This window comes from Nipponia nippon, unplaced genomic scaffold, assembly GCF_047370975.1.
Source record: "Nipponia nippon isolate SJK-2023a ecotype South Korea unplaced genomic scaffold, ASM4737097v1 scaffold_9, whole genome shotgun sequence".
Classification (NCBI taxonomy): Eukaryota; Metazoa; Chordata; class Aves; order Pelecaniformes; family Threskiornithidae; genus Nipponia; species Nipponia nippon.
In genome coordinates this window covers 20,914,132-21,036,027 of record NW_028262413.1, presented here as the reverse complement: position 1 = coordinate 21,036,027, position 121,896 = coordinate 20,914,132, and the positions used below count along the sequence as shown (strand labels likewise).

General features: G+C 37.9%; 1 protein-coding gene and 1 non-coding gene across 2 annotated transcripts; both read right to left on the bottom strand.

Moving 5' to 3' along the window:
- Nucleotides 1-1,728: 1,728 nt before the first annotated feature.
- Nucleotides 1,729-113,442, bottom strand: IARS1 (isoleucyl-tRNA synthetase 1). Its single transcript, XM_009476712.2, has 35 exons — nt 113,287-113,442; nt 110,087-110,177; nt 107,319-107,438; nt 106,623-106,779; nt 106,033-106,152; nt 103,060-103,142; nt 93,596-93,713; nt 90,748-90,895; nt 88,703-88,790; nt 84,401-84,461; nt 82,689-82,784; nt 77,613-77,735; nt 76,066-76,157; nt 71,113-71,211; nt 59,469-59,595; nt 54,496-54,569; nt 53,938-54,132; nt 48,023-48,109; nt 47,251-47,334; nt 43,108-43,255; nt 40,056-40,176; nt 35,357-35,448; nt 34,914-34,991; nt 34,312-34,433; nt 31,118-31,220; nt 30,815-30,898; nt 23,188-23,362; nt 22,285-22,397; nt 21,884-21,979; nt 19,633-19,809; nt 15,788-15,899; nt 14,687-14,812; nt 8,774-8,917; nt 7,649-7,801; nt 1,729-3,097 (listed from the first exon to the last, which is right to left on the bottom strand). The coding sequence occupies exons 3-35, from the start codon at nt 107,435-107,437 to the stop codon at nt 3,015-3,017; spliced, it is 3,798 nt and encodes a 1,265-aa protein (XP_009474987.2). The 5' UTR covers nt 107,438; nt 110,087-110,177; nt 113,287-113,442; the 3' UTR covers nt 1,729-3,014.
- LOC148050174 (small nucleolar RNA SNORA84) lies at nt 109,382-109,516 on the bottom strand. Its single transcript, XR_015701729.1, has one exon. It is a non-coding gene; the product is annotated as a small nucleolar RNA SNORA84 (small nucleolar RNA).
- Nucleotides 113,443-121,896: the final 8,454 nt, after the last annotated feature.

Here is a 121,896-nt window from a genome sequence, read left to right as displayed (position 1 = left end):
GAAAAACACATCTTACTGAAGGATTTCTTGGGTCAACTTCTCTAAAGACAGATTTAGGGCTAGTTGAACATACTCCTTGACAAGGAAGAGTTTTGCATTTCTTTGAAAGATAATCCTTTGTGCTACACTGCCACTTGGAACAAGACTTTCACCATTCCCTGTTCGCACAGTGAGAGCAAGCGGAAGTACTTTCTTATGCGGTTCAAAGTGTGGTACCATTTACTTCCAGCTCAAGCAATATGAATATATACCTTATTTTACTAAAATGAAAAAAATGCAGCTAGATAACATTAAGACAAATCTAGGAGACATCCATATCTATTCAAATATGAAGCGCCAGGTGGGCAGCGTCCCTCTGCTAAGATGGCATCTGAATACAAATGTTACATTACAGATGCACTCTGTACCTACACTGTGGAGACTCTGTAAAAGCAGTTCAACATTCCATTATCTTTTTGGCCATATTTTGTCTCATTTTTTGTGGTAAGACTAGAAACCCACAGGAAAGCATTCTTCCAGCTTTCTGTTTGCACATGAAGTTGTGGTGAAACAGGATGAAAAAACCACTATGCTTCACATCTAGTTTGTAGTCTATCATCATCTCCTTTTCTTGAAATAATGGCTTGCCTCCCTCTGGTTTTTAAGTTGCTCTACAGAGTACAGTATAAACTCAATTATTCCATAAACGCTCTCCAAGAAGCAGGTAATGGGTAGTTACGCTAATACAGCAACCTTCATGCAGCCTCATGCACAAACTAACTAGACTAATTTCAGGTCTACAGAAATAAAGTGCTGTCTTTGCTAACATTGTCTTAAAGCCTATTGCCTTTGCATAGGTCTTGAAGAACTAAGGGACACATACAGAATTATCAGCAATATTTTTCCTTCACCCCTTTTCTCTGAGTAAATAATTTAAATCCTTTACCTCTGACAGTAAGTTTTATCAGCGTGCCTTCATCTGTTTTAACAGTGCATCACAGGCAGTGCTATTCTGCAGAACATCTTCACAGAGAAAGCTCATGTATAAAGTCAAGGGAAAGGCCAGTTTTCATTTTCAGCATAAAGCAGTCATTTACTTAAAGAAAATCCAGGAAACCCAATTCAACTATACCTCATGTGAAGCATAAGATTATTGGACTAAGGTCACAAGAAGTATTTCTTCTCTTAAGGGCAGATTATTTTTGACATTAAGCAGCTATAAATATATTTGAGAAAGAAAAAAGGTTCTGTTGGAAGATTATCTTTTTCTGTTTGTAACTCAGAGTGAATTCATAAATCTTGGCTGGGCTTTTAATTCACTGGAAAGCATATATATATATATATATGCTTATATATATATATATAATCCAGTCCTTACACAGAACTTGGCCAGCCAACATCCTTAGAACGAAAAAATTATACACACAAAACGCTAAATCCCAAATAACTCTTTAAAAATGCAACTAATGTTGTCCCCTTAGATTGTCTCATTAAGAATGAGGTTAGATTGGAATCATTCGCCATCTTCATTTATTCTCCATAAATAATGAAGTTATTCAGCTTAGGAATAGCATCTTACCTTCGCAGAAAACATAATCTGGACATTTTTAATGTGACCAAAAAAAAAAAAAAAAATCAATACCAATTTGATTTCCATGTCACTACGTCAATAGACAAGATAAGCAAGCTGACTTACAGGGAAAGGTAGAGGGCAATGTCCAATAAACTGAACGGGCCAGTGATTCAGTAGGTTCAGGCACTGACATTTTTAATACTGATAAAAATTCCATGTAAGTTGAATGCCAGAGACTTGATTTACTTCCAACGGGTCCTTACAATTTTGGTATGGTCCACTAGAGCACAGTAGTTACACAGAACATATATTTGTAGTTATTCCCACTAACACAGTGTTATCACAAAAAAAGCTTTGGTTTATATTCATAGTGTAAAGATGAAAAACACAGAGCAATGAAAAAACATGCTAAGCAAGACTTTGTTACTCTTACAAAACGTTACTCTCTGTTAATACTCTTGTTCGCAGTGTACGTAATCTTGTTCTCAGGAAGCTAATAAAGGCACAGCAGCGAAGGCAGCTGTATGCACGTATACCTTCTCACGTTCAGTATGCTGTACAATAGCAAGTTTCAACGCTAATTTAACAACACTATTGAAATGCAGTGAAATTTAAGTGTGCTTAAGTTTCTAGTTTAACTAGCCAAAAAACATCCTCAAACTGAGAAACAGTTGCCTGTTATTTCACTTGCCTACAGATATACAAGTTAACACTAAAACATTTGGCAAGTTGTATTGACTATTATAAAAACTACAAACCCAATGCTATTTTCAATCTAAAACTGCTTTTAAATCTGAAACCCTCCCCAGAAACCCTAACCAAACAAAATTCCCCAAACCTGACAGTATCACAGTCCAGTCATTAGCATTCAGTATGGGCATTTTCAGATGTCAAGTTTCTCTAGGTTTTCCTGATCTATATGGTGTGTCAAGCGTTATCGTCTTTAGAAAATGTAAGGAAGCAAAGTACTCTGAACTCAGAGAAACAAGAGTTTGGAGATGAAGCAAATTTATTGTTCCAAGTGTTGAAGTTAGGGAGTATTTTAAATCAACAGCCACACACTATTGTAACATGGTATAGATATCATAGAGCCTTGTAGGTAACCCATGGCTTAGAAAATCAAAGATGCCCCCTGCATAAAGGACAGGCAGAGAACAGCATCACTGAGGTACTAGTCCCATTTCTTTCAGGCAAATTACTGCATAGATATCTAAGGTTAAGGAGTTCTCACATTTGTCTGAACAGCTTTTACAGTATCATAAGATAACGTAATGAAAATACATTGTATTTGAAACCAAAGAGCAGCATATTAGACATGCACTGGTAGAAAACATCCTGTGTGCAATTTGAGATGTTAAAAGTACCATACACAGCTTGGATGTTAATCTAAAAGCATACTAATTTAATTTGACTTCCTTTGTGGAAAAAAGTCTACATGGTCTTATTCATAAAAATGGAATTCTCAACATTCAGCTGTGGTGGGTATAACACGAACATACACAGTCTTCATGTTCAAATTCTTCATGGAGATGTCCTTTGTGATCTCTGAACCAAAAAAACAAGAGAGAAACAGAACACAGTTAGTGCTCTTGCTTACATGTGAAACTATCAACACTTTTTTTTTTTTCTCCTTTATTCTGACAGTGCTACTGGTTCAATCAAAATGGGACTTGGACAGAAACTGCTCAGCTCAAAAGTCCCTCTTGTTAAAGCCCAGTGCATTAAAGGAAGGGTCACCACACATCAGGATTGCCGCTGCGAGAGTTGAAGATACTGTTCTAGGTTACAAAGCAGAATTTTTTGAAAGCCTGTGTCAGCCCGCAGCTCCCAGCTTCACATGCACACAGAATAGTATCTACTTCAGAAAATTATTTTATGATGCAATGAAGTCAATATTAACAATATAACACAATGCACTGAAAACCAGAGTCCCTTATAAACATTATGTAAGAATGGCCATACAGAGATCCATCTCCTCTAGTATCCCATCTCTGACAGAAGATAAAGAGTACAAGAATAAGAACATGCATACATTAACTTGAGTTCTATACGTAAAGTAAGGATCATAGTAGTATCTGATGAAAAACTAATGTTGCAGTCTTGTTGAGTATGCCTGAAGAATTTCATACCATACCAGATCAATTCTTTAAGTCTTTTCATAGCTATATGCACATAGTTTGGAACAGTAATAGGATAAAAGTCTCACAAACAAACCTCTTTTAAGGATATAGCATATTTCCAACAGGCTGATTCAGGGTTTATAATTATTTATGAAACACAAACACAGAGTTATCACACTTTGTGGCTACAGAAAAAGTCACCTGCAAAGCTGGTGGGAGCTGGAAATCTCTTTCACTATTTTTGCCACCTTACAGAGCATTTTTCCCAAGAAGTTTAATGCTTGCTAGCTCGATGCTTCACAGCACCCGTCAGCTGTAGCAAACTACCTCAATAACAGAGCAGATTGTTTTGAATACTGGGAGGTATAGCTTTGGAACAAAAGTAATCTGAATAACAAATATATCAGAGGTCTCTTTACCAAGAAACTTCAAAGTGGTAAGAAACTTCAAAGCGGTAACCACGAATACATCCACTGAAACCAAAGCAAAAGCATTTCAAGAGGTTACGGTGTTACTCCGCACACTAGAATCCCTATAGACACCACAAGCAAATAAAAGATAATTTTAAATTTTGGCAGTAGTGTTAGCACAAATGACCCGTTAATAACCTTCGGAATGGCTGGGTGTTTTTTCAGTAGAAACAATTTTGTAGTGTACTGCACTGTATCACAGGACTGACGTCTGATATTCACGCTGCTCTAACTTGGGCTCACCTCCAGCTGACGGCAACCAAGGTATGTATGTGCGTGCGTGTGTGTGTGTGTGTGTGTGTGTGTGTGTGTGTGTGTTGGGGGGAGGCAAGCCTGTGCAGTGCATCCATGGAGATAATGTAAAAGCAGTTCAGTTTTCAGTAACGTGATGTCCAAGTGAAAACTGATTCTAGAAATGGCAGCCAAGAGTTTTGTTTCCATGTAACAGTATGCACGCTCCTTCTAACATTAAGGCACCCATCTTTCTTCAAAAAATATTTCATTTTTAGACTGAGCAGATATAGTGTGCACTTAAGTTTAAAAGCAATCTATTAATTAAAGAATTAAGAAGCCCTTATGGATCATGATGGTACTGTTTTTAAGGAGTTCTCTTCCAGTGTAGTGCTCTGCTTTAAGCAGTTGAATACCCATTTACAGAACTACAGGAGTGGAGGTATAATCTGGTTCAGCAATTAGGGCTTTATTCCCTCATTAACCTTCCTTCCCTCCCCACAAAAATGTTACATCAGTATGTAAAAAAGTTATTTTGGTCTGCAGAAGCAGCCAAACAAACTACAAACTTGGTCTCAAAGTCTTTTTTTAATTATTTAAAATCCTGAAAAATGAGAAACTATCTGAAGCTACTATTTTCAACAGTATTTAACACAATTATTACTTTTAGAAATTGGAAACTTGATTTAATCAACAAAATGTAAGGACATCGTCCTTTCTGTGCCAGTTCCTCCAAAGGAAGGCTTTGAAGTTAGCACAGTAAAAAGTATTGCCTTCATCCTGAATGTGTCTCTGAACCAGCTACCTGTAACGCGTGTTTCAATCTCATGAATAAGCAACGCTCACCACTTTGACATTTATTTATGGAATAGTTTTCCAATATTCCAAAAGGGGGATGAAAACCACATTTGTTTCTGAAAAGTTGGCAAGCTTTTGTGCAATAGATAGCAGATGCCCAACTGCTTGTACCTCGCAACATTTATAAAAATAATGTTTTCAAAACTGATAACTCATTTTTCACCAAGTGATTTTTTTTTTCTTTTTATAAAACAGGCATCCACCTTCCAATTTATGGGTTATTTTCATCAAACATTTCAAATGGTTAACAGCAAATAATTTGTTATTTTTAGAATAAACCATAAAAAACCTACTCAAGAGACTGAACTTCTTTTGTTTTGAAGGTGAGACCGTGAAATATATTGATAAAAACATGAATAGGGGATTACAAAATTGCAACAATACGCATAACCATTAATTGAACTAATGTTTTCCAGAGGCATCAAAATATTTGTTTTATGTGCAGCACTTATTTATCATATAAAGAGATCTGAAGATAAAGTACAACCATTTCAGTGTTTACACCATTAAAAAAAATATGTTATTAAAAGAGCTGCATGGTGAGAAGTAAATCTGAGATAGCAGAAGCATAGCTGTATGGCATAAGCATGTGTTAGCTACACAAATAAACCTCCAGGACCAAGTTCTCTACATTCTGAGTCTCTAAAAGATCAAATCAGGTTTAGCCTTTGAAGAGTTATCAAATCTGATCTTTCACATCATCATGAATTGTCACTTTATACACATTATTTGAAGTTCAAATAGTTCTGGAGAATTTATACTACAAATGTGTTACAGTGATTTCCCTTTTAGGTAAAGGCATTTTGAAAATCCTTACTTAAATTCAGACTTATAGGCTATAAATTTTCCTGTTTTGTCAGTTACTTCCCTCTGTCAAAGCTCAAAAGTTTTCTACAATACTTATTTTAGTATCTTAACTAAGTTATATGCTTCTGTGAACCCTTTTGCCCTGTAACAATAATAGAAACCAAAAAAGAAATATGTATAACATCAATTGCTCCTGAATGGCTAAATTCCTAGTCAGCAAGGTTTCACACATAAATACATTTTTTTTTAATGCAAATGAAGTGGGGTTGATACACTTGGTTCTTACACCTTGTGCTGTTTCTAAACACTAGAGTCTCCAGTTCTCTGTCTGTTAACACCATTCAGCACATTATTTTTAGCATTAGCTCAAACTATCACTAGAAAGTCTCATCAACATTTGAGATCCATTTTACTTAACATAAATGGCTTTTGAATAAACAGAGTTCAGGTGACATGAAATAAAAAAAAAAAAAAAAAACAAAACAAAAAACAACCAAACCGAAAATCCACAACAAAAGAACCCACACCTTACTTGCTCCGATTCTAATCTATCCTCCTTGAATCCCTTCAACCCAGGTGGATAGCTAAGTGACCTGGGTTTTAGCGAGCTACGTGAGAACGTTACACTCCTCCCCTCATCAGCTGAGCTGCACCTCCCAAGGAAATTCATCCCATCCTAGGATTAGATAACTAGTTTAAACAAGATGTCTAACTTCTGGACACGTAAGCTAACGTGGTAAGTTAAGTGTCATATATCCTTCCTTGTAAATCATGCCATTATGATAAACTGGAGACAGAATCTTTTACATCATTTCATTCAAAGAGTTGAATTTTCCTGAATACACAGAAATATCTGGGGTTTTTATCACGTAGTTTCCAATCCATTCTTCCTGTCAAATAAAGTGCCAAATCTTTCTCAGGTCCAACTTTTTAGCACTACAGGCGGTGACATCTTTAGTCTTATCTTTCTCATGAATCAGAAATTTTTGTCTCTAAGCCTCACCATCTGTCTGTGGTTTTGGAAGATTCTTGAACATTTCAGATACACGACTATGTGATGAAGCTTCCCACTTTGCAGGTATTCTGAATGAATTGCAGCTGCTGTATCCTACCAAGTCTGACCTACTCACGCAACTCTAAAATAGATCCGATACTCTTTTCCACCCACTCTCATTCTCCAAAAGGAAGGTAAAAAAATAATATCTGCAACAATATGAATGTTACAGGAACAATTTGAACAGGTTCTTAAAATACTCACACTTTAGACTCACTCCCATCTAGGAGGAGATTCACTCTCTCTGCTTAGTCACAGCAGTACAAAACTACCATTTACATTGCTGACTGACCTTTCTATTTCAAAAGGAAGAAACTTTTACAGAACTTGTCTTGGCCATTTCATGAAGGGAATGCATTAGAACTTCGAATTTATAAATGCATATGTGTGCTTAAAGGATTTTATTAAATAAACATTGAATTACTGGGCAAAATTAGAAACCAATGTGTAAATAGAGTGCATCTAGTAATTAAACTAGATCTCAGGCTACATTAGCTGCTCCTCAACAAAAACTTCCAAGTATCTTTGGACAAGTAAACCAAAAGTTTGTGCTTACCCTGAGTTTGCGCTTCATCCAGGAACAATTTTAGCCTCCTGCTTCTGAGCCCAAAAACTTTTGCCGTTTCATGTAGAAGACCTTGATACGTTAATCCATTCTGACCAACAGGGTTTTCCATTAGAAGAGTTCCCACTGTTCCTTTCTGACATTCTGAACAAGATAAACAGTTGAATCACTATTGGTGAGGAACGATATTACTTCATTTATCTTGGTAAATTGGAATTTAGGATTTATTCTTCCATTTCATCTCTGTTTCTTCATAGTGCTGAGTAATTACCAATACCAACCTATTTACAGATATTCACTAAATAAGTTCATGAATTATAGAAGCAGGAGTGATTATTAACAGCTTGACAAACAAAATAAAACTTTGCAGAATTCTTTACACGGGTCAATAGGATAACCTGGAGACTGGGAAAGATGAAATATTTTAATAGGACACACAAACCACTAAGAACTACAGAAGCTCACAAAGCACCTTCTGATGATCAAATTCCCAGTTAAAAACACATTTTTGGTCCAGGTAGGTTCCCGGTACTGTCAAGAAGATTCCATATGGACAGTCCAGAAAGGAGTCATACCACGGCAGAGATTAAGAGCAAGTTACTAACAGCATAGCTGTTGCAATGTGAGGTTTCAGAGTAGAAGTTACAAGATTAGCAGCTGTGAAACAATGACATACACATATCTATACTCCAGATCAGGTTAATAACACAATTCATTTGGCTTTTAAATAGCTCTAAGGAATGTTTCACAGGCTGCTTACAATGTCTTGGTAAAGAGCTGGCTCCTTCATTTTTGGTCAGTTTTAGACTCAGCCTTTTAAAATAAGCTGCACAGGTGAGCTGATGGTCAGAAACAGGGAAACAATGCTGAAGGGCTCATGTTTAAATGCTGTCCCTTATCTCAAACTGGCTATCCTTTTTCTTTTATGAAAAGAGGGAGAAAAGCTAAATATAAACATTGTGTTTATTAGAAAGCAAATAGGAGGAAAAAATAAACAAAATCACCATCTACCAATAAAAACATATGTACTTATCTTCATCAGTAAGTGATGGTGTCCAAAACTTATATCACAAAAAGCTCAGCCTGTAAACGAGGAGACATCAGTATCCTACATACCTTGTGGTTTTGCATTCATTAACTGCAAGTTGATATACTGGCAGAGCAGATCATCAGGAGAGTTGATCAGAGCAGGTGCTGACCCTGTTGTCACATGTAGAGTCTTTCCGCTGAGACTAAGCAAGTCAGTTTTGTTTATCAGTTCTGAAAAAGAAAATGAGACCAGTCAGGCCATTACAGGGAAGGCAAGGTCCAGTTCTCACTCGATTAGCTGACAATGAGTCTTTCTAACTACTGATGCCACTGTGGAAGCGTTTTCCTCTTCACAATTCCTTCCACAAGAAAGAGCATTTCTCCATTTTGAAAAATGGAATTTGTGCAGAAATACTTTGTTTTCTTAATAACACAGAGTACTTCATCTGCTGTGGAAATTACCTCCTCCGTAACATTTCTTATGCACATAAATATACGACACGATTACTTCTGCAATAAAAATAGTTAAATAACTTAAAACAAGTAAGAAATTATTCACTTAAGCCAACCATTTCTACTCATTCAATTAAAACCTATGATCTTTGCATCTACCCTGACTTCCCTAGCTGAAGCAGCACTGGATATGTGCTACTGTGCAACATCAGGACATCTCCTTCATTAAACTCCAGCTGACAAGAAATGTAAAATCAGTAGCTGGTTAGCTCATGAATAATGCACTCTGCATTAATATTTGTGTTTAATGTCAACAATAGCTGATGATTCAGCAGAGGACTCCAGCCATGCATATTTAGAAAATGGTGGAAGATCAGACCCAAAATAGGACCCATGTCTCAAAGGATTTTAGAATTAATGCTAGCACACTGAAAGCACTCAGATGAGAAACCAATGAGATTTCTGTAATACAAATTAAATATGTAAGGGGCTGCATTCTGCGCTACCTACATGAGCAGCTGCCTATCACAGACGTAAAAAAAGCTGCTGATAGCCAAAACATTAAAGATATAGAGAAATAACATCACTCTGCTATAAAGCTTTTGCAGCTGCAAAAGAACTCCAAAGACCAAATCCAGGAAGAATTAATAAATTTAATTTCTTTTAAGAATTGTGCATTCCCTTTACATATGGAACAGGCACATCTGTCATCTCTTTCCAACAGGTTTTTATTCCGTATCAGCCCTACTCACATGTCATTGAGCCTAAGCTTTACAAAGCCTATTTTCCATCAGTTCATCTGAATGAATTTCAAAGGGGCAGAAGTGGCACTCCTTTTTCCAAGGATGTTTGTAAACTTAAAAATGGAAAAAAAAAAAACCCAAACCCAACAACAAAACAAACATACAAAAACCCAACCAAACAAAAAGAACAACAAACCAACAAAAACCAAAACCCAAGCCAAAACAAAACCCCCAAAAATGTGAAAAGTAATCACAGGCTACAAGCTCTCAAAATTTTGCCAACTACCACAGAACATCAAAGTGCGATGCACTGTGGAAGGCTTATGACACTGCCCTAAAGAAGGATAGAGACCTCAGACTGCATTTAAGATTCTAAAATGCTATCTTTTCAAAATCAACTTTTTAAAATATATATATACACATATATAAATATATATATATATAAAGCTTTAAAGAAAAAGGCAAAACTTCATTGCTGCTTCTAAAATTCAGTTTTCAAGAATGAAGATTTTATGATGATGGTGGCCATCCACCAGCTACCCAAACACTTCTTTGGCATGTTTGAGGTGCAAGGCATGTGGTCAAGCACAGGAGGGGGTTTTGCTTTTGGTTTTACTTATAGGAAAGCAAGAAAACAACTAAATTAACAGGTGGAGAGGAATTAATGAGATTTCATCACATGCAAAGGGAGTCAGCAGTAGGTTTTTCCTAGCGTAACCCTAAAGCAGCATTGCTTGCCATTTACATACAGTTCATGGGTCATGGGTAGGAGGCAGCACTAGTGAGCAATGTGCATTACAGAGCAAGAAATGCATGGCTCAAGGAACTTCGAGTTTGACATTACCCAGTTGCCGGGATCTGTGCAGATTTATCCAGGGCAACAGGGCACGAGCTACACTAATGGTAATTTGAGTATTTAACAAATCTAGCATTTTGCATTACAGGACTGCTAACATTTTCACAAGCAAGAGCTCATGTACAGTGCTGTCAATGGAGTCAGTTCATATAACCCTCTAATAACAGCAAGAAAAAAGTGGATCATTGTTTCATATATAACAATACACTTGAAAACAAAGCAGATATTACAAGTGCTCATCAATATTAAAATCACTTTTAAAGTCAGTTCTCCCTGCAGCTGAGATTTAAGTGATAATGCTCTTCTAAGGTGCCTTACAGCCTCATGGCCTTTTAAAAATTAAAGATTAAAAAAACCTTTTTGTTCTCTTGTTCAGAAAAAACAGTGCTAAGAATAGAATTAAAAAAAAATTAGCCATCTGAAAATCATAAAAGATGAAATAAGACATGGACTAAGATGTTTCTAAGGGGATTTTTGCGTCACCTTCCCTCACTCCCCCCTTTTTAAGCCCTACCTGATTTACAGCTTCATTTATTCCCATAAAGATAAACAAATTGAATTTTTTTTTAAATAGGTCTTTTTCAATATGGGCTACTTTTATGAAAGCTGAGTGCAAGTCAAAAAGCATTCCCAATAAGAATTTTAGAAAGTTTTCAGCTTTTCAGCAATCTAGAGCAAAAAGAAAGCCACAGACAACTGTTTTTATCATCGGACTTGAGCCCGGCGTCTTTCCTTTAAATGATTATTTTTTTTTTAAATATAAAAAGAGACAAATTCTATTCTCAGTTTCTGAAGGTCAGTACAAATCCCAGAGCCTTGCTCAGTGTTTGTGCAGTTACTCAAAATACATCGATACACTGTTGGGGAGGAAATGTTTATCCCATTATTTCAATGTTGCACTGAAAAACAGGGACATGACATATTTTAGCCTGCCTTAATACAAGAACTGCCTGATTTTGTGCCATTACGCAACCCTAAGTAAATCTTCGTTACAATTAGAAAACAAGATAATAAATTACTGCAAGTAAAGTGGACAGCCCTAAAAACCACAGGAAGGAAAATAAGGAGCCAGAAATATGGTTTTACTGGGTCACAATTTTATTAACACACATGGGAACAATTCAGCAACAATTTGTCCAGAGTGCATGACCTTTCTTTGCAATTCCTCTCAGACAGAGTGGCTGATACCAACCCCCTGCCTTACCTAAAGAGACCCTGGAGTCACCATTAGGCCTCACCTAACATTACCCATGCACAGGGCTTGTATCCAAACCAAATATCAGGAATTTTGGTTCTATTATCTAACATCTTTAAGGGCTATTTTCTTTGTACATGCCTTCAACCCTGACTCCTCAGGGAGCCATATCTTCTACTGATCAATACTTATTTGAGATCTCTGCCAAATCACAACAAAAGTGAATTTGGTAATATAATCTTTCCAAGGGAATTTTCATGTGATTAATAAGCAGGCAGGGAAAAAAACCCACTCTGCCCAGACCATTTACAAACAGTGAAAGTTTAAAATCAGCACGCCAAGATGGAAAGTCCCAAAACGATACCTACGCAGCAAAAGCAACATGGAAAGGTAACAAATAAAGTCTTTGTTACTACTGCAGAAAAGAACCTTTGAGGAAGAGAGAAGGTTTACATTTTCTTTACCACTTCCTTTAGGAATTCAGCATTAGCAGACTAATGCTGCATCCTTTTCTCCTGCTAGTGGCAGAAAACAAACCAAATAAGGTGTCAAACTGCTTATAATCTTAATGAGATCAGAGTTTCCCAACTCTTCTTGGCCTTTTGCAGGTCATCTCTTAATAATTGTACTGAATGAATTGTAATAATTGTACTGTAATGAATTGTACTAGTACATACCCACCTCCGTAGGCACATACCACACTGCTATGAAGTATATCACTAATATTTCGAAAATTATTTCAAGGAAAACTATTTCCTCCTTTAAAACATAACTGAAACTTGAGGAAGATACTGAGGGATCCAGAATTTCCTATAAATCATCTATACCCGAAAGCAGAGAATAATCATTTTGTATGATAGAACTATTCAGTTCAGCTGAGCACAACTTGGAAAGAGGTTTTATCACAGTAAAGTAAGTGCATTACATCCAATATGAAAAACCCCAAAACATTCTTCTAGAAATACTTTCAGGAAAAGACAAGCAAGAAAACTAAAGATCAAGATGGTAACAGTGACATTACAGACTCAAGTAAGACTATTCCCCTTCTGATGTCACAGGTAGACATGAACTGGTGATCCTTAGCAGTCCTGTGGGCACCCCAAAACAGCCTTTCACAACAGCCAATGAAAGTATCTCCCTCTTAGATGTTGCTTCAGTAATATTTCTATGAAAACACACTAGCAAAAGTTTTTGTAGCCATCCAATTACCATTTTTGCGGTATTTTACCATTTCTGTGTCACTCATTTTAGACTTAATATGAATAGTGTGGAAACAAAGTTTGAACTTCAAGATGTGCCTGTAAACAACCCTAAGAACATACAAAGAGCTTACTATTACTGTCAAACATCTCTAAAGTCCTGTCCTGGTTTCAGCTGGGATAGAGTTAGTTTTCTTCTTAGTAGCTGGTAGAGCGCTGTGTTTTGGATTTAGGATGAGAATAATGTTGATAACGCACTGATGTTTTGGTTCTTGCTGAGCAGAGTTTACACTAGTCAAGGACTTTTCAGCTTCTTGTGCTCTGCCAGGTGCACAAGAAGCTGGGAGGGAGCATAGCTAGGACAGCTGACCCAGACTGGCCAAAGGGCTATTCCATACCATATGACGTCATGCTCAGTATATAAGCTGGGGGAAGAAGAAGGAAGGGGGGGACATTGGGCGTGATGGCGTTTGTCTTCCCAAGTAACCGTTACGCGTGATGGAGCCCTGCTTTCCTGAGGATGGCTGAACACCTGCCTGCCCATGGGAAGTAGTGAATGAATTCCTTGCTTTGCTTTGCTTGCGTGCGCGGCTTTTGCTTTACCCATTAAACTGTCTTTATCTCAGCCCATGAGTTTTCTCACTTTTACTCTTCTGATTCTCTCCCCATCCCACCGGGGGGGAGTGAGTGAGCGGCTGTGTGGTGCCTAGTTGCTGGCTGGGGTTAAACCACGACAAGTCCTATCACAGCATGGCCACTACAAGTACTCTACTTTCTGTATTTATTCACTAAAGTTTAATCTTGTTCTCAGTGTGCCGATTATTAAGTTGTAACTTTTTCTGATGTACTGAAATATTATACGTAATGTAATAATAAAACAGCATCTTCATCTCAGGGGAGAGAATGCCAGTTTGATGATAGGGTCTCATAGTCACTAATCATAACATCTTTCATATGTTTTTCTACTCTGTTTCAGCTGTATTATCTTTGTAATGTACAAAACTGTAACTCTCTATATAATCCATAGATGGCTTTTTACATTTTCATGCCTTAACAGAGGCCAAGTTCAAGCCGCAATAATATTGCACAGATTTTTCTAAAAAGAAGAAATGCAGAGATCCTCAAATTTCTCTAGGGTGAAAAAGGAACATTTTTTTCCTCTACGGGCAGCAGTTTGCATTCAATTTAAATTCTCACCCTGCCTACTGAGGCATTAGGGAAAAAAAAGCATGCAAAAGCTGATGGCAGCTTGCCATCAATATATAGCATTGCCTGGACCCGACAGAAACACTTTCTGAAATAAATCAGATTTTGTCCTGATGAGAACTGCAATGGAAATAAGATAACAGAAGAGATGAGCATCATTTAGCAGCAGCTTTTGGAAATGTTTTGATGTGACCATAAACACAGTCTCATAAGCTAAGTACTATAAAATAGAATATTTCCTTATGCATTTTCCTGACAATTTTGTATATATATAGAAAAATTATATAGTAAATAACTCCTAGCTGCTGCTAGAATGACTTTCCATTTTCCTTGTCATACTCCATTTACCTGTTTTTCCATTAAAAACTGTCAGTTTTGAATTTTTAAGACCAAAAATGCAGGAGACAGCATCTACAAGTCCAGTGAAGTTCAAGGTATTATCTCCTTTTGGATTTTCCAGCAGCAACACACCATCTAAAACCAAAATTAAGAAATTAAAATGCAGTTTGGAAGCAACATTCAAATTTCAATTATTTTCTAATTACTTTTTCTAATTACTTCCAGGGAGTTTCTAAGCTGAGTTCAAACTGGCAACACTGCATCTTCCAGAATTTTTTTTTAGTAAGAAAGGGAAAGAGGAAAGAAAACAGGCAAACAGACTCAAGTGTATTTCAGACTTAGAGTATGGAAGCTATATTTGTTTTTATTAGCAAAGCAGTCAAATTTTTATGTCATTGAATTATAATCTAGTATTATATTGATTAAAAACTGACAGACTGTGTGCCCTGTGAGATGTCCACCAGCTTATTAGTTACGTTCATTATTATTCAGTAAGTAGCTTTGTAACTGTGTTAAACAAAGCACACTTACTTTGACACATGAACTGTAAACACATGTAGGAAAAAAAATTCCAGAGAGTGCATTTAGTTTTCTCTCCTTTTGATACATAACTCAACATCACTGCATGCATCTTTTGATTACAGTTAAGACATAGTTATTATATTCTCTAGTTTAAGTATTCTTTTCAGCTCTGTATCTAAGTTTTTCAAAAACAGTATCTCCTCCACAGAAAGGCATCACCTACATTTACAGTACTATATCAAGAATTAAAAATTCTCAAGGTACACACTCTGAGCGTAGGTGAATGCATACACACAAATCCAGAGTGTGTACACCTCCATATAGATATTCACATACAAACCCTTCCACAGAATATAAATAATTCATGTGCACACCTGCATATTTACTTCAGGTCCACATCAGAAGACATCATGGACAGCATGTGGTTTTGCTTTTAATAAGCTTATTTTCAAGAAGTGTTTAAAGCTACTACTGGAAGGAAGTTTGCACCATCTTTCAAACAAATTAATGGCTCCAACATTCATCGCACCGTTTTCCAAACAATCTTTTAACACCACCACTGACAAATCAAACCTGGTACATTCCTACCTTGCTCTGTCCCATTAACACAAACTTTGAGGTTGACGTAGGCACAGGCTGGACCAACACACTGACACAAACCACCTCTGACAAGTGTAATTTCTAGCTCTGATCCCTTCAGCTGAAGGAAGAGGAATATTATGAGTATTTGAATATTGTTTTATTAAACAAGCACAACAAAATATTCTCCTTAAATAAACAACATTAAGATCTTGTCTTATTATACTAAACGTGACTTACAATAGAACAGCAACTTTTACCACATCTTCCTTCAGAGACAGAGCGCTTCAAATATTAATTTGTCTTCAATATACGTTAAAGATATAGCACTATTTAACACATAAGAAAAACAAGAGTGGAACAAACAGTCTGATCTTCACAAGTGATGAGCAGTGATGAAAGTCTCCCAAACTATAATCCAAAAGTGAATATACTTAAGAGAGAAAGACTCTTCCAGAGCTAAACTCAGAGTATCTGAAGACAGGACCCTGCTCTCAGTTGCTGTCTGGAGAAGCCTTCCTCTGTCTCCAAGGGGCTACCGAGAACAGCCAGGTGTAGAAGTTACCTTGATATGAAGTCAGCCTTTGTGAATATCTCTCCATTAGCAATTAGTGAACAAATTAAAACTTCAAACACCCCAACAAGAAATGGAACAGGTATCTTCCTTTGCAAATGACAGACAGGATGAAGAGACTTAAGAATCTGTAGCAATACCACACAAACAGACTTAGCTTTAAGACTGTGCTTTTTCAAGCACAGCTCTCTTCCTGAACTAACTACAGGCTGGAATTACTCTGGCACCTATACCAATTTTCATGAGATTCACTTCAAAAGATCTCTTAATTAAAATTTTTAATTAAACAAATATCATACAGAAATCACTTATATGAACAACTGGTACTAAGTGGCTATTTAAGCCATTTTTTTTGTAAATTTAGAGATGGTCTTTGGTAAGAGTCAGAGTCCAACGGGTGAACAGACAAACTTGGAAGTGGCATTCTTTGCTGGGCTCCTATTACAACACAGGGAAAGGCACTTATGGAGCAGCAAATCTCATTTTGTGCTTACTCAATTCTACCAGCAATTAAAAATTCATTTTTCAAATAGCTGCTTTTCCTTCCCAGTATTTTCTGAGCAACTACTGTTTTTTTTTCTGTTGTCTCTCAGAGCAGGTCTTTGGGACAAGAGTTCATAATTAAAGCCTTGTATCAAAAATTGATCCAGGGTAATTTCTCAGAAATACTGATTCTGAATGTAATCAAAATACTTGTAGAAAACACTGACTGCATTTCATTTTTGTCTCAGTCTTCACACATATTCAACATCATGCAGACCTGTTATTCATTTTAATATCTTCCAGAAATTTGGTGCAATGATCCTGTCACAGTTGACTTAACTTATGAACTCACGTGTGGAATTACACACTTCATTCTTTTAACTTGCTCCTGCTTTTATATCCGAAAAATCTATATAATCGTCTACATAATCATAACTGTAAAGCATTTTCCGTGTCAACGCTGCTTATCAACCCCCACCAACAGAAGACAGTTGATGCATAATTCAATTTGAATTCACATCTTCATAGTCTTTATGCCTGAAACTGCTAGTACAAAATGCAATGCAGTTATGACTAATTAAGATGACTAACCATAGCCACGTCTGCTGCACCAAACTACAAATTCATTGCACACAGCTGGAGCTATCCTCAGCTCTCCACAAAGGGCCAAACTTCTACACTGGAAGGATTTCAAGAAGGGCTTTTTAATTTCAGATATTTTTATTCACTGTTCTTAATGTGACAAGCTAGTTGCAGCAGGACACAGAGTACAGAGTCAAACATCTACCCTGAGCAATCCATCTCCACAGTCCCAGGAAGCGCGACTTCCAAGGAAGACTTTACAGTTGCATTAAAATCTGAGTCATCTGTTTCTCTTTGCAACCTCCATTTTAAAGCCTAAGTATGTGACTAACAATTCAGAAGCACAGCAAGTCTGTAAGCACAGTAACCATCTAAATGTGCAGAAGGCAACCCACACGGCAAAGACCACAGATTAACTCCATGGGGAGGTACTTTGCAGTGATTGAGACTCCTTAAAGTAAAATGATAACAAACAACTCTGTATTTACTTACGAAGTCTTTCTTTGCCTCCCTTTACCATACGTAAACTGTATCACTTTGGTACACAGAACCTGCAATAACTCCCTGCTAATATTTTTGTTTGAAAAAACCTCCATGCCCAAGATTTTAAGCTGACAGGTAGGCACTCTCAGCTTTATGACCACAACAAGATTATTACATTTCTATAAACTTAGTGATCAATTGCAATAGCCACACAGAACTGTCTATTGTATATAGTCTTATTTCAGCTATATTTTTTTAGGTTTACACAGTCTGAAATCCGACATTTGTCCAAATGCATAGCCTGACCCACAAACCTCCTATCTCCAGTTTAAACACTAGCTCATCATTTCGAAAAATGAATCGATGTCTGTTTTTTGCTTACATCCAGACAGCAGCTATCAGTTGTATCCATAATAACCAGCACCTTCTGTCAGGGCAAGATTTCATCTTCACATAGACAGCATTATTTAAAACTAATCCAATAGACTCATCTTTCAGCTTTCTACAATGTTTTTCTTCACTGGAATCTGCTCAATTAAGATTTAGAAAACAGAAAAATAATAGTGGGGGGGGAACCACACTTGCACAGACATGAAAGCTTTCACAGAAAGACACAGCAACCAACATTAAAGCCCATGTACTAGGCAATTTCAGAGGCAGGCATTCAGACAAGTGTTTCCCAGCACTATACATTTTTTCCAGCTGCTTTTACATTCTTATTCAGATTTGATGTTGACTTAACATCAAACTGTCCATCAGCAGTATCCCAATCAAATAAGTACCTAGAAGAAATAGCAAAATATTTTCACCAGTTTCTCAACCATAATATTCTCCACTTTTACGTAATGTTCTCCCTATGTGTGTCACTAGATTAAACTAATAGTTTTGAAAAAGGCCAAACAGAGCTTTATTTCAAATCTGTACAACTTTAAAAGTGTAATTAATAAGTATAAAACATTTCCTTACACATACTGTTACTAAGATGGATAAAATATGCACTTTCCTTTCAGCTATTCTCAGACCCCCAAGCCATTTTGTAAATCAAATTTTAAGTCTCATATATCATAAGTTCTTGTCTTTCTGGTCTAGCATGACATTTAGATTGAATAATATTTAATCCAAAATTCTGCTGGGAATGCCTTTTGAATATAGCAAGTTTGAATAAAACCATGGCAAAAGTATTCTCAAAACATGTTAGAAGAAACAGTCAAAGAAAAAGGAAATAGTTAAAATCTGCTGCTGAAAGAGTAAGCCAATCTGCGAAACTGCATTGTTACAAACTACTGAAATTCAGCAATATGGGGGAGAAAAAACAAGCCTCCTCAAACATTAATAACTGAAGTTGTTCTTAAGCCAAAAGGCAAAACTTAGCCTCAAAGGAGAACATTTCTAATACAAAAGCATATTAACTTAAAGAAATCAGAGCAACAATATTTTTATTGTCTAAACAATGCACAAATAACTGTGCGTATTAAACTGACACAAACAACTACCCGAGATATTTATTTTGGTACCCAAGCAGCTTCATTTTCAAAAATACTACACAAACAGCGCCCAACTATTTTCTTTTTTAAACCAAAAAGACTAATATGGAAATTTATAAATATGAAACAATATCCACTATATTCCACAAATAAATATTGACATACAATTTTTCTGTAATTGAAGCACTTGGTTCCGTTAAAAGCAGATAACAAAATGAACTATGCAGTCAATGCTTTTTCCATCTTACTTGGGTTGTTTCCTGGATGAGAACTTCTTTTGAGGTAGGCACTGGGTAAGGCTTCAGGGCAGCCTTTATTGTTGCAAAAATGAAATCTGTATGTTCCTTAATAACAGTATCCAGGTAGTCACCTTCTGGATATGATCTGTAGTACACTGTAATCTCATCTGTAGGAACCAGATTTCGCTGTAGGATACACCAAATATACTATTAATAACAGCAAGATGACTTTCACATATACAAACTAAAAGGACAGTTGTTAAGTTAAAGAAAAAAATATCTTGGAAAGATATTTACCAGACATTTGTTAAAAGTTTCCACAAAAGATTTAGAATAAAACAATTCTTTTGTCAGAAGGGCAAGAAAGAGACTTGAAACATGGTGAGTTTTTCTTCAAAAGATAATGACCGTATAGTGTACCTTACTCAAAATGTCTCGCTTGCAAATTCATTTACCAACTCTCCCCCTTAGTGAACTGAAAGCCTACCAAATTTATTAAAAAGCTTTGCTTGATGCACGAGAATTTTACTAGCATTTGCACATTCTGTTAGCCTGAAATTAAACCCTCAATTCTTTATTGAACAATTGTTTAATCAGTGACAGTTTCTTAACACCCAACAGTCTCCAAGACATTTTGGGATTATTCTGGGATTTTTTTGGAAGGTGGTGATGAGGCTCTTAGGTTTTCACGCTAGTTCTGCCACATCTCACATACTAACATATACTTCAGAAAAATAGCAATTAATTTGAATAGTACACTTATTAAAGCTGAATAAGAGCAAAATTCTGCTGCAGTAAAAAAGTGGTTTCAAGGAAAAAGAATAGCAGCACCACGAAAACTTTATTTCTAAAATCTGCTAAAAATAATGACTGACCTAATGCCAGTAATAGGTACTGTGGATCCGGAATCTGTGGGTTTTATTATGTGTACACTTTTATAACAGGAGTGGGAATGAAAGAATAACAGAATAAATGCACATTAGCATCATGTTAATTGTTAGGCAAGATTAAGTATTTTGATATTCATGTAAGTGAAAATAAATTATGACCTTACATCCTGACAGAAGTAAATTTAAATCATCCAGTAACTTATGAGAGAGTTTTCTTTTCATGGCCACATTCCCTCCTGGTTTTATTTTACACAGATATAAATCTGTATCATTTTTATATATATATATATATATATATATATATACATATACACACATACATACATGTATGTGTAACTATTTTGGTACAAATTTGTCATTTTTCAGTCTTATACTGAAGATTCATACAGTGTTAACTGTACAGATATCTTTTCCCAAAAACACATCCCATGAAAATTTTCTCCACACATCATTTAGAGTTCTTGCAAGATTTCTTCAGGCATAAGTCTGAAAAGGACACAAATTCTAGCGCACTGCCACCAAGTTAGTCAAGTAGGAAAACCCTACAGGTATCATAGAACAACACGTTCCACATTTGCAATGTGCATGTGCATGAAGGGACAGGGGATTGTTTTGTTTTGTGGGTTTTTTGTTAAACTTGCAGGTTCTAAAACCTTTAGAATTCTTTATACCAAGTTAAATATTACTTAATGTCCTCTCCAGATTAAAGGCTTTTTCAACTTATCATCACCTCCATGGTGACCATGCTTTCTTAGCACAAAATAGAAATACTGAGTGCAGCTCTTTCTGGATTAGTATTGTAGAGAGAAGGAAGTTACATTGGTTCAAAGTGCTTTAACATAAGTTCACACAGCATCATTTGTATGTAAGATGAGAACAATTTAGAGCAGAATCATTAATGGAGGTATACAAATCAGTGCCAGAAATGCCTCCTGCAATTTCCCAAGACATGAGTTTGTTTCTTTTAGCAGTCTCACCAGCCCAGCTGACAGGACTGGAACTGAGATGGAACAGAATGTAATACTTGGCAGGAGGCAGGCAGGCCTGAGAGCTGCTTAACCAGGACTGAACCACTCCTATGTGGCTGAAGATGGAAAACAAGAGAGGTTCAGTGAAATAAATGAATTACTTAATTCACTATGGATGATGTATAGCAAGCTCATTGTTCAACTCTAGCTACTTACTAATATGGAAATTCAAAATGAAAATAATTACTTGTAATCATTTATGTCCGATCAGAAAGCTATATATTAGGAGTAAATGATACAGGGCTTCATGTTTAATTGCAAAGGTCAGTTTCTGCCGCATATTGCCCAAAGATTGCTTAAAAGTAAATTAAAATGTCTTGTTCCAAACCATTGCTTCCTAACCTTTTTGCGAAGCTTCTGGATGCGATTAATCACTTCCCGGGCAACTCCTTCATCCACCATGGACTGGTCTGGGGTAACATCTAGCAGAACTAAAACCTGAGGTGATACACAGAAAACAGGTAAATAGTTAACAAACTTGAAACAAGCTAGTATTAACTCACTCAGAAGCTCAGGTACATTTTTATAGAGCTCCTCACTTACAAAATACCTTATTGAAGAGAGTACTTTAACATCTCCAAAATTCAGAAGGTAGGCTCCTGGCATTTATTGAACTAACTGAACAAACAAAACCACCCCAGCTGTCACTTCACCATTTTCATAGTACTTCTAGCAGAGCTCTTTCCTTATTCAAAATAAATAAATAAATAGATAAATAAATAAATAAATAACCAATAAAATACCTGAGCATCGGAATGTGCCTCAAACTGGGCAGATCCTCCTGCAATCTGATCAAAGGTATACATGAGACGAAGATCTTCCCCATGGAGTTCATGTCCTTCTACAACAATGGTACCTGCAGAATTGGCAGATGAATAACATCTCTTACAATCAGAGTGAAAAAAAAAATATTTAATTTAAAAAGCTTAATACAAGTATCAATCTTCAAAGACATGAAATGCAATATATTTGCAATACATTTAAACAGCAGTTAAGCACTAGTAAGAAACACTGAACTATCCCACATTCAGATTTTTCATACAAGCACTTCTACAGGCAGCAGAACTCACTCAAATGCAGACGCTTCAGCAACTGTTTGTGTACCATTTGAATGAAATGGAATAAAACTTTAAAATAACCTGTATATTCAACTAAATCAGAATTTACATCAAAGCAGTTAACTAAACAGATATAGCTGGAAACTTCACACCTACCCGTAAATCTGGAATTGAAGGAATGCTTTTAGAATATAAACTATTGCACATATACTCAGTTCAAATTTGATTCAGTCTTACAGAACAGTTTACTCTCTATTTCATTTTGGCCTTAAAATAGCACTTAAACAGGAGAATAGTGTAAGATTAGTATACATGGCCACTTCTAATCTACCGTCAGCAAAATAATAAAAAACAACTTTTCTCCTATTCTCATTACATAAAATTTAATAGGGATAATAACTGGGAAGTAGGCCTTAAGTTTTCCTAAGCCCACAGAAGGATACTTTTGCATCTGTTCCTGCAAATGCTTGATTAATATACACAAATCAAGTGCAATTGCTTGATTTTTTTTCTGATGAGCCAAAGGATTTTGGATCTTCTTTTTCTGGTTAACATTGCCATTATTCAGTGGTTTGTACCACTACGTACCTGCCTCCTGGAATTTCTCCAGCTGCTCACTCTTCAGCTCTTTGATTGCAGCCATGACAAGCTTAAATGCGCCTTTCAAACGCTTCCCAAGCACCATGTGATCGGGTTCTGCTCTCAGCCGGACTCCATATTTATCTTTATTAGTAGATAATGTCACTTGACGTACATTAAGCTCCTATATAAATACACCAAGAGGAAAAAATGAAGCTGAAGAACAGCCATCTCTGACAACTGTGGAAAGACTACAAAACCACGGAAGTCACAAGTCTCAAGCTGCAAATTTTTTATATGGTTGTCTCTATGAACTAAGTAATTTGCGAACACTGCAAGAGTAAATAAACCCAACCAATACTGAAACTATCCTTCAGCAGAAGATCTTATCCTCCTCTTCACCCTTTAGGTAGACATTTCTCTGTTATTAATAGACACCAGTCAGCTCTCAACTCAAATCAGATCCCTATTCAACAACCTTTTTTACTTTACTGTTACAACTGCCTGAAGAGATAAAACTATTACCTGTGTGTGCCATGCCCTGGCAAAATTCAGGAAGAAAAATTTTGCTAAAAATTTTCAGTATGCATTTAGCCAGGAAACTATAATCAACAATTTTAAGTTGTACAAATGCTACTGCCTCATTTTGTCTCTTTCCTTATCTGTTTATTCTAGGTCCTTACTGTACAGAAAAACACCTTGCTCAGAAAAATTTCTGTCTATGCTTTGCAGCACAAGGATTCTGAAGATCAGTGTGCAGGGGCAGCCAAAAGCTTATAAAGTTGCATGAACTTCAGGAGGGGCCCTAGACCAAGGACGTTATTTTGCCACTACAGAAACTTGGGTGTGCCTATGTTTTATGAGTAACGGGTGCAGTTTTTGTCCTTGTATCTGAATGGAAATATAATGGTGTTGTAGAAGGTTTTAGAGAACAACTGATTTAAGACAAAAGCATTGCTTTTGGAGGGAAGAAACTGGAAGGGGGATGTGATTGAAATTTAAAAAAGTATGAAGGAGGTGGGTAAGGAATGTAAAACTTATCCACCAAATCCCCAAACAACCCCTCAAGTAAGGGAGTGTGCAGTGAGAAAAGTAGGAGATTAGTTTAAAAGAGATAAACAAGTAGTTAACCCTTGGAACTTAATGCCACCAGAGGAGGTAAGCAGGAGTGTACTATCAAGTTCAAAAAGGAATTAAGCTCGTAACAGTAGACATGTGAAAATCTGTTAAAGGAAATAGGCAGGCACGTGCCCTTGAGTATCTTTAATACAATAGCTGCAGATGGCTGACTATGACAGGAGTCTACTGCAAGAAGTGGCCAGATGCTCGTGCTTTCTCTGAATGGACTTTGCCATTGCAGGAGACAGCACAACGTGCTAGATGAGCTACAAGTCTAAACCACTAAGTCATTTCTTACCTTCTTAATTACAAATATTTTCCTCATCACTTAAGCACATTAAAAACCACGATTAAAAAACCCACCCTTTGTTACACACCGTGACCATCATACAATGCCAAATTTGAAAATACACAGCAAACTGTGTCCAACTGAAAAACTGTCCAACGAACAAATGCATTACACACGTTATTAATAACACCAAGAAATAATGTCCTGGTATACCTCCTGTAAATAGGAGCACTGTATCCCAGTGTTGTTTTGTGTCTTCAAGAGAGTCTGTTTTTTCCCTGCTTTGTAAAGCTAAGTAAGAAACACACACAAGGAAGGACTTGATACCTAAATTTCCAGTTTTGCAATCTCACTCTCTCTATTCTTAGTGTAACGTGCCAGGGACAGATCTTGGAGAGCTTTAAGTGCCAACATGCAACTCTTCTAAAGGTACAAACCTGCATATATCTGGAGCACGTTTCACTAATTTGGCAGGTTTTGTCTGTCAGACTGCCCAATACTTGAAACATTCTGTGTTTAAATCTCCACTAGAAGGTTGTTATCAACGTGACACAGAATCACCAGGCAATTTGGCAAGCAAGATGCTCAAAGTCATTTAGGGAGCAGAAGTAAATGGTAGCATCACCATGAGAGGACTAGACATTTAGACTGAGAAGTAATCCTTAAATACAACCTCTGAACTACAGTCTAATTCCCTTGGAAGTCCTACTGACATGAGGAGCCAAGAATATAACTGAATCTAATTTTATTGAATACATCTTTTAGGAAATCTAATGAAAATTACGTACTTCAGAAATTCAGTTTTAATGGGGTGCTGTTGGAAATGAGCCCACAAGTGGTAAATGACAACCTCATGGGGAAAAAGAAATTATAATCCAAAAAACAGCACAAATTTAAAGATGACTTTGGGCTTGATTAGATAAATTACATATGAGCCAACTCCATTAGGACAAGTTTTCTATACCAATTAGATTAGGAAATCATTCTTCTGTATACATTATCAATTAACAAAACAGAATGATTCTTCAAAAAAAAGCAAGTCTGTATCTTAGGTCTGTTTATATCTGCCTCAGTATAGTGCTTTGACTTAAAATAGTTCTTTATTTTATCTTCCCAATAAATCAAAATTGGCTCCTTAACACATCTTTCAAGTCTCATACACACAAATTGAGGCAACCAGTCCTTCCCATTGCCAGTAGGAAGACCTGAATATTCAGGCATTCATATGTACAAGGGCCTTTAGCTGGTGCCATGTTCCAGACATGATCAGATCGACTGATAACCCAACTACGTCCAATTCTCAGAACAGAGAAAGAAATGCCAGTGCTGTGCTTCAGCTGGGCTGGGCTCTCTAAGCAAACATCTTAAAAGGGAAAATAAATATTGTTTATGTAATACTGTCAGAAAGAAAATACCGAAGGACCACACACTGCCACAGTTCATTCATTAGTTAATTCAGCCCATTCAGGGACTCTGTCTACTACATTACTACAACACCATTAACGTTATGAAATACCGGTAGACCTCAGATTTGATGAAGAAGACAATTTTCTCCGTTTTATTATAGGGGTGAGGGTTGAAGGGTATACAAAGGTGGGATGCAAACAAGATTCTGATTGTGCTTAGAGTAAAATTTACTCAGGTAAAAGCTTTCACTGGAAGTAGTTAGGAAGAGAAGTCCTGAACTAGGCTTGTAAAAGGCCTCAAATACTAATGAATAAAATGCAACTGTGTACAGTTGCTAAAAGCCACCTGGATTAATTTCATTTTGTAAGCTTGGACGTTTTTGCATGACAACTCTATACTCTGGACAGTTCTAATATTAAATTCCATTCATTTAAATGATTTGCTATGTTCTGATGATAAGAGAGTAAGACTGCAGATCAAAGACTACAGCTACTTCTGAAAAAGTGATGAATGAAATTTTTGAAGGACTGACAAGTGTATTTTTCAAATTCTTTTGTCAGCAACTGCATGAAATCAAATGGTGTAATTTTTCTTACAGATTACCTCTGGCACCTGCAAATTTACGAGAAACACACTTCTGGCAATAACTAAAGGTTCTAAAGCTCTGAATATGTAGGAGGTTGATGAACAAAGCTGCAAATACAGCCCAAGTAATACTACCCAGTCTGCCTGTATCCATTGACCTCTTTAGCTCTGAACCATCCTAGTAAACAATTAGATTTATTGCTATGCAATACAGTAAAACACATACAGTAAAACAACAAGCTTCAGCATCAGCTTGTTGAATTTTAAGATACATAATAAAAATACGACAATAGGCAGTATTATGTATATGTGCTTCTCCCCATAAGACACACCTTAACTTTGCGGTAGCAAATGAATATAAATTAAAACATACTTCTGTACAATCCAATTATGTAATAATTTATCAAATTGTTAGGTTCCTTTATTACCTTTTACTAGCTGTAGAAGCTGACAGCAAATTTTGTCAGCTATCTTTTTGGAAGTAATTTGAGTAAGCAAACCTCATCTCCTTTAAAACTGGATTCTGTAAAATCCACAAATCCAGTTTTCAGATCAAGAAAATGTGATAGACACTAACCTAAATTTCACAAAATTCTGCTATTGAAAAGATCCAGGTATTGAAATTATTAATAATAGCAATTCTGAAGTAAAGCATCATAACTGCTAAGTCTAAGAGAAATAATCAATAAGCTAAACATGACAGAAAAGCCTTACAATCCCACTTGAAAATCAACTAAGACTTTTTAAATTAAAATTCCTTTAGTGCACAATTATTAAGAATTTAAGTCCCACAATAACTAAAAGCAAGAAGCATACAACACTGATCTAGAAGTCTTGTGCATTGAGCCATGACTCCCTTAGCCAGTGCTCTTAAGTTGCCCCCAGCAGAATTTTTAGAAGCCTTCCCTAGATGTATATTTAGGCTTGGGGAAAGATGGTATTGCTGGAGTAATATAATTAGAAGCTTAAGATATCCTCTGCTGCTTCAGTCAGCTCTTGAATTCTTTGACTGACATGGTTGGTCTCACCAAGACAAGCAAGGTGAGTTGATCTTGCTTGGGTAGATGCAGATTTTTGTTCTCTTTGTCAAGGCAATGCAGCTGATCTTGACAATGACAACTTGAACTAAAAAAGTTCCATCACATTTTAAGCACGTGACTAGATCTTCTGTTACAGAGCCCTCTGAAGATACCTTATTGAAAGGAAGAAAGGATCCTCAACCTACCAAGGACAGGCGTATGATAAGGGCCATGCCATTTCTGGACAAGGAAAAAAAATCCTTAGATACTGTACTGCCAGTGGTTATTATAATACAAAAAGAACTTATCTCACTTATCTCTGAAGACCCATTTCACTGGCTTTAGAGAATGCAAAATGTTACAAACACTTATGGAAGAAAAAAATCCATTAAATGTAAAGCATCATAACCTTATGCTTCACATACTACCAGCATGCGTTAGTATAGCCATTAGAACTGACTCTGTCATGAATGTATATAAGCTGCTCTGGAGAGTGACAGATTCTGACAAATGAAAGATGACAGGAAGATCAAAGGTCAATTATTAATAGATATACATTTTATTTAATAATCCAGAGGCCATTAAACAGAAACACAAACTAAAGAGAGATCGCTGAACCCACCAGTCCTATATTAAATCAGATCTAAGTAGTACAGATGTCCTAAGGTCATAGAACACGGTAAGGATTTCCTCAAGACAGAAATGAGATGAAGTTCCTCTGCAATATCAGATTCAACACGTCAGTGCTGTGGATGGAGCTGAAGGAAAGGAACGACTGAACTGTGGAGAATCCCTACATTTCCCAACCAGTTACTGTACTTGGACACATAGAAGCCATACACTAATATGACAGTAGCCTGGGAAGTATGCTGGAGGTAAATTAGGACAAAGAATTAAGTTGTAAGGGTGATCTGGTTTTAGTATATCTGCCACAAGCACTTAAAATAGAGGAAGAGGGCAGACTTCAGAGGATAATGAAAAGTACACCCTGTGGCTCGCCTTTGCAGATGTGAAGGTACCATGGGAAGGAAGGCAAGGAAGTCTTTCATAAACTGTGCAGATGTACAACTACATTGCTGTTCAAAATTTTTTTTTCTTCTGGTTTTTGCTCATCTAAACAGAAATTGTTTCAAACAAGTAGATTTGAGAGGGCAAAACATGAGAAGGCTAAGCTTGAAGTTCACAGGCATTCAGAAACTGTATTAAGACTTCTACATGAAATCTCTTGTAATAGGTAAAGGAAGTCAATGCTTTGGGTGGTTGTTAGTTTTTGTATTACATTGCACTTAACTTCTCTAACAAGGACCTTGCATTGAGGACCTTGCATATCCCTTCCTCAGAAAACTTTTTATCAGGAGGTCTTGAATGGGGAAGACCATCTGAACAATTACCTAGGTGATTTTGTTTTGCAAGACCGCTCCTTCAGTTCTCATCCGAGAGAAAAGCTTGCGTGTATTCTGCCTCATTGAACTAAGAGCCACAGACAAATACAACACGATTGCATAAGTGAAGGATTCAAGTGAAAATCCAGACAGACTAATATACAGAAATTATTGTTATGAAGTAATCTCCAATTTATATTCAAGTCTAATGCATGCATTCTGCCCAATATCAACACCAAATCAGTTCCCTTTAGAATTCTGCTCTCTTAGCAAAGAGCTGCTATTCAAAATCCAATTCTTTCCTCTCTGAAACACATACAGTTACAAAGATGAAGTCACGATGTATCTCCCCAGGCAACACAATGAAACATCTGGGTGAAAAGTGATCATCTATCCCAACAAGAGACTACTGCAGCAAGAGGAAATTAGGACTGTTCAGAAAGAACAGCATATTGCTTAACCAGTCTTCCTTCTTCCCTCACTGCCTTCCAGAGTGGTTCTGAAAGGCCTCCAGTCTTACAACGGAGATATTATTACCTCTAACTTCCTGTTCAGCAAAGCAATTATAAAGCCCCTAGGCTGCTAACACTGAAAAATTACACATAGCATAGATCATGATATCAAATGCATGATCACGACAGATTTAAGTGATAAGAACCACTGGTTTGCAAGATGTTTTGAAGGCCCCAACACCTAGAAAAAAGTTCAAAGGCATACTGGCATAGTAGCTTTTTTTTTCCTTTTCTTTTTGAATCAAAACACCATGGGTCATTGAAATTCATCACTGTAGCTGAAACACTCTTCCCTATCACTATTCCCTCTTACTGTTTGACTGTACTCTTGTACATCAGAGATGTGAAAGAAGATGCATATAAAGTCTATTTGTAATGAAATTTAATTGAACATAAAGACTAAAAAAAGCCCACTCTACAGTCTTTTAAGCAATCAAAAAGTAATAGGCTTTGTGCCTTCACTACAACTTCTGAAATGCAGTACTGAAGTTTAAAAGATTTATTTATAGGATAAACATACAAATAAATGCAGTTTATTTATAAACAAACTCCTTTTTCATTTCACTTCTTAAAATACTATGGATTTTTACATGACTGACTAAAAGCAGAAAGTGCAGCCAATTTCAGGAAGTTATGCTCAAAAAACCAAGAGGGGTTACTTTTCTTTTGAATGACGGGGCTTTTATTCAAACAAAGATTTAGAAGTAGGGCAGGCTGCATTTCTCTAATGGACACACATTAAGAGAGTATTACAGTGGCATACAGGAGCAGATGAGTGTAAGAAATTGTATACACTAACATCTTATTTATTTGACATTTTATATCCTAAACAACATCTGCAAAAATCTTGACTGGTCCCCTGTTATCCCTTACATGGAACTCCTTCTCTCCATCAACCCTTTACTTACTGTCAAACTGTTTTTAATGCCCTTCAACTGAAGGATCACAAATTTTGCATTCCATCTCTTTGACAACGTGTAGTTGAATATTGTCTTATTTTCATTCAGAAAATGTTTTTTCCTTTCACTGATCAAGAAAAAGAACACTTCTAATAGCCTCTTAATTATTCATTAAAGAAGTCCCATGTGGTCAGTTTGAGCAACTAAGTGTTTCTCAATACTACAACTGACTGCATAAGGATCATCACCCATTTACCTTCATTTCTATACACAGTACCCATTGATATGCCCTTTCATTACAATTCTCTTTTAAATTAGTTTTACCTAGTGGGTTATTAATATTGTGAATATGGAAGGTTAGGGTTTTGTTTGTTTAGGTAACTGACATACACAATCCAGTTAAGCATCATGTTCATATTCTTACCTCGAGTATGTACTTCTCTAAAGATTTGACATTTTCCAGAGCCTCTGGATCTTGATGGATAACAACTACTTCTTTCAAAGGATACTGGGGAGAAGGAAAAAAAGAAAATGAAAAGAAACTTTTGTCCTCCCAACTGAAAACAAAGAAGTTCAGAAATAATTATTTATCATTTGAAGTATTTTATTATTGAACTCGTGTTTGCTATTCCAAACTTAATTATTCAATTTTCCCAGGCTTATTCCAAAGTTACAAAGCTATTGCACGTTCCCAAGGTATTGATAAGAGGTGTTAAAGAGTTCTAACCTTTACTGGAATAGTTTTTCTGTCTCTGATTACTCGTCCAAGCTCAATAACAGACTGCAAACAAGAAACGGCACTTTCAATTTTTTTGTCGATGAGATCCTCCCTAGATTAAAAAAGAAACATTACATTGCTTCATTTTCATTGTATCTGTTTGAGCAGACTGAAAACATTTTACCCCCTTCACTGAAATTTCCAGTAGAGACTCAATTATGCCCTGTTTGGGGCAATTTGAAAAATGAACAGTTTTTTCTTCTCTCTTTGTGTAGAAGATGATGAGGAAATAACTTGCTGAAAACAAAAAACAGAGCTATTTTTAAATCATCTTTTGTTAGCACATCTCTCAAGATGGAGATGATGGATTGAGTCACACTACCTGTTCTATTAATATCCAATAAAAAGTAATATTTACAATAGTAATATCATAAGAAGATGCAAAAAGATATTATAAATAGGATACTTATAATGACAATGAAATACTTATAATGCAATCAACTCACTGGATCTCAATTTATAATCTTTTCCAGGAATTCTAGATATTTTAGCTTGATGTTTTAGACAGTCTTGTCATCTCTCCTGACTTCATCATTTTAACACCCTTCCATTTTGAGGCAAGGCAGGGTCAGGAGGGGTTTTTGCCTTTTTTGGGGGGGTGGGGGGGTGTTTGGGGTTTTTTTGAGTGAGCTGACAATCACATCTTGTTTCAAATGTACTAGCAGCCAACAGTTCTGAAAATGTGGTTTTCTTGATTTCTTGAGTAGCTGCGTAAATTGAGCAGCTCCTTTAAAACCGCACAAGTGTCATATCAAAACCAGAGGTACTGGTTCAAAAGACAGTTGTGAATAAAATGAACAATGCTGCTTGCTGTAATATAAGTAGCAAAAGTACTGGGATGAAAACCATACATCCAGTAAGGATTATCCAGAAAAACAGAACTGGTGGAGTAAAACTTAGAACTGAAATATCCCCATCTTCCGCATTAGGGCTTTGATTAAGATGTCAGTACCTGTTTTAAAGCTTTTGTTCTTCCAAAAGCCAGTCTTTCAGGATGGTCCTCCAAAAACTTGGAAACATGCAAATTGTGAGAGAGAAGATTTTGCTTCCCGAAAGATTCATATAGTATAATGTGGCAGTATTTCAGTATTATTTGCCATTACTTAACAACATTATGGAGCCACAAAATGAGAATAGTCTTCATAGATTGCATGCACATCCACAAAATTTAATGCAACCAATCTGTTCAGACACCAAGCAACCAAGTAATACCTCAATGGGGTTTGTATTTGTAATACAGGTATTGAGTCAAGTTCAGCTGTGAAAGTGGACATGTCCCTTAGCTTTATCTGTACATACCCATCATATTGTTAAAGTAGTATTTTCTGTATCTGCATCAAAAAATGTCTCCTATTATTAACTGACAATATTGTCCTTATGCAGTCATCAGAAAAATATTCAAAGAAAAATGCAATGATGTGCTTAGCAACTCAAGGTGAAACTCAAACTTCAACAACAATTTAGTTCTGAAAACACATCTTTTTATCTGACAAAGAGAACAATTGATACGTAGGGGATTCAGTAAATTACACAAACTAGCAGCAGACAAAAATCCAAACAAAGACAAAGAGGAAAGACGTGCAAGCCACTCAAATACATCATATGTTTGCATGATGCAGCAGCAAGTCAGTTAGCACTAACAGGAATAAAAAGCGACTAAGCCACTCTTAAACACCCATGCTAAGCCCAAGCCTGAACGGAGTTCCTGAAAATAGCTCACTATCCTTCCATTACTCCTTTCTACAGAAGCTCAAACCATTTCTGATAGCTCACTGATGAGTTTTGCATTCTTTGATTACATATTCTTTACAGCACTTTCCCAGGGAACAGAAAATCAGCACTATCATTATGTCAATTTCAAAGTCCTTGTTGCAGTAACTCTCACTATTAAAGCTATCAAAAAGAACATACACCTTCCTCAAAGGATATAGTATCCATAAAAGAAACACCATTACTAGAAGGTTTAAATTTTTCAACTGGCACGTAAAGCATCAAGGTCAGCTCCCTTGTCCTTGAGGGTTTTCAAACTGAGCGGCAATGCAAAAGGAAAGTTTGCTTCTCTTGCATTTAGTGACTAACAGCAGACAGCAATGCAGACACTAACATAATCCACTAACATAGCACCAAGGCCTTAACGAGCAACTGATTACTGTAATACTAGTGTGTCTCTCAAATGGATTTAAAAAAACAAACCAAAACAACCAACAACCAAACCAAAACAACTTCGTTGTCAAGAGCTACCTGGGTTGAGCTGATACTATGGATAACCCAGAGCATATATCCAGTACAACCATCATGGACCCAAACCTTTTTGAGACACACTGGCACTTAAAAAAAAAACCTCGCCCATCAGCATCCAAAGAAATTATCTGTCTGGAAAGCTCTCTCTCATATGATGTATCCTCTTACAAGAAAGTGGCAATCTCTGGACAATGGTCTAAATTCTTGATCTGAAGCCAAAAGAACTCACTCTTCTGCCTCTGTAGGTGGTACACACAAAACAATAATTCCAATCCACATGGGATTTGGCATCAGCATTCACTAAGAAAGGCCTAGAGATGGGGGGATGCACATGTTCTTGCAAATGTAGGGCCCCCAAGAAAGTTTTATAATCCTTTTGGGCCCTTCATAGGTAGGCATTATAGCTTCTAGTCAGCACACATTTTGAAGAGTAAAAAGGATATTCCTTGCCCACCATAAGAAGAAAATGTTGTGAGTTGGGAACATGCATTCCTCCTAATTGTTTTCCTTCCTATCTACAATTCTTTAACCTAGCACAAGTCTGCTGCCTAAATGTGCAGCGAAAAGAAAATTCACAGCTAACATTGAGAGTAGGGTGTGAAGTGTACTGCTACTGAAATGTTCTCCTACAGCAGAGACTAATATTAATCAGAGCTTAATCAAAACTTAAATATTTTTTGCTTATAGAAAAGAATGTATTAACTATCATCCTAAAATTCTTCCAGATGCAAAGGAATATTCACATTATTAAAGCAGCTTGCTTTCTTGCTATGCAAAAGAGTTTTTAAAACACAAGTGAGTGAAGGAGCACTGTTCTGTGAAAAGCAAAAAAAACCCCCAAAATCCAACCAAAACCCCATCAAACCAAACCCCTATTTTGCCACATAACAGCTGTCTCTTACCTCACTTGGGGAAGCATGAGGTAGTGGATGCTTTCAGTATTCTTTTCCTGAACTGAGGCCGGATCAATAAGTGTCTTCAGATTCTGGTACATCAGCTCAGTGATAAATGGAGTATATGGTGCCTGTAATGTTGCATTCAATCATCATCTTTTCTTTATTGTTTGTACATTATGAATCAGTAATACTTATGAATTGCATAAGGACAGATCAGCAAAAACAACGCTTACACGGTGTCTTCAATGCAGAACTGTGATGTTATTCAAAATGCAGACTGAAATAAATGATGAAATTGCTACTACTTATTCACCTCCTTCCTGATATTTACATGTAACTTTTCAGCATTAGGTAAGAATTCATAATGTCTCTTTATCAGTCAAGTGATATTTGCCTTCTTCAGAGCACCATGGGGCAGATAAGCAAATAAAAGGGGGAGGTGGAAAATGAACTGTGCTACACAAGTCAGTAGTAATATGGTTTTTCTCCCCATGTGTTCAGCCTCTGTACCCCTAGTTTCTATGGTGAGCTTAGACACTAAGAGGCATGATTTTAGATTAACTACATTAAAAATGTCAAATAGTTATAGTGGGCTGTAATTCCCTTACCATAAGTCTGCACATGGAGAACAGAACACTAAACAAGGTTTCCAAGGCCATGATGCAGTCTTCAGTCCCATTCTCGCCCTATTCAAAGGATTCACCAAGAAAAACAAACAACTGCAATTTTAGGATCAGTAAGTGCACTTCAATAAACTTTAAAAATTTCCTATGTTAATACAATAAACTGGTTTTCCAAACTGTATTCATTTTGCTCAATCCCATCCAGCAAGTGAAACAGAATTACTGGGCATTTTGTTTGGTTGGTTTTCCTCATAAAGCAAAGAGGAGGAAAAAATGTTAACTTCTCATTCCCACTATCAGGTACAAACTGATATAATTTAAAATGCAGCACAAAGATTTTGTGTAACACCATGAAGCTGCTGTGCATTAATTAACATAGACTACTAGGATTTTTTTTACAGCACAAGACTGCAGAAGTAGATACCTACCTTTAGTCTTCTGCGATTCATTCTAACATACCAGTTGGTCAGAATATCAACAAACTTCACTAATCGAGGGACTACGGTGTACAGCCTGTAAGCTAGAAGGAAAAATGTTTACTGTAGTTAATATCTGCCCTTTGCATCAAGCTCTTCACTTAAAGAAACACATTATCATTTATAGCTCTGGTGTTCAACATAAAACTTGAGCAGAAGCACGTATGTTAGTAAGATCGAAAAAGTGATTAGACATACTATTATGTTAAAACCATATTTTAAAACTGCACGTCATCAATTCTCATGCTTCAAGACAAACACATCTACCACCAAATTGCTTCCCTAATCCTACACAAACACACATTATGGAAGCCTTATGCTTTTATCTGACTCGTAAAGAGGATAGTGGATAAAAGACTATTAATCGCAAAGGATTTGGCAAATCCTAGATTTGCACATGCTGTAAATACAGCCAAGTCACTAGAAATTTAACAGAAATTATTGTAGGATCATACAATAAAATTTTATTAATTACTGCCAATGTTTTCTTTTTTGTTCACCAGATTTAAAATGAGACACCTATTTCAATCAATTCTCCCTGAATTAATTGCAATTTTTTATTATTTTTCTAAGTAATACCGTAGGCTAAAAGAATGTAAAGTAACAGCAAGCCTGATGAGGTAAGATGATAAACATGGCTGTATTTCCAAGTTCTGTGTAACTTAAAAGCATGGAGGACTGCCAACACGAAAAAGAAGATCATCACAAGCATCACTATGCAACTGGGAAAACAAATTTCAGTTGTTTGCGAGAGAATTGGGGGGGGTGGGGATAGACCTTAAATAGGACCTGGTTTTCTAAGGAAAAACTTGTATATAACTTCTCTAAAAGCAAAGAGCCTTTTGATCTCTATTCTAATCAGTTTCATTAATCATGCAGCTACTGAATAAAATGGATCTTTGCTTTAAAAGCTCCAGCACACTTTTCATTGCATTTTCTAAAATAGAGGTGTTTTTAAAGGCAGAGTACTGGTATTTAAACCTAAAAAAGAAACGCTCAGAAGATTCATGCCATGGTGGGGAAGACATCATTTATGCAGGAGTTTGTATTCCTAAAAAATTCCCAGCTATACATTATCTAGTTAGGAGACTGGTTAAAAACAAAACAAAAAAACCCTCAAAAAACCTCAAAAACCCCACCGTTCAGGAAGAGTATATCTTTAACAAGAGGTTCAAGTTAGCCTGGAAACATGCATTTCTCCCCTCAATAGCTGTAATCCCAGTTCATCCTTAGGGACCTGGTTTAGAGGTGGACCCGGCAGTTAGGTTAATGGTTGGACTCGATCTCAGAGGTCTTTTCCAACCTTAATGATTTTATAATTCTATGATTCATAAACCAAATCGTGAAACCTCACGTTTTCACAACTCAAGGAAAAGGCATGCATGTACATGGAAACGTGTGCGCACACACATGCACATAGACATACACACATACATCTTTCAATTTCAGTCATCAGGAGAAAAGTTGTTTTGTAAAATAATTTCTTGTCTTGGGCATTTAAGTAGGAAAAAAAAGCATAATAAGGCTTACTGTTTTTAAATACAGAATTTTAACGCCCATTAAAACACAAAGGATTGATTGCCCTATTACTTTCCATAATCTTCCATCTTCCCAGTATCTTACTACTTGCCCTATTTATCAAAGGGCCCAAATCCCAGAAGTTTCCATGATAAAAGATGAGGTTTAGTGGAGAAACTATACTACTATTCAATAGCTCATAATTCATTTGGATAAGCGTGTTATTATCAAAGCGAAGCTAAGTTAGCTACACCAGCTGCTGCTGAAGAGGTTACTGGCACACACGTACGTAACTTGCAGCACTTCTGAAGAGAGCATGTCTACAGCTCCAGTTTTGGGCACCTACTAAACCAGAGATAACACGCAACAGCAAAAACCTTCTTACACACACACATGCATATGGTTTCAAACACATTGAACTTTTCCCAATTTTCCATGAATAACTGAAACGATGCTGCTTTCTGATACGTGTTGTCTCCTTGTCTCCAATTGCACATGTTCCAGGAAGTCAAAAGCTCTCCCCAAGCCAGGATTAGCAGAGGGTTGTTATACCTTTCCAAAGTTTTTCTCTAAAGCATCCCGAAGTTGGAGTGTGCACAGGTATGTTCCCCTTCCCACCCTCGGTCTATTCAAGCAAGGTCAGTACCAAACTGACAGGGACTCCATTTAGGCGGAAATACTGCTGGCCATTCAAACTGCTAGTAGAAGCTGGGGCAGAATTAACGTAAGTTTTACTTAATGGAAACATTTTTCTAGAGGCAGGCAATCAGTGTAAAATTTAGCTCCGCTACAAAATACACTTGATGAAATGGAAGAAGCTAAGCTCAATTGCAACTTTTTTCTGGTTAGCGGTGTCTCCTTGCCATTTAGAGTTTCAAGCCTTTTCACAATCACACCCACAGTTGCAGGAACAGCACGTTACGGTGCAGACTGGGCCATTTCTTTGACAGATAGTGCACAAATATCACCTCAACACTACTGCCTCAGCTATGTTTTAGACATGGCAGAGAAATTTTTTTACGCATCTTGCAGGTAACAGACTTGTATGGCAATAGTTGGCGAACACAATAATTTATTTTTGCTCGCATCATGCCACATCTACAACAGCTTCTGCATTTGTTTATTTTTTTTTCATTATTATTATTACTATTATTATTTTCAAAATCTTGGGTTCTAAAATGACGCTTGTGTAGTGTATTTATCTCCTTTACCTAGCATTTGAGGTTATCAGTCACCATTATAATCTTCGCTTGCCTCTTCCTGACATTTTCCCTACTTCGAGTCTTGTGGAGCAGAAAATCTTTAAAAAATGCCAAACTAGTTTTCTAAAACAAGATTAGCATAAGAGTATCGTGTCGCAGTACACAAATTTACTGCATCTCACTAGTATCTGTCTGACTGAATTCAGCATTTATGCAGAAAAATAAATTGAAAAATCATGTTTATTAATCACTGCCAAATGAGATGTGTCACCCATTTGATGTGCATATTATGTTACCTTCATCTAACACAAGACAATAGCATTTAATACCAACACTACAGTCTTGAAAGTCTTTATGTTGTCATTTTCCAACAGGAATTTTCTTCTCCTGCTTGAAAGGATCTTCTTGCTTTGTAAAGATGTCAGCTGACACATCCCTTTTTATTAGCTCCATCTTTCTCTTAGAAATCCAGAGCAAAGAATTCAATTTTCTACGCCCATGCTCATCTTCCTGCAAACTATTTCTGTTTAAACCATGCACTAATCCAAGATTCCAGGTATACATTCACAATCAAATTTTCTACTGTCCCTCAAAGTGTTTTCCTCTTTACATGCAGCATGTAAACTTTCATAGGCTTTGCATATTTCTGTTTGGCAACACATGAACTCAACACACGCCACCATCAAATTTCAAGGACAAAACTTGTAGGAAGAGGCCACGTTTTTATCAACAATAGACAGCTTTTATCATATTCCTGGATTTGGTAGCTTGAGGATTGATTCTTCCTTTAATGAAATGTTCTTAGATGACCTCACCTGAATTTTGTTATTATCAAAATGACCTGCTTTATCTACTATAGGCAACATAAACTCATCTTACTGATCTTGGTGAGAGTGAACATCATGCCAGTCTAAGAGGGGAGGAATACAAGAGATGACTGAAGCAGAGGAGGACTGTCGTGTGTCCTCATAAACTCAGATCTGGCATTTAGCTGTTTCCTCATTATCTGTTATCCCACTAATACCTTCCTTCCCCAAGCCCAAGCACACCTGTGGAAGGCTTCTAAAAGTTCTTCTGAGGGCAACTGAAGATCACAGGCTTAGGGGGGGGTTGTTTTTTATTCATAAACAGGAACTACAATGGCAAAAGCGACCTTGTTTCCAATATCTAGGTTTTTAGTGCTCTTAAAGGCACCAAAACCTCTTCAAAGACCATTATGACTTTATCTGCAAGTTTGTAAGCGTACTGGATCAGACCAACTACTTCAGGGGGCTCTTGAAGCACCTTCTCTTTGCAATTAATATTGTCTTAATATAATGTGAGCATTGAAAGGCATGGGATGATGAAAAAGACAACATGCAGGAAGAAAAAACAGGAGAGTATCTTCTTACAGCTATGCAATATCCTAATGCTATTCCGTCCTGCTGCACACACTCCCAATACGACTACAAAGAAACCCTCTCTATGGAACTATGCAGGGGAAATTTATTCCCCATGGTCATGTACCTCTCAAAATTATTTTATTTAGCCGACATGAGCGTTGCCCATTTTATCCTTTTTTACAGCTTCCCCAAATTCTGTTTGGCTTCCTTTTCACTGCTGTCTTTCAGTTACTATTATAATAATATTAATTGCTCCAACCACTGCAGAAGATGATGTTACAGCAACAAGCTACATCCCTGAGCTCATAGGATTAGCCATGACAAAAAAAAGCCTCATCACTTTTTGAAATCTCCTGAACAAGTATAGAAAAATCTGTATTAACACCCATGTAAGCAGCATTCCATGTATTATGGTAGCTGGTTAAAGATTTCCTTCCTTTTATCTGAACTGTAAGTCTTATGTGGAATCTGGAAATGTCTGGATAAAATGGCTAGTTCTCTAATCAAAATTAAAGACCTGTACACACACCCGACCAAACATATGCATACCTGCCATTTCAGCTTTGAAGAACTGAATGAGTGACTGGGTGAAAGAAAGAATCCATTTATCCATGATGTTATTGCTTTCCTTAACAGTGTTCTCATTGTAAAGGAATTCTCTCCCCTCATCCTATCATCAACATAAAAAGACAAAGCACATTTTCAAGTCATAAGGGCATATATTCAAACCTTTATATCAAACCACCTGTCAGCCACTAATATTTTGTCACCTTCACTGTGTTACACTGGTTTCCTAAGAGAGAACATTAAATTCCAGAAACATCTATGTAAGAGAAATAGCTAAGGAAAACCTGACTTCCACTGCTGCTGACTTCACCACACCATACCTTCAATTACAAAGGAGGCCAGTTATTTGGATCTCTTAAACCAGATAAAAAGTAGTACAGCACACAACGGTATGCAGTTGTTTTTTCCCTGTTTGCAGTATAAGTCATAGCTCCCAGAAACAGGATAGGACTCTTGAATTTACACAATGCCTTCATCTAGGAGGATCTGAAGCATTTACAAGGAATGTACTAGGAAAATGAATTCTATTTGGGGAAAGGGCATATAAACAATATAATTATTTTTTAAGAGCATGTGACAATTTCAACAGATTAAAACAGAAGAATGTAACAACCTGGAAGAAACAGGTAGAATTTTTAGGCATCCAACATGCATATAGTGCATTTTGTTGCTTTCCAGAATATTGATGTTTGCACCCATCTGAGAAATTTCATAGCACTTTGCTGATTCTGTAGTGCATTGCAAGCAAGACCACAAGTAAGCACACTTGTCAGTGCCTACCGTCTGACTCTTTTCCATGTGAATGTTCTTATGACTGGTTGAAAACAGAGGGTTGTTTATTTTTTTTCAGATTTACAAACAGTATTTAACATCTGGTTTTAAGAGTCTGCAGACCTTCCCTTTCCTCAGACCTTCCCTTTCCTCAGAGTCCAGACAAAAAAAAAAATCTGTTTGGATTATTCGACCCAGTAATTACCCATCCACTTACATAGTATAAAGGAGAAGATACTTAGGAAAGAAATGCATCTGCACACCCAGAAGTGCAGCAATCCCAGTGTGAGGTCAGCAATCATTTAACCAACTACAATTACTGTGGTAATTACAGTAAGCAAAAAATTATTATTAGACTTCATCCAGGACACTGGGATTGTAGTTTCTCTCTTGCAGGAAGCAGAATACAATGAAAGAGTTGTTTAAGTCTGTGCATGAAATCTAATTTAAGCACTATCACCTCCAACAGCACATTCTTTTGCCTAATATGGTGCATAGGAATGGTTTCGCTATCTATTTAGAAAGAAAAATTACATCTGCTGAGTTACCAAAACTATCTGCTTAATCACCTGGATTTTCCACTGGGGTCTTCCATCCCCAATTTGGCTGATCTTGTAAGATTTAATGGGAACACAGCAAAAAGCTACAAAGCACACTTTAGATAATTCAAAGGTCAAACAGGAAAAACTGAAGTATATTTTTGGGGCAATGAGTAAGTTTGTCTGATGAATGCTGTCTAGGGATCCTAAGAAAAGATTTGTTAAATATTAGGATCTGAAGTTACCAGACTTTCTTCCCAAAAGGGGTTGTTAAAAAGAAAAAAACATTTAAGTCAGCTGTTTACTGTACTATTTATTGAAGTCAGCTGCCTTTATTGCTTCAAATGGCAACTCTCCACAGTGATTAGGCTGCTACTGTAATTTCATGCATAGTACAAGGTTTGAACTTTTTCACTTAGTTCCCACTCTCCCATAAAAGTCTGCACTAACAAGTGGTAACCTTCTATCGTTAATCTCAGCTGAAAGATTAACATTGGTTTCAACAGAAACTATACAATATACACATAAAATCTTCAATTTAAATGAAAAATTACTGTAAGAAAGAAATTTTAATCTTGCTTTCTTTCTGAAAGTGTAGAAACTCATGTCACTCACCCAGCATTTTTTAGTAGACTTCAAATGTAATCTACAAGTCTAAAGCATTATTGCTTTTATGATGATTTACCTTCCTTTCCATTCCATTTCTTCATTTTTTTTCCTAAGTTGCATTTAAATTTAACTTCTAAAAAAATTAACTGTCATGTTACAGAAGGCAATCTTCTTCCTGTGGCTAATGTATTCAGTATCAAGTATTCCCAAGTTAAACATTTTTATGCAGATTCATAATTAAAGTTACAGTAAACGAGTTAGCTCAAGAAATTGTCACAGCAGCCACTACTGAAAATAACTTCCTTTTCATTACTTATTTGCAGTTCTATTTGTGTTAAATCTGTAGGCTATTAAGCAATGTTCTCAGTGCAGAGAAACTTGCAGTCCAGATGCCATCCTCGGACGGCATCCCGCGATGTAGCCATGCCTGACTACATGACGTGGGGTAACAGCAAAGAAAAAGTAGCAGCAGCACTCAAGGCAGTATTAGTGACACCTACTGCCTCCAAGCTACTTCACAAACACTGACAAGACAATTACTAGAAAACCAACAAGGTTTAGTATGGACATTTCAGAAGGATTCCTTCAAGCACATGTGGTACCTGGCTTTTAACTGGCGTTCCCAGCAAGGTGACTAGCAGCAGATAATTGCTTAGTATGCATTAATCCCACAAACTCAAAGTCCCTATCTTGTTCTCTAATTTCAAGAGTATGAATGCAATAGCATCACATTTATCTCAAATAAAAGGGAATCAAGAGCACCCTAATCTCAGCAATGATGTCTGTTATGTCTTGACAGTCCCCTACCTTCCACTCCTCCTTTCTATATAATAGTAAGCTCGGTCAAGAAGAGAAAGATGCAGGGCAATTATAGCTTTATAAAATAGGGTACAAACATCAAAACCCCACAGAAATTAACAGCAAGAATATACAACCTGATCTAACTTTGAAGTCAGGCTTGCTTTGAACAAGGAGGTAAAGATCAGATGACCTCCAGAGTCAGAGTCCAGACTTCCCTTCCAATCTAAATTTCTCTACGATGCTAATTCACTCTAACAGTGGAAAAAGCACAAAGCCCCTTCCACTTTGCTTTTCCATGCTTGAGAGATCTGTACCTTATGTTGCAGGATCTGAACATTCTGAACTAGAAAGCGATATGCATTGTACCAGGGCAGGAAGACATCCTTCAGTATATCCCTCACTCCTTCCTCCTTAAATCTCAGATTTTCTGCTCTTACCACAGGAGAATTGATCAGGTATAACCTGCAAAATAAGAACACAATACTTAAAAGCTTAAAACTGCCTATACTGATAAAAATGCAGTTAAATATACAGTAAACCCTAGAGAGCTGCATAGCAAGAGAAAGATACCCAAGGGAGCAGTTTCACACTAAGAACTCTAAGGAAGACAGTATTGTAAGCATGTAACAATTACTTACTAGTGCTACAGGATTATTTTTATGATACTGCATATGGAATTTGAATTGGAATTTAAATTTTGTTTTTTACTCTAGAAGTTAATTGAAGTGATAACACATGCCCAGATGCTATTACAGTATAAAACAAGCAGTGGATACATGGAATTAGTGTTCATCTTTAGAATGGCACCTATTGTTTTGGTAATATTGTGAATTCCTTAACAGTGACACAGTACCTTTCTACTCAATCTAGTTAATTTCCTCAGTTACAAAAAGCTTTGGGCCCATTGCAAACACAGGACTAAGGAGCAAGGCAAAGCAGGCAAATCCAAGTAAAAGAGCAGAAATTAATGTTTTCAAGAAAAACAGCCCCAAAAGAGGACAAAGGATGTACATCCTACCAATACAAATGTCCCTCACCTCCAGAAACAGCTCTGAAAGAGCAAAGCAGAGGACTCAGATGACACCGAGTACTTCTATCAGAAGCAGCTCCTCACAGAATCATGCCCACCTCACCCAAGAGAGCTCATCTATACATGAAATCCACCCTGTCTAGGGAGATCCTCCTCAGGTCAGTCTCTCTCAAGCTAACAGTTCCTCATTTCAGGGAGACAGACATGTCCCCCAGCTTTCTTGCTGGCTGTGAGTTTGCAAAAAATCATCTTTATACTTTATCGCATCTTCTCTAAACAAATATTCTGTCTACAGAGACAAACTGGTATCTATCAAGTTAACTCAAAAAGAAATCAGGTCTTACTCAGGTATCAAAAAAACTTGAATACAAACTCGATTTAGATACACTTCATTTAATTTTCCAAATATGAAAAACAAACCAAACTTTTTTATTTTAAAGATTGTGGCATTTCTCAGTAGAAATTTATTAACTCATTTTCTCACATTTTATCAACTTTTAAAATCATGATTCTAAACTAATGTATCTTTACAGGCACTTCCTTTAGGAGGCTTTAAAATCTTAATGGGGTTTGACACAGCACATTCAAGAATACCAGACCATAAATTCTTCAGGAGAGGGCTTCTTGCATAAAAATGAATACATAAAAATAGAGCTGCCAGAGTAACCAGACAGTAATGCAGCACAGAAACAGGCATGCATTAGGTTGTCAAGCACTGGAACAGGCCGCCCAGGGAAGTGGTTGAGTCCCCATCCCGGGAGGTATTTAAAAGACGTGTAGATGTGGCGCTTAGGGACATGGTTTAGTGGTGGACTTGGCAGTGCTAGGTTAACGGTTGGACTTGATGATCTTAAGGGTCTTTTCCAATCTAAATGAATCTATGATTCTATTATTTTTCAGTACTGTATAGGGGGAAAAAAAGGATTTTTAAACATGATATCTGAATTCAAATTATAAATTTACAAAAGTACAGAACAATTAAGCATGATAATGAACTAGTAAGTCCTTAAATGAAGCTAGAATTTATAAGTATATATTTAAACCAAACCTCCCATCACAGTTATTTATGTGCTTATTATTTATTTCAGAAGTCAAACATAACTTTGCTCCGAGTAAGAGAGCTAGTCTGGCCCTAGGGTACACAAGGATACTCCAGGCCTTTTACCAGTTTGGGACTTACCTAGAATAATGACCACTTCAAATTGCCTCCACTGCTTTCCTCCTGAGGAGGCAGCAATGCAAACTCAGAGCTATAAAGAATCTGCTAAAGTGTTCCTTTGCACCCACCTCAGCAGCACACGCTGCAGAATCCATCAGAAGTCTTCTTAAAATAGCTCTTAGAATTTAGAAAATGTAGCTCTCTAAGGCTACAGTTTTGGTTTTTGTTTAACATAGCAGCCCTGCACTTCCTTACAATATGTAAATGTTAAAAGAATACTAATCTCCTTTTCATCTCTCTAAAACAGTAGTCTGTGGCATTATGTTATTTCTTCTGGATTTTAAGAACAGATTGAGAGAAGAATGTAACACATCACTTCTAACAGCAATACTTACCTCAGGATACATGAAAGCAAAGGGTTTGTAAATACTACGACCAGCAAATTCTCTTTCTGACACGCTTCAACTTTGACAGCTATCCAACCCAAGTCATAGGTCTTAGGAATATCGAAATATAATTATTTTTGACAATTCTTACAGATTTCACACAGGATTCAAGTTTCAGGAAGTCTAAAGTTGGGTTGTTAAATTTACTGTGCTGTTATTTCATCTGTTTGCCCTTTCCATTCAATTCCATATTCATTTAAACAACTTACATCTATATTTTCTGCTGATCTATTTATCAAGCTACTGCTGAGAATACTTCAAAGCTGTAGTTAAAAAAACAATATGTATTGCAAAAGCTTTTAAAATACATACACATATATATATGTATTGCAAAAGCTAAAGTAACTCTGCTGGGAAACAGTGCCAAGGAAAAAAACCTCAGTTGTAGCTTTTTCTATAAACAGAACACATCAAGCGCTTCAGTGAATAAGCAGAGACAACTGAATCGCAGAGCTCCTTCCATAAATGAACGAAGTCTGCAATGCTTTTACTCTGTATGTGGGTGTATGTATAAATAAATGTGACATTAAAGAATGAGTACACAGGCAGAAAAATGAATTAGCTTTTCAGAAATCAAAAACCCATGAATAATGGAAGTGTAACTTCTGGTGTTTGAGATTTTTTTTGTTTTGTTTTATAAAAAAGGCAGATTTTTTTCAACAGAAACATCATCTGCGATTTAAAAATCTCCATTATGAGTAACTCCAACCCTTTTCACTCGTATTGTTCCAGCTGATATTCTGCTAATATACCTTGATTATTTGTAAAGAGTGATCTTGATAAAATTTAAGAAATCCACCCAACTCTCCACTGAAAATATATACGAGAAGATAATTTACTAGGTCTTTTAAATGCTAAAGCTTGAAACAATAAGGAAACTCACATCTATCTTTTTTTAAATTATCTAGAACAAGCAACGACCATCTTTCTCAAATAAACAAAAAACCATGGTACACTAAGCTCTCATTCAGCCCAATCATTACCATGTATAGTTGTAACATACAATTCAATGTGTGTGACAGTTTAATGTTTTCTTATACATAGCAAGAATTAAAGGGCTCTTGAGAAATGCATAAGTAGTGTACTCCTGCAGTTATTAAAATGTCTTCATTGTACCTTTACCTCAAGGTACCACTTCATGCATGTAGTTAGCACATCTAGCCAAAGTACCAGGTGACTGCATAATTACGTTTATACATTAGTGCAATTTTAATGAAACACTTGAACTGTGTTTAATCTCTGTTTGACCAGGACAATTTATATATACACATTAGGCTGCTCCACTTCTGCTTTTCTGGTTTCACTACTATTAGGTACATATTGTATTCTTACAGCAACAAAACCAAAATGCTTTCTCTTTAGAAAATGTATAGTATAAGCAGCAAGCAAACATTTCTGTGCATTATACAGTAATCCTTCCCTAAAATAATGATTTAATAGTAAACTAATAGTATTATTCCAATTTTCACTGGGTCGACTCACTACTATTAGCTGACAGTGCTGGCTCGAGTGGAAGCATTCTGTACAAACTGGACACACATTTTCTGATGAAAGGCCTCCAGTCAGCATGTCAGCTTTGGTTGTTACCAGCCTTGAAGAAGACAAGACAAGGGTATAGAAAGTCCAGGCACTGTAACTATTGCCAGTTCTTTTGAGTCATCCACTCTTTCAGCTATTTGACTGCCATAGTCATCTAGAAGGTTCTAAAATTCACTTTCTTCCTACTGCTAATTGTCAAAAACCTATAAGCAGCTCTCCTGGTACGTCTGCTATGAACAGAAAGCTAACATATCAGATTGTACATTAATTAAAGAAATCCTACCTTAGTGCATCAGCTCCATAACTATTTACAATACTCATTGGATCAGGATAATTCTTCTTCCTTTTGCTCATTTTTTGGCCATCACTAAAAAAATATCAGAATGTAGGCATAAATTCCCAGAATTCTTGTAATACATGGATAAAGAAAAAAGGTCCTTCAAATCCAGCTTAATTTTTCTGTCCTATTATGTTCTTGGTAGCATAGGCATAATTATATATTAGCATGTCATTCCAGTATGACTGTTGAACCCACGAGAGCAACTGAAAAGAAAAAACAAAACAAAACAAAACCCAACACAAAAAAAGAAAAACAACCAACCAAAGACACTCCCAAGTTACAAATCTAAACAGGAAATCTGTCTTTCCTATCAAAGCTGAGAGAAGATGCACTTGTTTTGAATCAATCCCTCCAGCCCACTGGCAAAGCTTTATTTGAAAATAAAGGGAAACAAATATAATTAACTTATTTAAAATTACATCTAAAACTAGATTTATAATCCCCTTTACTCTGCATAACAGGTAGCATTTATTTCCTATTCTTTCCTATTCTGACTTGCTACTCATTTTCTCTCTCTCTAGGAAGGACTAATCCAGCTGGAAAGAACCTAGTGCAACAGATAGCTGGGATGTGTAAATCTCACACTCTCAGGTGCCTCTTACCTCCTGCAACACCGATACCTCCCTGACAAGTCTTAACAGCTCCAAAGTCCATTTCAGATTTAATTTACAATTCACAGGGACTTATCTGTTCAGGAAAGAACTGACATACCAACCTGGCAAGAACAAGGCCATTCACAATTACATTCTTGAAAGGAGGCCTTCCAAAAAGAGCAGTGGACAGCACCAGCAATGTGTAGAACCTGAAACGAGACAACGTAAACATGACTTTCTAAATATGCCAAGCTAAAGTCTGCATGTCCTTCGTTACAAAAGAAAATTTTCATTATGTTGTTTTACTCTAGCAAAGTTAAAATTTAAGTATGTGGAACATTTATGTGGCAAAGACTCAGACGAGGAGCTTATTGTAAGTACACCTTTTTCCTCTTTGTAGCATATCATGCTGTTTGCTCAGCTGTGATCTACTAGTCCAAGAAGGCTGAAAAATTGGAATAGTAAGCATTAGGAAGGTCATGAAGAAGAAAGTTGTAGCGCTTTCCCCTGTAATACAGAAAAGAGAATTCTGTCCCTGAACAAGCTCCCTATTTGCTCACTGTAAACCTCTGAACACAGGATCAGTGAGGAGCAAACACAGCAGACAGGACTGGGTGGGAGGGGGGCGTTAGCTGGTTAAATTAGCTGGTTAAATTAGCTGGTTAAATTAGCTGGTTAAATTAGCCATCGCTAGAAAATAAGAGAATGCAGGTGTTTCCCACAATGAAGGGCAGTAGGGGGTTCCCCCTGTGCTCTATCTGATGTGTTTACAATACCTGTATAAACTATGTAGGACACTTAAGAAATCAGTGTTGGAGCAAGCACAGGCACCTATTGTTCAATATGTCGATATATGGCGATATATGGTTATATCTGAGAAATTAAGTGGAGATGCAAGATGATGTGATAATTTCATACTCGGGAGTCAGAATCTTCAATAAAGGAGGTATCTATGAGCTTCTGTAACTGCACTGCTGGTAATTACTTTTAAGAAAATAACCGGAGGGTGGGCCACAGCTTTCCTGGTTAAAAATGAGTATCACACTGACGATTGCTTAGCAACCTTAAAACAGCAGATGATTATACAAAAGCTAATTGATTTAGAATAAGGCACAAGAGGTTATGCCTCAGAACTATGCATTTGCATGAAGATTTAGTAGAGAAACACTTGGGGGGGGGGGGCAGGGGGGAAAAGGTCCATCTGTATCTTCCAAAGTAGTTTTTATCAAAAAGCTGCCTGTAATTGCAAAAGCATTATTCTGACACTTGAGGGTCCAAAGCTCTGTAAAGGCTGTTGTGTGCATTACTGCATTTATTAAGTGGCTTACATGACAACTCTGATGCTTATCTCTCAGACAGGCTTTTAACTCTCACTTAAAATTCACACTGCAGGATACAAATTCTCTTTATTAAATTGCATTGTAATTTCATGAATTTTAACCAACATTTCTCCACCTGCACAAAAACACATGCACTCAAAATCCCTGTCTTCATTTTTAACCTTCTTAAGAAAACCCCTAAACATAAACATCTGAGCATTTACTTGGATGATCAACACCTCAAGCCTACAGGACTGACAGTTGATTACAAACAGAGCAGTACTTCTTTAGTATTTAGTATGAAGGTACCTCATTGACAAACTCCCATCACTTTCTGCAAACTGGTCGCAAATTCTCATATTAGAGCAGGTGCGTTTGCAATTAAAAAGAACAAAGTAGAACCAACTAGAAGAGATTTCAGTACTGTTTGTATTAGGAAAATTGTACAGAGGGACTGTGGGCACTGAAAAAATACATCCAAGAACTTTTCACAAATTTTATGTTATTTGCATTGTCAAACCTGATGAGCCTCAGCAATGAGGTATCTTAGTTGATGACAGTTACAAGACTGTCTTTGAGATCCTGCGATCCACTGGTTTCCACACCATTCTAACATAACTCTTCTCATTCTGTCTCAGATTATCCTTTTAAAAAAATTCACCTCATTCACCCTGAATATTTTAAAGGAGTGTCTCTCTGCACTTTATTTTTTAAATAGCTTGTCGTCAGAAACAAATGTTTCTGACAACTTCCTCAACTTATCTCTGCTGCTTCATCTTCCATTCACCAAACCTCAGTCTGCTTCTAGTTATGTCCTTGCAGATATGTAGCTATCAGCCGAGACAATAGTAAAAAACCCTTAACACCACAGAGACAGAAGTTCACTTCTTTGCTCTTCTTCCCTCCTCTTCCATTCCCCCCAAAAGGGAAAAAGCGTCCCCTCCCAGTTTTCTCCTTTCTTGAACGATTGTGGGTAAATTCATAATCCCGCGGTTCAAGCCAAAAACATTCAGCTGTGAATTCCCTGTAGGCCACCACATTCTGACCATGACTATAAATCTTGTTGCATCTCCCTATATACAGAGATAGAGCCTTTCCTATCAATCTGTCCGGACAGCCAGTCTTGCAACCAAACTACTGTAAGATTTTTTTTCCTTTGGCCTCAACAAATATAATTCATCTCTTTCTTATATCCGTGGCAGAAAGTCATCAAAAAGATTACTCTCTTAGCTTATCACCTTGGTCACATTAATTTTCCCCTTGTCTCCCTTGACTTTCTCCCCTCTGTTGAGTCAAACAGAAGTCACCAGACTTCTACCTCCGGAGCCTTTCACCACCTAGCAGTTCTCACTTCACGTCAGCTGCAGTCTCTGACCTGACACAAAACCAATCTTCATTCTGAATCTTATCACTTTATATAGAATGCCTCAAATAAAAATCACATATATGCTCTTAACACTTCAGAACTCACCAGCTTGTTGTTCACTTAGGCCTATTATGATATAGTGCTGTCACACTAGCAGATACGTGTGTCTTCTCTTCAAAATATCCTCATTTTTTCCAAGACTTAGGAAAAGGTAATTAAAAGCCTAACAGTTTTACAATGAGAACCCTTCTTAAGAACAGCCTGAGACAGCTTTACCTTTTACCAAAAAAATCCACCACCTCAAATCTTAATTACTTCTTTCTTTCGCAAAACAAAAGTGTTCTTTTGCAAATCACAGAACACTAGCTGTTATTAAAGCACCAGCTTATTAACAGACACGAACACCGTGGGAAAGGTATAAGCATCATGTATTGGAGGCAAGTGTTTTGATATTCCACCCACAAACAGATGAGACAGGCTTTGGTATGGTGAAGACTTAGAGTAACTGTTATGCTGATGCTGAAAACGAAAAGCAATCTACTCCAGATTGTAACATGAAAGTCTCCATTTGCACATTTCCTACAGTACACAACACAAGTGTGTGGGCTCAAACCGAAGCACAGCAGGTGTATGTCTACAACCACAGAGTCATAGGTGGCATTAGCATCAGCTCAGACTTCTCGTTATTTTTCCAGGGCCAATCTTCAGTTGAATTAGTGAGATGATTTGGCTCAGCCTACTAAGGAAAGGGAAAGAAGCCGCTTATCCACAGGTTACATTTACTATTTAAAAAAGAAAAGAACGTTAAAAACTGGAAACATGATAGTTGGCGGATCTGGATGTTGCACTGCACGCAAGTTTAGATTAATATCATACTATAAAGAGGCCAACTTGTGTAAAAGTTACAAATGCATTCTTTAATGGCACTAGAGAGCTTCATTGGACGCATATGAGATCAGACTTATCTTTTCATCTGTCATGTCTCCCACACATGCTTCAAAGGGTAGCACTAAAAGAAACACTGCAGTAAGCGTGGGTGACATATACTAATCCACTGTGATATCCCAATCTCAAATAGCTAAACCCTGAAACCTAAAATTTATCATTCCTCCTATATTTTTACTGGAATTGTAACTACCAGGAATAGATTTTGTATCCACATAAAAATCCCAAACCATTTTTAATTCTGTTGAACTTTTACAATTCAGTAGCTCCCTTGTACAGTGTAAGAATGATTACGTGCTGTTGAATTTTTTTTAATTTGTTCTCATTTTTTGGCTTCTAAATTACAATAAATGCCCTTTTATCTTTATAAAATGTAGCAGGGAAAAAATGAGTTTCTGACTGTGCTTTTTGCATGCATTTTATATGTTTTTATCATGTGTTCTTTTGTCTGTTTCGTGAAATAAAAAAGGCACAGTTTTCTAATTCTTTTCAGATAGAAAGAATAAAAAAAAGAGGGAAAACTAAGTTTTTAATTCTCCTTTTGTGGGCATAATGAACAATGCTGCAGAAAGACTAATACATGGAATCACTAGTATTACAACTTTTCAAGCTATTTTTCTCTGTTCCTTGTTCATTCTAACACTGTACTAGCCTCCCACAGTGCCCAAAGCAGAGCTGCTGCAGACTAAGCAGTTTTTCTCCCAGATAAACAAAACCTATCACTTTTCTTCAAGATTAAACAGGTATTATGTTAATATAATATAGTATATACATTTCATTTTTTATTTAATATTTCCTAAATTAGCCTTTGTCAAATCAACAGTGCTGTATCCACATGCAATATGCAACAGTAAAGAAAAAGTAAATGAAGAAACTTAGTGTTCACTGTATATACTGGATCCCACACTGCTTGAAGAGCAGCAAGCACAAAATAGTGACCTGCAAATGAGATCAGTATGTCCCTCTACTGCTAGGTTTCATGCTACTCTACAGTACATAGTTGTATACTAACACTGAAAAGCACCATGACCAATAAGCTGTGATATACAACTGTGAAGAACACAAAGTTAAAGATCAACACAAACAGATGACCTAACAAAGACTTCTTTTGTGGAAAATAAATAAATAAATAATCACTATACATGTAAGAGGCCAGTTTTAACTAAGTTCATCAGGTTGCCCTAATTCTAATCTATGTGAAGTATTGCTTCGAGGACCCATTACAAACATTACGCATAGCACTAACTAGGTAAGGTGCAGCTATATTCTGAAAAGTATTTAATATGCCATGAGGAGTCCATGTTTCACTAAGTGAAACTTAAGTGGTCCCTCCCTAACTGCCAAACTTGCAAATGTAACTTCCATTTTGAGGACCTAGATAATTTTTTGCATCAAAAGTAAGGGGTTGCAAAGTGAAGACACCTTTTGCCATATTCATGAAACTTATTTTTATTTAGCATCATCCCTCAAACGTTTCCTTGCTCAAGCCTCCTGGCTTTGAGAGCATGTATAAACCTTGCTCTCAACTTCACAAACACGCAAAAACCCACCTCTTACTGCTTTGTTTGGGTTGGTTGGTTTGCTGGGGGAGCAGAGAAGTGGGCAAAGGGAGGTGCCAACTGTGCTCCAGAGGAATTTAGTTTATTTAACTCTAGTAACTCAAGTTACTGGATGGAAGAGTTCTACTTGTACATAGTCAAATGTACTAATCTGTAAAGCACAAAAATTCATCTTAAAAATCTGTCAGTTTTCACAGCCAACCTCAAACTTCAAAAATAGAATAAACACTTAAAAATGCCAAAACTAAAACTGTATGTATGCATGCATGTATGAGAACATTACCCAGAGAAAATCTGAGATTAGTGAAAAACTTTTATCAATGATTGAAAAGCATTTATCCAAAGAGGAATCAAATAAACAGATGAAGTTTACAGTTAGAAGATTTGATTTTTATACATTATAACATCTTAACAACATAAGGTTTGACTTAATTTGTTTTTTCCCTACTCATATAAACCCCAAATTCAAATTTAATCTAGGGGGCAAAAATGACTAGCCTATACATTGGCTTGAAATCCTCAAAACATTGACTTCCATTTCAACTGACTCAACTGCTTTTCTGTTTCCAGTAGATAACTCAAGTTCCATGATAATTCAGCTGCTGAAATTCTTCCTTACCAGGCCAAATATCTGCCCTGTTACCTAATGTTTTCCACAAAAGCTGGGAAGATTGCTTGCTAACATGTCATCTTTCTGGAACATTTTTGTCACTAAGCTTTAGAATACCTTACATTTTACTGGAAAAAAGAAATCATACACTTATCTATACAACATTAAAGGATCATCCAGATGTAACAGTGTTAGATGCAGGGCAATAATATGGCATAATAAAGTTGCAGAAAATTACCATCCTCGGGTTTGGTCAATGCCTTCAGCAATGAAGTCAGCAGGGAAGGCATCTTCAAGTTCTTTTTTGTTTTCAAATGGGTAATGGACTTGTGCATAAGGCATGCTTCCACTCTCAAACCAGCAATCAAAAACTTCAGGGACCCGGTGCAGTAAGCCCTTGCCACAGCGTGAAGGGATAGTTAGGTGATCAATACTATGGGAAAGAAAAAGATTGACAAATTCTAAACAAAAACAAGAATTAGCACAAAAAGTTAATGTTATGCTTGCACATTAGGTATGACAGTACTTTTGGTTTTAATTTTAAGCATTCTTCAAAAAGGTCAGCATTTCCTTTGACCATTTTTATAATTTAAAGCTATTTTAGAGTTGTTTTTTTTTGTATTAACAGTGTCCTAGACAGAAGAAAGGAAAATTTATACATGTTAATCACAAGCCCTCTTACTACTTACTTCTATTTTCCCTAAATCTGCTTCCAAGGGTTTGGGCAAAGAAACCCAATATTTTTTATGTCTGCTCAACTATTTTTAATAACTAGTTAATAGTCTCTGTGACTGACCTTTCTCGGTGGAGATCAGTGACTTTCACTCCAGATAGTTCTTCCAATTCTGCCACTGAACCAATACAAACTACCTGTAAGAGACACTCAAGAAATTTAGTCAGTTATTTGCACACAGTAGCAATTTTTTTTAACATTAGACGGGAGACTTGTAGGTCAGTCAGTATCTTCTAAAGCAGCTGATATAGCTGAAAAGTCAACAAAAATTTTGTACAAGGTCCCCTTCTTCAATCTAATAAAGCAGCAAATGATGTTAGAGACCACTGCCCTGATTTAATACAATTCATGTCAAAACAACTGGGGACTTCGAAGAACAAGCATGTTGTGAGATATCAAAAAAGGGGGGTGGGGGTTACTGTTTGGTTTTTTCCCAAACAACCCACAACACAATCACCTCTAAAAATTCAATGATCCTGACTTTTATACAGATAGGAGTTTCAGATCCCAGGTTCCTCTTCTGAAGCTGAGGTAAGCTGCTAAATTACTCAAAACTGAGTATAAGTGTTCCACCCCAGGTACACTAAACTGTTCATATTAATGGCATCTTACTAAAAGTGAAAAAAAGTGTCACAGCTAACAAGGGGTCATTAAGAAAGGTAAAAACTTTTCTTGTTTTTGTTGCATCAACACACTATCTAAGAAAAAAGCAAACAGTTTCGGCAATAGACTTGCATCAACGTCATGAAATGTTGATGAAACAAATGATTCTGAAAAACTATATGTAGGAGAGAAGGAGAAAAGCAAAGCTTTCTTTGCTGTACGTTTTAATCAAGTTTAAACCTCCCAGAGCCCTGTGGCCCTCTCTCATCTGGCAGGATTCACGAGTCACAGGCTGCATTACAGGTCTGGATGTTGGAAATCCAGTCCCACGTGCTATCAGTCCAATTTAGAATTCCCAAGGAAAAAAAACGTTTTTTTGACAGATCTGACAGGGAAGGAGTTAAACGTACCAACATAAAGAAGCTGTAAGTAGGCTAGACATTTTTGACATAAGGTAACTTTCTAAGTTGCTCTTAGGCTACAATAAGTCGGAGTATTGCTCAATTCCTATAGCTAGTCTTAAATATATGCATATGTATACACACAGAAATTCTGACTAACCAAAAGGTTTTGGTGTATTTAATTCCAAAAGACTGTCATGAATTACAGAGAAGACAGAAACTCAGCCTGATTTGTTTTTTAAGCCATGATTTTCCTAGTCTGATTCAACTGCTGATCTGCATTACTAATCACCACCTTTTATTGTTAAAGTACTTTTGAAATGTAATTTTTTCATTACTTATCTATTTCTCTTATTTTTTTATAGGAAGTGAAGCATTACAATGATTATGATAGTGAAGTACAACAGTCTGCAGTTCGCATAGCAAACCATACCAGGGGATTGATCCCAGTTAAGAATATGCCATTATCAACAAACTATTTTTAACCCAGATCTGCTCTTCATTCACTGTGTGGCCCCATAAGCAATCGTACAAGCTCAAGTGAGCAGACAGCAGGTGCTTAGTTCAGCACTGCTGGTGGAAGAAAAGGTTTTAATAGCAGCATGGGTAAAAAATACCCTTGGATACACTGACTACTTCATCTTTGCTAACCTTAATATTTGAACATACTTTCACACTATGTACTGGGTTAAAAGCTGCCCATCAGCTGCTGCTTTTCGAACCAAGCATTTCAATTCTTAAGTAAAATTGTGAATATTGGATGCATCTATAGAACTGCACCCAGCAGAACATGTTCATAGAAGAAATAACCCCAAATCCACATGAAAAATCCAACAACCACCAGAGGAACGCAGATATTGCCATACTGAATAAGACTGCCTCTGTCTTATGGAACAATGGAGGTAGCTCATTAGATACTTGAAGGCAAGAGAACAATACAGCAAGTAGATGCTAATCAAATCCGATCCCTCATTAGGCCACATCCGCTCATTTCTGCAACAGTTTTATGCTCTCAAATTAAAGCTATTGCTTTGGATACATTTCTTCAACAGCAATGTCTACTTTAGTAGCCTGGCCCCTTTCCCTACCAGTCACTTGTTCATCCTCTATTTTTCAGCCACATCAACTACAAAACCAGCTGTATCAACATTTAATAGTAGACAGCAAAGACTGAAATAAATAGGCTGGGACTCGGGGCTGTTTAACCCTGCTTCAGCATCACTGTGACCTAATGTGAAATCAGAGGTCAAGGTTAAATACTTCTAATGAAATGACCATTAGCATTATATCCGGGATTATCCATGTAAATAGGAAGAATAAAGCGATCTGGCAGCATTCATGGACCTCAATGTTCCTGTGACATAGATCTGCAGTCCCTATTAAACAAAAATGTTTGCTTTTATTGGTTTGTCATTTCATCTCTGTTAAGTACTTATAATCAAAGAATAAGGAGTGTTCAAGGAAAGACAGAAGTCCACATAGTGTATCAGTATATCAGCAAGACATTCTGGGACCTTTAGAAAGCATCTTCTGCATAGTAATTAGTAAAAGAAATGACTGCTAAGGTCAGCTAGAAGTGTCATTCTTAATGCAGCCTCAAAGCAGACTGGAAACAGACCTAAAGTTTAGAAGTTCCCTCACCCTTCAGGACAGCACAGTCAGAGTCCTCTTGTTCCAAATCTGTTATGCAAGACCAAGCACACCAAAACTAGTAGAGGGTTAACAGTTTACATGAGTGACAAGCAATGAAACAATCAGAGAATTTCCAGATCACTGAATATTTAATACTATAATATGTATGCAAGTCCTATAAAATTAGCCTATGTCCACTTTATCAACTTGGCTGCTATATTACTAAATGTTATTATCTAATCCAAATGAGATGTGTTCCTCCACTGAGGAAATCATTGTGATCTGAGATCTTAAAATGATAAACTGTCTGCAAAAATGTGGTAATAAACATAAGCTTCAAATTTAACTTCCATTATGTGTCTCTACCAGATAATTATGCTAAAATAAAACTAAAATAAAAGCTAAAATAAAACTGTGGGAAACCAGATATTGATTTGTAATAAAATTCACTTTAATACCAATTAATTCACCTTACTGTATATTAAATAAGGAACTGTTATTACTTCTCCAGGATTTAATATGCACAGCATAATTGCATGCGACAAAGTGTTCTTTTGAGAACAAGACATGAAGAGGAGGCTCTGCAATCTCACATGGCACTAGGCTGCAGTAAAACTGAAGTCAGGAAATTTTGAGTGAATACTATTTCTATATGAGAGCAGATGTCACTTAGGCCTTAAGTTCCACATCAGTTCCAATGGTATTTAGCTTTTAAGCTATATCCCACATGCATAAAAAGAGAGTGAATATTAAAAAAACCCTAACTTGAAATTTAGCGTGGTCCAGAAGCCATACTCAACTATTGAAGCATGACATTCAGAATCTAGAGTAAACAGAGATGTATAACATCTACAGATAAAAATAATAGATCTGTTTGTATTTCTATCATTATTCAGAACACCAAGCCCTGAGGAATACTTGCAGCTAATTTCAAACAAAAGGTCAGTCTTCGAAGTCAGACATTACATTGTTATTAAAAACAAACAAATCAAACCTAAAAAGGCAAAACAAATCTGTACACAAAGGAATACAGACATTGGGAGACTGGACAGAAAATGAAATATTATTAGAGGCAAGGAGTGGGAGTAATGTAACCTTTACACAATCTTTTTCAGCTGTAGAATGAAGTCTTGAAATACTTTAGCACAAAACTGAAAGCCTTTTCTCTATCTAAAAAAACCTGTTACACCAAACAAGGGACTTAAAAGTTTAGTTTGGAGAGTGACAGTTTATACCTAAAAATTTTGAATAAATGTTAAAAATTAACTGGTTTATGAGAGACAGAAGCATTTGGTTTGCCAGTAATTTACAAACATGCTCATAGCATAAATAGAATTCAAATGCCAAGGCTTTCCTAGATACTTAAATCGTAATTACAAGGAGTAACTCCACCCCTCCCCCAATATCTCCCTGCCTATCAGCAGGATTTCCAAGGAAGAGGAAATAAAAAATGCTTTATGGTGCACATCTAACCAATAGTGCAGTTTAGGACAATAAAATAATTTTCTGGCATACGTTTTCCCACTTGAGGTCTTCCACGTCTAAAATGAAAAGTAAAACTTTTTAAAATTAAGGGAGATAAAAACAAAGGCTTGGGATGCTGCCAACAGTATTTACCTTCCATGGACATCCTAGACATTGATTAGCATTTCCTATTTCCAGCATGAGGAAGACTTATCATATGTGTCTAATGGAAGTAACCCACACAGGGAAAAGAAAAAAAAAAAATCTTCAGAAACCATTCTAAAACTTGGTGTTTTGACACGTAGAAAACAGCAGTCTTCAAAACTGTGTTAAGTATTCACTTGTGCAGTTAGCTTTATGCTACTAACTGCAGGGTACCTTACAACTTCAAAAAAATCATTTCTAGCATTCCCATTATATACTTTCATCATTCCACTAGATGCACATTTTTACAGTCTGCTACATTCACATGTGTAGCACTACAAATACATATTTTCACTGTTCTACTATGGTGGACTTGCTTTTATGCCTTCAGCAATTCATTTGCCTTGAAGTAACTGAGCATCAGAATTTCAAAAACAGACTGAAAGGACTGAGTAAAAAAATCTCTTCCTTGTCATTTTCTCACTGCATTTGTTATTTCCATTAGATTTACCATCACCACAAATTCTTCCAGAAAAGATAAGATTAATTCTAATACGAAAAACAAGAAAAATTGCTTGCAGTTTTCAAGCAAAAGCAAAGAAAATGTGTAGGGGCACACAAATGTGTGCATAGATATGCATATATCTGTCACCTATTATAGATATACTGTTAAGACATATTAATAGAACTTAAGACTGTAGCAGCCGAAGATATAACAGTCTATCAAAATAAGCAAACAACATATACAGATAGGCTTTTCTGTCAACTGGAAACCTTTGTTTTCTTACTCACCTCTTCAAAATCATCACTGACCCACAAAGGGATGGGTGTTCCCCAGTACCGGTTTCTAGATATAGCCCAATCTCGTGCATCTTTAAGCCAGTTCCCAAAACGCTTCTCCCTCACAAAATCTGGAACCCTGTTCCAAAAATAAGAAAAGTATTCTCGTATCACTACATTCCACTTAAAAGAAAGCTAATAAGAACACTTATATTTGAATTCATCCACAAAACAAGTTAATTGCAGCACATTGCATGAATTGGAGCCATTCATATTACTGCACTGGCTATTGCAAGGCCTATAGACTTGCTGCCAAAGAAGTAACACCATTTCTTCTGCCTTTCTTTGATCTTCAAGTAAGCTATAGAAGTGAAAAATACCATGTTTATTTTACTGTCAAATAACTCAGTGAAAATGTGTGCAACGTACAATAGATTCATTAAGGATGAAACAATGTCCAAAAATCCTCAGGATAGTCTAACGTTGGAAGATTATGGCTAAGGGTGGTTAAAAATACTACTGTGCTTTATTTTACATACAGAAAAAAATACCAGTTTCTGATTTTGGTGCTGAATGAAATTACAAAGTTTCAGAAGCCTGGAGTAATAGCATCAAAAGGCACCTTGCATTATGCGTGAGCATCCAGGTATCTGCACATTTCTTTTAGACTTTGAGAATAAAGAAATCCCAAGTTGATACATCCTACAAAAAAAGCCTTTTCACACTATTTATTATCTCAACTTTTAATTCTCTAATTAAAAAAACAGAACAACACCTGACCCCAAACAAAAAAAACCAAAATACATATCAATGCTTGCTAAAAACTCATTTTGAGCACTAATGGGCTCTGAGGGATGTTAAAGACAAATTTTCATGATATGAAAGTGTCTTGAAGCTCAAAGGTTAACATCAGAATCTGATGCCTAGCAAGTTTCCCAGATATGCTAAATGGCTTGATGGTTTCATGAGGAACCAATTGTTTTCTCTTATGATATAAACAAATAATTAACTATTTATACAATGATTATATAGAAGATTAGGAAAAGCAATGGGTTTTGAGGTCAACAATATACCCCCTTCATGCCTAAAGGTGCATTTAAAAAGACCAACCTCAAAATAAACTCACAGGAAGAATAACCTTAAGACAGTGTCACAGATGCACAGAAGCTCTGAATGAACAGCTAACAATAATACAAATAACTCTAGAATTGAGTTATTGAGCAAACCATGGCAAGCTTTTCCGGGTTTGTTCTTCCAGTGTAACTAGAAGGTCCCTTTCCAAAGTATGAGCTGGATTTAGAGACACAGAGTTTCCAAAGAAAGGAGCAGCCAAACTACAGAAAACATATGGTCTCTTCTACCTTTTCTTTTTGAAGCTCCTGGTCCTTTATAATTTTTTTTTTTTTTTTTCTTTAAGAACAAGAATGATTTTTAATCACAGATAAGCCCCAAGAGTAACAAAAATGAAAGCATCCTTTCGAGGAAAAATTAAAAGAATGGATTCACATGACACACTAAGGTAGGATTTGGCCCAGCAGCGGGAGATTCATGAAATAAGTGTGAGCATCCCTCAAAAATCTACTGACGAAAATGAAAGCTACCACCTTTTAAAAGTTTTAGCCATGACGATGCCATGTGGGGATCTGAAGACTTCTTGATGCCAATGTTGTCTCAGGTGGATAAAAACTACCATTAAAAGACTCACTAAGTATCAGCCTGAAGTTCCACCGCTTCACTAGTTACTTCTAGATTTACTTTCGGCTGTGAAGTTATCTTCTGTAACATTTCTTAAACAAAAATGTAATATAAAAAAAAAATTTTTAAACAAACTCGGTGACTAATGTTTCACACGACATCCATATCCCTGCTTTGAAATTTAGAAATGTATACATGCTTTCGCAATTTGTTTTAGAGTGGGACTCATTACTATTAACTTTTTGTGGTGACCTTAAGAGACCCTCTCTCCAAACACAAGTGGAAACTGTACGAAGATCATTAGCATTTGCCTAACATTCCGCTAATGTGGAAAACTTCTCTTTACATCACTCCTAAACTAGTTTCCATTTTTCAGAAGTTGTTCGACACTGATTAGCTGAAATTATTAGTCCCATTTAACATAGCTAGAGGCTGAAACAATCCCCCAATGACATTAAAATGCTAAGAGTTTCAACTCTGCCTCCTCAAAACATGCATGAAAAATTAATTTCATTCCCAAAGTGGACATTAACCACAAAAATGTATGTGGTGTGATCTCTCTCTCTCTGAGCTATGAAAGCATATACTTTACCTCTTCTGGTAAAATTGTCTGACCCTGCTGCCAGCTTTTAGTGGAACATAAAACACAAACCACTTCATCTACTAGGAACCACATTTGCAACAATGATTTGTGGCACTTTAGAGGTACAATATAGAAATAACACTGACACAGCCATCAAATAAAATAAAAAGAGCCTGTATCTCAAACACATTTTGAGCTCATCAGTCAAAGAAAGTGTTACTTAAAACAATTGGTTCTTACCACCACACAGATGCTGCCCATACATGCTACCCAGATACCGAACAGCAGATACGGCCTCCAACTGGAAACAAGCTAGAGGAGGTATATGCAGCAGAGAACAGCCTTGCCAGTCACCCAGTTCTTCAAGACTACAGCCTGTTCCTTTTATTTAGTCTCACTAGATTTAGCTACAGATATCTCAGTCTGACACTTCTGACTTACCTACACAAGAAAAAAAAAAAAAATCAGAGGCACCTTCTATTTAAATATTTCACTAGGTTGGGAAGACAGAACAGAGTATTCTCAACAATGTTGTTACTAACACCTGATTATTATGTTACACCAACTCCAGGTTAGTGTTTCTATAGGGCTTTTTCCATTTCTTTTTAATCCTCTTTTCTTAGATATTTTCTTGGTATACTTGTTAAATTTTAATAAAGATAACATCCTGCCACAGATATATATTACTAGTCAAGGAAGCATTTTTTACTCTTCCATCTACACAAAGCAATTATTTCTTAAATTTACAGAAAGATTGTTTGTTTTACTCAACTAAGAAGACTGAGGGCAGCCTGAGGAATGCTGCCCTCCAGCAAATTCTGCTCCCTTTTCTCCCGTGCAGTAACTGAAGAAACTTGGCCTCACCCTGAGACTACACTGTACTGTGTTTAATCTATCAGCCCACGGTCTTCCTCATAATTCCCAGTTAATTTTTCCATCTGTATTCCCAAGTACATTGCAAACAGAATTGTGACTTTGATAAGACCGTGATAAAACCATGAATCACTACTGATGCTGGTCCTTAGCTTTCAGGAAATTTTGCAGTGTGTTAAACACCGCTTACCTAAACTCAAAAGCTGAAACAGTCCCCTGAAAGTTAACGGCTGCACAATTTGCCAAACACTGACCCCTGTGCATCAAAACTGTCAACACAGAACGGATATTTAGAAGCCTTAAAGAGAATAAAAAGGACAAAAACAAAAGCAAGGTCACCCACATAAATATTCCTATTTTACAACACAGATATATGAAAAAAAGCCCTTTCCCATACGCTAATATGCATGGTTTTCACATTTAACCAGGTATCTCTCACAAACGCCCTTCAGCTTGAAAGCACAAATTTCAGTTTTATGGTGGTGACTCCACTGAATTTACAGTTGGGTATGACAAGCAAGGTGATCAGTGCTACAGCCCGTTTAAAGCAACCCACTGCTAATGGCACTGAACAGATTCAGATCTCAGAAAAGGTCAAGCTCCAGCATCACATAGTTCTATGAGTTTGCAACTGAAATCAAAGCAGTGACTTCTCTCTCCTAACGCAATCCTGCTGCAGCTCCTAAAGCTATGCTGTTAGAAACAGGTTTTTTTTTTATTTCCCAACTGGTCTACAATTTGTGTTGGTTTTGACCTTCAAATTTCTCTGCAGAATGACATAGATAGGATTTTGTACTTCTTTCTCAAACATTTAGCAAGGTTAAGGAGACTGCTGTCTCAGCAGGTCGTGAAGCTCTTGATTCATGCCTGTAGAATAGTGTGGGATAATAGCTATTTCTACTTTCTTGGCACCCAGGACAGCGCACTAAATAAACTTCAGGATGCAGACATTTCAGCAGTTGAAAAGTTCAGGGAACTGAACTCCACAACACAAAGGAATAAATATTGATTTGTCAAATCATAAATTTGAAAGATTTTGAAAGTACATCAGTTTCAACCTGTTTGAATGCTAATTTCTATCTTACTCTCCCAACATCAAAATTCTATCTTAACAAGTTAGAGATGATGAATATTATTAATCTGCTCCAAGTTTCTATGTCCGTTTTTGACTGTTTGTTCCTATTCTTGAAGCAGATTTGGGGTTTTGCTAAATTCATGCATTGCTAAGTCCTCTGCACAGTGAACTCCCACATCCTTTCTTGGTAGCTACTCATTTTCTTAGTGTCTAAAATAAAAACTCCATTTGACAAGGAAAAAAAAAAAACAAACATGAAGAACAAAACAAAATCCAGTCCTTTAACAACTTTTATTAGCTTATCATAATAGAAACCGTTCTCTTTGCCTTCAAAGTCTATGTACTACCCAGCATCCAAGTCACACAAGCAAAGTGGGCATGGATTTGAAAACAGCAAATTAGGGACCGTCTTCAATGCCAGAGCATGAGTGGGTACGCTAACAGTAAGTTACCATGGCTGCTGATCCAGTGACTTCTCATCACCAATTAATACCTGAGGAACAGCATCAATTAAAATTAGTATATTTGCTTTCTGACTCTTGTCTCCAGAAACGTGCAGGATGTAAAAAAAATCTAAACTATTACATAATCCGGAAGGAAACTTAATAAAAGGATTAAGACATCTGTTCCTTTTCTGTACATATATTTTGAAGTATACCTCATGCTCATAACACAATTGCAAATACCGAATTCAACTTATTCCATTTCAAAGCTCAGATGTGCTCTGCATGACTCTGATTTGGCTCACCTTGCCCTAGTCACAGGACACAGGAACTATGTCTCAAAGCAGTACTGTCCCTCTTGTGTAAACACAAATATCACTTCTGAAATAAATAGCTGTCAAATATTGCCACAGCAGAAGCCTCATACGTTTTATCATCGATTTACCATTAAAAGCTCTCTAAGACGTTACATAAAGATATACTAACCCTTTCTCACTCTTCATCATTCTTCTCATCAGCTGATTTTATTAATTACATTCTTTGAAAAACCACAGCAACTTTATGTATTGGATAAGATTTACTTCATAATTACTAACTGAAGGAAGCTCTTAGCTTATGAATTATTTCAAAAACAGTCCCATAAGAGTTAGACTATAAAGTTGATAGACAAACACTACCTTAAATAGTGTGAATTAGGAAATCTAATAGCAGATTAGCACCCAACATCTGATATGTTTCGTTCTGAGAAGATGGTCCCAGATGCATCCTTTCATTCGGTGAGCTAGTAACTTTTTAAGTGACACCTGAAATCAGGAATCACTTATCTGTCTGGAAAGGAGGAAGCCATTCTTTCAGAAGATAGCTGAGTTGTAACAGCAAAAACAAAGCTGATTAAGTAGTCATCCTATGTCACTTAACTAAATATGTACAGATTTATTTAAATTCATAGCATAACAGCTGGTTTTTTTTATTTTAGGTATAACATTTGCTTTTCTTTTTAAACATTAAGCAATACTTAGAAGACAAAGTCTTAAATTCCATTATGTTAATTTGCTGTAATAACAAGCCTCCTTCAACATGCCCTCAAATTGATTTTTAATGGTTTTTAATTCAAGGAGATAAAATAAGCAACTATTCATGCCCTTTTGACACTTTAATTAGCACCAATCTATATCATGGACCTAATTAAACATTGGGGGAGGCAGGAGGGAGGAAAGGGGAAGAGAGAGGAAAGGTCAGCTGTTTGCAAAGCACGCAGAATTTCCACTGCAGCAGACTCTTTCTCCTCTTCAATTTATGAAAGCTTATTAGAATGGTGCACAACCACATACCCCACACAAGTTCAGGTTGCCTCCACCAGTGCAAGAGAATTTTCTGCTTATATGCAGCTTACATTTGCTAAATGAATAGTGCTTTCAATCATTTTGATATAGCAATGTTTTTCTTCACTCTTTTATCCTGGTTCCCATAGCAACAAACACTTTAGAGTGAGACTGCAATGCTGCTGCAGACTGCATCATAACCCCGCCGTCAGCAGTGCACAGCTGCTTGACAAGTCTAGATTAAGTGAAGCCGTAAGCTCCAATTTTTTGATACACTCATATTAAAAAAATCCTGATATATTTTATTTGTATGACCCAGACACCATGCTAATTGCTATTAAAATTCTTAATCTTACCAATGCCAGCAAAAATCCCTGCATTCTGAAGCCAGTGAGAAATGAAGCTTTCACTTTTCTTCTTTCTGCATAGTTTCCTTTGGAATATTCTGACGTTTATAGTTACAAAGTACTTTTCTACAGCACTACCACTTAGGATTCATTTCAATTTATATATATAAATATGTTTGCAATCCTGTAACAGTGGCAAACATTCAACATATTGCACATGCAGATAGATTTACCAGCTGTCTAAGAACATGGTACTGTAATTGCTTAGTGAACTGACATTTAGAGTCTTTATTTAGTAAGCTATTACTTGAACCAAACAACAAGCTTTTGATGACCATTTATGGGGACTGAAAGGATACCTGCTGTATTCATGACATAACTGGCAATCTCTGCTCAAGAGGCTTGGAGAGGAAACAGCAAAATTAGGACACAGCAGAACACAAGCCATCAAAAATCAACTGGAACAAGCCTCAAAATTTACTTCTAATCCTCAACTATGTCTGATAACAGCCAGTAACAAGATCTTCTGATTTATGCTGCTCTAAATTAGACAAACACAAGGCTAACCCTGCAGCAATTTTTTTTCACCTCCTACTGTAGGCAATGACAGTAGTTTGAATTTTTCCTCGGGAAATGTTGCCATCTAGTGAATGCATGTTGCTATATACCTCACAATCACTACTAGAGAGAAGACCTCTCTCTGAATTTGTATTCACGTTCCCCGAGTAAGAAAAGTGTGATCGATGATTCAAAAAGCAGAGTTACAATTGTATGGTCATATTAAAGGAAAAAGGGGGGGGGAAGAATCCATACACACACACACACACACACGATAAAATGTATCTGAACAGTTTTAAATGTATTTATTAATGCTAACAAACTGGGAAAGAAAATATCCTATGAGACATCCTGAAAAAAAGGAGAAGGAGGAAAACAAGGGACTCAGTAACTGATTTTCCTCCATTTTGCTACCATTCTGTTATGACTTACAATTCTGTTGCCCCTGCTACAGACTCAGATTTCTCATCTGCACAAAAGTTACAAGTTTAGTAGAGCAAACGTTAGCTTTCTATTGCAGGTGGGTTCTGCAGCCCATATTCTGCACACCCTACCAATCTAAGGGTTTACGATACAAGATAGGCATAATTTGTGATCAAATCACACCTTTCAAAAGGTGGGAGTCAGTTTGCTGTTCAGCAAAGGCAGCTGGTCAAAGATTAGAAAGACCAAGATCAAAAGCTTCTCAAAACATTAATGTGTTTGACTGACACATGTGAAAACACTTGGTCTTAGACTGCTTATACAGGAACAGCAGGAATTGTGTGCAAAATTCACACTTTGTAAACCAGGAAATTCACTTCTAGCAAAAAAGCTGTGTAGTATTTTCAATAAGAGCTAACAGTTTAAGTCACGAAAGTCAAAAAAGGATACCTTCAACTAATATACATCAAGCTCTTTATTACAATGCTTGAACTTTTCAATGCCAAGAAGAGGCAAGAACAAAAGGTTTGGCTTCTTTGAAGTCCCTTACTGTCTTCCGTCACTGCTTTCCTTCCACTGATTCTCATTTTTCCACTACAAGTGCTGTACTTCTGATGTAAACAATGTCAGAGCTGCACAATAGTCTCTAACACTAGAAACTTGCCACCAGTTAGAGGTAAATCTTTCAGGAGTTACTAAAAGTAGAACTTTAAGTGAGGCAGGCTTTTAAAAAATAAAAACTAATTAAAGAGTTCAAAGCTGATATTTAAATACAAACTACACAGTCTACAGAACCTTTTCTATCAAACTGCAAGTGTATACACATATATACACTGCCAGAAGTGTGAGCTACAACAGTTTAGAAACATAGAAACATATTGCACTAATTTACTCTTTAAAATAACTTAAAAATTTGTAATTTATACCAACTTTGAACTCTGTGATGACAGGAATTAGTCCTATATTATACAACAGAATCTAAGGGGGCATCGTTTAGTTGCTTGTCTGTGGTTACATAGGAAACGCTCCTTCAACAAATCATTCTTTAAGATGACAGTTACTACAAACAATTAAGGCTGAAATCCAGACCACTTACACCGGGACCCAGCTTTGGTGCTGCACCTAACTCTCCGTGTATTGACGTAACAGGAAACCAAGGTCTGACAGCCCTGAATGGTACAGCAGCTGAATTTGCCACTCTATCAAGTACCATAGTAGTAGGTTGTCTGAATATGAATATCCTTTCTTTTTTTTCTAATTTAGATTTTTTTTTTTATTTAAAAACTCTTCTGCCAGTTGTGGTAAAAAAGAACATTCAGTAATGGACCTTGGATTAAAGACTGAAACACCATCTCTTAAATACTGTTCCAATTCTGCATTTACAGCAACATCCAGCACAAGTTACTTCCCACTCTGATCAGAATAAGGTTGGGAGAAAGAAGAGCGCTTTTTTTTGGTTTCTGATTTTACAAAATTGCTGGCACATTACTCATGTAATCATTCTTGAAAGCTATAGTCAAGTTCATTTTGAAAAATGAAGACACAGTTGCTGGCTTTAAATTTTGAATAACTATGGCTTTATCAGTAGGCTAATTCATTAAAAAACTAATTAGAAATGCAATCAGGTTGTGAAGTTTGTGCAACTATGTTTAATCTATTTCATCAAAAAGGATACCTATAAAGAGTGCAGCTATTCTTAAGGGACAATATACCTATCAGTCATTTATAGGAATAAAAAAAGCAATGCAGTCAAACTCATTTTGCAAAGGTTAATATAGTCTGAAAAGCATTTATCCCCAATTTTCTCATTTTCAGGACATGCTGAAGCCCCAGAGAGTCCAAAAATAAATTTTTAAAAAGCTAGGTATTATTCTTGTGACACTTCCAGAGATCAAGTCTCTTCAAAAGCAAAAAAGTAGGTTTGGGGAAGGATGGAGTTCCCAAAATTTAAATAAATGAATATTGAAGAATGCTAGCATTCTCAATGCCAACTGAAGAAGTTACATCCCAAATAAATCTGACATCAGTGAAGAATATAGGAAGAAAACCTTAAAAGTACTGCATTTTTCTTTTAAAAAGCTAGATTTTAAAAGCCATCTTTATGTAACAAAAGCCATTGAGTATTCAAACTAGTAATTATGAAACCACATACTGGAAATATATATTATTTTATTAATTACTTAGTGATAATACAGCTCTACTTGTGCCCGTATTCTCTAAAAAGATTCTCAAAAATCTCTAAGACCATACTGTTTTGAGAGGAATCTTGAGGAATCAGTTTTATGGTCAATTACAGAATTATGTTGAGACTCAAGAACTGCCTAAAGGACAAACCATTACTTTAATTCCAAGCATGTTGAATATTGCCAATTAATACAATTGCCTGGTCTTCCCACCCAACCTTTGCAACAGTAGCTCTCACATTTGGTTCCACATGTCTCCCCATTACCCAACACTTACAGAAAGCACCACTTAAAACCCAAATATGTAGATGACATAGGGTTCAAACTGTTTTTTAATTCTTATTAATGTCTCCTGATCAGCAGAGGTCACTTACGAGTTCCTTCTTGAAGCTTTGCTTCTGGAAAAGCAAAACTATCTCAACCATTCAAACACTTCCTTAATAGGATCATTACATTTTTCTTATGTTCATGTGAAAATTAAGTATGCAGGTCTACTGTCAGTCATCAAAACAGTAAAAGCATCTTGAGAAAGCTAATTAAAGCTAAGAACAAACACTTTCACCCCCTCTCCAGCTTATTTTTCCCCAAAAGAAGGATCACAATATGTTCTGTTATGGAAAACAGAAAGCAACACTTAACTAATCTATAAAATCTTCTTACATATCCAGACTAGGCATGTGCTTATTAGCAAGCCAACACTGCAGCATTTTTGGACAGTCTGTATCATGGATCACTAACTTTTCCCACATATTTCAATATTTACAGTGCTTGTACCACGTAAGCAGTTATGCAAAAGCTGCTCATGGAGAATTTAATTGCTAACCACTGTCCATGAAAAAACACAGCATAAGCTGTAATTGTTCACTGAAAGTTGCGTCACCTTCTTTAACACCATTTCAGTTCCTGAGCAGAGGCACACAGGGGTGGAATCCCAACTCTTCCTACAGTCCTCATACGGAAAGACTGAACAACAACTGAAATGGCACACAGTCAACCGAATGAGGCTGTAACCTCCACATTTTCCTCACCTGGTCTCAACTTCCCAGGCACAAGTTCTTTATAAGAGGAGAAGAAATAAAAATAAAGGTTATGGAGGTGGAGAAGACAGGGTCCTTTTGTTACTAACACACCATAAACCCACAATTGACTCTCAAAATGGCTACCATCGCCAACAGTTCCCTCTTACTGCTAATTTAATAGTGGATTTAAATTATCTAAAACTTACCTGTTGTTTTCTACATAAATTTCACACAAATATTTTTCACATTCCTATATAAAGATTTAATTTTGATTTAAACCTCTGAAACTGAGGTTACGTAAAACTATTACACAAGCTAGGGCAGTTGGGTTGGGTTTTTTGTGGGTGTTGCGGAGGGAAGGTCGGTTTGGCGGGAGGGGTTGTTGGTTTGGGTTTTTTTGTTGGGTTTTTTGTTGTTGGTTTTTTTTTTTTCTTCAAATGCACCTATGACAAAGTATCAACCTTATCTGTAATAACTAGATGAAAAGAAAAAAAACTGATCTAAAAATTATTTTAATTTGGAACAATAAATACCCACAGTTTAGCTGCCTAAATTCTCTCTAGTAGACCCTTTTGGGAGGCTTAAATGTGCACTTCCATGCTTCCACAGGTTGATTTTCCTTTGCAGTTTCTCTCATGCTGAATTAATTAGGATAGTATAACACAATTTGAGGATACTTTTAATGATCCTGTAATGTATTTCACTGTAAATTATTAGTATGTATTCAACCTTACTTACACCCTAAAATATACTCCTCATTGGGATTTTACACAAGCAAAGAACGCCTTCTCAACACAAGAAAGGAATAGTGCGCAAAGATGTTCAAGCACTGGGCTGATAAGCAATTAAGCAGGTTATATCTTTTTATACCAGCAAGACTATTCCATTGCTCTACCAGTTTGAGGCACATTTGTGAAACCTGAGATAAAACACTATTTAAAACTGGTTACCAGCCCCATTCTAGCAACATTGGCTCAAATGGACAGAATGCAAATATGAAGTTAAGTTAGCACACTAACAGTGAAATAGAGCTTTGTAGAGTTCTGGCACACGCGTGTGCGCGCACACACACACCCCCCGCTACACACCCAACCCTGGGCAAAGAAAAAAAAAATATATATGCAGTAGACATTACCAGTAGCATTGGGCATTACTCTCCAGCAGCTTCTCCACCATATGCTCCACTCTTACAAACCAGCTTGGCACAGCTTTGTATATCAATGGAGTATCTGACCTGTAGAGGGAAGGTGATGGGGAAGGGAGCAAAACAAACAAAAACATTTTCAATGCTACATTATTTAGAAAATACTCTTTAAAATGTATTTTTGTACGTGACAGTCCCCTTTCCACAGACTGAATTCATTGTTGTTCCTGAAATATTATCACAGCTACAAAGGTTGGGTTTTGTTTTGTTTTTTAAATTACACAAACTGTTATACTTATGTGAGCTACTAGTTTAAAATCAAATCCTACAGAAAATTTTTAAAAAGCCTTCAAACCCAGCAATTCAAGTAATTTATATAGCAAAAGAAATCATGAGAACATTGAAACAATATTTGAATTTGAAATTTATGTTCCTACATAACACAATAATATGAACTTCAGTAAGTATTAAAATGAGTCATATTTAAGTCTTCCACTTTAGCTCATTCTGTATCTTTTTTATGTGTACATCAATCTGAAAAGCCAAAAAACATTATGCTATACTTTTACTACCTGTATTTAAAAGAATAACAATGAATCATAAAGATGAAGTAACAGTACCCAGGGTTAACTAGAAGAATGTCCCATTCCAGCAGAAGGAAAGAAAGAGGTCTAGATAAACATATAAAAGTAAGAAGTTATGAAGACATCTTAAGATATTCCTTACTTCAGCTTTCAAAGAAAGTCATATGAAGCCCATATATGGTGGGAGCAGATTCAGAACATGGGACTGCTTAGAAATGGGAACACTATAGGGCAGAGTGTACAGACTGTTAAGTTCCCTAAATTACCTAGTAAAATTAGTATCTCTAAGCATCTGACCACGTTGTGTCTCAACCTGGTCTCTTATTTGTCAGTTCTATAATACAACTACTTAAGGTCTTGAGAGATTGTTCAAGTAGCATGCATCCTTCTAAAGGATCCAGTAATCAAGTAGTGGGTAAAAGTCATTACAGGAGAGTTCAGACATTTCTAATCCTTCACATCCATCCCATTATTCCAACATGAAAAGGGAGACTGAGCCCTAGGGGATGGAATCTGTCTACGAGTACAGTGCAGCTTCAACAACACTGGGACAAGAAGCTCATTCTGCTGTAGTATCAATTCACCCCACAAAATGTTTCTTAAAAATATTACTTTTGTTTAAGTCACTTTGCCTCAGAACTTGGAAATACACTTACTCAACAATTGTTCACAAGCAAAGACCCTGAGAAACCACCCTTATCTCCTACATGCAGTCATCACTGTAAACAACCCACCTTAAAAGTTTAATTCATTTTACTTCTATCCATAGCAAGGACTAATTTGAAATGCACAAACTGCTGGAGATAATGATGTAAATTAGAATTGCTACTGTGGAAGCACTTCCTAAAGGTACACCTGCCTGACCAACAAAAAGAAAAGAAAACTCACAACTTACAGGATATGGTAAAAGCTCAAAGCAATAATAACATAGTAGTGTTCTAGCTATTAAATGCAAACATGCTAAGCTAGGAAGTTCTTCTCAAATTTAAGTCCTAACACCTGAGAAAGGGAACAGTTCAGTTAACAACTCACAGCAGCAAGATCACAGTAAAAAAGCAAGTATTCTGCAAGCTACAAAGTACTCCAGAAGTATTTTAGTTCAATGAGTATCTTGTTTCAGATGTGCTGAAGAATGATGAATTGCCATCACATACAAGATCTTGAGTTACTGGAAACAAGAAAAATAAAACCTGATAATAACAGTTGCTCACATGGCCTTAACACATTGCAAAAAGAATGCTGGGACAATAAACTGGTACCCAATCTCTATCAGGAATACGCAGCTGACAGATGGGGCTGATTGAAGATAAGCTTTAGTGCAAAAGTAGCTTCAGACACAAAGTATCTATGAAAGAGAGACAAGCAGATGAAGCCATGATCATTTCCCAGGCTTTCAACCTAACTCTCTAACTGTATAATACTCGATAACCATTCCGAAGCACCCACAGAGCACTGTTTCCACCTACATGAAGGTAGTAAGAAATGGGAGATGGCACAGTTTCCCTGAATATTTTCTTTCTTCTAGCTGTACTGCAAAGTAGTGTCTCAGCAGGAGACAAAAACAGAAAAACACACTGAAAATCTGCCCAACCAGTAACATCTTACACATTTCTGCCCCTCATGACTGGTGAGAGAGTTGAGGAAACCAGATTCAATTCTTTGCTGTAGAATCAAATGAGAAATACCCATTACTGGGTTGTGTTTTCCATCAATACAAGACAAGGGAAAAACCACCGACAGACCTAAATCAGAGACTGATGTTTATAAATTTCCTGCCTAAACATTCCTCTGTCTCAACTGAACGATGTTTTGTTCCCCTTATAAATACGTCCTTTAGAATTATATCAGAGCAATCAAAGCACCTGAGCAAATTGCCTGTTCCTTAGCAGTGTCACAAAATTAGCATTCTCTGAAATACAATCTTTATACTTGAAAAGATGAAGACTGGAAAGACCATTCTCTGTGGACACTCCACATTCCCAATAGTTTTCTCATACCTGTTTTGGACTGCACAGCTGTTGTAAACAAGTTATTGTGATCTTATTACCATTCCATTTTCTCATAATTTAGGACACAAATGATAGATAAGTGACCAGGTGCTATGAAAGATGCTTCTTGGCTTTGCTTTCACTGGCTTGAAAAAGACAAAGCTCTTTGTCTGTCAATGGTAGAGCTTCCCAATATAGCTTCCAAATAGAATGGCATGCAGTATCTGTGATGGACACTTCAGCTGTCATGCTAGTTACCTTTGCTATCTTCCAGAGTTGTTAAATTGCTACCTAGACCATATAGACTCTCAAGATCTCACATCTACATAGAGCGTTTTTGACCAATGATCTCTTTCTTCAGCAGTTCCAATGAAGGGGAATTCCAACTGAAAATTATCTACTGTGTACTTAACAAGTTGTTACTGTTTTCCTCTCTCAGATTTTAAAGTTTAGTTAACAGAAAATTACTACATATCACAATAACAAGAAAATGTAGAGAAGGACCCTAATTCGATCATATGTAAAAAGAGGGAAAATAGCTCAACATAATGAGGATTCAACAACTGCCTGGTTTCAGGGAAAAGCATGAACAGTGGTATATTAAGTAGAAGAGTCTGATTTCAAAGTTTTCTTACATTAATCAAAATAATTTATAACTATGTTCGAAGTTATGAACTACTCTTCTACTTTTAGCATATTCCAATTATGGTTTGATTTCTGATGGCAGTGAAATGAGCTTTTCAAGTAGAATCCATTATTCTGTTCTTCCCACCAGATAATTTGCTGCTAGGTGCTGCCTGCAACTTATCATCAATCAACAAAAATGTCAACAGAGTGGCAGGATTAAGTACATTCGACAGAATCAGCACGTCTACATTACTGGTTTGTCTCAGAAGGCCATGACTGTACATTTGAATTGCTACATAAGAAAAACACAAGCACTGCTGGTTTTTGGGCTGCCATTTTTCAAAAACTGTCCCAAATCATCAAGGACATAACCCTTGAAGAGTAATTCTCCTTCTTCTTCTAGGTAGCTGTGAGAAACAAACCAATCATGCTATTCAAGAGCAAGTAAAGGTTATTCTTGCTATAGATCAAAGATAAGTGCATACTGCTAAAACACTTCACCAGGTAGCATTAAAGCTAGATGGAGAGAAAAGCTTTTATCACTGTTACTTCAGTTCAGGTGCTGTATGCATCAGATATGACTTAAAATGTTCAAGCCATTTCAGATATGTAATTAGATATTTTATTTTTTTGAAGTGTGTCTTTACTCGTAATAAAACAGTTTATTACACTATTCCTACTAAAAGATTACTGAAGTTTCTTTTTTTAAATTTGACATTGTTCAGTGATTTTTTTTCTCTCAATTTTGCAACAGCAATTGTACACATTTAAAACCAGAGAGGACACTAACAAAAACATGCTTCCTTTCTAGATTAAATTTGTCTAGCCTGTATTTCTGAAGGCCCATGGAGACTTGCACATGGAGTCCTCCTTCAACCTCTGCAAAATCCCTAATCTGAGAAAGAAGATTGTTGACAGGCCACTGTGCTGAACCAACTACCTGATATTCCAGAGCTAATCTTGAATTTCTAGTTGACAAAACCAAATATTTCTAAGAAGTCCCCACAGATATTATAAACATGTCAACTGCTATTTGTGATCAGAGATGTAACCATTGTTTGTGAACTCCATTCAGGAAAGACTGAGCAGAAAAACATATTTGTGTATTACGCTTACTACCCACTGTAGTGGATAAATGCTAACTTTGATTTTAATCAACAGTACTGACATTTCCACATTATAAGCAACTGGGCTCTACCAGATTCCAAAGAAAGAAGTAATTTTACAAGGTTAAAAAGAAGTAACTATGATAACAGCTATAATATAGCAATTTTATCCAAAAAATGGAAAGTCTGAACACAAACATTTAAAGACATTCTGCGATATACTTATTTGGATACAATTCAAAGGGTACCAAAATATCCTTTTCCACCATTCAGTACTTAGCTGTTTAGAAAATAAGCTTTTTTAGACGACTTATACCCATCTTCAAAAAGTAGTCAGCAATACTACATGCAACACCAAAGAATGAGAAGTTCAAGCTACAAAAACACACCTGTAAAATCATAACAGAAAAAAGTTTTCAGCACTACACTTAAATTAATCAGATTTATGGCAAAAAAAATTAATTTACTTCATTACTAAACCAAATTGGAGCTCTCCTAATTCAATATTTTTGATTCCTGTTACTTTTAGTCTTGTTAAAAAAAATTAAGTAGGTCAAGGGAGGGGAAAAATGAGACAAACCTGAAGAACTACTCAGTTAGAACTCCCAATTTTAAAGCCATATGCACTTCTCTCCTTACCTCCAGCAGAAAGGATAGCTGTGCTTAAAACTACTGCTGTGAACCAGTCTGCCTTTCTCTTTCAGTAATTTAATGATGTTCTTATCTGCATCCTAAAAAGACAGAACAAAAAATTTTCCTTGGAATACAAATTTCACTATTTTAGTAAGCTACTACAGGATTTGTCTCCAATACCCAAATTAAGAAGACCCATACAAATAATCCAGTATTTACATACACAAAAAATGCAAAAAGCTTCTATATAATTTATGCATTTACTGCAGAGGCACTGTAAAACACTAAATTTGGAAAGCTATTTGCTCTCCAAATCCTGGTATAAAGCATCAGTCCCTTTTTGCCCTTAACTCTGGTTCCACATACACACAACTGTGTACAAAATTCAGTTTTTCTGTAGCACTAATACAAGCCAGAACTCATATCATTTAATATCTTAAATCTTTCATTAAGTCTTATGATTTTGTGACAGGAAGCCACATAGTGCTTCTTACCTAATATTTAGACTTCACTACAACAAATTCCTCTAACGTGACTACAGTTACAGAAGTTGAAGCATCTTTTACAGTACCTTACTAACTAAACAGGATTTACGTTCTAAGCTGAAAGTAAAAGTTGTACATTAATAACCGAAGGCAATCTACTGAACAAACAAGTGTCGACATAACATTAAGAAAGGAAAAAAAAATTATACAAAGATTTATGATACAACAATATTCATAAGCTAAGAATTCAGCATCATAAGAATATTTTCCCAGAGCCTTCAGTTCATATTCCTACTAGCAAGAAAATAAACATGTAGCCTCCAGTGTTCTCTTATTTGCCTTAATATATAGCAAGAAGCAATAACAGCTGTTTGAGTTCAAATGCAATACAAGATTTTTAAGCCTTTTTCAAGTATATTGTGTTTACAGGAACATGCTTTGCTATCAAACTGTACCAGCAGGAAAATGACTAAAACCAATTTGTTTTCTTAGTACATAGAATTAAAGAGGCACTCCTTTCTATGGATTTGTGTCTGTAGCAATCGAGTTCCCGTGGGTTCCTTTTACATGGATTCTCTTGCATCTATAGGCAAGTAAATTCACATTGCAACACGTCCCACAAGTGGGGAAAATGACTGGATTTCTCAGCTCTAACAAGTCATGTTACACTAACTGGCTGGTATAAACTTAATTTGTGAATTCAGAAGTCATCCAAAGGTAAAGGAGGCCTCTGCACACTTGCCTAGAGATTGCATACATAACATTTCCACAAGAAACAAGGAAAAAGTGAGACTCTTTCTGCAGTAGATGTGAACAGGAGACACTCCTCTTCCCTTTCACTACTAGAAACACAGTATTACTTCAATTTCAAATTCCTTATTTTTCAGATATTGTAATAAACAATTGCAACATTATTGCAAATGTTAAAACACAGTTTTGATTTTTCCAGATACCAAAGACACATTGAAGACAATGCTTTTCTTTCTTAGGGAAAGAAAAGAACACTTCTACCATATATAAAATTTATCTTGAATAAAGTAGTAATTTACTTTCTCCAAGTCCACTAACCTTCACATACTGTCCAGCAAACTCAGTCACTTCTGCTGTGAAGCAGCCTGATGCATCAACCGGACAAACGGGCACAGAATCTTTCTGAATAATATTAAAATCCATGCAGACTCTGTAATCATCCTACAAAAGAGACAAGTGCCAAGTTATAGAAATACAAAATACTGGTTAAAATATCTATCCCTGGAAAAAGAAATTAAATATTAAAGAGAAAACGTGATTACTGTACAAGAATAGCAAAATACTCAGCCTTCACTAATCCCAAATATGCATAGGAAAAGATGTATTTTACAGGATTGTACTTTCATTCATCACAGAAATGATGATTTCTTCAGAATGAATATCTGTTTTCTCTCACCTAGTAGAGGGGATATGTGCATGTGCTTCTGTGCATATACATATACGTGCATATATATACACACACATTTCATCTGTGTATGTACACGCATACACACATGTAGTCAACAGCTTCAGGCTACTAATGCATAGTAAAGGAATGGACAACCACTATGCCATGCTCTTGTACTAGCCAGAGACTTCCTTGTTTAGCACACAAGCCTGCATGGCATTTTTCAGAAGGCAGGTTGTTTTAATCAATCTAATTCTGGAACTCCACATAAGAAATCCCATTTTCTGAATGTCTTTATGATCCAAAGCCTTTACATCTGTATTTCTCATTTTTTGTTGGCCCGTAGGCAATGCTACTGACCAAGAACCACACATGGACAACATCACAGTTTATTTTCCTGGCCAGCCTCCATTTAAATTTTTAATTTCCTGTACCAGTAAGAAAAAAAAACATAAAGAAAAAAAAATTAAGAAAAAGAGGGTCACTTCAGACTTTCATGAACATAACTAAACAACAATGGTATCTTAGAAAAGATTAAAACAAAATTATTAGGGGAACAGAAAAGTTCAGATATTAATTTCAAGTCTGAAGTCAAAGTAAGTCCATATCTTAGCCAATTACCACTCCAGATCACCCATTTTCTTGCTCTAAGGTGAGAGAACATTATTGGGGGTGGGAGGGGAAGGGAGAAGGGAACAGTCACAGATCATTCACTCTCAGCACATTCACAGAATCACTTCATTTTTCCTCAAAAAGGCCCCGTCTAAGTCTGCATCAAGTCAGGGTGCTTTTTTGAGTCTTAAGAGTTTCCTGTATTGCTCCTCCCCTGTGATGACACAGGGGAAACCACAGATTTCAGGAACAAAAACTGAAGTTTTGTATAGTGTGAAACACAACCTGCAGTGACCTTGCCCACTAAAACTGGCAGCAGTTGAACTGTTAGCCTCCTCTATGCTTAGAGCTCATTTACCTTTTGTAAAATGCAGCAGCTATTTCATAGAAGTTGTACTCCAAAGCAGTTTGTCCACCTTGATCAAGGAGACCACACCAGAAGCAAGTGTGTAAATAAGCATTAAATAAGTAAGCGGCCCATAGCTAACTGAATTCTCCTTTCCTAGATACAACGAACTTTGAGCCAACTTTGGACTGACAGAGCAGAGTTTCCAGATCCTTTCTGTGGTCCTCATCCTGAACCTCCAAACCTACCCACCAGGCCCTGTAGTTACCAGCTCCCTCAAGCCAGATCTGGCAGATGTTGCCTGTTAATCAACAGTATATTTTAGAATTATGAAACTTATCCATAACGACAGTGAAGTTGGCTATTTCATGTACTAAGGCTCTACACTTAGACATGAAAAACCACTTCAGTTTCAGCACTCGTTTACTCTAAACCATAGTCTCTTTCCATTCTCTAGCAGCTGCAGACAGCCATCACGATCATTCAGCCTCCACTTTGTCAACCAGCTTCTTCAGTCAATAGATTAACTAAGATAAGCCCATCCTCAGTTGACTTTTCATCAGCTATTATTGCTGGGATACAACAAGCAGACTGCAGTGTTTAAAACGTAGGCCAGATGACAGAACTACTGTCAACCCTGATTTGACAGTGAATTGTAAAAGGCTTTGAAGAAGCAGCGAGCAAAGACTACAAAGCTTGGCACACTCACAACCTAGCTAAAACATAATAACAAACCTTCCACTTCGCAGGACCTAGGTCAAGAGATGGTTCAGTTCAATTTGCATCGCTGATGCAGCCAATGATATATAAAGGGCTTTGCTATTTTGGTTTTCTACAGTTAGTTCCTTTCTTTTGAAGAACTCAAACTTGAATGTAAAAGCTTTCCAGACTGACCTGACATTTGATTTAATGAAGATCTGCTTCAGCAGCCACAACCCAAGAATATATTCAGGCACATACAGAAATCCACAAATGCTAAGCTCCACTGGAAAGCTACAACAAATTTCAATTCTTTGCAGGAGAGAAGTCATACTGTTCACTTTTGTAACCCTGCCACGATTAGGTCTCTCGAAAGATTACAAATAAAAGTTAAAAACCATACACAAAATGAATGAAGCAGAAGCTATTAAACAGATCATTGATGAGAACTCAAAGCTTTTTTATCTGAAATTAAAAAAAAAAAACAAAACACAACAAAAACATGAAGCAAAAGGTTCACATTCAGCACCTCAACAACAACAACAACAAAAAAATCAAGAATACTTGTGCAATTAACTGAAAAGAAAGTGCAACAGTAACATATCTATGAAACTTCTGTGACTCAGTCTGAGCAGGCACTAGAAGTATAGGTCTTGTATGCAAATTAAAATGTTACTAAAGCTTTTTAAGTTGACTGTAGATACCTCTACATATGATGAAGTGCCTGAGCAGCTGAATTTTAGTGTCACGTTAATCTGGAGCTACAATGAGTTTACAGAGTTTTTAATACAGGTTTGTCTTGTTCTGTGAGCTTTAATTTTCATTTCTTTTGAACTGAAATAATAGAGTGCTCTGATATTGTGTGGCAGTTTGTATTTGGCAAAAGCATCACACAAGACAATGAAACTACATATCCTGGAACTAAATGAAGGTGAATTTTTACTTTAAATTTTGTTGGAGAAGGATACATTTCTAAGCTATCAGCAATATGGAATACGTATCAGCAAGTAGAATTTTAAAAAAATTTACTTTCTATCCCTATTTATCCAAGGGACTTACTTATATCAAGGGGGAGGGATAGAGACAAGATACAACACTTTCTGTGAAGGACTGTGCTCTTTTTCTTCTCCTCTGACCCTTGCCTCCTACTCCACTTACCCCTTTCCTCTTTCCTATTCACCTTCAACACAACAGCAAAGGAATTCACAGAGAAGCCGATTAATTAGGAAGATAACTCATGACTGTAGGCAGGACTATCTCTCCTCTTTCATCTGAGCTTGCCCACTTGAAGGCAAACATTTAATGCCAGTATTCTATATAGACCCTACTGTACAATGATGAATTTCTGAACCTAAACCAGAACCCTTTGTGAGCCTTTATGAACAAAAATAACCAGCGGGCTGCGAAAAGTGAGCTACATGCATCCCAAAAGAAAAAAGGTAGCAGCATTAAGTGCAACATATACTATGCAATTTCCTTCTACAGGCAGCATATCCAGTTGACTCAGGTCTATGCATCACGCATTATAAAGTCAAGCTGCTCCTTAGCTAATGAGTGCAAAGTTTTGTTCGTGAGGTTAGTGTTCTTTTTCCTCACACAAATATTTCATGCATTTTTTCTTTGCAATGCATTTAACTGATACTCTCATGTTTTTAAAAAAAAATAGTTTTAAAGGTAAGTGCTGGCTTCCCAGGAGAGAGACTAAAGATTTTTTTTGCTCTGTGTTTACACAAATCTCTGTGGGCTTATAACAAAATCAAATAAAAGAGGGCAGATAATCCTTGCTCTAACTGGCCACTCAGGCTTTCCAACAAGCTGTTTCCAACAACTAAACTGTATTGTGCAAATACACAACAAAACAATACAGCAGCCAAGGGAAAGTTTCTTCCAGAGCTCCTTCTATATTAGCAGCCTATTCTCTTTCTTTACTCCATCTCCTGCAGCAAGAGCTCCTGCCTCAAAATCAAGTCTGTTCCCTCACCCCTCAGTCAAGTCCTTGCAAAATTTAGCTATAGGGGAATATCAGAGGTGCAAGTAGTGTGATAGGCTTCAGACTTCCTAAGACACTTTACCAGTCACCATAAATTTCTTTATTAACTAATAACATACAGCCCAGTCTGATTTTCTTTATTCACAGCTGTATTAAGCTGGGACATCTTTTCATATCCATGTTCATCTAGACAAGGGAAATGACATCAAAATGGATGCACCCTTTAGAAAAATACAGAAGACAAAAAAGGATGGAATATTTCACATGAATACAAAGAGGCCTATTACTAATGCCAACAGTTTCTGGAAATGATGATAGAGCTTGTGGTCCAGGGATTGCTAATTGCTGGGCATTGGCAGCTCTATTGCAAGTTTTTTGAGGGCATCTTTGGATAATGACTGAACACAGGACACTATACATAAAGGACAATGAGTCCAAACTACCGCATTTAATTCATGTGTCCAAAAACTGAAATGATGAAATCCATGAAAAATTATCCCCCTTAACCTTCAGAAGAATAGACTAAAGGAAAGGACAATAAAGACAGAAAAAAGAACGGAGTGCAACAAACCCCTTTTACACTGAGGGATAAAGTCCCAGTACAAAAGCAGTCAAAGCATTTTTTCATTCTCTAAAAGCCCAATGAGTAATGAAATTGAAACACTGAAGAAGGCCAGTGTGCTGAGCAGAACTGCTGTTACCATCCAAAATTATCACTTAGCCAAGCCAGTTTTGGCTATCAGTGTAACAGATCACTTCTTCTTGAAGCTGTAAATTTAGACTTTGAGAAATCTAAGATCAATGACACTCAGAAGATACAGTGGTGAGTTCACTTCACATACCACAACAATAACCAAACCAAGGGACACCTAAAATCTCCAGTCTAGCACACAAAGGGCACTAGTGAGTGCAAGAACTCATTAGAATACAATGCTACATTGTATTCTTACATTTTTAAGTAGCAAATGGGAGAATTATTTAATATCATAGTCACCCTGACAGACAGTCCCTAGTAGCTGGAAAGCCAAGCAATGTGTGTTGGAACAAAATCAACATAACAGGTATGTAGTTCATACTCACAGCACCAAAATAGGGGGCCTGATGTACAACACCTGTGCCTTCCTCCTCCTTCACGTAACTGTCTACTACCACAGCAAAGGCACCTTTATCTTTGCACTGTAACACAAAAACATGTTTTTTAATATACATGTACACGTATATAGAGAGCAAAACAGAATTCTTAAGAATATGGAAAAGCCACTAGCCACCTGCAAGAGCGAAGAACTGCATCAAAAATAAGTGGCACAGTAAAATGTGACATTCCTAACATTATTTAATCACTTCCCATAGCTTAGGCACCCAGGCTGTATACTTCATTTAAACAGTGTCAGATGTGATTAAAACTAAGACCTCTCCAGAAGGCCTCATAGCCAATTACTCTTCAAGCCACAGATCTTCACACAGTTCTGTGCTTAACAGACTACAAATCAATACACTCCTGTAAGTGAGGATACAATCAAGAAAGCTACAGGGATTCTATACATTGAAGTCTCCTTGCATTTTTGTATGTCCACTGTACCTTCTAATTTTAAAAAAGAAGTTTGCTTTTATAGTAATATATTTTACTTCCTCCAGAGAATGAGAAGGTGGTAAGTATCAAGTAAAAAAACCAAACACACAAAAAACCCCCAAAACAACACATAGAAAATTGCCAAGAAAAGATCTGAAAATTTTCAGTGTGTTCAGTATGTAGATAATGAAAAACAGAGCTATTTTTTATTCCTTAAAACAAAAGTACTAAAAGAAATCACTGCAGTCACAGCTGAACCAAATATATTACAAAATATTAGGTTTGGCTTGTTCTGAAGAGGGATATTTCAAGACAAGACATCCATTCTAAAAAAAAAAAAAAAAAAAAAAAGTAGATGCCCATCTGCTCCTTAGAAGTACAGCAGGACTCAAAAAATGTATCCATTCCAAACCTTTACACCTGCAGTCCCGTTTTTCAGATTCAGCTATGTGTTTGACCTTTTTCTAGACATAACAGGTCCTACTCCCTACAGAGGTTTTCTCACCTTCACGAACTTCACTTCAGAACAGATGGTAGTCACAAATGACCAAATCCCTTACACAAGTTAACAGCTGCTTGTCCAGCAGTACTGTAATCCACTTCAACTCTTTGAAAAATTTAATCAATTTTTAATCAGAATTTTTTTCAAAATATATACATTCTCTGCCCCCTCTGTTATTGCTATATATTCTATTATCATCTGCAGTGCTATTAACTATGCTAGACTTACACAGTGCTTAAATGCTGCACAGGAGGACATCCATAAAAAACAGATATATCAGTTATTATTTCAGCGAAGACTTTTAACACTTCAATGGAAAACACTACATGTCTGCAACTGTTACCCACAGTCAAAGTCATTCTCTTGTGAATACAAAATTTGTGGACTTAACAGGCAGATGACAGAAGCTCACCAGATGAAAAGTTGAGAGAATACTGCCCATTTATTAATGTGAATTGGAAGTTTCTCTGCAATCTGAAGTCAAACTACTATTTATCACCGAGTTCTTACTCTGAATGCATTTAAAACTTAAGGGAAAAAGTACAGAAAAAAGTCAACCTTCTGTTTTTCAACGTTTCACTAGGATTTTGAACTACTTTAATACAATATGGGGTTTGTTATTAGGACGCAAGATTTTTGTAATACAAACAAGGAATACTGAGAATCGTTTTTACATTTGTCTTTGTATCCTGTATGAAACACCAAACTTGTTCATCTTACCTGAATAAAATAGTCAAAGAGTGGTTTATACTTCTTGCCTTTAAGAGCAATGCCAGGAAACCTGAGGAGAAATATTTATGTGAACACAAATTAACAACTTGAAAATTGCTTAGTCAGCTGGTAGAAATACTATTTTTTCCTATTTCCTTCTTCCCCATCCCTAACAGAATTTGACTTTATAAGGTGAAGAAAAAAGTATTTTCTCAATAGTTTGCTTCCCATTTCTACACTTCTTTGGCAATTTGGACTTGGACAAAAACCATAACATGTCTTAATGCATCTCTGCTAACAGTCAACAGGTACACTTGTATTTGATGGTCTTTTTATCAAGGAATCATTGTAAAGTAATGTAGGAATTAAGAACTAATAACAATCTATTTCTGGTAAAGCTGGGCAAGGAGCTTCTGGATAAAACACAATTTCAGTTTAATATTCATAACAACAAAGCCCTATAGCTCAGCATGTTCAACAGAACTAAGTAAGCACTGATCCAAACCACCTAAAAGTTATATGCACAGAAGATTGTGATACAGGTTATTGCAGTTTTAGAGCTTGGATGCCTCCTTTCTTTTCCTAAAACTAGGCATCCAAGCTCTCCACAGGCATCTCAGAGAAAGATCCAACACAGACAGGACTGACTGAGGAACCAACTGAGCCAGACAAGAAATACAAGATAGAGGTAGAGCCTGTAGATCTGACTGTCTTCAGGCTTCTGACAATAGTCGACACAGATGGTGATTAGGTTGGGATTCATTGCTCAGAACTCCCCTCAAAGTGCTTCAATCTTCCATTTCAGGAAAAAGTCTAGTTAAAACACAACTTCGTTTAATAGATGGACTACCTCTCAATGTGTCACAGCTGTGGTCTTTCCCTGTACTCTTCTTGATTCACATCTTCTAAAACAATGGTCAAATAATAAAACATTTGACTACTTCAAAGTGGGGAACTCTACAAAGCTGTTTCATTGTACAAAAAGGAGCTCAAGCAGTATTTATGGCCAAGTTAAAAAGTATGACTCCTCAGCTCGGCATACATAATATCCACTAGGAAAAGGGGATATTTCTATTTTAAGGCACAGCTTCGCAGATGGTTTATATATTTTCTATTACAAACAGCCTTAGGAATGTTTGAGGTGCTTAATTGGGATCAGATGAGAGTAAAGCTTCCCAGTGCTCAGCCACACAGATGTGGGAATGCTCAGATACAGAACATGTAGCACTAGAACTAGCTTAAAAAAAAAAAGTAGTTAAATTTTTATTTAACGCAGGTAAGTGAAAGGTAAGGGTTGTGGATCACATTCCCAATCTTCTCTTTTGATATCTGAAATACTTGTTTATCAAAGTCCTCAACTTCAAGCTGAAAATTTATATAGTGCTGCCTCCTTATGACCTAAGTTTTATTAATAACAGACTCATTTAAAATCACTATAGTAATCCTTCACTCTCAAGAGATCAGAAATCTCTTTGTTGGATTCTCTAGAATCCAAAAAGAGACAACAGTGGAAAATACTGTAAAGAAATGAAGTGTTTAATATGAAAATAGACTGAAATGCAACACAAAGGGAAGAAAACGCTCTTCAATCATATCTACAACTGCTAAATAAAATAACAAGCCACTCCATGGCCAAAAGTGGGGTAATATACAGAGACATTTGTGCAAAGCTACAGAAAGTATTCTGATAAAGATGGTAGCCATCCCATCAGTGAAACAAAGAACAAGTATTCCCATTTGCTCTCACAAGCATCTGAGAGGAAAAGGGAGAGAAAAGTCAGGTTTGGGAGAGGAGGGAAAGGCTGAGAGTACTCAGGAAGTTCAGATGACTTCAGATACAGAAAATTTTCAGTAAGATCATTCCTTGACTTCAGCCTGCCACCTGGTATACAGCAAGTGTCATGATTTTCTCCCTTGAGGGCCTAACTGCCTGAGAATTTAAAAGTGAGCTGAAGAAAGAAAAAAGTTAAGAGTAGAAATGGGAAAATTCATTTCCATGAGCTTATATACTCATAGATCTAAATCTTTAAAAGATCCATTCAACTACCAGCTACCTCTTAATTGTCTCACATTTCACATTTGAGAGAACTAATTTATTACTTAACATAAAAATTGGAGCATGACCAAGAAAAAAAAGTCAGCTTGATAAGACTGTAGCACTAACAAAGAAAGAAGAAAAATATACCACTCTGCAATGAGAACAGAAATTACTAGCAGCCTTATGTATAGGTACACAGAGGTTTAAAAAAAAAAAAATAAAGATTGCGGGCAAAAAAAAAAAATTAGTAATACAACTAGCCAGGGACAGAAGCAATGATGACTGAAACCTGTGTATGACTGTCTTAAAGAGCAGGTACTTCACAGTTCTGATGAAAACACCACACCAAAAAAGGCCGAGACATTCAGTGCATTCCTGGATATAGAATGACTGCAACCAGACAGAAATTAAATTTGTAGTATTCCATTAAAAGAAGAATTTGGAACCAAAAGACAATAGATCAACAAGTATTAATACATCCACCTTGCTTATATTTTTTTAAGTCTAAAGGAAATGCATACAAAAATATTTAGGAAAATAGAGTGGGTTTGGTAGAAGGCTTAGTTTTTAGACACTCTGAAGAAGTTTCAAAAGACTGGTAAGGAACACAGTACCTGTACTTCAAGAGAGAAATGGAGTACCGATGGACCTAAAAACCAGTCAGACTAGCATAACAACCTGATTCAAATTTAAGTGACTGAACAGTTTTTAAAAAGTGAAGTGCTAAAGAACATACAATATGAATTTGTCAAGAGTAAGTCACACCAAGCCCAGTTACTTCTTTTTAGGCAGACTACCTAGCTTAGCAAGCAAGCAGATAGATTTAACTCTTAATGTTAGTAAGGCTTCTGAAACTTTGACATGTCATTCTGACACACACAAATATTTTAACTGGGTGACTGTACGTTTACATGGATGCACAACCACTTTGAGAAAAAAAAGTTATTGTTAATTCAGTTATCAGACTGAAAGAAAGTTTCCAGTGTTATCCTGGCAGAGACTATCATAATGCTGACACTATTCAATGGTTTTACTGATGACTCTGAAAGGAGGAAAAAAACTGGAGATCAGAAGTTCTGTCAACCCTGAAGAATGAGAGTACTGAAAATCATCTTTACAAATTGAGTACCAGCTTAAATTGTTACAGAGTAAGTGGTAGATTAAGAGAATTCAGCTGGGAGGGGGTGTGGGGTGTGGAGAAATCAGTGCAAAAATACAAAATAAGAATTATTCAACTGTCACAGTATGAGGCATCAGGGTAGACAACATCTTAAGCAAACGTTCCAGCTCTATATTCCCCTAATTCAATGACTACATGTAATGGCTTAGCTGAAATAAGATGCATCCTCCTTTTTTAAAATATTTTTTACATGTTATAAAGCTTTCAACTGCTTGGTAAAAAAAACCATAAAAATAAAAATAACTGGTACCAGTGAAGAAGGGTTGTTATTCTCAAAAAAATTTCTAGTCTTCAAGTTTTTTGTTGTTGTTTCATTGTGGTTTTGTGTTGAGTGTTTTTTTGTTGGGTTTGTTTGTGTTTTGTTGGTTTGTTTTTTATTTGTTTGGTTTTGTTTGTTTTGTTTTGTTTTTTTTTTTTACCCACTGCACAGGACTGAATAAAGTGAGCAAATAAATATTTGTTGTATTTTACCTCTTTAACAGGTTGATGTTTTATACAAAAGATTTAAGAGAAGCCAAGCTACATATTTTGTCTAGGAGAGCTACAGAATTTAATACCTGCATTCCCTATACAGTTTTATTTAGTCATTCATATTTTTCTACTGAACCAAGATGAATAAGTAGTCTTCAGAAAGCATTAACTGCCACTAACTACATAACTTAGGTAGACCATCCTATGGAAGCTGTATTGCTGGCTAAAGACAATGGTTTTGCTTTTGCCCATTTCCTTTTAAATATTTACACAATGTTTACAAAGTGTTCAGCATTTGGACAATCTCCAGGGTTTTTTTTGAGCCTTTTAAATCAATGTCTTTCTAAGAAAACACACAGGAAAAGGAAGGACTACGGAACCTTTTTTTTTTCCCCACCACAATACAATGAGCCAATGAAACTTTTACTCTATTTGTAGCTTCATGTACAAGACCAATTTGGTCTAGTACATTTCAATCTCTTTTATAGATTTTTGCAAGACATACATACATGCAGGGAAACTCATCTTCAGACAACTGCAAAATCCAACTTCTTGAAACATTTAACTTCTGATCTACAAAAATACTGGAAGTTAATAAGTGTGTAATAATTTATGTACTTGCCTGTCAAGTATCTCATATTCACTGTCAGATTTGTACAGGGCTATCAGCCTGGATTCCATCAAAACGTAAATCTTTTCTGTGGCATTATCTAGAATATAAAATAAAACAAAACAAAAAGTTACATAAAATCTCAATTTAATACCCTCATTTGCACCATTATGAAACCTTTCAGTTTATGCAAGATGGTATCATATTAGCTATAAAACTGCCCAGCACAATCCTGCTGATCGACCACTAGTTTCCAGCTACTTCTTCCCCATATAGCCACTTAATGAACACTTTTCCAAAGTTCATTTTAAACAGAAACCAAAGGATGAAACCCAGGCCACTGATTTTCAGTGTGTGTGTTTGTTTGAGAGGCAGAAATACCCTACCTTGTCTATTATCGTTGTGCCAAAGAAAAGCAATTTAAAAGTTTCAGTATATGTAACTGAAACAGAGGGAAATAATTAGAAGATGGACAATTACTACATAAAGCCAATATTATTAAGTTGACATTAGGGGTAACAATTGCGCTTTATGCTGCCTTTCTGAGATTTACTATTCCAATCAATTTTATGCTTGGATTTCTTTTTAAAGGAAGTAAATACAAATTAAAAGTGAAATGTTATGAAGGAAACCCATTTTCTACCCCCAAATAACCCTGATCTCTTAACTTCAATGACAATTTTATTCAGACTACTACCCTACCATCTTAGTCAGAGTCACTATCTCATCAGCAGGCTGTAGGCCAAAGACATCCAAACCTAACAACTCCGCACCTCAGGCAGGTGTAGGTGTTATTTCTGAAAGCCCTTGGTAACTCTTTTTGAGATGACCAAATTTATGTTAAAACCTTTGAAAACCGAAACATATTTAGCTCACTCTTAAAACAAAGAAAACCCAAACACCTGGAGTTCACTGTAAAGGCCTCTGCAACTTTTCATGTTTAATATCATCTTAAGCACACACTAGATTCATGTGGTTATGTTGGAACCAGAAATTATACCTTTGGCATTTATTTACTCCAGATTAAATGCCATCATTAACTTGAATATCTCTTCCCCCCTCTTTTTTATTTTTAAACATGCATTGAAAAGTCAGAAAAGATGAGCAGTTTGGGAGAACCTGGAAACAGCAATGCAACAAGTACTTTTATCCAAATTCCTGCTTACTTTTTATTTAAATTTAAAAAAAAAAAGGGGGGGGGGTTGTAGGTCAAGATTTAATTAAAGAGGACTGGACTTCAAGAACAAAATAAATTCTTTACCTAAGTGAAAAGGAAGACACATCATAACATACTCCATTGCCAACTGAAAAAAAAAATGGAACTGCAAACCCTGGAAAACTACTTGAAGCAGTAACGAGAAAAGCAACAGCCTATATTGTTTAGGCACCCTACATGGTCTGTTGCATGCAATTCCTGAAGTGCTGGGTGCTCTCAGGAAAGAGATTACCTTATAGTACACTTTATTTTTAGTCAGGCACAACCAACTGATCCATGAGTAAGCCAAGGCACTTGGTCAAGTGTACTCTTACTTTGGAAACCACAGCATATACCTTGTCTTACATTTGTGCTTAAAAAACACACTTCAGTCAGGTTGAGACTAGCATGTGATATCTTCGGTCTGTTATGGGTTAAGAATACAGAGACGTTCAGTTACTGCAACTTAGCTGTCACATAGCAGTAACTTCTTCATGAGTCTGAGCCCCAAGAAAGGAGGGAAGAAAAAAAAGCTGGGGACACCCAGTCACACTTCCCTGTCTCTCAAATATAGCACGACTTTAAGAAAACAGATAAAACATTTGCTCTTGTTCTTTATTTCATCTATCAATATTTTTTAGGGAACAGGCCTCACAATGCACATAAAATAAAAAGAGCACAGCAGCTGGAAATCATCAGCCACATAGGAAGTAAATCTCATCCTTCAAAATAACACTGATCCAACCCCAGCAAAGTGCTACAAATTTAGCATAAAACAGTCTATCATACAAAATATAAGTACATATTCACAGGCACTGAAGAAAGAAGTGTTCATTATATGTCACCTTCAGTTAACACTTGCCTCTCAATTTTACATACTGCAATTCTGGATTAACACAGAGGGCCAAATTACTAGGCAAGGTCCAAGGAGTAGTGGTCCAAGCAACAAGAGAAACACTTGCATCTTCATCCAGTGGGAAGCTCACAATCACTGAAGGATCTTGAACATCCTTAAAAACAAGATAAAGTCAAACGGGGAAAAAGAGAGGGAGGGGAAAAAAAGGTTTACTGCATGTATTAGTGAGAAAATAGAAATCTAAGAAGTAGTAACTGCCATCCACCAAAACCTATCTTGCAATTTGCCTAGTTTATCACTGTAATGGTAGAAGGTGAAGCGGCAGCATAAGAAAGCTTGAAGAGAACACCAATCGCAATGTTCCTCCATTATACCAGCGCAAACTGTCAGTCTGACAAGACCACAGGGTTAAAAATTCGGATTAGCAGTGAGATTTTGGGAATTAGCTGTCAAAACACCAAAGAGAGGTGAGTGCCAGTTCCCTCTTATAATCCCATTTTAAAAGTTTATGATTAATCTCAACTGGCAAGAAAAACAGCAGTTTCTCAGATACCGCTACACAAAGCCTTTTCCCACCTTTTCCTCTAGCATCAGGGAGTAGGAAGAACAGCCACTTAAGAAGAAGCAATCTCTTATTAAGAAGCTGTTGTTACCAAGGAAAAAAAAAAGTTTTGGGTACTTAAAAAACAAGAATACGTCATTATTTAAGAGTAAAAAAAAAAATCTCAGGAAAGGAGACCTTTGTCAGCTACTCTATAAAACTTCGCCTCAGTCAAAAGAATCCCCCGAAAATGAGTTTTTCTTTCAGACGTACAACCCTATTCAGTCACTTCACATTTCACATAGTATGAAAAGCAGATGGAAAAAGCAATTCTAATTTTGCAAATGTGAAATTTTCACTATCAATTTTAAACGCCAAACAAAAATGGGTGTCCTGCGCACAGACACCAAACACATGAATAGGTACTATCTCCCCATCATTTCTAATGAGAGGCACTCTGGTTTCCATCCAGCATCATGGAACAGTTAACGGCATCACGGGACAAGCAGCTATTTATGTCCAAGCTAAGGGCTGCTCCAGAGGGAATTTTCTGTGAACATCTGGTGCAGTCAACAGTAAAACATAAATATTACATAACTTTCGAACTGCGCTCAATACCAAGCAAAGATCGAGCTATCACTACAGTTCTGTCTCTACTAATTGTTAAACAACACTGTAGGCTATTCACTTCATTTTCTGAAGCACTAATTTGACCAGGTAGATAAAAACAACTGGCAAGCCATAAAAAAATAACATCCAGGCTGCCAAGTAATGGCATTGTATAATAGTTTATCTGTTCACAAAATTACGCCTGCTTTAATCCGAAGACAACACTTCTTCAGTTAAATGTAATACAAGCCGCTGACATAGTTTACTCAAGCGTACATCAGACACATAACTCAGTTTCTAAACATGCTTCTTGTGTCCTGTTTCTCATGATTTGCGTCCTGTTTCTCACAGGATCGATAAACAGAAGCCAAAGCCTGCTTTCCACAGTGAGAAAGATAACAGCTGCCTTACACCCAGAAATGACTGGTCTTGCCAAGAATAAATCATGTCAGCTTACAGACCCTGAACATTTCAGTCTTCAAAATACCACCTCTAGCAGACAAAAAAGATAATTTTTGCATGAAGTGGCAGAGCAGTACACCCCACACACACTCTACTGGTTCTAGAGTAAGAAACAGCATCTAAATATTTCATTAAGACTCGAGAAAAGAGCTTTGCTCTATGGAAAAGGGGCGCACACACACACACAGAAAAACCCACCCACAGTCTTTGTTCTAAAGAAAGCTCATTAATCTGAGCCTACATGAAATGTTAGTTAATAAGTACGAGCAAAGTAATTATTTCAGTTGTCAGACAGTCACAAATATTGAGATATCTTTGCAGGTCTCACTTTCTTAAATCACAAAACCTTTATTCTTCAGTATGGTCAATTACCCCTCAGCAATATTGAAAGCTCTAGTATCTGTGGACTGCACTGTACTGCAAGTCTATTTAAGCATTTGTTTTAAAAACACTATTTTTGGCCAGCAAATTGGCCTTTTTTAGGCAAGATGTAAAAAAGACCAGATGTACAATTTGTGCTAGCTCTCTGCAGTAACAACATAAGTGAAAGATTTATGATATAAGGATATGGCAGCCTGGATGCGGACTAGAAAGGATACAAAACCTCTGTCCACAAGCTAACGTGAAACTTAGAAAGCTGGGACACAAGTTCCGCCTTCATGTATGTGAACACAAGTTTGTTGCAAACGAGAAGCTGCACCTAGTATACCTAGTCATTCATTTTTAAAGGAACATCTTATAAAACACAGTATATCATGCATTATATTAGGTAAAACATTTCCTGGAATTTCTCAATCTAAATTAATGATTCTTAGAAGAGCTATTATCATACTGTGCTACAACCAGTCTTTGGAAATTCTTATTAATCCGCTCACAGGAGATTTCAACTCTGCCAAGGACTTTCCTCTTTTCAGATCTAAGCAGACAGGGACAGCCGCACCTCTCCTCTAAGTATTTAACATAAAAACCTAACACAGTGCAATACTCATCTTGAGAGCCCAGAGAGGAAGAGAGAGTAACTTACCAGAACAAAACAAAGTATGTAACATATGAAGGGTTAGATCAAGTGATTCAAACAAATATAGCAAAATATAACGAAAACTAACCCATTTACCTAAATTTTTAATATCAACTTGGAGTGTAATAACATGCTTATGTACCACCAAGCAAAAAATACTAAAGCTTTCTAAATCCAAACTGACGACAATACAGAAATCTGATTGCAACATATAATGTACTTACCTTGTAATTCTGATGGGACTCAAAGTTTGACAGTGGGGTGTTGCATGCGGTTGAAAAAGGCATGACCTTAACACCTCTGTACACCAGTCCTTTGTCATACAGCTGCTTGAAAACCCACCTGGAAGTAAACAAGGAAAACGGAATAGCACTTGGTGTTTCAAATTTAATAAACCAACTGCAAAATGGGATTCCACTCTAGCTGGAGTGCCATTCTGAATGACACCTTTTTTAAACAATCAATCATCAACTAAACACAATATTTGCAAGTCGAAAGGAAAGAGATAAATTCTTTGCAAGTGTATTTCTGGCTGATTTTTAGCTTTAGCTGATTCTACCAACTTGGTTTTCGATGCACTGACTGCACAGCATATAGTATTTAGATGAAACACAAATCCATATTGCTCATTAATCTTTCTCAAATTTCTTGAATACAAAAAAGACCTGAAATTTGACCTATTAACAAAGCTGAAATCAGTCATAATTTAGAGAGAAGATGTGTAGCGACATGGCTGCTCACTTATCACATGATCTTGAGCACCTACTACAGCAACCAGTGTTACAGAAGAGAGACAGATACAGGTTAGAGATACCTGCAACCTACCCCAGGTAAATCCTGACAATCTGAAGAGCATTTTTCACAAGAGGACACAGCTAACCATGCAAAGTAATGAACTCAGTTTTATGGTCCCACAATTTACATTAATGTTCTCCTTTATTAGCTCATCTCACTCTGCACTCAGATCCTGTGCAAGATCAGAGTCTCACATCAAGCTTTAACTCTGTTTATGAAATCTCCGATACAGCCTGTAGCATATTTAGATCCTTATGTCTTCTTGAAATAATCAAGACAGCACATAGTATTACAATATGACAAACTGAGTCAATGCTCAAGATGAATGGAAGCTGGAAGAAAAACATACTTCACAGAGTAACTCATCAAGTGGCCACGTGATGGACAAAACACTATGTTTCTCTGTATCTGAATACTGCAGGGTTTGCTAAAGGATCATCAACATTTATCAGCTTATCAGGTCTCCCTGACTTGCACACTTAGTGGTACAGTGTGGTACAGGACCAGCCTTAAATAATCATGCCAAATTAAACTCAAAAATCAGAGTTTCTGCTGAGTCAGGTCATTTCAAATTCCACATCCAAACTGTTAAACACTGTTAAACACTGCTGACTTTAAAAGCTCCTTTACTCAAACTGTGTTTTCAAACCATCCTGATCACTTTTCTGGGTCCGTTTCCAGATATATAGCTCATTGCTAAGCAACCAACCCCATCCTGGCAAGCAGCACTTTTTCCTGCAGGCTGTTGTTTTGTGCTTGAGAATCTGGACCTGTGTTTAAGTCAGTGTCTTGCCTTCTATGCTTGAAAATGTAATCTTCAAGACAAAATGCAAGTAGACTATTGCACTGATTTGTATCTGCAGCCTGAAACAAGAACATCAAAGGATAGGCACTGGCCTGTCGTCATGAAAGTCATACGGTATCTTAATCAGAATAATTATTACCTTGCAGATCAGAGAGTTGGAGAAAATACAGACTGTGATATGAAGACATGTAATCCACTCAGATTCATCCATGGGCCTCTAGTAAATTCCCTATTAGCTGTCACTAACATCAGGAAAATTAAATAACCTGAATTCCTAGATGGATAAAGGCTAAGAGACCCTCAGCAGCATCAAGTTCTGCCACAGAGGAGCCAAACCCAGAAGTCTTTCAGAGTTGTGCACTCCAACAAAGGTGGCTTACTTTACACACTGTCCTGGTTTTGGCTGGGATAGAGTTCATTTTCTTCCTAGTATCTAGCATAGCACTGTGTTTTGGATTTAGTATGAGAATAATGTAGATAACATACTGATGTTTAGTTGTTGCTCCAGTTAGCAACAATTTGTTTATACTAGTCAAGGACTTTTCAAGCTTCCCATGCTCTGCCTGGTGCACAAGAAGCTGGGATGGAGCACAGCCAGGACAGCTGACCCAGACCAGCCAAAGGGCTATTCCATACCATATGACATCATGCTCAGTATATAGACTGGGGGAAGTTGGCCAGGGGGTGGTGATCACTGCTCAGGGACGGGCTGGTCATCGGTCAGCAGATGGTGAGCAATTGCATTGTGCATCACTTGTTTTGTATATTCTTTTATCATTATTATTTTATTTTATTTTGCTGTCCTATTAAACTGTCTTTACCTCAACACACAGGTTTTACTTTTTTTTTTCCCCAGTTCTCTCCCCCATCCCATCAGGAGGCGGGGGAGGGTGAGCAAGCGGCTGTGTGGTGCGTAGTTGCCAACTGGGGTTAAACCACAACACACACACAACTCAAAACTAACTTTGTTAAAGCAGTAATTGTCACCCACAGTCAAGCTGTGGCTGCCTGACCCCTAACCCAAATTTGAAACACAGCAGTGAGCGTATCTGTTTTACAACAGAGACTGTATCAACTTCAACTTGCATAAATATAAATCAGTGTTTTACAAAAATGATTCATGAATATAGTTTCACCAGCTTTCAGCATATACATTTGAGCTGGCTAATTGCAGAAGTTTTCGTGCAAGTTAAAAAAAAAAAAAAACCAACTTAAATGTATGGTTACCATCTCAGAGCATAATTAATGCAGACTGTGACAACTGACAGCATTCATACTGAAGGTGTTCTATTTGCCTTTCAAAAACGGTTAACTAAAATATCTATAGAAAAAAAGCTGCACTTTATTTCTGCTTTCTAAAGAACACTGCCTACTAACAGCATAGAAGAAAACTACTCAGAGAAACACTGAATATTTAATTCAGCTGTAAATATAACTGTAAACTTCAGGAAAGGTGAACACTAGATGGTGCTGCCAAGTTAAAAATCCAAGCCAGCATCTCCCTCTTGTGGTAATTCTGCCCTATTGCAAACCAAGTGCTCCCCGGTTGTTCTACTGGTGAGCAAAAAGATGGGCTTTCAAACCACATCATTCTTCAGTGCTCTCATTACAGTTCATAACGACCACTTATTTGTAGTTTATCATAACCTCTACTCCCAGACAACCATTTCAACATAATAAGTAGAACCGTGATTGAGTCAAGACTGCTGCTTGATGCAATAGCCCTCATTATCACTATGAAAAACTGTTCTGTAATCTTGAAAAGCACCGAACTGGTTTCCTTAACAAGAAAGCTTCTGAGAACAGTTCTTGTGTGACCATCAGAAACACACAGGAAATGACTTCCAAAGAGCTTTGTACCAGCAGCACTGCCCACCTAAAACAAAGCAACTGCTAAAGATGAACCTAGCTCTAACAGTAAGAGTCACTTACAGGTAGATACCATGTTTTGCTTAAAAATTCAACACATGATATTTTAGACAATAACTTATCAAATCGTGTTTTAACCCTTATGTTTGCAAAATGTTGACGATTTTCAAGAAAGAGGCTCTGGGTTTACAAGCCAAAGTTGAAACTGCAGTCCTTTCTGAAAGAAATAAGCTAACAAAACCACAGAGCTCCTTTCTAATGACAAACAGAAAAAGTTTGTTCACAGAAGTTAGAAATCAAACTCTCTTCCCCTAATTCTTCTATGTTTCTCCTCAAACATAAATAAATTTAGTTGCATCCTCTTGGCTGTGGGAGCAGCACTTACAAAGTTAGGGAAACGGTGAACTCAAGATGCATATTTCAGCCACTTGTTAACAGAGAATCTGGTCCCTAGAGATGCAAGGTAGCTTTAACTTCTAAAAAGCATGTCACAAACTGAAGACATGTTTGTTGCTCCTAAAGCATCACGAGGGGATGATACAACTGGTTTGAGTCCAGTCAGTAACTGAGACTGTGAGTTACTCTCTCCGTAGGCATAACTTCCAAGAAATTAGAACTTGGCTACAATGTCTGTTGATCCAAGTCACATACACACCATGCAAATACCACATGAATATAACAAAACTCCTACAAAGGGAGTTTTTGCTTCCAAAAGATACTGAATCAGTCATTGCAATACCCAAAACACCCTTGGCATACCACACAAAATCCAACATCCCACAGTATTCTCTAGCAGATGCAAAATCAAGTTGCCCTCTTCAAACATGAAGATTCATTTCACATTGAAGAGAAGGATTTGATCTTAGAGCTTCTCAAGTTCTTAATGCCATTCCTTTGGGGTACTAAGCGATTACAAGTGATCAAGTGGTTCTGTTTGCAATGACTCAGTATCTACTGTTTTCTAAGGCTTTGAAAACTTCTAGTTTTCCAGAAAATGAAAGTACTCATTACTAACATTCAGAAATTATTTTCAAGCTCATGTCAAGTGCTTTTCCCTCTTTTTTATTTTTAAAGGGGAAAAAAAAACCAAACAAAACCAAGAATTGTAAACTCAGTTACCCACAAAGGCTAAAAGTAAGACAGGCAAAACATTACGACAGCAGGATCTAGAAGTATATGATTTCAACATATCCATGGTAGTATAGATAAATGAACAAAATTACTGCTGTGTGACCTAGTAGCAGTTCATGTCAAGAAAAAGTGACAATTTAACAGCCTCTGGAGACTTAAAAAAAACCAAACAAACAAAACACCAACAACAAAAATCACAAACACCACACTATGTAAGAAGCCCTGTCATCTACACAGTTCAGCAAGCAGGCTGCATCCAAACAGCACCATAAGCAGCAGAGATTCTGAGAAGGTTCTGCTGTGACTCATGTGCAACGCTTGAAAGACAAGATGAAATCAAAAGAAAGCAACAATCAAAAACAGATGCAAAAAAAGAGTACTCAAACAACACTGGACAGAGTCAAAAAAGCCTAAACATAAGAGGAACATTAAGTCAAATAACAAACACAGACAGCCTGTCCTTAGAATAGCATCTCTGAAAGACACCTTCATAAAAAAGACAAGAAAAGCATTTGTTCTGGGGCACAGGAATGGAAAGTACAGAAGTTGTCAAGTCTTACACTCAACTACCAGTGAAACCTTTAAAATCCTAACATATAGAGATCATTGTGCTCCAGGTCTACCCTCCAAGCTCTCAACTAGCAAGACTGAGGGGATTTCCTGATGTAATCTTTGGATCAGTGTGTTGAATGATTCTGGATCAAGCCAGAAGTGCAAAATACCTATATAGCAGAAAATATAAATATCTAAAACTGATGCTAGACTTACCCCAAAGATCCAACTAAGTAGGAGTTCAGTGTATTCCTCCTTCAAAATACAGGTGAGGAGATAAAACAACAAGGACTGGAATGATAAGATGGCAACAAGGGGACTAGAGCACTAAATGTGCAAAAGAAGTAGAAGTATGAGAAAAAATGCAGATAGCCAGTAGAAAGATGGATAAAAAGGTTTCTTATGAACAGTATCTCTCTAGAGAATCATTAGAGAGTCGTGGAATAGATAAAATGCAATAGTGATTCCTATTAGGACCCAGAGATCTGTTGTTCTGAAATCATTCTGGTTTAGTGCTGGATAAACTCCACATACAGAAAAAAAATGAAGTCAGAAAACAATTTTTTCTGCTTACACAGAAAAAACAACAACATAACAATCCAGTTGCTTTGATCTTCACAACAAACCAGGCCTCCATTCACCTTCTCACTGAGAAGGGCTAAAGCAGCCAGACACTGACATTTAGTGACAGAGCTCATCTTCAGAATATAGAGTATGAAAAAAAAATGTCATGCCAAAATGAAAACAAAGCTACACATCGGGGGTCAGGCAACCCAAGGCAAATGCTCCAGTTTCAGGAGCTACCTACAACATCCTCAGCTGCAGCCTCAAGAAGGAGTGCAGTGGCACCCCAAGCCTAACACCACTACAGAACATCGAAGGGCAGAGCTGTGAGGCCAAAGGCCACACCTGGTAAGGAAGGAAAGAGAGCTCCCCTCTTAACAAACCTAAAGGAAAACTGAAGATGGAACAACTGAGATGGGTCTGGTGGAGGGAAGGCAGAAATACACAAAAAGCCCCATCACCAAAGGAAGCTCCATACAGCGTTTTCACAGTAAACAGAGCATTTTTCAGCCTACAGCCATGATCTCAAACATGTAAAGTACCAACTTTCTACCATAACTAGGAACATTTTTCTTTCTCTCCCCACCCACTACCTAGTGTTATCACAAAGGACTCAAGAGTATCTTCTTAGGGTACAGAAATAGCTTAGAAGTGCTTCCACCACCTGTGGTTTCACACCATACAAGCAAGTCTTTCAAAACATACACGGAGCTTTCAACGGTTTTCAAAATTTAATCATGTTCAGACTGCAATTGCTAAATTTAGCCACTAGATGGTGATAGAAAGCTGTTTAACTAACCCTGAAGTTGTGCAACGGCGAAAATTGAAACCCCTCGTCATCAGACCCAGAAACATGCCACAGCTCTGACCACAGAGCTATTCCCCTCCTCTCCTCACCACTTCACAGACTGCTTCCTCAGTGGCCAGGGAGAACTGTTCTTGAGGTGCAAAATGACAGCTGGCCTGGGAACTATGTAATAAGCCAGTAGTGAAGACAATAATTTACTAGTTGTTTTTTTCCCAAAGTTCATATACTTCTTTCAGACCAAATGTAGATCAGTAAAAAGTTTAAGATCACATCAAACTGCTCTCAATTTCACTGTATCCATCTCATGAGCTGTTAAAAAAAAAAAAAAGGCAAGAATACAAGAATATATTATGCATTTGTTCCATGCTAGCTCAAGAACATCATTCTCGTTGTACTGTTTCTAGTGAACAACACATTTTCGTTGAGATTCAAGCTGGCTGCAGGATGGATATACAAGTTCTACATAATTAGAACTAGAAGTTCTATTTAAGTTATTTAAGACATGAAGAGTTGATTATATCTTCACATGAGAAACCACTGCAGTATCACCGCTTAATGACACCGATATTCAATGTTCTGCTGAAAAATTCTGCCAGGATGCCACAATTTTAGCATTGGATGAAGTTTTGTTCTAAGTCAAAATTTAGCAGGCTGAAGAGTCATTCTACTGTCAGCTGCCATATGGCACAGTACCAAAATGCTTACAAAGCAGCCATTTCCAACAAACTCATTACAAAATATGAGAAAGAATGCTCTCTAGCATCCTGAGCTTGCACAAGATAATATTAATAAAAGATATACTTGGTGTCTGAGTCCTGAACTATTTCAAGTTTAAATAATCTGGATAAAATCAGCTACCACTGGAAACAACATTTATCACAAGTTATTACGCTAGCTCACTGAACTTAATATAAGCATAATGGATGAAAACAACATGTTTCATAGAAAGCTAGACATTTCAGTTGAGACCACTCCAGAACTGCACGCCTCAGGAAGAGCTAGGGAGGAGAAAAAAAAAAAAAAAAAAAAGGCAAACAACAAACAAACAAAAAACCCAAACAAACAAACAAAACCTAAACCAGATATGTTTAGTTGATTAAAAGACTAAGGACAAAATCCTTACCATATTTTAACCACAAAATCCATGGTTGCCATGCTCACTACCATTATTATTATCACTCGGTTTTTTTCTGGGCCTAAGAGCAGCGTTCCACTCACACAGGCAGAACAACAACAACAAAAAAAATCCAAAAACCAAAAGATAAAAACACTGGACAGGCCAATATGGTTACCAGGTTACAGGCAATGCAGAAATTAATCTGCAGTTTCTCTTTTGTACTTAGCTGGACACTAAACTATTTTTTTAAATTTAAAAAGGAACTCTCATTTAAAAAAAAATAAATAAAATCAATTGTAAGACAAGAACACGAGAATCTACCATTCAAATGAACACTCTTAATGGACGTAAAATGTAACTTCAGTAACGTAGATTTTCAGTTTGATGATTGCCTAGGTAACGATCTGATTTTTTTTTTTAATAAAAATTGTACATTATCCTGTCAAAAGCACTAACTACAGTTACAGTGCTCTCTTTAAGCATTATCTCCCTTAGCCTTGAAACAGGCATCCCATGTTCCTTTCCCATTCCCCTCCTCCATCTCTATGCAAACATCAGTGGTTCCGCCTCCTGTTCTACTGGAGAGCAAGCTGGTAATGGCATTGTAACATGACCCTCCAAGACTTGTAAGACTTTCCAGAAAACCCAATTTTTAAAAGCAGACTTTTAAAAATATATTTCATTACATAATTACAAAGAAAATTAATAGCATCAGGAGGCAAAAAAGTACAAAATTAAGAGGTTGTCTGCCTACATACTTCCTAAAATCTCATACCACAGAGATTTCAGATCTAAAGTTTATATTTTAGAGTCTGTATCCAAAGCAAGCATTAGAGGAGGTAACCTCTGTAAGCCAGGTGAAAGACCAGAAATTTTCTTTCAAAGGGGGCAGGAAAACAACCCACAAAAAAAGGCTTGGGCCATTGAGAGAGATGCTGCAGTAGCTCAAGTCAAGTTTGTTTTTTAAATGGTCCTTGGAAGATGCTAGTTAAACAGGATTTAAGGTGCCACTAATTATTTTTATAACTTACAAAAGGAAGGCTTCTTGTCAGCCTTAGCTTTATCATTATGCGGGGTTTCTTCAGCTTAGTTAAACATCTGCTGCCTTCCCACCATCTTTTCAATGTTTATTGAAAACTCACTGGCACTTCAGCCCTCTATAATGGCTTCAGAGATATCAAAGTTCTGTTAATCCTTTATCATTACTATATGTAACTAACTAGACAATTAAAGGTTACTAGTAAAATTAACATTAAAGAACATCAATAATACTTTAATATGTATATAATTTGCTTTTCAATGGCTTTTTGTCAGCATATACTCTGCTAAACCTCTCACTGCAATCCACCTTGTAATTCTATCACCTGAAGGACTCAATGTTACCATTTCTCCACTGCATTAGATCAATTTGATTATCTTTAACATATAAGGTCATCTTGTCTTTTGGAAGGCCAACAGTCACCCTGAATACATTGCCAAAATACCTGAACTTTACTTAGCTCTGCACCAGGAGTCCAAGACAGTTGTCAAACTATGCTGCCAAGAAAAAGATAACAGCAGATTCCCAGCCTCTAAATTCAGGCTTGAAGAAGAGGTTTAGAGCTAAGATGAGTTTGGATAGTTTGCCCATTTGCAGCTGACAGTGTGAAGAACATCAAGAATGTACAGATATAATGTAATTTCCTAAACCAAGCAAGGAACATATGAGTAGGTCTTCAGAATTGCTGTTAAGTTGACATGGAGCAGTAAGATTTCATGGCTCACTAAAAGCAGTACCGTTGTACTTTATGTTGAAAAACACCACTATCCTGAAGAAGAAAAAAGTATGTCAATTAATTCCCTCACTTCGACATCAAGAGATTTCACATCACCTTAATTACTCTGCCCACTGTTTATCTGAATTTGGAATGTTTCAAAACAGTTCTAGTGATATATGAACCAACACACGTTTACAATAATTGAAGCCTTCTTAACATTGCAAATTCATTAAGCATATATGTAATGTATATAAATGTATATATGTAAAAATGTATACAAGTTAACTTACCACACAGACTCCATGAACTCAGGATAAAGAGTTTTATAGTCATTTTCAAAATCAATCCAGCGTCCTAATCTGGTAACACTGAACTGTTAAGAAACAGACACACAGATTGAAAGGCATCTTAACATTAAAGATCATGATACATTTCCAATATTTATTCTGTAAAACAGCCTGATTTTAAGTGTAGTGTTTGTCCCACATCAATGAAACACATCTATGAAATATTTTAGCCTGACAATAGTCCTGAACAGTGTATTTAAACAGGCAAAAATAAGCAAAGAATGAAACCACGAACGTAATTGTTTAGCACCAAGGTCACGCAACAGGCAAATGTGTTCAACACTACTAAACAGAAATGGTGGATCATTCAAGGTTCAGCCAAGGTTCAAATGCCTGAAAATTACTTTTGATTACAGTGGTCTTGCTTCTATTTTTAAAACTACTCATTGCAGAGAGAGTCAAAATCCAGAACACAGTCTATCAGCTTTCAGTTTTATGAAAACATGATGTAATTCGAAGACAAAGAAATGCTGAAAGAAATTGATATGTCACAAGAAGTTATCAAAATTATTTCAGGGCCAACTGCCTTCTTTGACTTCCCAAAGCTATGACAGGGCTGCCAAAGACTACAAGACTGACAGGTGTTAGTCCCTGTCTCAGGACAGATTATGGTCATGTCCATTGGCATGGAATATGAAAACTAATGAGTAATAAGCTAGCTATGGGATTCACTTGGACAAGTGGCACTCTCTTGCTAATTTCACAGCTATCAGAACCCCTAACTCTGCAAATAACCAAGCCCAGAGACACCTGTCCTGACACTGTTAGACACAGACCATACTGAATGTCAAACTAGTAAAGTGAAAACAAAGCAAATGAATTCTCTCACCTCTGTATTTTCACATAACACCTGAGCTCCTGAAATGCATGAATTTTGGTTCTGACCTTTAAGCCACTCTGACATTCCACTATTAAGATCCAAAGCCTAGGACTGATTAGTACAAGGATCCATGAAGTTGGAGTATTATGTTTGGTCTCAGCACTGAAAGATCTTACACATCCTCATAAGGTTCAACCATTTGCTAGCCACCTGAGACAGAAAATAAACACTATCTCCAATAGGACTGTTGGGAATTCCTCTCTAACACTATCCCAAAATATTTGAATTTATTACCAGCCAAATCACAAAGACGACATTTAAACAAATTTCATTATTTTTATTAATAATCTAAAATATATGTCTGTGTGTGGAAATACATACATATACATGCACAAGTTTATGCAAAAAACAAAATACAAAATCCATTTACCATCCAAAAGACTAAGTATTTGGACTAATCAGCACTGCAAAAATACCAGTTGCTGAAGACACAGCTTAAGAAGTTAAAAGGAACAACTATAGAAAACAAAACATGAACCAGAATGAATCTTTTTATTTCTAAAGGCAACAAAGAATCATTGATGTTTTCGAAATACAAAATTTCAAAGTATAGATAAATGATTGTATATTTGAAAAAACAAACTCTGTGCTTTTCATCCAGCCACTCGCTTAGATTTAGACCGCAGCTATTCTAACAAAGGCAGCTGTAGTTTCTTTGGATATGGCCATAACTTCAAAATGCTCCCAAGGGCAAGAGGGAAGCGATACTCAAATAAGAAACTGTATTTCAATCAAAAGGAATACAGCAGGACTAGAGAACATACAAGAGCATTGTGATGAGGTACAACAGCTTCTGCATGTGGAAAAAATGAAGAATTAGGACTATTCTGCCTATAAAAAGAAACAAGTGACGGTGAAGATAAAGGTTTACTGGAAACCATATTATAGAAGAACTGCAGTTCTTCAAATTATGTATAGGAATGCCTTGATACAGACTGTTTAGAGGCCATCAGTATACCTACATGCAAAATGTAGCTAGATAAATTCATGAGGGAAAAAAACAAAAATCTGTTAGGGATTATAAACTAGAGGAAAAAAATTAAAAATCCTTTGGCCTAGGAAGGCCTTATGCCACAAAGGCTGAAAAAATATTGCCTCTTCTTCCATTCTTCCTTTGGCATTTGCTATTGCATGCTGTCACTGTAATATAGTGGCACAGCTACAAAAGCACCTGGGCCACTCCTCGGCTCCAGAAAGCCATAGAAAAGAGTCATCACTTCACAGACGTATCAGACTGACAGCAAATAAAAAGTACTGGGCTAAATGTACTTTATTCTGGCCACACTGCTAAGGACAAAAATAAGAAGCATCAGGTTCTATGCACAGGATGAATATTATTCAGAGTTAGAAAAAAACTTGTGCATCTCTTAAGAAAATATCTACTTGGAACAGCTCTCCAGCCTCAAGAGTCTGCACAGACCAATGCTCTCCCTATCACCATACTCATGGGATGCAAAGTTTAGACCAATAGTCTCTTGGAAGACTGAGGGCTTACCCACACCCATTCTGACACAAAACCAGATGCTAGAACTTCCGTTCCAGAAATACAAGCTACAGTCCTACACCCTGGCAATGAAAAGACTGAAAAAAAAAAAAGGGGGGGGGGGGGCAGGAAGACGACAGGGACAACATGACAGAAAAGCAGGGAGGTTAATGTGCATTTCCTTTATTGGTTCCATTTGAAAACCAAAGTCAGATCTCACTTTCAATTTTCTATACAGGAGAAGACATGAAGAAAGAGACAACTTGTTCAATGTATTTATTTGATGATTGATGTATCTAGTTAGAGACTTTGAGCTCCAGGTTACCTTAAAGTAACCTTCTCTTGACATCACAGCAGTTTCCCTGTTCTGAGCCACAATGTTGTTCTTTTTGTTCCTCTTTCAGGATCACCAGTGAGAAACAAGGCAGCTAAAGACATGAGATTTATGCACGTAATCAAATAGACAGAATGATGAAGTTCACCCCAGCTGAAAAACCTCTGCACACATACAATCAGAAATGTACAGCAGAATACACACTGAGTCTTTACTTACCTCCCATTCCTTTGAGTATCTCATCACAATTCCTCTGCACTGGTTGTTGTATTCTTTAATTCCCATCTTCGCCACATCCTCTGGCCCTTTAATGCCTAAGGTCTTGTCAATCTCATATTCCTGAGAGCATTGAAAACAACCAGACAAAAAACCCACACTGTCATCAAAAGCTTTCAGGATTTCTCTGGGTAATTTACTTATGTTCTATGCATACTAATGAAGCTAAAGGGCTTCCTTTATCCTTTTGAGATTTCATGAGTATTGCACCTGAACTAAGCAGACATTTCAAAGGATAACCCTGGTTTGATTGTTTCTTTACTATCTTTAGAAAAAGAAAAAAATTTTTGAAATACATACCAAATAAATACGTTTATAGTAATGAACAAAGTGCTTGGAGAAGTGACCAGTAGGAAGCACCTAAAACCACCACACGAGCAAAAGCCAGAGCAACACACTGGACAAAGAACTTCCCATTTCTCTTTTAACATCAAAGCCAGGCATAAGAGCAATAGAAATGTGATTGATAAGCAAGTAACAGCATGGAAAGAGGAACCAACAGAAATATCTGTAGGCAGATTTATTACACATACCACAGGTAAGCCATGGCAATCCCAGCCAAATCTTCTGTCAACATGAAAACCACTCTGATGAGCAAATCTGGTTACTATGTCTTTAATGGTTCCTGCAAGAATATGGCCATAGTGTGGAAGCCCAGTAGCAAATGGAGGGCCATCATAGAAGTTAAACCTACAACACAAGACAACATTCTTAATTAAATCAAAAACTGAGCATCAAATCTTCAAACAGGATAAGTATATCTGTATGCTTATGCTTCTTATATCTTACTAGGACAACATCAATTTCTTCCTCTTCTATTATCAGTCAGCACAGGTATCATGTTGGCAGTGAGACTAAAGGGAATATTTCAACTCGTTCAGTTCCTACTGATTGCTGGTTCTACCAAGATTACTACTGAAAATACCAACATGCTGCTCCACAGCTGGCAGACACAGGAAAGAGCTGTCCTTGCTTACCTGCAGATTTCTTTCATAAACCCACCAAGTGGGAAAATACAGGTTTATTACTACTGTTTGTACACTGTTGATTCTTCACAACATGAAATATAAACAGTAACTGACATGACAGCAACATTCGCCAAGACTGCTATCTGCAAAGGCAGCAGCTGTTGTTAACAGGACTGAGGCAAAAAAACCCCAAAAGTAATTACAGCTAAGCCAACCTTGCATTGTCACACACAGTTGCTATAGCTTTTAGCAGATTCTTACCTAGGTCTATTCTTTGATTGCTTTAGGCATTCCTGGAAACAATTGAGATTTTTCCAGAGCTCCAGTATCTTTTCTTCCTCATTTGGAAAAGTTATATTTTCTGGAACTTGTTGAACCATTCTTTCCCAGCAACAACCAAGCAGAGAAAAGAAAATACATATTGAACAGAAGTGAGAAAAAAAATGACTTCACAAATACAATTTATTGTCTTATAAATCCATATCACCAAACACATCTCAGTTTTTCAAAGAGCATGATTCAGTGTAGGCATGGAAGCGAGCACTATATTCTAAAAGAAGCCTAAGAATTTTGACAGACTAGCACCAAAGGTTTGTAACAGGAAAAGGATCCCCCATTCATTCAGCTATGGTTGTTCATTATTTAGTATGCTTTTATTTTATTTCATATAGAATGCAGTCAAAGGGCAAATTATTTTTGGTTACAAGTTTGGGTTTGGGTTTTTTTTAGGAAAAGTTTCCAAGTTCAAACTGATCTTTCAGCATCAGTTTGTGAACTAGTGAGATGTACTTTAAGTGCAGGAACTAAAACGAGTGAAGAAAAGGCTCCGTTTCACTGTATATCTATTCTTACAACTTAAAGGTTCAAAACAGCATTTCTCCATCTAGCTAGGCCACCATTCTCAGATGCTCCTAAAAGCAGCTAAGCTTCAGACAGCATAGTTGAAACACATTGCAATGGAAGATGAACATATGGGGAAGAATTCAAACAAACAGATGAGGAAAAAGCTCAGAGACCTCAACTGTGCATCTTGAAAAGCTCTAACTTCCAGAGTACTGGCAAAACTACTAGTCTCTTTCTAATCCCCCCTTTTTTTTTTCCCTCTTCAGTTTTACAAGTATGTCAGAACTAAGCCACAAGGGGGTACTTCTTGCTGGCCATTTCCTGAAGGTCTTTTTTTATTTGGTGAGTTTTGGCCACAAGAGCGCAAAGCCATTCGTCAATTCTGGGTAAGTCAATGAAAATCACTACAAGGAAAATTATGTCTTCACAACACAAGGAAGAGAATTCTCAACATCATTAGAAACACACAATAGAGCTGCCTGGTGTTCCAGACCTGCTACAAGATTCAAAGGGGTCAAATTTCAACAAAATGCTACAGCAAGCACCAAGCAAAAGCTCTGTGGAATAAGGATATTTAAGACAGGAGTTCCATAACAGAAGAAAACCGGTTATGAAGGTTATAATAGACAACTGCAGAGAAGAAACAGGCTCTCCTACCTCTAATTTTAGTGCTGCTGCTCCTCAGCAGTTATACCAGAACAAGCTGAGCACTACTGAGACTCAAGTTTCACTTAGCATTGTAGAATTACAAGCAATAGCACAAGGACTGAGCCTTCTGATTTACTCAGGTTTGTCAAATAGCAACTATAAGCAGCAACAAATGCAAATGTATGAAGACAATACTTCAAGTTACAGTTGACATGCTGCTTGATAGCGCTAAAGTTCCAAAACTTTTACTTAAATGAAACCCAGAACACCACAGAACTTGCTAGCTCAATGCTTGAACCCATATGAAAAAACATGCCCCAAAATGAAACCTGCAGACAAATTCCACGATTCATACTTTTTGTATTAATGACACATCGTTCTCCCCACTAATAAATGCAAATTATCAAATAAGACAAGAAATTAATTGAGAAACCCACAACCTGGTACACAGGCAACACAGCGATTGAAGAAGAAATCATGAGCTGACAAGGAACACATGGATATGGCCTGGATGTATTAAAAAGGTAATAACCAGTCTTAGCCCATCATCATATCTCAAAGCACTCAACAAAGGACTAATTAGACCGTGCCACTTCTCAGTAATTTGATCACAGCACCAAGATCACAGTACCAAAGACAATGGAGATGATAAAAGAATTTGGCCTTAAAGTTTATTTCCTACAAGCCAGTCGACTTGAGAAGAGGACTAAGGATCTGCACATTTTACTTAGATCAAATTTAGCCTTCGCAATTTAATGATAACTGCAAACTTGCAACTGGCCCAGCTGTCAAGTCCCTATAATCTAATAAATTAAATATATGTTTAAGGTTTAGTCTGTAACTGTGACCGGGCTATGGAAGCTGCTCACGTATCACAGACTCCATGCGTAAACCACAGTATCACTTTTGGCCCATTTCTACCAACTGAAGCACTGTATGCACAAACCAGTGTCCAGTAACCACAGGGCACAAATTCATACACACTCTTATCAATACTACAAGAGAAGTTTATTATGTCAGAATTAGGAAAAAAAAATTACTGATGAGAATTAATATGTAACAGTCACTACAGGCCAGTTTTTTCAAGTTACAGAACAGAATTTTAAACAGATTGACTTAAAAGACAAACCACATTTAAAATCTATCTATGGCTTAACCTCAGCTGAGCAAAAAGTGAAGACTTCTGTGTTCAGGAAAAGCACAACCAGTTTATAGACCGAGATATGAATAATTCTGTATACCTACAGCAAAAAAAGTTCATTACTATAAGCAATCTAGGTATTTTAAATCAGAAAAAAAATCAAGGACAACTCATTACTTTGAACACTGAGTGAAAACATCACAAATGATGTTACAGAAATTATTATACAAATGCATCTAGTAACACTTTTGGACAAGACTCCAGATTTACATACAGATTAGTAAACACAAGGGTTTTTTTGTTTTCTTGTTTCTCTATTCATTTTCTGCTGACAAAGAGTGGTAAAGTTTAAGACAATGCACCACTGGGGAACTTTTTTTTTTTTAAGTACACTCACTTTTTCTAAAAGATAACAACATTCAATAGGAAAGGCATGAAAGTTTGTAGAATGTACCACAGCCGTCTCAAACCTATGCTGGGCTTCTTATCTAGAAGAAAAAAATAAAAAGCATTAAAACCATAAAAGCAAGTTAGAATGTGGTTTTTTGCATATTAAGATAAAAAAAAAAAATCAGTATTTAGTTTTTCAACAAAAATTCAGTAAAAATGCCACTATGAATGAACTGAACCAGTATTTCAGAAATGCATTGGACTTAATGTACATCACATACAGACAGATGATTAAAACAACGTAGACTTCAAGATATTACTCATTTCATTGACTGAGAAACTGAAAAGATAAAGAACCAGTATGAACTAAAAGCACACAAAAGGTCTCCTAATTTCAAGGGGTTTATAATCAGTCTCTCATCCTTGTTCCAGTCACCTTCTCCCACAAACTATTCTATATAAGAGACCTATGCACAAACTTCCCCCCATAGACTAGGCAGAGCCTCCTTTCTCCATCTACAGATGCCCTCCCCAAAGTTAAACAATGCCCTATTTTACATACACACAGAACTAGGCTCCCCATTTCTGCCTTTTTAGGTACTGAGCTTTGAGGCAAGGCAATTTCTGAGGGAACAATAGTCGAAACTGTTCATCTGGTAATCAAAAGCATACGTTTCCAGAACAGATGGAAACAACCAAGTTTAAAATAAAAGGAAGGATGGATGGGAACAGAATGCTAAGCTACAGAACAAACATTGCTTCTGAAAATCTCGTGCCAATGCCTTACACAGGGAATAAGACTTGTAACACTAATCAAAAACCTGAGAACAGGTGGGGGGAAAAAAAAAAATCATGCACACCTACTGTAACTAGCACTTTACATGAACGACCAAATAGTTGGAAATGCAAGAATAAACTTATTAAAAAAAAAAAAAAATTCAGCAACCAGTTTTCTTCTTTTAAAAGGACATAAAGCTGCCACCCTCATGGCCAGTCTCCCTAACACTGCAATTTATAAGTGTAATTACTTCAGGAAAAAATTAAAAACATGGTTTTCTTCACAAAAGTTTTGGGTTTGATGGTAACATAGAAAATGTATATTTACACCTTATTCATAGCAGACTGATAATGGCCTGATTATTCCACTGTTCTATTTGATGGGTCACAAAACTGAGGAGTTACAGACTTTTCTTACTGAAAAATATGCCCCAAAGTGAGCAGATCAAAAAACTAAACCAGGAAACTAGGAAGTGACAGCTTCTAATTTCTAAACAGGTAAATTAAGTCTGCTCAAGCTGAGCCTGATACTCGAGGATGGGTTAGGGAAAGTGTATCGAGGTTAATTCATCTCAACGTATCACTCAAGATGAAACACTACGCGAGATGGACTATAGTTCATCTATCCCCCATCAAGGAGTGTTTCTTTTTATGCTGAAGAGCCAATTAAAAGATTGCTAAAACAGTGAGCGGGCTCATAAATTAATACTATGTTTAGACACAAATATACTTCATACCATGCAAGAACTCAGTTTTACTCTCTATCTTATGATCTCTTAAGCAGATTTTTCTGTTGTCTTCATACTACCTTGACTAAAAGTGTAAAATTTGTCATTGTGCAAAACTAGGTTATTTTGAAATAACTTTCAACTACATATTTAAAAAAAATCAGAAACTACTGTCAGTTGAGTTAGCAAACACTGCTGTCATGTGCCAACTAAATTCTGCTATTACCTGACAGTCACTTCCTAATTATGTCACCAACAAAACTGAAAAAATATGCTTTCTTCAGTTTCCAGAAGGTTCCTGGGGGGCATGGTGGAGCCAAGATTTGCTGAAGACAGAAACATCAACTCCATCACAGCTACACTAATCAAAAGTGTGCCTTCCTCAAAAATTTCCCCTCTATTAGAAGGATGCTGAAGTGGAATGCTTAAGACATATTACACCTTGCAAGGCTTCTTAGGTTCTTCATTCAACTATTTAATGAGATTAAGCCTTGATGGGTACTAAACTCTGCAATAAGGAAACTGGTTAACCTTTAGTAAGTACCTATTTTAAGTAATCACTAAATTCTACAAAAAACAAAGAATCTGTGTAACACCCAACAAAGTCTAAGTGTGCTGGTTTTGGCCGGGATGGCGTTAGTTTTCTCCACAGGAGCTAGTATGGGGCTATGTTTTGGATTTGTGCTGAAAACAGTGTTGATAACACAGGGATGTTTTTGTTATTGCTGAGCAGCACTTACACAGAGTCAAGGCCTTTTCTGCTTCTCACCCCACCCCACCAGCGAGGAGGCTGGGGGTGCACAAGAAGCTGGCAGAGGACACAGCCAGAACACCTGACTCCAACTGACCAAAGGGATATCCCACACCATATGACATCATGCTCAGCACATAAAGCTGGGAGAAGAAGGAAGGGGGAAACATTTGGAGTTACAGCATTTGTTTTCCCAAACAAGTCGCTATGACACATAATGGAACCCTGCTTTCCTGGAGATGGCTGAACACCTGCCTGCCGATGGGAAGGAGTGAATGAATTCCTTGTTTTGCTTTGCTTGTGTGCACAGCTTTTGCTTGACCTATTAAACTGTCTTTATCTCAACGCATGCGTTTTCTCACTTTTACTCTTCTGATTCTCTACCCCATCCCACCGTGGGGAGTGAGCAAGCAGCTATGCAGTGTTTAGCTGCCTGCCGGGTTAAACCACAACGCTAAGAGTAAAAAAAATCTTATACGCAAACATAATGTTATACATATAAAATACATTAGCTCTAACGGCTGTAAAGGCGCTAATAACATCAAAACCCCGCAGTGGAGCAGCCAGCCCGACCGCTTCCCCGTTAACGCGCTCCATAGCTCCGGACGGTGACAGCACAGCTACCAGCCGGGCCACAAACCGCGCCCGGCGACCCGCCACTGAGCGGCGCGGAGGGAGAGCGGGGAAGCAGCCAGCGGGACCTGCACACAGTGGACGAGCCGCGGGTCTTCTCTGACACCCTAAGAGGCACCGCCCGGCACCGGCGCCCGCACGAAGCGCCCTCGAAAACCACGCAACGTCCCTGAGGCCTCGGCGCCGCCCCTCTCTCAGACCCCTGAGCCGGCCCCCGCCTCACTGACAGTCCCCCTCGGCCGGCGGGGGACAGAGGGGGGATGCAAGAAGCTCGGGAGAGGGGCCCCGAGGGCCGGGCCGGGTCCCGCCGCCGCTCACCTCAGCACCGCCCGTCCCGCAATGATGCAACTGCGCCTGGGAAAGCATGACAGGAAGCACCAGCGGGCACACCCGGCAGCGACGGCCAGTCAGCGGGCGGCACACTTAGAGCGCAATAAGGCGGCCTGCTATTGGGCACGCCGCTCTCCTGGAAACGCCAGGTTACGGCCGCGCGGGGCAGACCGGGAAACCCTTCCCGCCCTCCCAGCCTGCGCCTCCTCATTGGCCAGGACAGGGCGGGGCGGGGCCTCCCCGCGGGAGAGGCGGTGACGAGGCTGTTGCTGCCCTCCGTGAGGGGCAGCGGGGGGGGCACGGGCCGTGTTTAACCGGGGAGGATCAATCCTGCTCAGGTTTTAATGGCTTACATTTCTTTCGCAAACTAAAGTGGCTTTTTAAAATGTCCAGTGGTTGCCATCGCTGCGTTTGCGCACAGGGAGTGCAGCGCCCTGGGCTGAGGCGGCTACCGGCTGAGGGAAACCTCCGTTTGGAGACGCGCAGATGTGACCCGCCGCAGTATTTCTGGGTTTGGAACACAGAAAGTGAAAACGTTTTCTCTTGGCCACAGGATTTCCCCTCGCACACACAAAAAAAAAAACCTCTAAAATCCTACGAGTTAAATAAACTTGAACTTGTCCAGAGACGCTACCAAACACGTATCTTGGAAGCTTGAACTTGCCTCCATTAAAGGAATACTCTTAAATATGTTGAGATACCAATTCTTAAGACTGTAAATATGACAGAAGTCCCCTCTTCTACTGCTGCGCTCCAACTAGAATAAAAGTTGTAAATGGGTTCCCATATGTCAAAGGAAACTTAAGAATTTGAAAAAGTATTACTACTGGCTGCCAACCACAGCATTGTGGAATTACAGAACATTTCCTTCCACCTATAGAAAGGGATGAAAACAGCTGTGGAAAGGCTCTGGACAGTGAAAAATGGAACAGAATCTAGGAAAAGCATGAACAGAGAAAGATGCTCTTTGTGGACTAGACATCTGCACACTTGAACCCCTAACCACATCAGATCGTGGGGAATTAAGTTCCGATTGATAATGGTCCAAGCAGTTCAACTGCCTGAGCTGCCTCCATGTAATGATTTTCAATTACTCTTTAAAACTTTTATACTAATACAAATATAGGTAATCAATAAAAGCTAGCTTTTGATTTTGATTTTCAGGACTAGGTACAACACCAACTCGCTGGTCCGTACAGGTCAGTGTCTGTCTGCGGATGAGGGAATTCCGTTAAACGGAATTCTCACCTGCACAAAGAAGCACAAGACTATTTTGTACACAGAATTGCGTACATCACTCTAGAATAGCTAAAAGGGGAACTCAATCTGCACCAAACTCGGAGAAACAACACAGAAAATGTGAACTGAGGCCAGAGTAAGCAGGACTGACAACAGGACAGGGAGAGACTGGGTGCATGTGCTTGCCCGACGACAGTCTCCAGTGTAAACAGCATGCAGGGATTCCTGCCCCTGTGGATCCGGGATGTTCTGTATCCAGGAGGGAAGTCTGAAGTGGCAGAAATCTGTTTAACCCATACTGCTTTCTAACGCACCTAAGAGCTATGAAAAGGCCTGTGACAACTCAGAACTAAAAGGAGGAGGACTTGGATTCTACCACCTGATGCAGCATTCCTTCAACTGAGCATTTTGTTTTGTCATGTTTTGGAGTTTCTGTTGTTTTTTTTTTAAAAGAAAATCTAATAAGTATGATTCAAAATTGAAAACAGGTAGGTAAGAGAGGAATAAAATGCAGAAAAGAATAACTAATTCAGAGATTTTACTCATCTTACCATTATGGAACTTTTCTATAGCCAGAAAGCTTTCTTCTCTATGCAGACAGATAGATATTACTTTCAGGAAGCCTTTAATTTAATTTAACGGTGGCTTCTGTTAATTTAGTTTGAACTTTTTTCCCTCAAGTAGTGTAAGCTTACTTAAAAAAAAAAAAACAAACCAAACAGGTTCAGACCGCTTCATGAGCTATGCAGAGGCTGCATTTTTTTTAGACAACTATAACTTGCGCTTGCTCCAGTGCCAACTCCTTCAATTTTGGACTTTAGTTTGTAAAACATATAGGTGATAAGGCCAGTTGACTTTAAAACTGAATACCATATGCTTTCTGAATGGAATTTAAAACAAACACTGCTTAAAAATGTGTATTCCTAAGCAATGAAATACAAGTGTTGACAATTTGTTGTTGACAGTGTTGACTCTGCAGTTACCACATATCCAGATTTTCACCTTGTTCCCCCCCCGCCCCAGTATATTTTGTATTTACCCTTTGCTAGTAAATAATAATAAAACGTTATCTACATGGAAGTCTACTGCCCTTATTCATGCACGGCCTTCAACTGAAACCATTTGGGCCACAACACTGAGCTCATTTTTCATAAAAAAACTGACCAAAAAGAAGGGGTGAATAGGGCAGTCACTGTCATGCTTAGTAGTGCAATAGTTACACACAGTGCCAATAAAACCCAGATTTGAAAACCAAGGGAAATTTGTAGCAGAGGGATCAAGGCCCAGCACGAGTAAATGGGACCGTCCCCAAACTACAAGAATGAATGTCTCTGCTCTCATTTTTCACAAAATACTGTTCAAAAAGCACCGATTCATCTGGAAAGGTTAAAGGGAAGAAACAAAACCCCATAAAGCCTCAAGAGGGGACTGCCCTTCCCCTCCCTCTCCTCTAGCTAAATGCCAGCCAAAACCTCCTCACACCCTACTCCTCTCCCCAACTCCTCTCCCCAGTACAGGCCGTGCCTGGGCCTCGGCCAGGCCTCAGCGCCACCCGCCCCGCCCCGCGCCTCCATAGCGGCGGCTGCCGCGGGGTGGGGACCGGGCCTCGCTTCCCCTCCATCGGGGTTGTGCCGGTCAAGCGATGGGCACCCCCTCCCGCGCCGCCGGAGCGGGGCAGACCGGAGAGCAACCCCACCGGAGCGTCTGTCCTTCTCCGCCCCCGAGGCGTGAGGCGGCCCACCGGGCCCCTGCTCGCCCTCACGGCAGTGCAGGCCTCCCCTCCCCGCGCGTTGACGGGGAGAAGTGAAGGCGCGGTCGCCCCTCGCTCAGGAACGGGCACCATTTTGTGAGCTACGAGCTGGCAGATCACCGTTCCCCGGGGGCGGCGTCGGCCCCAGGCAGGAGTTACGCGGGAAGGGGGGCAGGAGGCGCTGGCACAGAGCGCCGCGGCTTTCCACCGCTTCGTCACGGGCCCCAGAGCACCGACGGCTCGGTGCGCCCCTTTCTGCCCCGCACCCTCGCTGAACACCGTCTCTCCCCGCAGGCGTTACGCCCGCCCAACTCCAGCGCCGCTCCGTGCCTCACGGGCGGCTTAAGCAGTTTGCGTACTGACACTACAACAGAAAGAAGGGCAAGGGTGCTTGCGCGGGGAACTGAGCGCAAGAGGTGTTCGTGAATAGGAGAGGAACAAAATAACGCTCCGGGAGCGCTGAACCAAACCAAAACGCGCCGGACGGGGGGAAAGATCCCGGGATTAACCCGGGGGACAGAAGGGCGCGGCGCGGGGCGGGGCGGGGCGGCTCGTCGTGGCGCAGAGCGCCCGCGCTCACCGGGCACGGAGGGCAGGGCTTGGCGAGGACAGGCTTGCTAAGCAGCGCCTGTGCTCCCCCCTCGGCGCGGCGGCAGTTGGACTGCGCCGGGCGATATAAGTAAGGGGGCGGGGGTGAGGGGGGGGTGTATAGGTGCGCGCCGGCAGTTGGCGTAGGGCGGCGGGCCGCGCCGGTGGTGTGAAGGCATCGGGGCTCAGTGGGTCCCCCGCACCCTCTCCTCGCTCGCTCTTCCCGGCCCCCTGGGCCTCGCCCCGGCCCGCTGTCCCCTGGCGGAGCGGTGACAGCCCGGTAGCGGCCGGCCGGGGAGGAGGCGAGATCATCTCTCCGAGGCGGCGGCTTGGAGCCGGTCAAGCTGCCCCCCAGCCCGCAGCCCTTCAGCCAGGCTATGCGCTGTAAAGGGGCTCCGCTCAAGAAAAAAACAGAGCGGATCGTGAAAAGGTAGAGGCGCCCGGGGAGGCCCCCGCGAGCGGGGACGCCGTAGGGCTCTTTGCAACCGGCAGCTCAGCCCGGGGGAAGGGGGGAGAAGGCGCACCGGGGAGGCGACGGCGCTGGACTTGCTCGGCGGGGGCGTCCCGGCAGCTCTCCCGGCGGTGAGGAGCATGTGAGAGCGACGGGCCGCGATGCTGCGACGAGCGGAGCTGATCGTGTGCGGCGGCGGCGGCGGAGCGCGGCGCGCCCCCTGGGAGCACGCCCGCGGCGAAGGGGTGCCGGGAGGCCCTTTCCCGCCGCCGCTGAAGGGCGGCGAGCCGCGGCGGGGCGGCAGCCGGTCGCGCTGGCCGCCCGGGCGGCGCGGGAGGCACCCAGGCGTTTCGCGGAAGCTGCTGGGCAGCCGCACGCACAGCCACTACCAGCACTCCCAGCAGCAACAGCAGCAGCACTGTTGGGCCTTCCGCCGCTGCCACCGGCCCGCCCGGCCGCGGGTGCTGCTCTCCCTGCGGCCCGTCAATGTCCTGGGACGGCGGGCACCGGGCATGCGGGCTCCCCGCAACACCAACCAGTTCCTGATGCGGGAGAAGTACCAGCTTATGCACCTGCGCTCGGACTCGGTGGGTACGGAGAGCGGCGGGTCGGACTGCGATATGGACCCGCTGGACATGGACTCTTACCTGGGGGTTCTGGAGAACGCCCGCGGGGCGCTGATGGAGTGCGCCGGGGAGGCCGGCCCCGTCGTCCGCTCGCCGCCAGCCCTGCGCGGTGCCGTGGGAGAAGCGGCCGCGGACCCCGCGCAGGAGGAGAGCCAGCAGTACTTCCCTTCCGAGGACGATGTGATCGAGAGCGAGCTCTTCATGGAGAGAGACTTCGACGAGTTCTGCAGCAGGATCGCCTGAGCCGCTGCGGACGGGCGCTGGTCACGGACTAGCTTTGGGGGGGGAGAAAAAGTCTGCTGGCCGCGAAGCCTTTCCGCCTCGGGGGGGGGGGGGAGTGGGAGAGGTTTATTTATTTCTCCGCCACCCTTTTGCGTTTTTGTCAGGGGGGTTTGGCTAATTTTATAAACGTGTGTGTGTGTAAACAGGGGGGGGGGAGACCCCCGCACCTCCCTTGTAAATAAAAGCGAACTTTTCTGAAGGCGAGCTCGGAGCGGACTGCGCTTTGTTCGGGGCACCTCGGGGGGGGGTGTGGAGGGGGGCAGCTGCCGGGGCAACCGCTGCCCCCCCGGGGGCGCTGGTGAGACCGGGAGGGGACGGTGAGGGACCGGGGGCGGGGCGGGGGGGGGCTTCTGACGGCTGCTCTCGGCCTGTTTACCTCCAAAATGAGCGCGGAAAAGTTTCAAGCGTTCCTGGCTCTCGCCCCTGTTTCTAGTTTCCTACGGAAAAGTCGTTTAATTATCGCTGCAAGTGGAGGCCAGCCAAGGAGGAAAGCCAGCTAAGGGAAAATGGCCCTTTATACACCACTCTGGAGGGGAGCGGCGGCGGGCAGTGGTTTTAGGGGGGTGGGGAGGGGGCGGGAAGAAGCTGGAGAGAAACAGCAAGATGAAAACAAACAACTCCGAGTGGTCCCCGAGCCCGGGCTCGGGGGATAGGAAAACCCTGCCCGGGCTCGGCGGCGCGGCTGAGCTGCCGGGGCGGGGGAGAAGCTCGGTGCATGCCCAGCGGTGAAGGTAAACACCGAAGCCATTGATTCTGCAGCTATTTACTGTTCCCCTCCTTTTAAGGAATGCAATCAAAGCCGAGTAGCACTTTGGACATGAGCTGCTGATTGCACCACTGTGCCGTTTTTCTACTGTAATTGGAGCGTTTTCATGGCTGCCTTGTATTTATGACAGCAGGGTTTTATTCCTATTTTACCAACTACAGCAGAGGGAGAAATGTCTAGAAAGAGAGTGAAAGGGCCTCTGCACACCGAAAAATGCAGATACCTACCAGCTGAACCAAGTTCTCCAGAGATACTTAGGATTAAGTTTTCTGCTGTTTTATACCTACCATGAAGGGAGCAGATAAGGTAAACATGAAGCTTGCCCAATCTCTAAATTGGGAACTCAGAGGCATCAATTCAAGCTAGGAGGAGATTGGCTTGAAACAGTTAAAACTTACTTTACGCAACAGGTAACACACACCTGGAACTTGTTGCCACAGGAGAAGACAGGGGCAAGTTGTATCAACTCCTCTGAAACAGGGTTAGACAAATTAGTGATGACATGTCCACAAACAGAGCGAGCACGATAGTATATGTTGAGGGGGTAAGAATATAGAGGAGGGACTGTGGAAGTGGCTGTTCACTGGTGGTGTCCCCACACCGCCTAGGCTGTGCCTGCCAGCACTGCTGGAGACAGAACACGGGGCCAGGTGAGCCACAGGTCTCATCTAGGGCCTTTCTTACCCTCTTAACCCCGATTACAGCATAACTGTAGCACCCTTGGAGCTGCACGATCGTCTTTGAATCATTTTTCAATGTGCCTCCTTTTCCCTTCAGCTCCCTGAGGACTGTTGCACACCTTGTGCTTTACCACCATGTAAATATGTGGTGTATGCTGTTTGTAGAGTTGGGAAAGTTTGCTACCCCTCCTCTAGTCCATGCCTGTGAAATCCAAATACATCTGTGTTCATATGTCAGAAGAATAAATGTAAGGTGTGATGTTGATTTGCAGATAATAATACCCTTTACAAATACAGACACAGAGACAGGAGTTAATCATCATCCTTACAAAGGAAACCATATTTTAAGGCAAAATATTCGAGATTCCTTGTACCTCAGTTGCAATCCTATGAAATACAATGCTGTCGAAAGAAACGCTGTTGAAAGAAATGCTGTCGAAAATGTTCTTCACCTTTCCTAAGAAACAAAGCTGCCGAACACATTAAGACTAACATCATATTTATTTTATTTGGAAATAGCCATGTGGTCTATACATATAAACTTCAGGCACTATAGTCAATTTGTTAGGTGCAAAACATAGCTCTTATTGGCAACAGCAGGTTTGTATTAGAACCATGCCTATACTGGGAATTTCAGTCAATGGGAAGCCGTTCTAGAACAGAGGTACAGGGATACACCTCTCATACAGGTAAATGAAACCTAAGTTTGCACCCAGAAAAACTGCAAAGATTTGGTCTTCAGCAAGCTTGTATTTTATTAATGAATCTAGATCTGTAGTAACATGTTAAATTAATGGTTTGAATGCATGTTTTCTTTTTTTTTTTTTTTTCCCTGACTTGCCATTCAAACAGGTATGACAAAAACTCACTTATGAACACTTACTTGAAACTTGGCCTTCATTCTGTAGTACTGCTGGTAAATCTGCATCATAATATGGATCTGCTTGAACACAAGCAAAGTAAAGCAGGAGTGTAAATTAATAGAACAGCATAGGGACATAATTACTAGTCACATACTGCCTGACAGAATTATAGAGATATACCTTGCATTTTGAAAGTGAGCCCTATGTTCTCACCACTAGACAGAGAGATTTGCCATGAACGATCAATTCGTATTGAAGCCCTAGATGTACATCATGGCATCCAGCCTTCACCCTCCTCCCAGAGTGTCCTTCTCCATTGAATTCTTGCAGCAAGCACCACCAATTCAGACTGCAGTGCCCTGTCCTGGACAAGAGTATCAGACACCACTTCAGTCTGTCCATCAGTCATGGGGGAAGGAGGGAAAGAAAGATGACAGAAACAGGATTCCCCCTTTCTCCTTTGAGTCAGTACAGACCCGAAACGTACATGTATCTGGCCATGCACCGAGCAAAGCTGATACCAACACTTTCAGTGAGGAATCCTCATGTATTGCCCTTCATCTCCACGCTCTCATATTCACTTTCTCACTGTACACTTACAGAGTTACCCTTGTCTCATCAGCAAGCCCCTATTCTCTTAAAGACCTTTTCTTGGTATGTTACTTGTATTACTTAGATCTGGCTTATTCGTAAATTTTTTCCCATTTCCTTCCTTTATCACATGAATTATTAATTACTTCAGTGTTTGGAAAGTACCAGCCTTGTAATGGATGCAACCACAAATAACACTTTAGTATTAAGTTCGAAAGCACTTTACAAAGCTGAAATTCAAAACATAACAAAGTTAGTCAACATCAAAGCTGGGAAAAGAAACCAAAAGCTCTTACTTCAGAAAATCACTGATCAACCCACTGGCCAATAAACTCGCTCACCTTCTCAAACTTTACAATGGCAAGTTTTACATGTGCATCATCTGCTTCTAAGTCTTTCTTGTGCCACTGTCTCAAATCTCTGATTCATACACACAGGTGTTGAAGCAGATCACAAAACTACAGACAGAGATCTGAAACTGATGAAGGATATCTTTGGGCCCAATCTATTTAACATTTTGAATCCTTGGAGCCTACATTTTGCTTTGATAAGTTATTGGTTTGATTGCCATTGTAACCTATCAGATTGTATTACAATGACATACTGAACTCTAGCATTTGTAGGAGAGGCAGATGAGGAGTATTATCAGTCAGGAAACATATGCCTGTGCTATGAGTCACACTCTAACTGTTGTATGGACATGGTAAGTCATTAAGTATAGGCTTGTAAAAACAGCGACATTTTTAGAAATATTTCCACCTT

What these genes read in the sequence shown, in the direction of transcription:
- IARS1 (XM_009476712.2), bottom strand. Translation starts at nt 107,437, where the DNA reads ATGGTTCAACAAGTTCCAGAAAATATAACTTTTCCAAATGAGGAAGAA. An exon ending in TCCAGAAGCTTCGCAAAAAG is followed by an intron (nt 19,810 to 21,883) that starts GTTAGGAAGCAA and finishes TGTATCCTACAG; the next exon opens with CGAAATCTGGTTCCTACAGA. An exon ending in AATGAATGCAAAACCACAAG is followed by an intron (nt 7,802 to 8,773) that starts GTATGTAGGATA and finishes TATCTTGTTCAG; the next exon opens with AATGTCAGAAAGGAACAGTG.